This window comes from Arachis hypogaea, chromosome 1 (assembly GCF_003086295.3).
Source record: "Arachis hypogaea cultivar Tifrunner chromosome 1, arahy.Tifrunner.gnm2.J5K5, whole genome shotgun sequence".
Taxonomy (NCBI): domain Eukaryota; kingdom Viridiplantae; phylum Streptophyta; class Magnoliopsida; order Fabales; family Fabaceae; genus Arachis; species Arachis hypogaea.
The window spans coordinates 2,335,524-2,450,905 of record NC_092036.1 but is presented as its reverse complement, the minus strand read 5'-3'; the positions used below and the strand labels follow the sequence as shown (position 1 = coordinate 2,450,905).

The 115,382-nt window shown below is 34.0% G+C and overlaps 8 protein-coding genes and 1 long non-coding RNA gene across 17 annotated transcripts; 4 read left to right on the top strand and 5 right to left on the bottom strand.

Annotated features, from left to right (window-relative positions):
- The first annotated feature begins 13,855 nt into the window (after nucleotides 1-13,855).
- LOC112790130 (uncharacterized) lies at nucleotides 13,856-21,097 on the top strand. The gene is made up of 9 exons (XM_025832380.2): nucleotides 13,856-14,226; nucleotides 16,567-16,638; nucleotides 17,316-17,405; nucleotides 18,232-18,274; nucleotides 19,114-19,220; nucleotides 19,587-19,682; nucleotides 20,046-20,236; nucleotides 20,359-20,428; nucleotides 20,630-21,097. Exons 1-9 carry the CDS (start codon nucleotides 14,029-14,031, stop codon nucleotides 20,738-20,740), a joined length of 978 nt encoding a protein of 325 aa, XP_025688165.1. The 5' UTR covers nucleotides 13,856-14,028; the 3' UTR covers nucleotides 20,741-21,097.
- Nucleotides 21,098-31,091: 9,994 nt separating this feature from the next.
- Nucleotides 31,092-55,303, top strand: LOC112790120 (nuclear pore complex protein NUP107). 2 transcript variants are annotated; one of them, XM_072235251.1, is made up of 25 exons: nucleotides 31,207-31,469; nucleotides 31,883-32,241; nucleotides 32,427-32,781; nucleotides 33,124-33,193; nucleotides 36,317-36,432; nucleotides 36,977-37,008; nucleotides 37,112-37,237; nucleotides 38,289-38,447; nucleotides 43,863-43,955; nucleotides 44,043-44,210; nucleotides 44,944-45,039; nucleotides 45,509-45,744; nucleotides 45,832-45,889; nucleotides 46,247-46,335; nucleotides 47,529-47,660; nucleotides 47,859-47,981; nucleotides 48,507-48,605; nucleotides 48,730-48,918; nucleotides 49,267-49,441; nucleotides 49,573-49,729; nucleotides 49,882-50,081; nucleotides 52,797-52,938; nucleotides 53,936-54,096; nucleotides 54,311-54,427; nucleotides 55,050-55,303. In XM_072235251.1, exons 4-25 carry the CDS (start codon nucleotides 33,129-33,131, stop codon nucleotides 55,107-55,109), a joined length of 2,793 nt encoding a protein of 930 aa, XP_072091352.1. In that variant the 5' UTR covers nucleotides 31,207-31,469; nucleotides 31,883-32,241; nucleotides 32,427-32,781; nucleotides 33,124-33,128; the 3' UTR covers nucleotides 55,110-55,303. The 2 variants fall into 2 exon arrangements, with proteins under 2 accessions (XP_025688147.1, XP_072091352.1); XM_025832362.3 differs by lacking the exon at nucleotides 32,427-32,781 and having other exon boundaries at nucleotides 31,092-31,469.
- A 3,616-nt stretch (nucleotides 55,304-58,919) lies between these two features.
- LOC112790113 (pentatricopeptide repeat-containing protein At2g27800, mitochondrial) lies at nucleotides 58,920-64,212 on the bottom strand. Of its 6 annotated transcripts, XM_025832349.3 has the most exons (4): nucleotides 63,826-64,194; nucleotides 62,352-62,628; nucleotides 61,463-61,642; nucleotides 58,920-60,917 (listed from the first exon to the last, which is right to left on the bottom strand). In XM_025832349.3, exon 4 carries the CDS (start codon nucleotides 60,664-60,666, stop codon nucleotides 59,338-59,340), a length of 1,329 nt encoding a protein of 442 aa, XP_025688134.1. In that variant the 5' UTR covers nucleotides 60,667-60,917; nucleotides 61,463-61,642; nucleotides 62,352-62,628; nucleotides 63,826-64,194; the 3' UTR covers nucleotides 58,920-59,337. The 6 variants fall into 6 exon arrangements, with proteins under 6 accessions (XP_025688134.1, XP_072091578.1, XP_029151064.1 ...); XM_072235477.1 differs by having other exon boundaries at nucleotides 61,463-62,628; nucleotides 63,826-64,212; XM_029295231.2 differs by lacking the exon at nucleotides 61,463-61,642.
- An 11,146-nt stretch (nucleotides 64,213-75,358) lies between these two features.
- Nucleotides 75,359-76,049, bottom strand: LOC112761988 (uncharacterized). The gene has a single exon (XM_025810813.2). The coding sequence runs from the start codon at nucleotides 75,996-75,998 to the stop codon at nucleotides 75,486-75,488; it is 513 nt and encodes a 170-aa protein (XP_025666598.1). The 5' UTR covers nucleotides 75,999-76,049; the 3' UTR covers nucleotides 75,359-75,485.
- Nucleotides 76,050-79,500: 3,451 nt separating this feature from the next.
- Nucleotides 79,501-85,100, bottom strand: LOC112790106 (protein CHAPERONE-LIKE PROTEIN OF POR1, chloroplastic). Of its 2 annotated transcripts, none has more exons than XM_025832342.2 (6): nucleotides 84,925-85,098; nucleotides 82,963-83,129; nucleotides 82,668-82,771; nucleotides 81,604-82,057; nucleotides 81,059-81,211; nucleotides 79,501-79,751 (listed from the first exon to the last, which is right to left on the bottom strand). In XM_025832342.2, exons 2-6 carry the CDS (start codon nucleotides 83,106-83,108, stop codon nucleotides 79,715-79,717), a joined length of 894 nt encoding a protein of 297 aa, XP_025688127.2. In that variant the 5' UTR covers nucleotides 83,109-83,129; nucleotides 84,925-85,098; the 3' UTR covers nucleotides 79,501-79,714. The 2 variants fall into 2 exon arrangements, with proteins under 2 accessions (XP_025688127.2, XP_072091318.1); XM_072235217.1 differs by lacking the exon at nucleotides 79,501-79,751 and adding an exon at nucleotides 80,536-80,837 and having other exon boundaries at nucleotides 84,925-85,100.
- A 4,529-nt stretch (nucleotides 85,101-89,629) lies between these two features.
- Nucleotides 89,630-91,048, bottom strand: LOC140184409 (uncharacterized). Its single transcript, XR_011881011.1, has 2 exons — nucleotides 90,662-91,048; nucleotides 89,630-90,228 (listed from the first exon to the last, which is right to left on the bottom strand). It is a non-coding gene; the product is annotated as an uncharacterized lncRNA (long non-coding RNA).
- A 932-nt stretch (nucleotides 91,049-91,980) lies between these two features.
- LOC112790099 (GDP-L-galactose phosphorylase 1) lies at nucleotides 91,981-95,193 on the top strand. The gene is made up of 7 exons (XM_025832332.3): nucleotides 91,981-92,986; nucleotides 93,172-93,284; nucleotides 93,407-93,466; nucleotides 93,574-93,816; nucleotides 93,910-94,095; nucleotides 94,228-94,476; nucleotides 94,582-95,193. The coding sequence occupies exons 1-7, from the start codon at nucleotides 92,866-92,868 to the stop codon at nucleotides 94,900-94,902; spliced, it is 1,293 nt and encodes a 430-aa protein (XP_025688117.1). The 5' UTR covers nucleotides 91,981-92,865; the 3' UTR covers nucleotides 94,903-95,193.
- Nucleotides 95,194-104,921: 9,728 nt separating this feature from the next.
- Nucleotides 104,922-108,626, top strand: LOC112710960 (pentatricopeptide repeat-containing protein At5g15280, mitochondrial-like). Its single transcript, XM_025763467.1, has one exon. The coding sequence runs from the start codon at nucleotides 104,922-104,924 to the stop codon at nucleotides 108,624-108,626; it is 3,705 nt and encodes a 1,234-aa protein (XP_025619252.1).
- An 844-nt stretch (nucleotides 108,627-109,470) lies between these two features.
- LOC112751820 (dihydrolipoyllysine-residue succinyltransferase component of 2-oxoglutarate dehydrogenase complex 2, mitochondrial-like) lies at nucleotides 109,471-113,819 on the bottom strand. Of its 2 annotated transcripts, none has more exons than XM_025803430.3 (6): nucleotides 113,629-113,819; nucleotides 112,785-112,879; nucleotides 111,807-111,897; nucleotides 111,504-111,614; nucleotides 110,565-110,759; nucleotides 109,471-109,848 (listed from the first exon to the last, which is right to left on the bottom strand). In XM_025803430.3, the coding sequence occupies exons 2-6, from the start codon at nucleotides 112,871-112,873 to the stop codon at nucleotides 109,657-109,659; spliced, it is 678 nt and encodes a 225-aa protein (XP_025659215.3). In that variant the 5' UTR covers nucleotides 112,874-112,879; nucleotides 113,629-113,819; the 3' UTR covers nucleotides 109,471-109,656. The 2 variants fall into 2 exon arrangements, with proteins under 2 accessions (XP_025659215.3, XP_072091574.1); XM_072235473.1 differs by having other exon boundaries at nucleotides 112,785-112,903; nucleotides 113,629-113,818.
- Nucleotides 113,820-115,382: the final 1,563 nt, after the last annotated feature.

Here is a 115,382-nt window from a genome sequence, read left to right as displayed (position 1 = left end):
TTATTAGCAACAATTAGATAGGTAAGAAATATTTGTATCATAATGGTACATCTTAGAAAGGAGTAATTTGATTTGGTACCTCCATATTAGGAAACTTATTAAATTCGCTCCGGATTTTTTTTCATATATTTTCTTTTCTTAAGATTTTCAGTTATTTCTTATTTTAGTCATATAATACACTCTGATTTTTACATTCTATGTCCACGTAATATTGAATTCTTCGATATTAATATGTCTTATTGATTTACTGTAGATAATAATATTTTATATTTCTTTATCATGATTTCAATACAAAGGACACATTTTGAACTCAATCAATGTCTTCATGTTCAGAATTAGTTGGTAATTAGTTATGCAGTGTTATTATTTTTGTCCTTTTTCATTTGTTTAATCTATTTTTTTTCAAAATGATCATAAAAAGGCTCCCTCCTTTTTTTTAGTGGTTTTCAATTATGGATACTGTCTATCATTAACCAATATGTTTTCATATCTATTTTCATATTCATTTTATACTTAACATGTTAGTATTTTTTTATGTTCTATTATATAATAATTACCCATGGTAATGGATGACTATCATGTTAAAGCAAAATTGGCAAGAACAAGAATGATTAATCTTATATTTATGTTCTTTGAAATTTCATTATGGCAATATAATTCTAGTTTAGTATTTTCTCATTATATTATGCAGTCAATTTGCTACAACACAAGAGGAATGAATCAAATATATATCCCTAGTTTACAACTTTACATCCACTTCAAAGTTAGCATAGATCCAACAATACTAACTCATTGTCAATTGGGTCTCATTCTCATCCATTAAAGAAGATTTCATCAAGTAGTTTGCAAAATTATTCTAATTTATATCACTCTATATCAGCCAATATTACATTACTCATAAACAATAACATTTTTCCCCGATCATCTTAACTTATTATTTAATTGTTACACATGATTATATTTTAAGTGCTTACTATTGCATCATATATACTACACTTTTATGTATTTTTCATGCAGTGCACAATGATCAACTCTGTGGTTTAAGCTATTTTGATAAGCTTCAACTAAAAAGTATTACCGATGGAGAGTAGAGTACATTCTCTTATCTTCTAAAGGGAAAGATAGTGATTAACAAGGACAATTTCCAACCTGAATCAACTTTCAAAAATCATAATTCGTCACCAACCAATGAATTAACATTAACTAATTACAAATCACAACAGAATGTTACAAGGACTCCACTTGCAAATGTATCTAATTAGTGAATGTTGATTAATCTTTTACAAATATGTATAAACATATATAACCTTATTGTACATAATTTTACTTTTATTTAATCTATTATTGACTACTGAACCCTTGTAATAGTTTTAGGTAACACACCCAATCTATCAGATAGATCAGCAATATTTCATCCAATTCAACAGAGTAATTCCTCACAAACTTTAATTAATAAGTCATACAACACCAGGAGATCAAGTATTTGTTCCAATGTTATTACTTCTAATATAATCACTACTGATGAAGACCCTACCAAACGTGCTTCTCATTGTAGGAGGAGGTTGATAATTATTTTTTAGTTCTCAAAATTTTATTAATATTGACCTATAATTTAGATAATAGTCATATTCATGATATAAACAACCTAATTACTAAATACTGTTACATACAGGAACAATACTAAAAATCACAAGTCATTAGTTCAACAAACAGATCAAACAATTTTAGCTATGACTAGGAGTAGTTTCTCACTATTAATAATTTAGTAACAACTAACGGTGATAATTCAAGTCAATATGACTATGGCAACCAATCAGGGGATGAGAATATATTGTATGAGTTCGAAGGTAAATTCCATTTTATATTTTATTTTAAAAATACTACAACTTGGGTAGTTCAATATTAATTTTCTAACTTTTTTTAGTAACTAAATGTTGATGCTTTTGATTACATTAATATTGAGATGGATTTCACGCCAGATATTTTTGTAGAATATGATGGTAAATTTTATACATTTATCAGTTTGTGATTACAATTCTTTGTTGCCATTAAAGTAATCACCCTTTATTCATAGACAATCCTTATTGATTAATTTCAGATGATGACATTATCTTTGATGATCAATACCAACAGGCTTATCTTTAGAAAGGTATTTCTATTTACTATATGTATTTTTGTTGTTTGTTCATTATAAAATTTTTAATTCATAACATTATTTGTTGGTGTGTTATTTTGTTTATAGACATATTGGATTTAGGTAGTCCATCATTTTCCTATATATATTGTGGTGCTCTAATGTGGGATCATGAAAGAATTTCTAAATCTAACAATAAGTTCAACTGCCTTTGCTCAATTCTCCACCCCAAACACTGAATAATTTGCATTCTAGCTAGGGATGGCAAAGGACCAAAACTCGTGAAAGTCGGCTCGCGTAACTCACCATAAAATGCGGGTTGGGCTAGAAATTTGAGATCGTTATAATAAAAGTCTGCCTAATTCGCACCGCCTAATCCACGGGTTTTGGTGGGTTTCGATGGGACGGGGTGGGCTTGCCCAGCGGACATTTGACTTTAAGACGATAATTGAATTTAGAACGTTATTTTTGAGCTTGTATTTGGAATGTTTGTTCGTTTTACTTTAAGCTATAATTTGGATTATGTTTGATTGATTAGAGACTTTGACAATGTTTAATTATATATTTTGGACAATTTTTGTTTTGCTTTGGACAATGTTGGTTTCATTATTTTGTTTTAAAAAACTTGGTTGATGATTATGTTAATTAAGTATTTTGAATTATAAAGACTTTAATATTTATGAATTTAAAAATTATACTTTTTATGTCTTTAGAAGTTATAAGTTTATTAAAATATTTGTTAAATTATATATTTTTTAATATTTAATAGTTTGATAATTTTTTCAAAAAAAAAATAGAATTGATGGGTTTAGCCCGCAAATCCACCATTAGGCGGGACAAGGTAGAAATTTAGGACCCCTCAATAGGCGAGACGGGTGGACTAGCCTGCCAAAGGGTGGGCTTTTGGTGGGGCGGGGCGGACATGCTCGCTTGCCACCCCCTAATTCCAGCAATGACAAAAGAGGAAAGTACTTTCAAAAATACATAAGAATTTTTAATGCAATGTTTTCTTTCACATCTTTAGCTGGTAAGATTATTCATCAGATCAACAACAGCACTGCTCCACCAGCACTTATATTAAGTAGCTAGAATTATCACTCTTGGTAGTTTAATTATATATATATATAGACAATGAGGTGTGTAACAGGAAATAGGATTCGTGTTGTCAGGTAATTTTTTTTTATTATGGTAGATCAAATACTATTTTATTAATACTTTAAATATGAATTGGTTGTTTCATCATCTTTTATATGATGAACTAGCTATTAACATATTTTTCTTAGATCTATACAATCAATATCCGATATAGAAGTTGAAATTGTAAACATATTAAAAGAGATGTTAGATAACAACAAGTCAACAATCACTTGGTCAAGTCATTCCGCTTTGCAAGGGGATAGATTCATGGTGTTTAATTCAATTGATATTACTCTAAGATTGATTAGGCACAAAGATAGAGATGATAAGAGATATAACTTACCAACAATATCAAAAGTTGCTTTTAGTTGTTGGCGATGTAGATGAGTCTATGCTAGAGACAGATATAATAATTGAGACAAAATCAAACCATTTGAAAAGGATAGATGTCACACATCTTTTATACCTTCCTTTGCAATATCCATTAATTTTCTATTAATTTTCAAAGATACATAATATTCGTATTGAATTTAAAAATAAAAATGAAAAACATCTTCCAAAACACCATTTGTCAATCTTATCGTCACCCATTGTGAAACCCATTGTCTTCTGTTATAGTAATGTATTCTTTTACATCTCCCTCACCATTCATGAACATCTCCAATCACGGTAGTGCATTAATAGTAGCATTCACTGTCCTTGCATAATATCCTCTTAGATGAACAACCATTCAAACACATAATCCCATTTATCTCTAGTAATGATCTTGATTTTGATACTTTCTTATTTATGGTTCTATTTTTTTAAATTTTCATTCCCAAAGTACACCAATTATGGATATTATTGTTGCTTTATTTGTTTTAAACATTATATAATTGGCATATATGTAAAGGAAGTCATGGATTGTACTGTGTTTTATTATTTTGATTGTAAAGTTGTTATAATACCCTTATTAATCATTTAATTAATATTGTTTAAGAAATTAAACATTTAACTTCTTTTCTTTAATTATTTCATTATTATGCATTTAGATGTTATATATATATAGTTGTTGTTGTTAATATTTTGGAAACCACTTTTGATATGATTTTTGAATTTACATATCTAAAATTCGTGATACCTTATTTAGAATAATTCCAAAAAAATATACGTTTCGACGATACAATTTTACACTTTATATTCAGTTACACTAACAATGATGGATCGTCGGCCTATTCTTGCTAGGAGATTGCTAACAGGTATGTAGCCACTATTATTGTCTAGTATTAACAATTCAGTTCATATTCAAAAACTTTTATTTAACCAACTGTAAATTCCAAATTAGGGTGCTACTATTTGTAGGCATTTTGTTTCCACCATACACATGTGGCCAACAGATGAGAATAGGATATTCTCTTTTTCGCTGTACAGTGGATAAGTTCTGGTTCATACATGATTTTTCTTACATATATTTTAAGTACAATTTTGCATTGCATATTTGTTAAATTATGGTTTTGTTTTTTCTTATAGGGTGAATGACCTTTTTCTCATGGTTTCCTCGATAAATACAATCACATGTTTAATATTGTGGTTTACTTTATAGACATAGTCGACAACTATTTAGTTATAAGTATTAATGGAAGGTCTAGAGATAAGTGTTTCCCAAAAGAATCCTTTGATAAGATTAGGAAATTTTAACTATTATGCAGGGGTATTAAAATTGAGATTAAGTAGGTTTGTTCTAGCTTATTCTTTATCAAATTAAAGAATATGATCAAATCTGACCTAGAGCTTGCAACCTAATGTCTACATAAAAGATGTGTTAGACAATAGGTGTACTTATGAAATAGAAACAAGATTTAATCTCCGTTATGACCTCAAGCATAACCAACAACATAGCATTGTTTTATCTAATTCAAACGACGATGACAGCCATGAAAAAAAGCATATGAGTTATTTAACTGAATCAAGTGATGACAACAAAACTTTTCATGCTACAAAATACACACAATGGTAGGCAACTAACATATTAGTTTTTGTTCACCACAAAATCATTCAACATGTTTAGATTCATATTTATCATTAAATGTACCAACTAAATGTGTTTTTATTATCTACATTTTTTAGGGACAGCGTACATGATGAGGATAATATTACTATAAGAAGCAGTCATTTAAGCTCTATTAGATTGGTGATTATAATAACATTTTTTATCGATTATGTTCTCGGATTAGTTTTTATATTTATAGTTATATGCAAATAATTCTAACTATAAAATTTAATTTGATTATGTAGTACATTCCAACTGCTTTTTCCAAGAGCTAAAACCATTTGGTGTTGGTATTATGTGGACTATAATTGGTCCTGAATCTTCAACCAATAATAGATTCTACTTTAAGTTTTTTAATAATTCTAGTAGGAAAATAGAATTCAAGTTTGGTTTTGGATGGAGGCCTTTTGTTACTACTTTCAACTTGTGACATGGAGATGTGTGTACATTCAAGGTTATATCAACATATCTATTTGAGATAAAGGTTGATATAACAATGGATGGTGGGGTAGAGTTGTTTTTTATGATACCATTCTTATACTGTTGAGTTGTAATGGTTGTTTTAAAAGTTATTATATTTATGACATATTCATCTTTATAATGTTAAGGTCTAAGACCTTTTATTTATTATAATTTTATTTAAAGTTCTATTACAAGTTTAGTGGTTTTTTACATTATTGTGTTTGCGTCCTACAAATTGATATAATATTTAATATGACGCAAAATTATTCCTATGTTACCATTGTTTCAAATAGGATTAATATATATAAGTTCATTACAAAATTTATCATCAACAATGCACAACATATAGTATAGCAACTAATAACAAAATTGATAACTAACATTCACTCCACTATACTTCATTCTTCTGAATACCAGTATAAGTATAATGTGTTCAGTTTGGTATAGTTAATTATTAAGATATATGTAAATTATAATACAGGAAAAACGTTGGGCATCGTCAAATTTATCGTCGGAAAAATGAATAAAATCCGATGGTACAATGTTTACCATCGAATTTTGTGTCGGAATTTATCCGATGGAATAAACTTCGCCAGTAACAAATTACTGTCGAATTTATGCGTTCGACGGTAATTTGCGTCGGATTTAGTGGCGGAATATGGATAGCAAGAAAACGAAATCTGTTGTAACTTAACTTCGAAAAATTTTTTACGGTAACATTGACGCCAAAGCATACGGCTTCACGCCACTTTACCGGCGAATTGATCCGATGGTAAAAGTCGATGAAAATATTTTTTCTTAGGATTTTTGGAAATTAGCTGGGCTGATCGACGGTAGATTTTTTTTATATTTTTTTCGTCCATCTATAATGTACCCTGATCAAAATGCTTCCAAGCTTTTCCGTGTGATGGATGCGTCATGATTCCATTATCTCTCTTGTTATTATGCCAGGTCACGTGAGGGGCTGAACTTATCGATGCATACAATCATTTCAGCCTAGGGATTAAGAGCAAGTAGTGCATCCCTTTCATTAGAACTCTCTTTAACCACCATTTACCAATCTGTTTTCTCTCGACTTGAAACCTCTATGATCCACAAAATCTACATTCAGTTAGGTCTGCATCACTCTTGTAATATAGCATACAACCATTCAAACAAAAATCAATTTTTACCAAATTTAGACCCAATTTCGAAACTAACTTATTTGCTTCGCAGTGGCTCCGGGGGATGCCAGTGGTCCCGACAGGTACCAGTTCGTTGCAAAGGGTGACCCACTTATCAAAAGACTCTTGGGTATGGTTTGACTCTGACTTAATACTTATCATTCTAACACATGCAGACAACTTCGAATGAACGCACCCCTCGAACAAAGGTTTCGCGACAAATTCTAACAGATGATAAAATCTCTTTGCCTCCGGGTTAGGCTCTTGTTCAGCCTCTTCCAACTCTATAACACCTATTACATCAAACACCATGCATTTCGTTGTATCTCTATTGGTTACCTTCCCAATTCATTTCTTCCATGTTCAGTTCTCTCACCATCCGAACCCTTGTTGATCGACCATCAGACCTATTCAAATTCAAGGCAAACTGGTTAGTTCCCTGCTCGCCCACTTCTCCATATTTTGTTCACATCCAATACTCATCCTTGAAACCATTATGGTAGAGGTGAAACGTTATATCTGAAGGTCCTAACGACTTAGTCAGCCAACATTTATGACACGGACGTGTAGATACCCTTTAGACCTAAACGTTTCCATGCTGAAGATATGCGCAACAAACGCGTCAACCCCCCTCAAAGAATTCAGGTTTTAAAGCCACATCCTCCGTTATCCCCATCATACATCCATAGACGATGACTTGGAATCATATTGCAATACACATCCTAGAATTCAACCAACAAACTTATTAAAATTTTAAAAAATTTGGCAGAGTATACCCTATAATTAGAATCTCCCGCCAAATAAAATTATTATTTTTTGACAAAACAAACATGTTTTAAACAATTTAAATAATAATTCGGCAGAATTTATCCTTAATTCAGAGACATCCATCAAATAAATATAACAGTTTTCATAGAGAAAACATTTGCAGGCATAAATTATAAAATACATGCATTCAATAAAATATCAAATCCTAACCGTTTTAGTGCGCAACCCCTTATAACTCCACAATTTTTTAGCAAACAAAGGTTTTGAGAAAGCGCCACTACACGACCTTCTCCCACTTCCGTCCTAAAACTCTATCCTAGGAAAAGTAAGTCCAACATACAATTTAAACAATTCATTATATTCAGAGATAGAAAACTAACACGGTTGTGACAGAGGTGGCAGTGACGGCGAAGTGAATAGCAACCACGGCAAATGATGCGGTGGGGACAACAACAATAGCAGAATCGACGACGATGTGCAGCGACGGCGACGACGAATGCTCCATGCGGTGGCAAGGCGACGTGCTCCAGACAGTCGCGATAGTGACAGCTTTGATGGCGAGGGAGAGAGAAGACGAGAAGAGAGACACAGTGTTCACAAAAGTAAGGTAGAAGGGTTTCGCTTTTGAATTTTACCGTCGGATTTACCAGCGGATTACTCCACCGATAAATTACCAAAATGACGCGTTTCACTAAACTGTGATACCGGCAGAATATACCGACAGAAAATTCGATGGTAAAATTTGCACAGGTGAGTTTTGTTTTGTCGCCAATAAATACCGTCGACTTTAGCAACAGAAAAGCTGTTCCGACAATAATCTTTTCTGGCGACGAATTTCTCCTCTTTTTCGTTGGAACATCCAACGCTAAATCTGCCAGTACAGGTCGATGCTAAATCTGATAGTACTTAACGCTTTTCTTGTAGTATTAATTCAGTATTTTAAATAATAATGATTACAGCATAATACACTCAAACTATTTATGGTAAAAGTATAAGTTCTCTTACAATTTATTATTTATAGATTTTCATCCTTTTCTTTTGTTAAATGTGAAATATTTTTATTCTCTGTGTATTTGACGTATATACCATTGTTATATATTCCACCAAATCTTGCCCAATTAATGTTTATAAAAAATAAATTAGATGTTCATTTTTTTTTTTACAAAATTAAATGTTTATTTTGATTGTTAATATACATATCTATCAACAAGGCCCAACCCATATTTGCCTTCTTTTATAGTTGTCCTCGCAATGTAAAACTATGTTACCTTCTTCATTTTTTAAATAACTTGAACAACCGCATTATGTTTTCTTCCACACAGTCATAGATTTTCTAACTTAAACAATGCAGGTAAGCTCTACTTGCTCAAACTTTTAATCTTTAATTTTCCTCATCTTTGAATCTTTCATAAATTTTATATAAACCATATTCCTATTTCGGTTTATTTATGTCCTCCATTTGCATCTAGGGTTTCCCCCTGTAATTAGTCAAATCTGTTTTCTATATATCAATATTCATAGTAGTGCATGATTGTATCTGTATTAATTGATTTTTCACCTAATTATACAAACTTTTGTTGCCTTATTTCATATATCCTTGCCCATTATCCTGAATACTGAATTTGAAAGAATTCAGTATGTTTTTAGTATTGTGTCCTTCGTTATTACCTCAAATTTATTTCTTTTTGGTTTAGTAATGGCAAATCGTTCACTTCATGGTTGAATAAAGTGTTGTTTGGTGGTTGTTATATATTTCTTTTTACGAACCCATATCATAATACGTATTCATACACCATAATTGTCATTTTTTAATTTTACCATGAATCCTCATGTGGCTAAATGTTTGAATTTCCAATTTATTTTATGATGTCTTTAATTCCAATTATTCACTAATTATGAAATCCAAATTAAATCTCAGTACTCTATTTTGCACATGGTTTTGACTATGGATGCTTATCTAGGAGTAAAGAATAAATGGAGGTAAATTTGTTTTTCCTCATTCACGTTTACAACATTCTAATAATATACAAATTTGTTTTTACAATAATCTATTTAGTAAATACCGAAAATATCCATCATTTGATTTTATGTAGGTTGATTTTATAAATCAGTTTTTATTTTTAATGATGACTCCACAAAAATAATGAGTATATACCCATTTTGGTCCTCACAAAATTTCAGACTGGACATTTTAGTCCCCAACTAAAATTAATTACTCGATTGGTCATTAACAATTAACTTCGTCAGTCACTTAGGTCCTTTATTCCGTTAATTCTAACGGAGGACAAAATAGTCCCTGATAACTCTAATAGGGGAAAAAATGGTCCTTGATCTCCTCTGTTTGGGAACGACACTGTTCTCTCCTAATTTCTATCATATCTCGCATAACACTAACAGTCTAACACTGTAACTTTAAATTACACAATGCATACTCTATAAATTTAATGTTCACAAGAAAAAAATTCTCAACTCGTTGTCGTCGTTGCCATCTCCCTCCTCCTCTGCCCTAACATTTTCATGACCACATTGTCCACCACTCCGATCGCTTCTTTCAGTTTCTTCTCCGAACCAATGTTCAGTAATCGCTTTAGTTTCCATATGAACGGCAACGATGACATTACTCGTTGTAATAGCTTGGATGCGAGGTCGAAGCTGTCTACCAACTTGGACTCCGGGAAAGAAGGAATGAAGCACTCGGTGTCTATTTCAAATGAGAATTTGCATATGATATCGAAAGAGAATCTTCTCATGATGTCCTAATGTACAACAATCTATATTGCTTGCCAGAGAGTGGAGAAAGGCGTGCCCTTGGAGTATTTGTGGAACTTGGTCTTGAGGATGTCGTGGACGTTGTCGGGGTTGGAGGTGATGTTATCAAAGACATGGAAGTGGATACTTTTGGTAGGTGAAGTGTAGATAAGGTGGATGTACTAGTCACAAAGATTTAGGAAGTGTGTGGTCCATGACATGTTGAGGTAGGTGCGACACGTGTGACAATTACACCATGACTTAATCTTGGAGCTAAAGAGGATGAAGAAAAAGATGGAAAAGAAGACTGTGAAGGTGAAGAAGGAGGGTATGAATGTTAGGGTTATGCAAGATATGATAAAAATTGGGGAAGAACAGTGTCGTTTTCGAATAAGGGGTCAGGAATCATTTTGTCCCTTGTTAGAGTTGTCAAGGATCATTTTGTCTCATGTTAGAGTTTTCAGGGGCCATTTTGTCTTCTGTTAAAGTTGACGGAGCTAAGGACCTAAGTGACGGACGAAATTAATTGTTAGGGACCAATCGAGTAATTAATTTTAGTTGGGGGCTAAAATGTCTGATTTGAAATTCTTTAAAGACCAAAATAGGTATATACTCAAAAAATATTCATGACAGCACTACAATTGAGAAGGATTTAAAAATGGATTGCAAAGATTGTAATTTACAACATAATCAACTGGATGTTATTGAAATCATCGACCTTAGTAATAAACCATATGGAGAAATACCCGCTCATGGTGGAGATCCAAGCGATGGTGGAGACCACTATGAGGATGATGGACCTAACATGTACAATTTTTATGTCATATTATAATCGCCTTTTGTTAACAATTTTTTGTTTAGTCTATCTTTTCGTATCAATTATAATTTTATTAATATTATTTTTTTTGTAAACAGGCCTATGTTTTATGATCCACACACTAAGATAATCTCCGTGCATGATGTGAGATCATCTAGACTTATATATTATAAGTATTAGTTACTTATATTGTTTATTCATTATTTTTTTTAAATTTTGAACGTTGTAAAATAATGCATTATGCTTAACTAATGTGTGCAATTAATATTTTCTTTGTTTTTAGTATATCCCCCATTCTTTTGCATTGCAGTTGCTTCCTTTTGGCCATAACATTATTTAGACCATTGTTGGTCCTAAGAATCCAAGTGGGAGTGTTTTTCACTTTCATGTTCTTTATAGTCGTCGGAGATTAAAGAAGTGCAAATTTCTGCAAGAATTACAAGTTAAAGGTTGGTAATGTTTGCATATTTCGAGCATGAGATATCAGTTAAGATTGAGAGAATTTAATTTTTTAGTTAAGTATTTCGATTTGAAATATATCTATGGTTATATAATATGGCACCAACAGACGTCTTAAAATTAGTATGGAATATTTGATGAGTTAATATTCAATTTGGTTTCTGAACTTGCATTTAAATCTTATTTTAGTCCTTGAAGTTTTAATTGCTTCTATTTATTCCAAACTTTGCAAACATGACTCACATTAGTCCTTGTAACAATTTTCGACACACAAATGTTAATAGAACGCTGACATAGACAACTAGATACCCATTGAAATTTGTAAAACGATGTCGTTTTGGTTTTGGCGTTCAAATAGCCTAAAAACGATGCAAATCACTTGTTTTGAGAGAAAAAGTTTGAATAAATACCATTTACAATGTTGTTTTTAGGCTATTTAAGTGCAAAAACAAAAATAATGTCGTTTCACAGAGTCTAACTTGGTATCTGGCTGTTTACGTCAGTGTTCTGTTGACGTCTATGCGTCGGAAGTTATCTTAGGGACTAACATGAGTTATATTCGCAAAGTTTAGAAATTAAATAGAGACAATTAAAACTTTAGAGACTAAATTGAGATTCACGTACAAGTTTAGAGACTAAATTTAAGAATTATCATATTTGATAGATCACATCACTATTTTATTAATATCACTTTATTATATTTTATTAATGATATTTTCATAGAAGTATTTGTCATTGGTCATTTTTGTTGTCATCATCCTGTGTATGTGAATTTAGTTATAGATTTTGTGTGCACATAATGTATTTGACAGGGTAATGTTAGTTTTAATTCCCGTGCTTAGCACGGATTCATACAATAACTATTTTAGTAAATCGCATATATGTTCTCAATATCTAAAAAAGTGAGCTTAGATTAAATGATTATATACATATTTCTGAATCATAATTCATAGTGGTTGACTTGTGAAAAAAATGTCTAGGAAAGTTGATAGTCTTACCACGCCTATTCTGCATGAGATTAAGCAGTTTATTTATGGTATGAGATATCAGATATCCTAGTTCGACTGAGTTGGAGCCACAATGGGAGTGGTGGCTTGTAGCAACAAAAAAGTATAGTGCAAGGCAGAGTTATAGATGGTTATTAGAGAAAACATTAAATTGGAATGCCAATAGTAACTGGAATTGGTTATGGAATACAAACATTCCGAAAAAGTTCAAATTTACTATGTGGCTTGGCTTACATGATGCTCTACCAATTGAGACCTTTCGATTCAATCGACATTTAGCTTCTTCAGATATGTGTAAGAGACGTAACAAGGCACAGGAGACTATGGAGCATTGCCTTAGAGACTATGAACGATCAAAGGTAATTTGGCATATGTTGGATCCTAGTATGCTGGACTCGACGGCTGGTATTGCACTTGAAGAGTGGTTTCGAAAGGCCTTGGCTAACAATGAGGCGTCTTTTGGTGCAGGACTTTGGTGGGTATGAAGACATAGGTGCAGTGACATATTCAATACTAACAACTTTTGGACAGACTGTAGGTTGTTGCCTTGGCCAGAATTACCGCCAAGGACTAACAGGTTTACAGGAATCGAAACAATGCATTTAGATAAATTGTCTATGTTGGGAACCACCGGTAGACAACAGTTTTAAAATTAATTGTGATGCAAGCTTGTATCTGAATTCAAATTTAGCGGAATTTGGGTGTATTATTAGAGATTTTAAGGGAGATTGGATATCGAGTTGTTCTGGAAGCATTCCCCTAGTCTATCATCAAATGTGAATTATTTGCTGCTTGGAGGGAGCTAGTTTTAGCTTGGGATTACGATTTGAGGGATATTATATGTGAAACGGATTGCTTTGACATTCTGCCCATCATGCATGAACTTACAAGTAGGTATTCATCTGAAGTAATAGATTTGGTTCACAAGATTCAAGAGTTTTTATTTCGTCCTTGACTTGTTCACGCTGAGTGGGTGTCTCGAGAAGCAAATAGAGTTACGGATTAGATGGCTAAATATGGTGCCAATAGTAACTCTAATCATGTTATTTGATCTGAACCTTGTGTTGATCTCCAATAAATCATCCGTTCGGATATAAGATAGTATTTGCTTTGTTTTTTCCATGACACAAAAAAAAATGATTATATAAAAGAAAAAAAAACTTAGCTATAGAGTTGGTGGATTTCCAGCGTGGGTACGTGTCTATATAAAACGAGCAAAAGACACAGAGAAAGAAAAAAACTGGAACAGAACAGATAGAAAGGAAAACCGAAACCCGAAGCATTAGCTCAGAGTAGACGTTGAAATGACAAATTTGCCCCCGTCATTATCAATGAACGCAGCCTTTGGCGGCAGCGGTGCTGCTCCTCCGCCTTCTCCCGGTGGCTCCTCCCAGAGCTCCCCCGGAGGCAACAAGGATCGCAAGATGGCCTCCGCCGAGCAGCTCGTCCTCGAGCTCAGCAACCCCGACCTCCGTGAAAACGCTCTACTCGAACTCTCCAAGGTTCCCCTACTCAACCACTTTCTCTCTCTTTTCCTCCTCAATTTCCCGTGAATTTGTCTCATTTCTGCTCTCAATTCTAGTGATAGAGTGTCCATGTAATTGAAGTGAAAATTTTCTCGATGAATGTGTGTTAATTTCAGTTCTTGTTATGATTAGGTTTTGTGTGTGTTTTAAACGGTAGAGGAGTCAAGGAGTAGAAATGTAGAATAGACTAGATCATGCCACTCTTGAGTTTGGATCCTCAAAAATGGAGGCTTCGGCAGACACTTTATCTTGCCATAGCAATACCACTACTTTCTTCAAGATAACATCAAACCATGGTTTACTTAGCCATCTCCCAAATGTATTTGGTTTTCTTCCCATGTTAATTGTGGAGGCTTGAGATACAATGTAGATAGCTGTTATACACTTAGATGCATTTGGTTTCTGAATACATGACAAAGACAAGACATTGAGAACAAAATACAAAGATATAGATACAAAAATGAATGTTTTTATATTTTGTTTGGTAATAAATTAGAACAAATTATCAAAGTCCAATTTATTCTTATTCAAAAAATTTGAGAAGAAAAATATAATAATACAAAATGTAATTATGAAAAATTAATAAGAATAATAAAAAAAATAAAAAATATTAGTGTTTTTGTGTCCTTTCTGTGAGGATAGACACAAAATACACTAATTCAATATCTTTGACACAATGTCTCTATCCATGTATCATCTGCCAAACATGATTTTATATGTGTGTCTCATGCCGGTAAAGAAATGCAGTCTTATATGGCTTTGTTTAGCGTTTGTTGAGGCTCTGTTTCCCTTTCTGCTTTCAGCATTATTTATTTATTTGGATTGAGATTTATTTGTGTTATTAGTACTCAAGTACTGTCATTTGTTTGTTTTTTTTTTTTGGTCGAAATTTGTTTGTATTGGTGCACATTGATGTTCTTGGATTTGTTCCGCAAACAAAAAGAATTTTCTGTCATAGTACCGAATACAATCCTTCCTATGTCTTTCTCTCCAGTCCTTGAGCTTGAGATTACAATATGTTATAACCAAAATTCATAAAGAGGCTAATGGAAGAGAACTGTAGGAAATGGCCACTGTTGTGGAATTCAGGGTGTTTTACTGCTACTTTAGTTGTTCTGGTCGAACTTTTAACCCATTGGAATTAGGTACGATATTCGGGGTTGAACTGGCTGAGTCTTTGGGCTTCTAATTCTTCTCACGCTTTCTTTATAGAGGTGGCTGCTGGTTAAAGGGTTGAGTAGGGTGTTTCCTGCTCCTCTCCTCAAGATTGCTGCTGATGCTAACTGACAGGTATTAGATGGAGTAAGCGCCGCAACAAAAACAAAATGAGAGAAAAGAATGCGAATTAGGTTAAGACGTTAAGTTGACATGCGAAACATAGTTGCTGTCTCATATATAGAACAGAGCGAAAAATTCAGTAAAGTGTGAATAACCAATGCACTGTTAATATGCTTTTATTAATATATTTCATTACAAGAGAACAAGTTTGCTTAACTAAACTTTGTTGGTCACCTACACATACAATTTAAATGTTATGCATGTACTAAACATTTTAATTGTTCGAATCCCAAAACTTTAAATCTCTTCTTTCGATGATTTGAAGACTTGAAAAAAAGTGACAGAAATAATAGGATGAATCACTTTTGTTCTGTCTGTATGGCTTGATATCAGAAGAAGTATTATGGTTTCGTGGATGAGGGATGCTAGTTCTGGAAGTTAGAAGAAGCTCAACAACCCTCAACTTAATTTGCAGTTACATTCAGATTTTTAAATGAAAATTTCAAGTTGAGAATTTTTATCCTAGCTTACCTTGCATAATGCGGATGCTGGACTGGGTCCATATATTGGCTAATGGACTTATCTAGGCTTTAGTATTTTACTCCATGAGGTTATTGGACCCAAAAAACACAATAGACCATAATTTGAAGCTTATTATTATTTTGGCGAGTTTGCAGTATTTTTTAGATAAAGGGCTAGGTATATAAACATAGTACTCACATACACACACGCAAACACCAACACCAAAGTTAATTTATAAATCATAATAACTTAACTAGTGAACCATAACATACCTTCAAGCCTACCCTTAACAAGTTCTATTTTTCATATCTAACATCCTCTGTTCCCATTCGAAGTTCCAAAACTGCTAGCATTTCCATAATGCTGAATTCAAGTTATCCATGATGGAAACTGATTGCATATTATGTGATTACTGCTTTTGTTTGACTAGGTTTGTTTTCCATGTTCATTATTTGCTATTGCTTCTCCTATCATACAAGTCTCTGATCACGTTTTTTGCCCCCCTAATATTTTTAGAAGAGAGAATTATTTCAAGATCTTGCTCCATTATTATGGAATTCATTTGGTACTATTGCTGCACTTTTGCAGGTATGCTTCAATAATTCTTGCAAATGTTTACTTCCTTTGTACTACATGCATTTCAAAATAAATGTCACTTAGTTACGTATCTGGACACATTTTGTGAAGATACATTGACAGTTAAATGTACCCAATTACTCAAAGGCACATTTATTTCACATGGAGGAGTTATATTTATGAGCTCATAAGTTTCTTTATTGTCCAAATACTTTTATTATCCTTCACTCCATTTGGTTTGCTACTATTTCACATCTTTTAACAAGGCGATCCTTAATATTTCTTGAACCTACTCTTTCCATTTGAAATTTTGAATATTTGTCGAAATTGAGGGAGTATGATGGTGACTTCGAAGCAAATGATGGTCAGATAATTTAGTGTTTTTTTAAATGGAGTATGATGGTGACTTAGAAGCAAATGATGGTCAGATAATTTAGTGTTTTTTCAATTTTATTATTTCCTTTTGACATTTAATTTATATTGCTATATTCTCATCTTTGTACATTTCACTATTAGTGTATCCTCATTAATTTAATTTAATTTTTTTATTTTGGTATTTTTTTATATATATCAAACAAACAAACCTGTATCATATACACCTTTCTTGCGTTGGAATTTTTGTTTTCTTTCCAGTAGCAGGGTCAATATTAATTGTTGCTAACTTATATTTTATATTTTATTTCTTTCAGGAAATAGTTTCAATATACCCTGTTCTTTCTCCACCAAATCTTACTCCAGCACAATCTAATCGTGTGTGCAATGCACTTGCTCTTCTTCAGGTCAGATTAGCTTATCCTATCAAGTTTTACATCTTGGGTTCTGAGTTTCATACTTTCACCATAACGTTCATTTCATCTATCAAGGAACAACTTCATTATGTGATTGTATCATTAACTATGCAATTTTGACTTTACATTGTTTTTTAATACATAATGAAAGGGGTTGAACTACACAGACTACCTTGAGATTCAGTTATAAGACACTTGGTACCTTAGTATTATATAAAATTTGACCATGACCTCCACTATAAACATCACTCCTAAGAGGGATGAATAGTGTTTCCCTGACAAATCAAAGGAAGGTCAGCGTAATTCACTCCGATGAAAATGTTAAGAGGGGTGTATAGGATTAACACACACACACACAGAAATTTTTATGGTTTGGACTTCAGGTATGGGAACTTGGATATCAATATTTTGGATTTCAGGTTTAGGTCTACAATTTAGGGGTTTGGGGATTGGTGTTTACGGATTTGATGTTGGAGGTTTGGATTTTGGGGATCTGGCTTTTGGATTTCAATGTTTTTGAGAGTCTGGTTTGTGGGTTTATGCTGATTTGTTAACTAATGTCAATGTGGTAAAAAGATAGGAATAACTCGTGAGCAACTGAGCAAGGAAGGATAATTTCCATGTCCTTGTTTTTCATGTTCTGATCTCCGTGTAGGCTGTACTGGTGAGCACATATTTGCTTTCGAAAAATAGGACAGAGTAAGAAACAAATGAGCCATAGACTAACATGAAATTTTCTCTTTCTTATTTATTTATTTATTTGTTTTTCATTTTGAATACAAAAATAAGTTTTAGGTTTCTCATGTTTTTCATGCAGTGCGTAGCCTCACACCCTGATACAAGGATGTTGTTCCTCAATGGTAATCTCACTTTATCATTCATTTGAAGGACATTGAAACCTTCTTGTACTTATCATCTTTGTTCTCGGACTAATTTCTTTGTTATATTTATTTTATATGTTCTGGTAGTGATAGAAATAGCATGATTTTAAATAAGCATTTTCTATTTGCTGGAATGCTCTCAAGGATGCTATAAGCTTCTTAGATTTGGTTAATGCATGGTAATGTGAAGTAAAATGAGTGATGTGAAATCTTTAGGATCACCATGAGCATGATATAGACACAACACAAGCCAAGCCAAGCTGATGGGGATAAACATCAGCATTGTAGGTGTATAGCCTTCATGTTGGTCTGTCTTTATGATAACTATATTTTTAAACAGGTCCAATATTCTATCTTTCGCATACTTAAATGTCTCTGTCTGAATTTTTTAATATATATATAATGAAGATGATGTTTGATGGTTGACATGCTGTTCTAGAGGATAGTTTATGGGCCATGAATTATATTTTTCCTCCCCGTTTTTTGTTCAATTTTATGTTAGTATAAATGAGGGATGTATGATGATTTAATAAAAAGTCTTCTCTCCAACATTTGTTTCTATGGAAGAAATTAATCTTGTCAACAAATTTTAAATGCAACTGTCACAACCTTGTCTCAGTCTGCGTCAAAACAGAGTTTCTTTCTTGCACAATTTGGAAATAAGTGCTTGCTTGGTTTGCATTTTCATTTTCTGTTTTCTGTTTCTGTTTTCAAATGAAAATGTAAACCAAATAGGCCCATAGTTTTTGTTAATCCCTATTATATAAAGTTTGATATTGTAGTTCCAAATTTGTGGAGCATAACTTTCTCTTCTACAGCTCATATACCTCTATATCTGTATCCCTTCCTTAATACAACAAGCAAATCAAGACCATTTGAGTACTTGAGACTCACCAGTCTTGGCGTCATTGGTGCTTTGGTGAAGGTACTTGTCTATTGCTGATTCTGTGATATTAAATGCAGAAAATACATTTTATATTAGTAGCATTCTTGCTGGAAAAAAGTAATTGGTATACCGTCATGATAAAATGAAAAAAAAAAAAAAAGCTCTAAGAATCCTCCGTTGTCACAAGAAGGTCCTTAAACACAAAAGCTGTGTAATTGAGCAGGGACTTCTGGATCTAACTTGCCTGGAGCATCTAATTACTCTTGTCAAGGATCAAATTGAAATTCCCATCTATTATGCTATTATTGATAATTATTTTCTTTTACCTTGGTGTATTGATATATCATCTATATCTTTGTTTTTTGATATCTAGTAATTGTCCCCCGACTGAATTTTTTTCACCAGGTTGATGATACGGAAGTCATAAGTTTCCTTCTTTCAACTGAGATAATTCCATTGTGCCTGCGCACCATGGAAATGGGCAGTGAACTATCAAAAACAGTTAAGTTATTGGCTTTCACTAATGGATATATCATAAATGTAATTTAGTCACTCATGCCTACATAACTTGGTCAACATGATGACGTAAGAAATTGAAAGTACGAGGACCCCAACTTAAGAGATATTGATTCTAAAATCTTAAATGTTCGTTTAGTTTTTTTTTTTTCTGCCTTTGAGAAGTTAATCTTGGTTTAAACTTTTAAATATTCATGTTTGAAATTTTCTTGGCATGTTTAGTTATTCATTGTGTGCATGGGATCTGTGCTGTGTGCTTGTCATTGCTATGATCTTGTTATGTACTAATATTATGTTTGACACATGTAAATCTAGTATGGCAATCTAATGTAAGCTTTGCGGTGACAGGTTGCAACTTTCATTGTTCAGAAAATCCTATTGGACGACGTGGGCTTGGATTATATTTGCACTACAGCAGAGCGTTTTTTTGCAGTAGGTCGAGTTTTGGGAAACATGGTGGCAGCTCTTGCTGAGCAGCCCTCATCTCGTTTGTTGAAGCATATCATCCGATGCTATCTTCGCCTATCAGATAATCCAAGGTTGGTTGTAGCTTGTAATTGCAATTCCGTGCTTTTGACCTCAACCATTCCCAGCCTTTTGCCAATTTCAATTTGCTCTTTCTTATTTTTGACTGATCAAAAACTCTTGTTTGTCTAAACAGGGCTTGTGATGCATTAAGAAGTTGTCTTCCAGACATGTTAAGAGATGCTACTTTCAGCAACTGCCTTCGTGTAAGTAATCATTTAAGTTACAAAATGACATTGGCTAGATGCCCAGATTAAAGAAATTACTGGCCGGAGAGAGAGATCATTTCACCCTTTTCAATATCTTTCAATTTCAAAGCTAGACTTCTCATTGACGTTGATAGATTTAGACAGATAGTCTTACTTTTAGTTTGCTTATATTATGTGTGGTGTGGGTTATGTGCTCAGGAGGACCTTACAACCAGGAGGTGGCTGCAACAATTGCTTCAGAATGTTGGTGTGAGTCGGGTGCCCACTCTGCAAGCCGGAGGCGGCTTCGACCATATGATGGTGACATGAGTCTGTTGAATCTTACTTTGTGCATGAGCTCATTGTCATTTCTAATTATCCGATCACATTTTCTCTCGTAATTGTAATTATCAAGTTTACTGAAAAATTGTTTTAAGATGTCTTGTAATTTATATAGTATGTAACTTAATAGGTGGTTCTTTATAACAAATGTTCATCCAAGGTTTAGGTGGCTTAAGTTCTAGTTCCTTTAGATTTAGTTATATGTTATGGAAAATGAAACATCAAGAAATGTGATGGGAATGGTATGACCTGCTAAATCTCCATAACATTATTTGGAATTACAGTCAAATTAGCAAGATATTTTTGGTTTTATCTTCTAGGAAGTGGATATTGCCAATTTGATAATATCATTCTTTTGTTGTTTCTACTCTTAATGAAAAGTTTTTATTATTACCATATGTTCGGTTGCTCATAAGGATGAAGGTTGGCTAGGTGTTGGGTCGAGAGCAACTAGAGAGAAGAAGGTATTTGGACCTGATCGTGAGCTTTGCAACAAGGAGCACCGCCACGAGCGTAGGTGGGTCGGCGAGTGGGGCCACCTGCAAAGACATTCCGATGCCAAAGTAAGTGTCCGTACGATGAGGCGGCTAATTAGGGTAAAAGATGACGTACTTTGGGATGTACTGGGGTTTCGCGATTGACGTGTTCAACGTGGCAAGCCGCGAGAATCGCGATTGACGTGTTTGTCTTACTCGGTTCTTCTCACATGACAGTCTCCCGCTGTTTGTGACCCTGCCTGTGGGACACATCTTGAGTGTGCGTGGGTTGCCTTCAACTGTTGTTTGGGGCGTCATTTCAGTTTCCGTGTCTGGGGCATTAAACGCCTTTTATGACTTATTTGAAAGCAGAGGAAAAAATCCATTTTGCCCTTGTTTTTTTGTGCTCTCCTTTCGATGGTTACCATTCCAACATTCATATCTTTCTCATATCTCTCTCACTTTTCATTCTCCTTTTTCATTTTCTCCTATAACTGCTACTTTTCAAGCATCACTTCACCTTCTGCTTGTGTGTTTCATTGTATCTGTCCCCACTCCATCAGTGATATTTGTGCTTATTTTGTTCATTTTAATGCTTCTTTTGTTGCTATTTGTTGCGTTTGGTTACTACTTGCTTGAATTGAACTTGCCATTATTAGCTAGCTCTTAAGGGGTACCATAGGTGTTTTCTTCCTGGATTTAGGCCTGAAATTGTGTGGAATAGCATAGGATAGTGATATAGTAAAACGTAGTTCAGTTTTGACTTTTTTCGAGTTTCTGACTTCTCGTTTTGACTTAAGTGGTGTCCCACTGTAGGTATGGCGCAAAACCCTATAAACCATTACGCTTGGGTTACTTCCGACGTGATGCGCACATCCTTCATGATAACATAAGAAGATCTACAAGAATTTCGAAATTCGGGGGCATTGTGCGGGGGTGGTTCAGAGGAGGCGAACTACGATGTATTCATTCTGGGAGTTCGGGAGCGCATCTGCCAATTAAATTTATCGTTTTAAGTGTATAAGCCCATGTTCCTCGTGTCTGTTGGCTTGTCGAAGTTCTTCGGTAGTCGGACCTTGAGGATGGATGGGTGGAAATGAGTGGTCCCCGTTATAGTAAGATCTCGCCGTTTCTCCCCTTGATCTTTCCTTTGCTCCCTACTAGCTTCCGACCTGCCGTGGGTGTAGGTGAGGGAGTGAGTGTAAGTTTGGTCATGCCCGTCGTCTTTCTTAGTGCTTTCTTGACGATCTTCCGATCTTCTTGATGGAGATCGGGTTCGTGAAAGGCTTGGACAAGAGTCTTGGCTATGCTCGGGATGGAAACGGTCCCTTGCTGCCAGCTCCCTTTCCAAGTTTTGCACTCTGTGTCTGAGTTCTTACATGATTTGAGAGTTGTTGCCGCCGTTACTACCAAACGGGCGCTTTTCCGGAGATCGGGTGTGGGAGTCACCTTAGTGAGATGGGGACCTTCGACGCTCCTGGGAGGTTTCCGGGCTCACTCTACTCCTTAGGCAGTCCCCTGGATGCCTGGTAGCTCCGCTCTCCTCTCGTACTTCCTCCGTACGAGGGATTAGCCCCATGCCAGGTCCCCACAGATGGCACCAATATTCGGTTGCTCATTAGGATGAAGGTCGGCTGGGTATTAGGTCGAGAGCAACTAGAGAGAGGAAGGTATCTGGACCTGATCGTGAGCTTTGCAACGAAGACTGCCGCCACGAGCGTCGGTGGGTCGGCGGGTTGGACCTCCTGCGAAGACACTCTGATGCCAAAGTAAGTGTCCGTACGATGAGGCGGCTAATTAAGGTAAAAGATGACGTACCTTGGGGAGGGGTAAGTCCCCCCATTTATACCTTGTACCCAGGTAGGCCCTCTGACTTGGGCCCGTCCACCTAAAAGCTTCTGCTAGCTATCCAAGTCTTTCACAAGGGGTAGAGTGACACGTAGGTCACTTTTGCGCATACGGGTCGAGGACCTGTCGGGTCGATAGCCTGTAAAGTGGACCTCCGGCCCATATTTAGTTGGCCAGAACAGTGCAGAACTATTTAGTTTTTTCTAAATATTTTTGCAGTAATGGTCCCAAGCCTGGTATGTTTCGTTCACCTGTGAGGTCACGACCTGGGAGTCATTGTTGACTTCAAGTTTTGTTACTTCGACCTCTTTGGCTAAGATTAAGCCACCTACACAGTTTCGTACTCTGCTTGGTTGTTTGAAACCGAGAATTCAAACTTGATAGGTTACTCTTAAGTTATTCCTTCTGAGTGTTCTAAAATTATCTCGACCCCTCCGAACGCTTGGTTGGAAGCTCCGTCAATATGGGGTTTCCACCGTGTGTTCGAGCCCTCGGGAACATCTCCAGTCACTTCAACCAAGAAATCAACCATCGCTTGTGCTTCAATTGCGTGCCGGGATTCATACTGGATGTCATACTAAGATAGTTCTATTGCCCAAGTCATCATTCCCCCTGCCAAGTCAGGTTTCTATAAAATTTTTCAAATCACCTAGTCGGTTCTCAGTGTGATTGAGTGTCCTTGAAAGTATTGCCTTAACCTCCGAGAGGAGAATAACAAGGCGTAGACTAATTTCTCTAGCCTAGTGTATCTCAGCTCCACTCTTTGGAGCATCTTACTTATGAAGTACACAGGCTGTTGCAGCTTGTCCTTTTCTCGAACCAGGGTGGCCGCCATAGCTTCTTCTGTGACCGCTATGTACAGGTACAAAATCTCCACTTCTTTTGGTTTACCGAGAATTAGAGGTTCCAACAAGATCCTCTTGAAATGATTGAAAGCTTCTTTGCATGTTGAGGTCCATTCGAAAGTCGTTCCCTTCTTCATTAGGTTGAAGAAGGGTAGCGCTTTTGCTGCCGATGCACCGAGAAAATGTGACAAGGCCGTTAGTCTCCCTGCTAGCCTTTGCACATCCTTCATACGACTAGGACTTGTCATGCAGAGAACGGCTTCGCACTTGTTCGAATTGGTCTCTACTCCTTTTTCTGTGATCATGAATCCAAGAAATTTTCCCGCCTCTATGGCAAACGCGAACTTTAGGGGGTTCAACCTCATTGTGCTTTCAAATTGTGTCGAAGATGATGCTCAGGTTGGATACTAAGCTATTCGGTTCGGCCGTCTTTACCGGTATGTCGTCCACGTAAACCTCTACTGACTTACCGATATGGTAATTGAAGACTTTGTTCATTAATCTTTGGTACGTCGTCCCCACGTTCTTCCGCCCAAATGGCATGACCTTATAACAGTAGGTCCCTGCTGGTGTTGTAAACGCCGTTTTATCTTTGTCAGGGTGATGGATTGGGAAAAGGGAATGGGTCCTTGGGACATGCCTGGTTGAGATTTGAGTAATCGACACATATCTTCCATTTTTCATTCGTCTTTTTCACAAGCACCATATTTAAGAGCCATGTGGAATAGTCAAGTTCCCTGATGAAGCCGTCTTCCAACAAGCTAGTGTGTGTTTGGATTACAGTTTGCGTTTGTACAAAATTGATTTTGACGAAAAGTAAGTTTGTGTTAACATGATTTATGTTTGATAATTTTTAAATCAAAATGAATTATAGTAAAATAAATGTTGTTTGGATTATACGACTCAAAATTACTTTCAGATGAAAAATTATTAAAAGAGACATCAATTTAAATATTTTTTTATATACATGCAAAATCAGAACACTAGCAAAAATAATATAAAAAATATTTATCATATAAATAAAATAAATACAATAAAAATTAAAAATATGAAAGAGTACTATAAATTTTATAATGTCAAATAAAAAGAAAATATTCTATAATTTTCTAGTTCTGTCAGTACTCTTTAATTTAGTATTATTTTGAATTATAAATTTTCATTATTTATGACTCTATTGTTACTTATAATTAGTTTTTTTTATCTATTTGATCTTTTTTTATAGGATCATAATTTATATTATACAAAATTTTGATAATAAACGTGCTATATAATAATTACAATTACAAATTTTACAAAGTCAGAATAAAAATTAAAAAATTAATACAAAACAAAAAAAAGTACATCAAAGAATACAAAAAAATCATACAGATAAGAAATAATAAAAATTTCATAAAACCAACAACATATATCATATGAACAAAAAAAATACAATAAAAGGTAAACAAAATTCATATAAATAAAATCAAATAAAAAATTTTATACATAACATAAATATAATGTAGTAAAGGATAGAAAAAAAGATTCATATAAACAAAAAATAATAAAAATATCATAAAATTAATAAAATATTTGAAAAATCATATCACTAGAAAAAATAAAAAATAGTCAATAACATTTGTTATAAGAATAAAAGAATACAATAAAATAAATAAAAAATAATATGAACAAAGCCAAATAAAAATAAAAAAAGAATTTATAAAAAATATACATATAAAGAATAGTATAGTAAATGATAAAAAAACTCATAAAAACATAATATGAGAAATTAGAACACTACATAAATAATATAAAGATGTTTATCATATAAATAAAAAAATACAATAAAAAACATAAAAATTAAAATATGAAAGAGAGTCCTAAAAATAATAAAAAATTAAAATATTTACTTTGTTAGTGATTGAAACAAATCTGAACAATTTTAATGAAAAAATTTGAACAAAGAACTATGAAGAACTAGGAAGAATTACAAAAAATTACTGTAAAAGTAATAGTTATTGGTATCTTTTTTATAGAAGAAAATGAAGGTTAGAGTTGGTAAAAAAGAAATAAATTTCTTACCTAATTTTCCAACGGACGTGAATGCAAAAACTACAAATTTTAGCTTCACTTGAACGTGCGTTCAGAGGTAAAATCATTTCTGCGTTCAAAGGGATAAAAGTTGCCAAATGTAAAACCCGGTTAATTAACGGCTAATTAACCCATAAATGAGAATTTATTCTGGAAAGCCTAAAATGTGATTTTTATGGCTAAATGTGATAGAGGAGATTGAGACGAGAATTTTGGTACCAATTTCATAGAATTCGGACCAAGATTGGACCGAACGGGCCAAACCGGGCTAATTGGACCCAAAGTGGGCCCTTGGCCCAACATAACTTAACCAAAACCCTAGTTTTCAGCACTCTCTCCTCATTTGTTACACACACAAGCTGAAATTAGAGAGAAAGGGAGGAAGAACACTCTCTCAAGTTCTCTCCCTTGGTTGATCTTCAAACCACCATAACTTTTGATCTAGAGCTCCGATTGTTGCTCGATTTGCGGCCACGCGTTTACCGCGGAGAGCTCTACAAAACCTATACAATCAATCTTGAGGTAAGCCACGTGTTGCTGTTCGAAATTTCAGCCCTTATTTTCGATTTTCATGGGTGAAATGTTGAGATTTTGGGTTCTTTGATGTTATAGGACCCAACTCTCTTGAAGGAGAAGGTTAATCTTGTCTCCTTGGACCTTGGGTGTGGTAAGATTCTCAACCCTAGTGTATTTTGTTGTTTTATGATGTTTGGGTTTTGAGATGTTGTGTATGGGTATGATGATTGTGGCTTAGGTTGTGTATATGTGAATATTGGAGCTTGATTGGTGATTTTGAAAAGTTTGGAAAGGGTTTGGTGGTGAAAAATCTGTTCTTGGAGGTGTTGAGGCCTTGAGAGCTTGTAGATAAGTGATTTGGAAGTGCTCCGGTGGAGCTTGGGAAAATCGGCTAAGGTATGGTTTCAGTTTCCCGTATCTAATATGTAATGTGGTAGGAAATACTTAGGCTAGAGGCCCTAAGATAGACTTTGAATGGTTGATGTTGTTGAATGATTGAGATATATGATGTGGTCATATATGTGATAATGATTATTGATGCCTTGGTGGTATGATGTATGAGAAATATGCATGTTGTGATATATGCTTGATGATTGGTTATGGTTGAATTGTGGGTTGAACCATGTTGATGGTGAGTATGATGTTGATTGTGTACAATAATGATTTATTGGAATTGGTGTTGTTGAGAATTGGCATGAGAGATAGTATATGATATGTCAATATGTTTGAGTTTGAGCCACTTGGGTGAAGTGGGTTAAAATGATGAGATAGTGATTTTGTAAATTGTGGTAGTGTGTCAATGTGTGAGTTGAGGAGGCTTGATGTGGAATTTGATATATTTAGATTGATTTCAAAGAAAAGGGATGAAATGACATGTTTTGATTGATTTTGAAAAGAGTTGGAAATGGTTTGTTTTAAAAAATGGCACTTTGTGGTTTTTATGAAAAATATGGTTTTTGGGCATACTTTGGTGGGACATAACTTGGACTACGGATCTCTGTTTTGTGCCAAATCTATTTAGAAATGAAATTGGATCCGGGGTGTCCATGCCGTTCGAAGAACGGGTGAAAAACGATTTAAAATGAGAAAGTTATGTCCGTTGGAAGATTGGAGTTTAAATTGGTGAATTCTGCAGCTTTTAACTTAGAAAATTTTTAGCAGAATGACCCCTTGCGCGTGGGCGCACTTGGCGCGTGGGCGCCGTTCTTCCCGAAAATGCCATCCACGCGTGAGCGTGATGTGCGCGGGCGCGCCGATGGTGCTGCACCCAATGCCCAGCCATTTTCCAGAGAGTTATGCCAGAAATGTGCTAGTGTTGTGCCTGGGGCACGAGAACACCCACGCGTACGCGTGGTTGACGCTTACGCGTCGATTGGCAAATTTTTAATCCACGCGTTAGCGTGCATGACGCTTGCGCGTCGATGAAGTTTTTGAGGTCATCCACGCGTGCGCGTGGAGTGCGCGTACGCGTGGACCTGTTTTCATCCCAAAGTTGATTTTTGAGTTTTAAAAGCCAAATTTCATACTTCTAAGCCTCCGATCTCACCACTCATATCTTAAATCAATATGACATGCCTAGCTATTAAAAAGGGGCTAGGGAATGAGGTAACTTGCGAGTGAAGCAAGGGAAAAATGAATGATCATTGAGGATCAAGCATGATTATGTGAGATGCGGAGGATGGTGGTGGAAGTGCTGGTTATGCCATTGGCCGAAGGGCCGTAATTGTTTATATATTGGCTGGTTCTGGATTGAACCGTGAGCCAGAATAGCTGTGTATGCTATGAATATTGGCTGGTTATGGATTTAACCGTGAGCCGGAATGGCTGATATGGATGTTGATCCATGGATGAGAATTCATGCATGTTTATGCTGAATTATTGATAATTGTGATTTGCACTTCCACTATCGGAGATACGAGTTTCCCTGGGTAGTAGCAGTGGCTAGCCACCACGTGCTCCAGGTTGAGACTTGATACTCTTTTGACCCTATGTCATAAGTGTGGCCGGGCACTGTGAAAGACCCGGATGAGCTCGCCCCCGTAAATATTCACCAGTGAAGGTGATGGATATAGATCATGATTATGATCAAGTTTATGACGAGTATAACTCGAGTTGGGGATGCGTGACAGAGGGACAGTCCAAGGGTTAGCTACCAGGACTTGTCGGGTTGGCTCTATAACCGACAGATGATATCATCAGCCACTAGGGACAGGCATTCATCATATGCATACTATATGAATTGTTTGAGATTGCCTATTTGACTGCATATTACTTGCTAATTGTCTAAATGCCTTACTTGTTCCTAATTGTATATTTCTTGCTTGATATAACTGTGTTTGCTATATTATACTCCTGCTGGTGGTTGGGAGGTCTGAAGGAATTGGAAAGGGAAGTATTAGTTAGACTGAAGTATCTTTAGTCAGATGCCCTTTATGGTTTAGTTTGTTTATAAGCTTCGATATTATTTGGAGGAAGTTCTAGGATTGCCTTCGGCTTTCCTCCATTATTATGTATTATATATGTGGAAGCTGTTACCATGCTGGGGACCTCTGGTTCTCACCCATGCGGATTTTGTGGTTTTCAGATGCAGGACGTGAGGTTTCCCGCTGGGGCATACTGGAGACTTCTAGATTTGCGAAGATCCTTTGTTCTCGGGGCTATGTTTTGGTTTATATGTTTTGCTTAGATACTTTTATCTCCATTAAATAATACAAACTGTGATGACTCCTCTTATGGGAGATTTTGGAGAATAGGTTTTATGTATTTGTGTCCCTTTGGGTTTCCTTTGGGGTTTTCCTTATTTTTATCATATGTATATATTGCTATGCTCGGACCGGTTATCTTCGCAGCCGGATCTTGAGTCTTGATATTCCTGTTTTTGACACTCCTTTGTATATATATAATCTCGCGTTGGTTATCCTTGTTCGTTACGTTATCGATCGGAGTGTTGCGCTTTAAGGTTGCGGTTTTTGTTTACCCCTTTTTCTACAAAGGCTCCTAGTTATAATCAATCATTCATACTACTATACGTACTAAATTTTTATTTTAGAGGTCGTAATACCTTGCCATCTCTGAATTATGACTTAAGCATAAGACTCTGTATGGTAGGGTGTTACACCAAACATAAAAAGAAAACTTTCAAGAAACTCAAATGCGCTTCTTCCTTCCCCAACGCGTTTGCCAAACACAACCCTAACCATCTGCCAGGCTACCTCGTTAGCTCTTTCCCATGATATTTTCCTCCTTCGCTGTGTGGCCGGTTGGGCTTCTGGCTTCATGGCCAAGCGGTGCGACATGAAGTCAAGGTCTATTCCCGGCATGTCGGCGGGAGTTCAGGCGAAAAGGTCTTTATTTGCCCTAATGGCTTCCATAAGATGTTTCTTCAATTTATGGGGGAGGCTTCGATTTATGAATGTAAACTTATCCTCCGTATCCCCTACCTGAAATTTCTCCAGATCTCCTTGTGGTTCAGGTCTCAGTTTCTCGTCAATCTTGGTATCTAGGTCTGCCAAGAACACCACAAATGCCTCCTTTGATTTCTTTCTAAGTGCTAGGCTAGCGTTGTCCCAAGCAACTGCTGTTTCCAAGTCTCCCCGGATCAACCCCACAGATCCATCATCCGCCACGAATTTCATTGTGAGGAGCTTCGTGCAAATGATGGTCGACAACTCGTTGATGGTCCTTCTTCCAAGAATGATGTTATCGGCCATAGAATCCCTTAGGGCCACAAACTCAGCCATTATCTACTTCTGGCTCGCCCCGAAACCTATGCAGATTGGGAGGGTGACAGAACCGTCAGATTTGATGTAGTTGTCTCCCAATGCTACGACCCCATGACAGTGATCTTTGAGGTCGTTCTCCTTAAGTCCCAGGGCGCCAAACACGTTTCAAAACATGATGTTTGAATCAACCCCTGTGTCCACCAAGATTTATTTGAATAAATCCGTCTCAATTCTCGTTGTGATTATCATTGGCAGGTCCTCGAGAAGGTCGTGGCATCAGCGATCCCCAGGGCCAAATGATATCTCGGAAAGTTCTCCAGAATGGACTTTGAAATTTCCCGACGACATGGCCAACATCCTAACGTCTTTCTTTGCCGCTAATGTATGTACAAGATAAGATTTAAACATCGATAATATTAGTTGGTTGATGATAAAATATATTAGACTTGGTTTGATAAAATTTTTACTTTTCAAAAATAACTTATAAAAATTAGTATTCAAAAAATAGCTTTTTAATAGTTATAACACTTATATTTAGTAAATTAAATTAAAAATGACTTTCAATAAATACAAATAATAATAATTATATTTAGTAAAATAATTTTTAAAATTAAAAAATATTATACTAAACATAAATACAAAAGTAAATTTAAAAGTTATTTAATATATAAAATTATATTAAATTTTTTTAATTTTAATAAATACAAATCATCTTAAAAAAGTTAATCATTTAATGTGCTTATAATAACGTGAGTTAATCATTTACTCTAGCCTCTGCCCTCTAGGAGCAGTTCTAAGTCTTCTTTAACAATTTTGGACCATAGTACCAAAAGTTAAAAAGAAAAATCTTACAGGCCCTGATTCCAGAAAAGCCCAAAAGAAAAGGGTTGGAACAGGGTTAGCCCCAGTCAGCCCTAACACCCCACAAACAAAAAAAAAAACAAACCCTAAAACCCTGTCACTCCCTCTGAATCATCCGCGGCTGCCTTCCGGCCTCCAGCCTCGAGCCGTCGCGCCATCCGCCGCTGCTCCACCGCTCTCGCTCCTCGTGTGCTCCACTACTGGCGCATCACGCGTCCTCTTCCTCCTTCACTTCGCGTCTTCTCTGCCATCCTTCGCATCCTCGCTGTTATTGATCGCAGTAATCTACAGTGTCAACCACTATGGATGACGGAATGGACACCTCTCCCAGCATCTTCGATCCTCAGAACCTCTCCACTAGACAGAAGTTTCGCAGATACGGGTATTTGAATCTTCCTCTCTCCATTGTTCCATATTCAAAGCTGCATATCAACCATTGCCTTTTTCATTTCTTTTTTTAAGTTGGGAGTTCCCTTCCTGTTGTGAGTCACTAGGTATTAGGGCACAACACACAATTATTTTTTTGATTGCTTGACATCTTAACCTATGAAGCTGCGAAATTCACCTACATTCCCTTAATTGAGTGTGTTGTTAATGATTGTGGGTTGGTGCATTGGATGGTATATGGAAGATAGTATTGAAAGGTTTGAGTTCCTTGGGAGTGTGAGAACTTGGTGGTCTTCTTTATAATCTTAGCTCTGTATTCTTTTTAAAACTGCAAATCATTTAATTGCTAGGGTTTTGTTAGTGTTTCTCAGACTTCTGTGTTGACTTTCAAGAATGGAATTGATGCAGGAAGAGGCACTCAACTTCTGGTGCTTCAATCCATCAAGATAACTCAGCTTCCAAGTTGAGTGAAACTGGGCTTTTATATGATGGCCAAAGTATCCACAGCCCTACTAATGCTGCACTTCTTCTTGAAAACATTAAACAAGAGGTTGAGGGTCTTGATGCTGAATACTATGAAGAAAAGATACAACCTTCCTCTAAAAGGATGCTGTCTTCTGATATTCAAGGAATCCCTGTTGTTGATGCTGGTTTTGACTCTATACGCCACTCATTAAAAGCTTGTAAACAGGATGGTGACTCATTGGGAGATGGTGCAGAAACGATTTTTACTTTATTTGGATCTCTGCTTGACTGTGCTATGCAAGGTGCTGCAAGTACATTTATTTATATACAGTACTAGTGAACTTCATTTCATTCATCTGCCTTTTTCTTTTCTTTTCTTTTTTATTTTTTTTTTCTGTTAATTCAGGATACACATGATCTCTTTGAACTTGATGTTTCATTTGATACCAGCAAGTATATATTTTTCTTGTTTGTTTTAAATTTCTAGAAGCATAATGGTTCATGCTAAGACCTTCTTCAAGCTTGTGAGGAGAACAGGGAAAAAAAAGAGGGGGGGGGGATGAATGAGAATTAGGAACATACCATGGAATGCAAGTTGGCAATAGACAATTGTATTCATATATACACCTCAAGAGAGGGGGCATGCCCTTAGTGTTTTACCTGAATCAGCTACTTCTCAAGGATCCACCAATCCTATCGCTCCTGCGTTGCAGTCGGAACCATTCCTTCAACTCTGTGCTGAAGAGTAGGTACGAGAATGGTAATAGCTTCCATGAGCGCAGGAGCATGCAACCCTATGTGATCCTGACAACCATGCTTTCTATCTTTGGCCTTAGGAAAGGGTTAGTTGTTATTTGCCTTCTTTTAGGAGTTTAGCTTGCAATTTTATTGTGAAATTTCCAATAAGCTCTTACAAAGGGAAGGGAGGGATTTATTGTATTGATGTACCCTTTTTGTTGCTTTTGTGCACTCCATCTTTCCCCGAAAAGGACATGGTGTCATTTGTATCATTTGATCTCTTGTAGTTACATAACATTTCTTCATATTTTTTGGGCATTTAGTTGGACTTTCCCATGTTGAGATTACGACTTTGTGCTCCTTTGAGCATGTGCCTTTTCTGTCACAAATTGTAGGGGCATGAGAAATGAATCATGTAATTTTGATTTGGTTGAACTCATTTACAGGATTGATGCCTGTTTCTGATCTGATACTACGTTTTGAGAATGCATGTCGAGATGTTTCAGAATCTATCAGGTATATTTACTACTGTAATCAGCATAAATATCATTCTACTTGAAAGTCTTGCACTGTAAGCATTCACACACATAGACTCAATATTATGCTGGAATTATTAAATTACATTTTGTCTATAGGAAGTTGGAAAACTGTAATGCTTCCTTCCTTTCTTTTTATCTTACAATATTGATTATCTTGTTGCACGCCATTCATATGTTTTCTTTTGGTCTCTCAACAATCTTACTATAGGTTCAAACTCTTGAAGTTGTTGTTGGACCAATTGGATTAGGTTTCCTTCTTACATGTTACGTGAAAACTGGTCTGTTTGCTTCTTCTTGAGTTTATTCCACTGGTATAGGAGAGAGGCTAGCTATACATGAAAAATTGGTTGGATCTAACAATACTTGAAGTGGCAATTCCTGTGTGGTAATTTTCCTCTTGAAATTGATTATAGCTTAACAATGACTAAGTTTCATTAAAGGTGAAATCCGTGGAAACAAAATATGATTGACTAGATGGGTTACAGTGTTTTTACCCTTTCTTTTTTTGAGTATGCCTAGGAAAAGACATCTGACTGAAAGCTTTAGATCTAGTTATTTACAATGCTGATGAGTCACATTGGCAAAGATCACAGAGCCAAAGACACAATGAAGGTAGCAAAAGGTCACTAGGCTCCCAGATTGAGAGGTTTGGGTTAATTTGAGAAAAAAAGATGGAAAATACGAAGAGCTGAATATTATTCGTTGTTGTAAAAAATAGTTGTAGTATATAGGCATTTTGGCAATTAATTTCCATAATTTGTAATTATTGTGTAATGACTATGATTTCTTGTATAAATTAGGAAACAAATATTGGTTACGTATATCTAGAAAATTGACATATTTAATAACTGTCTAGTATACTAAATGTATGATATAATATACAACCTCTCTCAACAGAAACCATGCTTTTTTTAAAATTAATTGCAAAAGAGTTTCCACTCTTCTAATAAAAGCTCATACAGTATTACAGTGGACCAAAACAAAAAGTACATAGGGCTATCTTCTAGTATTTTTGATTTTTTCTTGTTTAGAAACCTTGTTTTAATTTGTAGCATCTTGCTAAGTTTTGTAAGATCATATTTAAAATTCATTTGTTGATGCTGTCCTGATCAAGACATATGGTGAGTGTACTTTTATTACAAAACTACTTTTCATATCAGAGTAGTTTGCAAAGGTACACAGTCCACCAGAAATCCACATCCTATTTATAGTTATCACCAATTATCTTCGTCTTAGTGCACCTTTGTAGCATCTATCACTTATTTCAATACCCGAAAGAGTTGAAGAGGCACTTGATCATCTAGGATGGTGTCAAGCCATGATTGATAAAATGCAAGCTTTAGAGCATCATGGTACTTGGGAGCTGGTCTCTCTTCCTCCAGTCAAAACCACAGTTGGATGTATTTGAGTATACACAATCAAAGTCAGTCCAAATGGACAAATTCCTTGTCTTAAAGCAAGGTTTATTGTAAAAGGATACTTTCAAATTTATGGCCTTGACTATGGAGATACCTTTTCTCCCGTAGCCAAAATCACTTCAGTTCATCTTTTCTTAGCTATGGCTGCTATCTGTCATTGGTTGCTACATCAATTGGATATCAAGAGTGCCTTCCTTCATGGTGATCTAGGGGAAGAGGTTTACATGGAGCAACCGCCTGGCTTTGTTTCTCAAGGGGTGTTTGGATTAGTTTGCAAGTTGCAATGTTCAATCTATGGGCTGAAACAATCCCCCAAATCATGGTTTTTGAAATTCAGCATTTTTTGAGCTTTCGGATGAAACAAAGCGAGGCAGATCATTCGGTTTTATACTGTCATAATTCACAAGGGAAAAGTGTTTACTTGATAATGTACGTGGATGATATTGTTATCACAGGTGATGATCATGAAAGGATTAATCAGTTGAAAATTGAACCAAAGGTTTGGGCAAGCTAAAATGCTTTCTTGGAATTGAAGTTACCCAATCTAGCATTGGTGTTGTTATCTCTTAAAAGAAGTATGCTCTAGATATACTCAAGGAAACTTAAGATGATGAATTGTAGACCAACTGGCAGTCTAATGGATCCAAATCTTAAGTTACTACCTAATTAGTGGGAGCCAATATTAGTATCCTGAAAGGAATAAATATTAATTCGAAAACTTCTATATCTCACTATTACTGGAGCAGACATTTGTTTTGCATTAGCTGTAGTAAGTTAATTTCTGCAATCTCCTTGCTTAGATCATTGGAATGCAGTAATGCAAATATTGAGATATATTAAAAGATTGCTTGTACAAGGTATATTTTATGAAGAAAAAGGGAATTCTCACATTATTGGTTTCGGTGATGCAAATTGTGCAGGCTGTGCCGTTGATAGACAATCTACTATAGGTTATTGCTTGTTTCTTGGAGGAAATCTTGTCTCTTGGAAAAGTAAAAAACAAAATGTTGTAGCACACCCTAATGCTGAAGCAGAATACTGTGCTTTGGCCACAGTTAGTTGTGAACTCATTTGGATCAAAGAGCTTCTTTGAGAGTTAAGATTTGGTGACTTCAAAGAAATGAAATTATTTTGTGATAATCAAGCAGTCTTTCATATAGCTTCTAATCCACTATTTCATGAAAGAACAAAACAACGAAGTTGACTGTCATTTTGTTCGAGAAAAAGTTCTCTCAAAGGAAGTAATCACTAAACAAGCTTCGGTGAACATCTAGAAGATATTTTCAGTCACTCGGTGTACGTCGGATTCAGTATCTGTGTAGCAAGCTTGGAACATTTAACTTATATGCTCCAGCTTGAGGGAGGATGTTGGAAAGAAACATTTGACTATGTAGAAACTAGTCAGGCCTAGGAATTAGTTGTATAGAAACTAAGCACTCCGAGAAAATTATCACACTCATTCGTTGTAATTGCTGACTCTATATATATATATATATATATATATATATATATATATATATATATATATATATATATATATATATATATATATATATATATAAAAGAACAAGCGTTTTTCTCATATATATTTTCTCAGCCTTTTCAACGACATATAATAAATATTGTGAGTGTACCTGTATTATGAAATTACTTTTCATACTATAATTGATGTTGTTTTATAGGTATGGTTTGAATGTTAAGCATCGAGTTGTTGAGGACAAATTGATGAGGCAGAAGGCTCAGCTCTTGCTTGATGAGGCTGCAACGTGGTCTTTGCTGTGGTTTGTTTATGGAAAAGGAAATATATCTCAAACCTTTGATATTCTATTTTAATAGTTTAATGATGACCTTCTGAGTGGGTTTGATTTTGTGTAATTCTTAAGGTTTCAGGTGCCTTTCAAATCTATTTTTAAAAATATCAAATTATTTCTCTTTGCATTGATGCACTCAACATTGCTATTGGTTGGACTTTTCATTCATTAAATCACCTTTATAATTTGATCTTTTAAGGATGGGAAGGTAATTGATTTGATATTAATCTTCATCTCATACTTCAGAAAACTTCCAATTGGATGTTGAGAAAATTATTTACTGGTAACTGATTTCCCACATAGATGAATTTCCAGTTCGCTAGGACATTTTCCCCAACATATTCTACTAAGTACTAAGTCCCTGTAAGTATCCATCCTTAATCATTATAGGAGAGATACACAAAAGAGTGGCTCTGTAGCTTAAGTTCATCCTTCCAAATTCTGTTCTCCTTTCTTGCATTTCTTTTTGGATGCTATGCATGTTCATGTTTTATTTGTAGCTTTATCCTCTGACAGTTCTTTCTTTTGCAGTGACTGAAGAACTATCTAAAGAGCAAATACCGGTATGTTGTGTGTGTGTCGGCGGTGTTATTTTACATGGTTAGATAATCAATCACTCATCTGAGTCCTCTGAATAAATGATTGAGATCTATTGACTCATCACAGGTGTCAGGAACCTCCCATGCTGTGGCTTGTGAGTTTGTTTCAGAAGACCATACTGCTCAATTATGCCTTCGGATAGTCCAGTGGTTGGAGGGCTTAGCTTCAAAAGCTCTTGACTTGGAAGAAAAGGTAATTCATTTCTACATTTGCTGTGTGGAAAGTTGATTCTATTCACAAATAATGTGTTAGAACTTAGAAGTAATAACTGGTATCAGTGAGATAGAGCAACGTGCTTAGGAAACCTATAATTCTGGGAGAATGTTCTACACTTAGCTTCCTCACTAGCTTACTCTATTAACCACTAATTCACTGTACAACCAAATCTATAAAATATATCTCAATACGTTATCTTCCCTAGAATAGTGTCAGAAACTATTGAAATGCAAAATGAAAATCAAGAATGAAACCTGGAACATATTTGGTTTTATGTTTTTCTTTTCCCCCCTCATTTTCATTTTTTAAAACTTCTGTTTTTCCGTTTTTTATGAAGGAAACAGTGAAAACTGGAAATGTAAACATAAAACTGATATTTATTCTCACTTTTTTTGTTCACAAAATTATGAAAACAGAAAACATTGAAAATGAAATAGGAAATGAAATTAGAAACCAAACAGCATAGGTACCAGTCCCTTCGCATAATTGAAATTTTACTACTTTGAAGGCAAAGAAAAACCCATGAAGATGCAAGTACTCCAGCCTAGTGAAGTGCACTGAAGGATAATATGCAGCGCCCATACTTTTCATCAAAACTTTACTTTCTTTTTGGTCTATTGTTTAATTGTTTAAATTGGAGATTTTAGAATCTATGGTATTTTATTTTGAGGTGACTTGTATTAAGTACATGATTTAAAGTCATCATCATCATAATTTATTTAGGGTTTATAAGAACACAGTAAACCATAATTTATTTCTTTATTTTGTCTCTTATTACATATAAGCACACCATAAAGTATCCATAATAATTGCACCTGATGCACCATCTTATGAAGTTACTTGTTTGAAATAATTTTAGGTGCATTGAGTACAAGTTGCAAATAAGCTTTGGTTTATTCAAAATAATGGTGCATATTTTTCATTATTGCAATCCGTCCCAAATTGATAAACTTTTATATTTCATATTGCCTCACCTTATGTGTTAGTATTCTTGTTTGGTTACATATGATGTTGCATTATTTTGTAGGTGCGTGGATCTCATGTTGGTAGTTATCTTCCTAGTTCTGGTGTTTGGCATCATACTCAACGTTACTTAAGGAAAGAGAAAGCTGATATGAACATTGTTCATCACTTGGATTTTGATGCTCCGACTCGTGAAAATGCAAACTTATTGCCTGATGACATGGTATTTTACACATGATTGCTTTGCCGTTTCATACTTCAGTCACTTGGTTCCCACGTTGATCTATATCATACATGGATATACCATATACCAATTTATTTTCCTTTCTTCTTTACTTACCTTCAATAGATTTAAAAACCATAATTAATACTTCATATTGGAACTTGCATATAGTATCATGAAGTTAGCCATTTAGTTGTTATTGCAGAAGATTTTGGACTGATAGATCATGCAATAATTCTCTCCCTGATGCATGGTATCTGTTTAAAAAGTATTGGAAAACAAGATAAGGAAAGTGCATAGAGAGATTTAGAGAATCGAAGAAGATAGATGTATTATGATATGGTTAAAGACACTACTCATAGGACTAGGAGACCTTGCAGGAGAAAAATATATGTGTTGGAACCTCTAGAGCATCTTTTTTTGGCTTTGGCCAAGTCTACCAGTAGCTGGCCACCACAATCTCTCAAAAGAAGAACAGAAAATGCCAAGGTCATAAAAACCGGACCGGTCATCAAACCGCTTTAGTTACTGGTTTACTGGTTCATTGGTCCAACTGGTTCAACCATAAAAACTGTTTTATAATAAAATAACAGACAAAATATAAATAAATATCCTAAAACATAAGTATAGTCTAATATAAATCTTAAAATGTCTTCCAAATTTAAGGCAGTATATCAAATGTTATCAACTAAAATCTTATGATCTTATCAAAATACAATCTTAAAAGTTAAATGACAAAAGAAAATATCCAAATATAAAATGACATCTATGTTCAAGCTTGTGGAGGACCAGAATCAACATAGTAGTACCATTGGGATAGTCTTCTTTTTTTATTCTTATGTACCTCCAACTATTTCCTACAAAATGAAAATTGAGCACAAAACACGGCCTTAAAAGTTAAAACAAAAACAACAACCTTAGAAATCAATAAGAATATTAAGCACCAACTTATGGCAAAATGTACTATCAAAGATACATGTATTCATGTTTTGGCGTGTTTGTTGCCACTTTATTTGGCTAATCAAGTTCAGTTTTAAAGTATGAAATCCCAAAGATTCTAGAAGGTGATTTCTTAACCAATAAATCAAATTGCATAGTGTCAAACAGTTAAATTTTAAGTCAAAAAGTGAGGCTTGTTGATATTAAGCATAAGGTGAAATTAACAACTTTCAAACTTTGCACACAATTATTTTCAAGTTGACATAATAGTGATTAATCACATCATTTTAGTGTTTCCTTCTATTCAATGGTATTAACATAGACGGAAATGATAATTACCTGGTTTCTGGGAGCTAAAACAGTAAAACATAGTTACTAAAATGTCAGTAAGACGATGATTATGCGAGTTCATTTCAATACACAATTTGTTACATTTTGTGATTGAATTTCAAGTATTCCTTTAGGCAATGAGCACAAAATTTATCATCAAGAAACTTTTAACAAAATTTAACAACAGAAAAAAAAACAAGAACAAGCCAATAACAATTTATCAGTATCAGTTTATCATCAATCAGTAAGCCAGTAATAGAGTTAAGCAACCCGAAACGAGCAAGAACAAGCCAGTAAGAGAGTTAAAATTTATCATCAAGCAGAGCCAATCAACCAAGAAAAAGCACCAAGCACTGACTGAGCATCCGAGGCATTACCTTCGGCGAGGGCAGTGACCATAGATTTGAGGGAGAGCGACGGACGACAGGAAGCTGGCAATGAACACTGGTGAGATGGAGACGGACGATGGGGAGGTGGCGACGAATGCTGGGGAGGTGGCAACGAACACGACGGACAGACGATGTTGGAGCAAGACCTGGAGACGCTGGCATTGGGCGAATGGGAGGGTCGTCGAGCACGACGAACCAGGAGATTTGGCGAACGACCATGATGAACCAAGCGGCGATGGTGAGACCAACGGCGGCGCAATGGAGGCTAGGGTTTTCAAGGAAGAATGGGGAAGAGCTCTGCGTGAGTGAAAGCCTGAAAGGGGGAGAGACTGGTTTCTCAATTCAGGAACCCTTTCTCTTTTTTTTTAAACGGCATCGTTTAGAGTAAACTGGCCAGGTACCAGTTTGGTCTGATCGGCCGGTTCTCGGTCGGTTCAGTGGTTTACAAACGGTTTTATAATCACCTGTTTGGGACAGTAAACCGAACTGTGTTACTGTCCGGTTTGCGGTTGGACCAGTCCGACCGGCCAGTCCGGTCCGATTTTCAGAACCATGGAAAATGCTGATTGTTGAGGAAGTTTGTTGCATCGTAATTAGGAGTCATGATTTGCAACATGTTGTAGAGTAAGGAATTGAAGCTTGTTTTGTTGAGGAAATTTATTATGCACCTTTGGATTCATGGGATGTGCTACTTGTAACATCCCAAATTTCTGATGTATTGACTATTGAGGGGGCATTCAGAAAGTTGGGATCAGACTCGGAATAGGAGAGAATCTGGTCTCTTGAATGCCATTTTTTTTAATGCCCTCTCATTACTTCCCCACCGCTTTATGGTTCCCAACCGCCTCATAACAGAATGCTCATTTTTTTATTCCCTCACCAACTAAGCAAGTTAAATACAAAACCCACCACAGCCCATTGTTCCCTCAATAAAGAATGCTCACTTTATGTTCTGCATTAGGTAAAGTGGAGTCCAATTGAAACAATGGAATCAACGGAAGCCCTGATTTGTAAGAAATACTGAGGTTGACTGTGAACCTGTTGTAGTTTTGCTGAGTTCACTTTTCATGTGGTGTGGATGAGCTTTAGAGGGATAGTGCATGTAGATCTTCTCCCAAATCTGCCAAGCATAATCACAGCCTACAAGCCTGGGTAGATTAAATCATGGGTGCCATCAACCATGACAAAATTAGCTAATCTTGCTTTTCCCAAAGTTGATATTAATTCAAAACCAGATCTTTGTGTGCTGCTTATGGTGATTCATACTGAGGAAGAGCCTTTGTTATGCGGTCAGGATAATGTAATAGGTTGTGGCCTCTGATTGCTGCTAGTAGTTAATGGCATCGACAAATATAACTCTTCTCAAGTTTTCTTGAGAGTGTATGCACAAAGGATGCACACAGAGGAGTTAGTGGATCAAATGTGTTCAGTAACCACATCAAATGTATATTGGATCAGTAACCACTTCTGGCTTCTAGACTCTTCTAGATGCTTTCCTAACTCAATCTATTATACCCCTTGAAACTGGGCTCTCCACAATTCTGAAAATCTGTTATAAGTAATTTCTTCCTTAGACCTAGGAATTTTGATTTAGACACTTCCTTAGTCAACATATCAGCTGGCTGCTCATAAGAGGGAATATGGGCAATCAGTAGCTTCCCTTCCATGAATCCATATGCTTTGTCCTATTGTGCAAAACAGGGTTGTGAGCGAGCATAATAGCACTAAGATTGTCACAATATACAACTGGCCTTGAGGTCAGATCCACCATACTCCTATACTCGGCCTCAGTGCTAGATCTGGCAACTTTGGGCCGTTTCCTGGACCACCAAGACATGATGTTAGGGCCAAGATACGCATGGGCACCTGATGTTGGACCTCCTGTCATCCATATCAGCAGCCCAGCTAACATCACAATATCCTGTTAGGTTTGGATCTGTGCATCTGCGGCTGGCTTGAACTCAAGTCCAAGCTCCTGAGTTCCATCAAGATACCTAAGGATTCGTTTTACTGCCTTGCAATGAGTCTTTTGAGGGGAGGACATGGATTGACAAGCTTTGTTGATGCTAAATGAGATTTCAGGTCTTGTGACTGTAGCATACTGCAGGGCACCAACAACCGACCTATAGAGAGTAGGGTTATCAAACTTAGAACTGCCATTATGTGACAGCTTGAGACCAGAAACCATAGGAGTTGAAAGGGATCCGGCTTTATCCATTTTGCTCTTTTCAAGTACATCCCTGATGTACTTCTGTTGGGACAGAAAAAGAGAGCCATTTAAGCGTTTCTGTACTTCTATTCCCAAAAATTAGTGCAAGTCTCCCAAGTCTTTAAAAGCAAATCTGATGTTAAGGTTGGTGACAAGCTCTTGAATATAGGAAGAGGTGGAGCCTGTGATGATTATGTCATCAACATAGACTAGGATATAGCTAACCTGAGACTGATCAGACCTGATGAAGAGAGAGAGTTCACATTTGGCACTGTTGAACCCGAGACTCTTAAGTGTTATTACTTTATCTAATTTCCGTATTATGTATACATGTTATTACATATATGTATTTCCTAAAATAGATTAGGATAGCCTAGTAATCCCTAGAAATTAGCCTAGAGAGAAATAACCGAAGGATCCCTTGAAATTACTACATTTCAGCCAATGATCTTTGTAATATCTATATGTTGAATACATAGACCAGCAAAAGGTAAGACAGTTTTTGCCCACTGGAAATCAAGTTTTGTTAAGTGTGGTTTTCAGCGTCTCAAACCAAGCCCCCGGAGCCTGTTTTAGTTCGTATAGCGACTTGTATAGGTTGCATACCAGCCCAGAATTATCCGTGAACCCTTCCGGTTGCTTCAGTGTACACCTCTTCACTAAGCACACCATCTAGGAACACGTTCACATCCAATTGGTTTAGAACCCAGCCATTAGTGAGGGCTAGGGTCAATACTACCTGAATAGTAGCTGGCTTCACCATTGGTGAAAATGTCTCATAATAATCAAAATAAACCTTCTGAAGGAAACCCTTTGCGACAAGCCGTGCCTTGAATTTATTAACACTGCCATCTGGGTTCCATTTCACCCAGAATACCCACTTACAGCCAATGGCAGTTCAGTTTAGGGGAAGAAGAACCAATGACCAGGTGGATTTGCAAGAAAGGACCGGAAATTCTGTTGTCAGTGGATGTGTTGATGGTGATTGGGAGAGGTGATCCCATTATGGTGCACTACTTGTTACACTTCTTCACATAGAAATTTTATGATTTTTTAGGACAAATTTTTGCTCATATCAGTTGCCGCTGACAGTAGGAAGACCTTACTCTTGTGGATTATTTGTTATGATTTGAGTTAATGCATTTCTATTTACTCGTCTATTTTCTTTCTAGTAAAAGCCTTTTCAAAGTTTTTTGTTATGGGCTTGTTTGTGTTAACTTTTTGTTGCAAAACAAATGTGCTTTTTCAATTAAATGATATCTATAAAAATATTGAGATAAGGTATTTTTTTTTGGAAAGGTCAAACTCCATAAAGTGATAAAACAACTATTTTGGTGCTCTTTGAAGCTGCAAAAATAGCTAATGGAAAAGGCTTTATGAATAGTTATAGTAACCACTTTTTTAAGCTGAAATGAATGCACTCCGTATTGCACTCAATTTTTTTTATGTTTTCTTCATAGCTGTTGACATTGAATTTAAAAGGCGGAGATTGAGTGAACACACCCATTTTTACTTTGGTATCAGTGATGGTTTACATTTTCGGTACAGAAACAAGATGAATCTCTTTTAGAAGATGTTTGGACTCTTTTAAGGGCTGGAAGACTAGAAGAGGCATCTGGACTTTGTCATTCTGCTGGACAGGTGAAGATCTCAATGGAAAAGTGAAAATGATAAGTTTATGCTGAGAAGTCTATGCTTTCTGCTATTTACATTTTTGGCTTTTTGCAGCCATGGAGAGCTGCCTCTCTCTGTCCATTTGGAGGTTTGAACCTGTTTCCTTCAGTTGAAGCTCTGGTGAAGAATGGTAAAAGTAGAACATTGCAGGCTGTTGAATTTGAAAGTGGCATTGGTCATCAGTGGCATCTCTGGAAATGGGCTTCATATTGTGCATCAGAGGTAATGTTGTTTGTAAATGAATACTAATTGAAGACTTAATGTTGTTTTATTGACTTCTGTGCTGTTTACTTGTTCTTTTCTCAGTTATGTCTAAAAGGTTTTATAAATAAAATGAATGTACTGCTCCACACGTTTTATCTTTTCCATATGGTATTATTTTCTATAATATGGTTTTATCTTCCTCTCTGCCGTGTTCTTTCCATCTACATAGAACTGTCATTATTTCCTTTAGTTATTTCCATATAATTCTCTCTCTCTCTCTCTCTCTCTCTGTTCAGTTCTCATACCATCTTGCTTATTAAACTCTTAAATCCTTTATTCTCAACATCCTTGTATTGCAATTTCCCTCGTCTTTTAACCAGTTTGTCATCTTACCATCAAATTTAAATATTTAATTTAATAAAAGGATAAATAGTTTTATATTTTTGTTCAATAGCATATCATGTTGATTCATTTATATCGACTTCATGAACCTTCTGTTAAAATAGAGTAAGCTAGATCAATACTAGTATAGCCTATAGAGGATGGTAGTTCTGCCCTGTAGGATTGCATAGGCTACAAGCTAAACACTCCTGTATAATGCACTGATTCAGTGCTAATCAATTATAATCTCAAAAACAGTGATAGTACATCCTCTCTCTCTCGAATTCTCTCTTCTCTAGACTCTTAACAGTTTGTAATTAAAATATAAAACTTGTTAAATGTAACTTTTTATTTGCAATTTATTCTGCAGAAAATATCAGAGCTTGGTGGGAAATTTGAAGCTGCTGTATATGCAGTCCAATGTAGCAACTTAAAACGGATGCTTCCATTGTGTACAGATTGGGAGGTAGAATCTTGTCTGCTAGATTCTGATTCGTAATTACATGCACGTAGAATAGTAAACTAATTTTTATCCCAAAAAATAAGTAGCAAAATTAATAACTCATATGGGTATTCTAGGGGGCCAGCTATTTTTTTGTCAACACTTGGCCAACACTGTATTTTTATATGATTGCACCCATATTTTGTCAAGCTTTTGCACATATTTGAGTGATACACACATGAACTAGTATATTTTGCATGCATGCAAACCACAAAGAAAAAGTCTAGGTGATGAATATTTTTTAGCTAATATGTAGTCTACTTTTCTTCTGGGTCATCTTGTTCTCATATTTTTTAAGCAGACTTGTGAGTGTTGGCTATATGCTGGCCGAAAAATCATTGACCACCTAGCAAGGCTCTAAATCTTCTCCTCAATCATGCTGTTAATGTTGGAAGCTTATGCTGATTAATTGCATAACTTGAAACATTTGCAGTCAGCATGCTGGGCATTGGCGAAGTCTTGGCTTGATGTGCAGGTAGACTTGGAAATCACACGTTCGCTGCCTGGTGGAATTGATCAACTTAGATCTTTTGGTGATGTAATTAATGGAAGCCCAGGACACGCTGATGGCTCCTTGGATCCCACAGATGGGCCCGAAAATTGGCCTATTCAAGTCTTGAATCAGCAACCACGACAACTTTCATCTCTTCTTCAGAAGCTACATTCAGGGTAACTGTACAATTATTGTTACAAATGTGCTTTTTATGATGGTTTATTGTTATCATTTGTAATCCTTTTCTCCTAATGTCATTTTAGTGAAATGATGCATGAGGCTGTAACTCAACAATGCAAGGAGCAACAGCGACAAATTCAGGTATGCTTAAAAGCTTGTTTTTATTTCATATGCGAATTTCTGTCATTGTTTATTCTAGGTGTTCAATATTTTCACGTTTTAGAGCATTTCTACATATATTTTTAATAACAAAAGAAAAAAAATAAGGGAATGAAACAGAACAATAGAAGTTGTAAATCTTTTCTTGGTTTAAAATGGAGCCTATTGCTCAAAGGATGCAGTCTTTAGCTTTCTTTCTTCTCGGTCTCTTCATTTTCCCCCTTCAACTTAATGGTGCAATTGCAATTACTTAAGGCATCGAGAGAATAAAATTTTACCTTGTGTTATATCTTCCCCTTTTATTTTCCTGATTTCTTAAGCTATTCGTTGCCTTTTCAGATGACTTTAATGCAAGGTGATATACCACGTGTACTGGACCTTATATGGTCATGGATAGCACCATCAGAAAATGATCAGAATATATTTAGGTGAGTAATGTTATCTTTTCTTTTCCATGTTAACACACTTGCTGAAAAGTTGTTATGCCTAGATTTTCAGTTATTCCAGCAACTTGCTAGATTAGATGTTGCACTACTATTACCTTTCGAATCTCATTTGCTCACTACAGTGAAATTCGCCAATTCTTTATATGTACCAAGGTTCTAAAAACTGGGCTGGTCATTGAACCGGCAAAGCCAAAGGTTTAAAGGCTCAACCAAGATTAAGCGGGTTTGAGTCAGATATAAAAATATATATTTTTATATATTATATACATTTAAAAAAAATTCAAAAAATTAAATTTTTAGTTCATTTTCCAATAAAATTTGGACCAGTTCAATGTATTTTTTACCGGTTTTACCATATCTTTGACTGGTTTTTTGCAACTAGTATTTTGGTCTAAATTGTACTGGTTAGGTGACCGGTTCCTGGTTAACCTGATTGAACTGGCCTGTTCACTACGGTTTTCAGAACCATGATATTTACAGAAATATTGTGAACTTCAGCTATATTTTTTCTTAATAGTATTTTTTTGTCTATTATTCCTTGTCTATATCTTTTCAATTATTGCTGTTGATATGGGACAAAGACACCAAAGAAGGTATTACATAAAAAGTGAGCATCAGAGCAATGCAGAGACATATGTGATACTGATTACTGAGTTTGAATTTTCCCCCACGATTAACATACACAAATAAGTTAACATGTTTCAAGCTTGATGCATGTGATTTATTTCAAGATTAAGGTAAGATGTGTGAATTATAATTGCTAATTTGGATATTTAGGATGTGAAATCATATACTTAGGGGAAGGGAATGTTAAGGATATGTGACATGTAAATCATATGGAAAGACAATCGAGGCATATTAAAGATATGCTTTAATGAGAAACCTCAGTAATCAGAGCATTGTCATTCCTGAGAATATCTGAGGTTGAAATTGAGTAAGGGGTTACCAGAGAAGTATAAGCTTATCTGAATCAAATGTGTGTTCTCTTACTAAACTCTATCTGGGGAGATCAAATTTTCATTGTTAAATAGAGAAAGTTTAGCTTTGTTGAAGGGAACATCTTCTCGTTTAAGGGAGGTAGTCCTTATAATGAATTTGCCATTTTAGTAGGACGACTTTCTAATTGCTAATTGGTGGGAATCAGTTGACCAAATTTCTGTGTTATGTCCTGTCAGGCCTCATGGAGATTCTCAGATGATACGATTTGGTGCACATCTAGTCCTCGTGCTGAGATATTTACTTGCTGAGGAAATGAAAGATACCTTTAGAGACAAGATTCTTAGCGTTGGTGATAACATTTTGCACATGTATGTATTCTGTGACTTCTTTTTCCAAATAAAATCAAAGATGAGCACACTGTTTCGAACATTGGCAAAGGTTTCCTTCATATTTGATGACTTTGTGGTCTTTATCAACATGGTTTCAAGTATATTATGGGAGCTGGATACTTTTATAAGTTAAATGTAAATTTGTTATAATATGCATTTATATTGGTATAATATTAGGTATGCACTGTTTCTCTTTTCAAAGGAGCACGAGGAGCTGGTTGGCATATATGCTTCTCAGCTTGCATGTCACCGTTGTATTGACCTCTTTGTGCACATGATGGAACTCAGGCTAGACAGCAGGTATCCTTGCTTTTGTCTTTTATGCGTATCTATAATGTTATTGATGACATTGTCATACCTTTGTATGTTGTTTGCTTGATTGAAGTTTTTGTCAGGTGAACTATGATCATGTCTTGCATAGTAGAACTGTGTCCGGTTAGAGGACCATTGTCAACATGCCAATCGAACATGAAAATTGAGAGCTGTCAAACATGGACTAAATGCTTTACCGTATCATTTTATCTGGAATTTATATGTATATATGGGGGGTGTGTGGATCTATATATATTCTTTGCATTTCTAGATAAAGAATTCATTAAGATGGAATAACCACAAGATAAAAATGGTATCACGGCAATCTAGTTCCTTTGTATAATGGTTAAATGAAATATTTAATAATACCACGAGTTGAAACTAACAGCTAAGAAAGCAAGACTGTTCTATAAAAGTGCCAAGGGAAAAAAGCAACTAGTGAGTAATTATAATCTGGAATCACACTACTAAATATCTATATGTAACATTTATTTTGTTTTTTTCATTCAATAGTGTACACGTCAAATACAAGATCTTCCTTTCTGCCATTGAGTATTTACCATTTTCCTCCGAGGATGATTCGACGGGCAATTTTGAAGATATCATAGAGAGGTATGTAGGTATTTCCTTTAGAGTATGCTTGTTTTTGGAGGGTCATTTAGATGTGTCTTGAAAAATGTTCTGTACATATGAGTGTATGACGCTCCTCTATCTCAAAGTAAACATTTTGGAACAGAATTTTATTGAGATCTCGGGAGATCAAGGCTGGTGAATATGCTGACCTGTCAGATGTTGCAGAGCAGCACAGACTGCAAAGTCTTCAGAAAGCCAAAGCCATTCAATGGCTTTGCTTTACACCACCATCAACAATTCCTAATTTCCAAGATGTTAGTAAAAGATTACTTATCCGAGCATTAACACACAGGTAAAGGATGCCTCATTATATTCCAGTTGTGTTGGGGTTTCTGATGAACTCTACTTGTGAAAGTGCAACAATATCGAAACTTTGAAATAAAATTTGAGATTATACCTTTTACTTATCTAAATAATGTTTGACATTTGTTGTTAATCTTGACTGTTTATTCTCATTTTTCTGTGCACATTATTTATTATGAATTTCCTACTTTAGATAAGAACCCGATTTTTCTGGTTCTTTTGTTGATTCTTGGTTGCTGGAGCTTGATGCACACCCGCCTCTTAGTTACTGCAGTTTCTTGTCTCCTACTTAGCATAATACCTTTTATCAAAAAATTAACCTGTTTTCCCCATGTAGCAACATACTGTTCAGGGAGTTTGCTCTAATTTCGATGTGGAGAGTACCAGCAATGCCTATAGGTGCGCACACAGCACTTGGTTTTCTCGCTGAGCCCTTGAAACAGCTCTCCGAAACTCCGGAGACGTCGGAAGATGATATTGTTTTTGAGCATCTGAGGGAGTTCCAAGACTGGGTATGCTAGGTTATGCTTGCCAGATATAAGATATTTCCTCGTTCTTATCATTTCTACCTTAACAATTACGTTTGTGTTTGTGTGATATTTATTTAACACTTAACATTTATATTTTATTTGCATTTCTCTAGCGTGAATATTATTCCTGTGATGCAACCTACCGCAATTGGCTCAAACTTGAACTAGAGAATGCAGAAGTTCCTGCCTCTGACCTGTCGTTAGAGGAAAAGAAGAGGGCCATTTCAACAGCAGAGGAAATGCTGACAGCATCTCTTTCACTACTAGAAAGTGAGTTTAGTTGAAAATCTTACACAGTATTTAGAAATGAATCGGAAGTTCGGAACATGTGAGCAACTATTATGTTTTTTTTAAAAAAAAAAGAAATTGATGCATTAGTATTTGGGCTCTAGTCATAGTTGTGACCCTTGTTCTTTATGTAGGAGAAGAAACCCCTTGGCTTGCTTCTATTAATGATGTCTATGAATCGACTGAACCTGTTTACCTTGAACTTCATGCCACTTCAATGCTATGCTTGCCATCTGGAGATTGTTTGTGTCCAGATGCTACTGTGTGCACTACCCTGATGAGTGCCCTTTACTCATCAGCTGGTCATGAGGTTATCTTAAGCCGACAACTAATGGTATGTTCAACTATTGAATGGTTAAGCCCTGCATACTGCCCTGTATTTTAGAATTTGTATGTTAAACTTTAGTATGGTTAAGCCCTCTGTTAGAAACAAATATAAGTATCACTTTACATGTCAATCAAATATCATAATATCAGGTAATATATCTTAGAATTAATCATTAGGGTTTAGGGTTTAGGGTAATATATCTTATTATTACTGTTTCCTTATTTGACTAGGATTGGGGTTTTCCTAATATTATAAATACAAACAACCTCAATTCCTTATAACCACTAGGTGCAGTCTGCTCTATGGAAATGATATTGTTGCATCATGCCATAAGTCATGTTTGCAGTAAGCTATATGTCTCTGGTTTGTCTCCCTTATTGGTCTGTCAGAGATGATTTTAACCTCTGTAAGATCTCCGGAGAAGTTAGTTGGTGGGAGAATTACTTCTATCCTTTGTATTCACTACAAAAATCATGACCCACATGTCTGTTTAAGTCTCTTCCAAAGAAAATCGTGTCTCCCAACTATTCATCTTGGATTAAATCTTCTAGATCTAATAGTTTGAAAGAAGAGAAGAGAAGACAATCTGATCTCATTAGAGTAATGAATCAGTACTTATATACCCAAGCGAGGAGTGTGTTTAGCACACTAGTTGAAGGGGATAGAAGGGTCTTTACATACTTTAGTTACGGGTGATTAGAGACTTAGAAGCTGAATCTGATCCCATTAGAGTATTGAATCAGTACTTATATACACAAGTGAGGAGAGTTCAGCACACTAGTTGTAGGGGATAGAAGGGTCTTTACATACTTAAGTTAGTTACAGGCTATTAGAGACTTAGAAGCTTTGACACTATGCCATGAAATCATCTATTGCAAAAGCTTAAGTTGCTAAGTAGAGGCATTTGAATGGGCATATAGCTAACAAGGCATTAACCACATAAAAGGCCCCCGGCTAAACTACTAGTGTAGTGTAATGATCTGATCACTCACTTTTAACCCTTACCACTTCATTCTTCACTACTAATCAACGATAATGCATACTCCATTTCTATTCTTCACTTTTCCTGGATACCAAGTTTACATCCTAAGTTGTCTAACCCCTTTGCCGTCAACCCCCCTAGCCTTAGTGCAATTCCATGTTTGATATATGTCTAATCTCAACATAGGCAGTGTTCCCTAATATTATAAATATAAATTAGAAGTGTCTTGTCTATTGTCTCATGCAATTACAATATAATCATATCAATAGTACTTTATATTAAACATATAGCCATCCTCTTCTCACTTTCTCCTTACCAATCTAGAAAAGCTAATTCTCAATGTCATTTCAATGTGGAACCATCCTCCTTAACTTCTGCAGAGTTTCTATTTTCTAAACGTTTTTTCAGAACTCAACCTCAGATCTTCAAAATCCGTGTTTTCACCATCATTGTTTTCCAGAAATCACTGTTCACTTCCTGTGTTTTCTCCACCGGCCTTTCGAGCATTCTGTCTGGTCAACTGCTGTGTGCAACTTTGGCCGTCTCAAACCTTTGCCTTTTCTGCTGCTTGTCCATTCTGGCAATGTTTCAGTCTTTCACGGCCTTCTGTGGTTGCTGCTTTCCACTGTTGGCTGCTGTCGAACTCATTCGTTCTGATCTCCAACCCAACCATCTGATTCCTTCTCCAGTGTGGCCTATCCCTGCTAGCAAGAACTTGTCCAGCAATTTCACAAGCTATTGTTGCAATGTTGGTCTTTGTTGACAAGCTACTACAAAGAATAAGAATCACAAACATGTCAATATTGGTTGTCAGTTTCACATTGCCCAGTTGATTCTTTGTTGCAATGTGATGTATAAACCACTATCTGGAGTATATTGCTCAGCACAACTAATGCTACTTTATTGATATATTTTTCTGAGAAATAAGGCTTATGAGGTAGAAACTAAACTAGTCACCGATAGAATCAATGAAGTATACACCTTTAATGAATTCTTTGAAGCCTTGGAGGTCTTTCCCTCTCAAAACATGTTGGGAGATGGAAAGTTGTGTTTCACTAATCTTTGGTGTTTTTTTCCCATCGTGTAATGGTTTCCCCGTCTTATTGATATTGGTTTTTTTATTTAAAACAAAGAAATTTAGCCTTTACAATTTACTGCACAAAGAGTTATCTTTCTAACTCTTCCGCGTTACTAGATATCCTATCAGTGACATGAAATAGATCGATGTAGACTTGTTTGTAATATACCTTGGATTGTAGTCGCTTGTGTTCAGAGGAACATAATATAGGGTGATGTAGGCTTGCGACATGTTAGTAATAGACCTTGGTTAGCATAAGGGTGAAACAAGGAAAATATATTAAAAAGAATATTTAGAAGCCTTGAACATAAGTTAATTCAAGAATATTACAGGGTTCAAAATATAACTTCTAAAGTGTGTTCTATCCAACCTAATAAACCATAGAGGGGGCATAAACCTCTTGTTGCTACAAACTTTCATAAGTTAGCTCTGTTGTTTTCATGGTTTTCTTTTGTTTGTTTTTATCCCTTCGCATAACTTTCTACATCTTTGAGTGAACTCTTTTGTGGTTTGAAATATTTGGAAAGGGAAAATTGTGGAAGATGGGCATCTTTCCTGCAAATCAGGAAGATGAATGTTTTGTTACTTTGTAAGGAGACTGCTTTTCCAAGCTTAATGTCATTGTTACCTTCTGCATCATGTAGAATCTAATCTTGTGCAGGTGAATGTCTCCATATCTTCAAGGGACAAGTATTGCATTGATGTTGTTCTCCGTTGCTTAGCAATAGCTGGTGATGGACTTGGACCACACAATCTCAATGATGGTGGTATTCTTGGAACAATTATGGCTGCAGGTTTTAAAGGTAAGCAACATTAATGTATATGTAGCCGTAGATCAGAATGGGTTGCACATCAATATAGTAAAACAAGCTTGAAATTTATTTTGCAATGATGTGCTTCCTTGGGTCTTCTCTTTTCTTGGTTCAAAATTAATAAGAGGCTAAAATTGGGCGACCTGTGTCTATTTGATGATATTGTTGCTGTGTAACTCATTTTCATAACTGATTTCTTGGGGAGGTTTCTACTGATGTGGGTTCAACATTTGGTGAATAGCCACTATTTGATATACAGAACAACAGAGTCTTTCAGACTGTGTTTGATGTGTGAGAAAGAGAGGTGAGTTGCTTGTTCTTGGGAATTCTAGACTCAGGAAAGGTAGATTATTGGAAATAAAAAGTCTTCCATTGGCATCTAGACACATGAATCCTGTGTGTTTCAGATGAGGGAAAAATAAATTTATTTTTGTGGTATGGAGTGGTGAATGCGGATCGGATCGGATCCAATATCCATGTTTTTTAAGCTCGGATCCGATCCGATCCGCACATTTGCAGATCGGCTCGGATATATCCGCAAAACATACAAATATTTTAAAAAGCTTATTTTTATTAAATAATAAAATTTCTTTTTTCACTCTTTTAAACATTTTTACTCCTAAAATATTATTAAACATACTTTCCTTAAATAATAAAAATAAAATATAACAGTTTTTGGGAAGAGTTGGTCCTTAAGGTATTAAAAGCCTCTTGACTGAGTGATTATGGACTTGACAGTTATTACTTCAATTCTTCATTTACTAATTGATATTGGGTCTAGTCTTGACAAAAATTTGGAATAAATTGGTCATTGGAAGAATTTTCATGTAGGTAGTTTTGTGAATTGAAATCAAATGGTGTAGGGTGACCATTATATTTGCTTTCTTCTATGGTACAGCTTGTATGATTTTGAGCTGGAATTACTGTTAAAGAGTCCTTAATGAAACTCAATGAAAGATCCAGTAATTAAATTTATTTCATATTGCAGGTGAGCTTCCTCGGTTCCAATCTGGGGTGACATTGGAAATATCCAGATTGGATGCTTGGTACTCCAATAAAGATGGAACCATAGAATACCCAGCAACCTACATTGTGAAAGGACTTTGCCGTAGATGCTGTCTCCCTGAAATCATTCTCCGTTGTATGCAAGTAAGTTAATGAATGGTATTGATCGACATTTAAATTTTTTGTTATCCTCAAAATCTACGTAAAAGTTGATAAAATGAGTCAAGAACGTCACAAATAATTACTCATTTACCATTGAGTAACCACTTGGACATCATTTCTCAGTTGATTTGTTTGCCCCCTTGTAGTTTTGGAGTGTACATATATTTATTCTTTACAAATTTATTGTCATATATAGGTTTCTGTCTCTCTCATGGGATCAGGAGTCATGCCTGATTGCCACGATCGATTGATTGAAATGGTTGGCAGCCCCGAAACTAAGTTTCTTCACTTATTTAGTCAACAACAATTACAGGCAAGTTGATAATTTCTTCATCTTAAAGAATTACTGGAGGCTCTATGTTTAAAATGTTCACCCTGTGTAGTCTGTTTTATGCCTTTCTTGAGGCATTATCTCTCGGTTACATTATTTTCGTTGGCATAAAAAATAAACAAACAGATTGGAAGATGGTTGTATTACCTTTTTTTTAAGCATTGGCTCCTTTATTGTATTATTCTTTAGATTCGCAAAGATGCTGAGCTTTGTGCATGATAAAAATATTGGTTTGGGAGAAGGGGGTGTAGAAGGCATTTGGATTGACTTCTGAAAAAAAAATAGAATTTATTTAACCTTTTTTAGTACAGATTTTCTTTTAAGAATCTTGATGTTTTTATAGATAATTTAAGAAGTATTTTTAATTATCAAAATTCTCTCCTGTTTTTGGTTTTCTTAGAACCTTAGTATGATAGTATTATTGGCTTTAAAAAATTTATAAAAGATAAATATTTTTTAATCATATTTTTTATTTTATAAAAGCCAGTCCAAACATGCTCTTGGCGCCCGATAAAACAAAATAATTGTGCTGACAATGGAATTTGTTGAATTTTTATTTTATCAATCTGGAGACAGATTTGACGTTTGACTCTTTCTCATTCAGGAGTTTCTATTGTTCGAGAGGGAGTACTCAATCTGCAGAATGGAGCTTACTGAGGTATAATTTGTTGCTCCACCAGCTGACGAGTTCAGAGAGTGAATTAACTTTGAAAGGCTTATATATTTTGTTGTAGTGCAGTTAAGGTACCTTGTGTTTATTGTTCGAAGAATGTCTTGGAGATTTTCTCTTTCATTTTGTTAAAAAGAATTCACTTGCTGTATATATATCTCATCTAAATATTCAACTCACATTTTCCATTTACTCTCCTCAAAGGTGGTATTCTTAGAACATGTGTGATTGCTACTCTCAGCATATACACCTTGAAATGTATTTTAGTTCAATGTTGGTTTAAACTGGGAGTAAACTATCATTTTGGCCTTCAAACAATTTTAGTTCTGACAAAATAGTTCTAAATGAAAGAAAGTCTCTTATGGCCATCAAAATATTCTTAATGCTAGGCAAAATAGTTCAATGTGTATATTTGTGACTTGGATTACCCATTTTTGTTATACGCATGCTATTAAGGTGAATGGATATTTAGTTATGTACATATTTTGTTATTTATTTGAGTGTATGTGTTTTGAATACCGATAATTTTGCCCATAATAATTCCATAGGTGATATTCCAAAATGGCTCAGTTATACTAAATGACTGGTAATGTATAGTTGTGGTTCCGATATCTCTCTTTTGTCTCGTATTTCCTATTAAAAAAAATTGTTCGCTTCCTTTCTTAATCTTTTTTGTGGATTTTAATTTAATTGTCTTTGCGGGAGAGACAGATATTTGAAAGTATTTATCAATATTATCTTTAAAAAATTAGAAAAAAAAATAAAAATAACATAACATAACAATCATAAAATAAATTAATCCAACACAATTTCGTATAATCCAACACAATTTAATTAATACATTAAGAATTCATTACATATTTGTTATAAAAAATATTTCCAAACATTCAACTTTTTTGTTGTCGATCATCAATTCATTATCATAGCTCGAACTTACAAAATCTAATGCACATTATTCTCATTTTGTCATGGGTATTTATGGCCTCAGATTTGATTTCTTTGATGGGCCAAAAATGATCATACATTCAAATTTGTAGAGAAATCATTGAACCAGTATTGACCTTGATTTATAAGAGTAAAACCCCAACTGAGCCCCTAACTATTTTGTTAATTCTCATTTCCTTTCATTGATTAGAAAATCACACCGCAGTTTCTAACGATTAATTCTGTCAAACATTTTACTTCTTCTATTCATGTCTCTATATGGATTTTGCCTACATATCACGTTAGTTGATGACGTGTCAAGAAATCATTTCAAAGGATAACGTGTCAAGAAATCATTTCAAAGGATAAAATGCTTCCTGCATATTAGCAATATATTGCAGTAAAATAGGACAATTAAATCCTCGAAAATTTTTTAAGAAATACTTAAATCCCTAACTAATTTAAACATAAGACACATAAATTTATGATGAACCATAAAATAAGACAAGTATCCCTAAATTTCAAGTCATTGTACATGTTATTGCACTAAATATTGGCATTGGTTGGTAGTAGTCTTAGTTCCTTTCTTCTTTTTCTTCTTATGTTGCAAAGATTGTTTGATGACGTGTGCAAGAAAGGGTTGGTTTCGAATAGTAATACTTTTATCACTTTCATTGATGGACAAGCAAATATGAAAAATTGATTTGGTTTGGAAGAATTTTCAGGTAATGATCAATCAAGGTATTAGGCCGGAGTTGATCATGTATAATGCACTTATCAATGGCCTTTGCAAGATGTGTGATTTAAAGGAAGTTAGAAAATTTGTGAATGAGATGAGTGACACAACACTAATAGGTAGATATTGCAAAGATGGGGACTGAAACTTGTATTAGAGATCAAGAAGAATATGATTGAAAGAGATTGAACTTGATGAGATAGCTTTTATTGAGCTCATACTACGACTTTGCAGAAACAAAAAAAAAAGAAGAAGAAGAAGAAGGACGAACAAGGAACTGAGGCTGCCACCAACCAAAGTTAGCAATCAGTGCAGCAAATACAATGGTTTGTTAAAATTTAGAGATACTTCATAGTTTTATTATAGATTTATGTGTCTATGTTTAAATTAGTTATGAATTTAAGTGTCTCTTAAAATTTTTTAGGAGTTTAATTGTCCTATTTTACTGTAGTATATTACTAACACGACAAGAGGTGTTTTGTCTCTTGGAATAGTTCCTTCGGACGTCATTAACTACTGTGATACATAGACAAAATCCATTAGTTTTGGATGGAGACATTAACAAAAGGAGTAGAATGTCAACAAAATTAATCATTAAGGACCACAATATTATTTTTCAATTGATAAAAACATTGTTATTTTGGATAATTATTAAAGGTCGAGGTAGAATTTTACTCTTAATTATATGGGATCGTGTACCTTTTTGTAATATATCGAGATCAGGTCAGCTATGTGAAGGGAATATTGCAGTGGCTTTTGTATTTGCAAATAAATGTGTGTACTTTTCTTATAGAATTACTTAATAATAGAATTACTTTTTTTTTGGTTGACTTAATAATAGAATTACTTAATTTGATTTTTAGATGTGTATTTAAATTGAAATGTGTTAATAATTAAAAATTTTAAAACTGAAATGGAGATTTTAAAATTGAAATTTTAAATTTTATTTTTATTTAGTTTATTTTTTAAATGTATATTTAATTTTAAAAAGACATTAAATTTATTTAAATATGTTTCAATTTTTTAAATTAATATAATAAAAAACTAAATAAAAAATACTTTTAAAAGATACCTAGATAAATTGTAATTCATCATGCGGTTGTTTATTGTTTACTATATTTTCATGTGATTTAATTAATTTTTAATTACTTTATTATTCCTTATCGTTTCACCAAATTTTTAATTAAATCCCTATACTTTTTTTCTTTTCAATTGAATTTCTATACTACTTTTAACTTTGTAATTATATTCTTTTTATGTCAAAAATAATAAAATTAACGAAATATTTTTTCTAAAAAACATGTGATCAAAGATCTAATTAGATTTTTTATTATAATACTAAATACCTTTAATTTGCTAGAGAACTATTTAATTAACTCTTAATTCACTTATTATACTAGAAATCACCTAATTACAAAATAAACACAGTGTAAAAACCTAATATATATATATATATATATATATATATATATATATATATATATATATATATATATATATATATATATATATATATATATATATATATATATATATATATATATATATATATAATAAAACTATAAAAACCAACCGAGTTCAATTAACCTTCTAAACACACTTTAATTCTACTAACAAACTCAGACAATCATAAGTTACTAACCTACCACAATCAGATGAAGTAAAATATTATCATCAATACAATCCATCTCAACAAAATCAGCCATTTTAGCAATAACTAACTTAGCCAAATCCCATGGCTTAATAATCTCCATCAAGTTTTTTATCTCAATTTTTCTCTCAATATTATATCCTGTGTATTTTTTGTCATCCTATTTAAGATTTTTCATTAGAGACTAAACAAAATACAATAAATAAGATTCGTTAGAGGCACTGAAATCTAAATATAAGAATAAGACTTCGGATAAATTCATTATTGATCCAAACTAAACTCGATTGTTTTGTTTATAAAAATGTTCAATAAATACCAAAATCAATCCCTCTATCATTGGCCATGTGTATTTATGCTGATTCATACATTTTCCAACAAATAACTAACTACCGGATTAATCAAACGTTTCACAAGAATAATAAAATTCTTTTACAGCATCAGAATCGAATATCTTACACTAACACCAAATATCTAGTCCTATACAGTGGCTGAATTTTTATATCCATGTAGTGTGGTTAATAATTTATTTGCATAATTCTACATAGGTTTGATTGTTTTTTGGGGTTCCAAGACTTAGATACATAAAACTATAAACAAACTTTGAGGCGTTCACCTGCTACACATACAAGAGAATATGAAACCTGGGACATCTCATGTGACATTACAAATACATACAACTAATGGTTGACAGGATATGTCAACAATTAGGACAATTCTACAGTGAAGAGTGTTTTTCAACGAAGAAGGAAGATTGTTCTTTTTACAATATAGGGAAATACTAAAAAATAAAAACATGTGCAATGCATATTCTAAAAAATATAGTTACAATCTTCATTCTTCAACCAACTTCACTCTTCACCAGAGAAATTCCCAAACAATTAAATGATAAAAGAATCTATGATTGTTGTACCTCAATCAATTCTGTTGACAGAATTCCCATAGTCATCTTCAAGCACATAAAGAAGCTTCCTGTAAGCATGCCCATCAAGAAGGTCCTTATCCTGAAACTTGCGCAATAAGCTCATTGCCTCCTGAACACTTCCTCGTCTGCAAATCTCATCGAGCACGGTCCTAAAAGTAATAAAATCCGCAGACCTCTGTTTTTCAGTCATCTCCCATAGATAACTTACTGCCTCCTCAATTTCTCCACCAAGCGCCAAAGCATTGACAAGTGAATTGTAAGATTTGCTACTTGGGATGAAACCCTTGATCTTCATCTCATGACATAATTCTTCTGCGTTTTTCGTCCGGCCTTGAGCACACAACCCATGAATCAAGTAATCATAGGTAAAGGAGTTTGGCTGGCAATTGTAAACCACACCCATCTGATGGAATATCCTCAACGCATCGTTAACATGGAGAGAAAGGACATAACCTTTTAGCATAGCATTTAACGAAAATATGTCAGGCTCTACACCGTCATTCACCATTTGCTTGAACAAACTTCTAATCGTCTCCATATACACATAATTTATATAGGTGTTGCTACCCCTACCTAAAAGTGCAGCAAATAGAATATTATAAGTCCTAATTGAAGGCCTACAATTTGAATTCCTACTCTTCTTCATTTGCTTAAATATATTCACAGCTCTACTCAGCTTCCTGGCCTCAGTGAAATAATATATAATGGTGTTGTACAGTGCCTCAGAACCGATCAAAGGAACCGCAAGCAGTTGGTTCACAATGTCATCCATTTCTTGATACATCTTTGCAGCCCCAAGCTTCTTTATGGTGACATGAAAAGTGGAAACATCATGCCGGAACCTTGGCTGCTGAGATGCCCAATGAAACAGCTCTAAACAAACCAAAGGGTCACTTTGAAGAGTCACCACATTGCACAGTTCTTGAGGGGTGAACCTTGGTGGAATTTGGGACAGTGCCAAGTGAAATTTTGTTTGATCTAAAGTAGGCTTTAGGGATTTCAACAACCTCTTGCGAACCCTTTTTCTATAAGACCTTGAGGGAGCCTTGGTTGAATAGCAATGATAATTGACGCAAATAGGTGCAAATATTATAGGAAATTTATTGTGGCCAGCAGTGATTTGAAACAAAAGGGGTTCAAATTTCTGAATATCATGAGAAAGACACAACTTTTGTGGTCTCTGATAGATGAGGCCCTTGAACATGAGCTCAGGGAACTTCTGAAGAAATGAGCTTGGGAAAGAGAATAAATTTTGGATCGAGTTATTCCTACTGAAGTAGTTATGATATCTCGAGCAATTTCCACCAAAAGATTGCATTTTTACTGTGCTTGGTGAATAACTAAGTGGGAGGCTAAATAATACTTAACAGACAGCCCGGGTATGTGTTGAAGCATCTATTTCTTGCTCCCGTTTTCAAGTTTCTGCATTCAGAATATAATAATACTAATTCGTCTTTATTCTAATGCACAAGCTCTCTCCATTGAATACGTTAATGGCCTCAATATTAATTCGCCACCTACTTCTCCGCACAGTAGCAATCGACAAGGGAAGCTTCAGCATCACTGTTTCTACAATGATTTCCCACTAACACTTAGATGTATGCCATTTGTTCAGTTCAAGCATATATATATAATCATGGAATATCAATTAGACCACTATGACTAGACCAGCTCCACATTTGATTCATTGAATATATCCCAACCGTCACAATTAACAACATTATACATAAATTGGCTGAGACCTGGATTAACCATCCCCACAACAAAAAGATTTCACTTTATACAACTTCTAAGGTTTAGAACTTAGTCCACATGAAAATGTGTGCAATCAAATTAAGTTCCACAAATCCAAAACCAAATCAAGAATGAAAAGTAACCATAGTGTAAAAAGCACCTTCTAGAACCAACGAAACAAAAACATTAATTTTTTTTTCTTTTAAATTCTGTTCTTGAACAGAAATTGTAATAACTAGCAAGACGTCAAGCTTTGCTAGGAAAGAACATAACCAACCACCCATAAACTATAAGCAAAAGGATGTAATATATTCTTGCACAAGGAAAAGAAAGGGTAGGTAACTAAATAAATAAAATAACTAGAGAGAGAGAGAGAATACCAATTAAGTACGAGAATGATTGAGGTTTGTTGAGTAGGAGAATAATTGAATCAGATAGGATGAAGTGAAGATCCAATAATTAAACTGAACGATTAATCAATGAATCCCCATGACGATCATTCTAATGTCCCAACGAGAAGATGCAAAACCCCGCAAGAAGAAAACAGAGAGAAAGGAAACCTGGTTGGGAGATAACAAGTGTTGAAAGATATTGGGCAGAGATATAAAACAGCCTTGATCCTTACAGCCTATGAGTCTATATATAACCACATTTTACTACACTGGAAAAAATCTAAGGAATTAATAATCAGAAGTCTAAGTGCTTGAGGAATCTCACTATGAACAACATATTATCTGTTATCTCACTACTCTTGTCTTCAGGCATATGTTTCATGCTATCTTAGTGTTTTACCATTGTATTATTATTGCCAATCCCTTTAAGGTTAGACCTAACTAATGTATCAAGCTTTTCTTTCTGATAGTTTGTATAGGAAAATATGCCGCCATGTTCTGTGTACCTAGCCACACATCTCTGTAGCTCACAACCTTAGAAACTTGATCTGTATACTTAAGCTACTTCGTTACAAACTTCTGATAAGTACCAAGTACAATACTGAGTACAAGTCAGATTTTGAATAATGTTTACTGAGAAAATTGAGCTCTGAAGTCAGCTACTTCCAAACTGAAAATTAAGCATACTAAGGAGTTGACAAGAAACTTGCATTATCACAGTCTTCAATTAACCATAATTAACATACAGCATTATCAAATCATCAAATTCATAACAATCAAATAAGCAACGGACAAACAGATTCACTCGGCAAGGTTTTTTTTCTGGGGGGGTGGGAAAGCAAATTAAACTATCTATGAATACACAAGATGAATTTACCCAGGCTCACAAAGATCGGCGGAGAAGCTTCATAGACACGGTGACAGTGAGAATGCAAAGTCATCGAGGACATGAAAAGACGACGGTGAAGAAGACGCGAAGCGAGGATGGAAGAGAAGACGGGAGGTGAAGGAGGCAGTGGACGCGTGATGCGCCAGTAGCGGAGCACACGAGGAGCGAGGGTGGTGGTTCAGCGGCGGAGGGCGCGACGGCGGGAGGCTGGCGTCCGGAGGGCAAAGGAGGAGGATTCAGTGGGAGGGATAGGGTTTAGGGGTTCCTATTAAGAAAAGAATGAGCCGATAGGTTAAAAAAAAAAGAATTTTATAAAATTTTTCAAGGTTGCGAGAACCGGACCGGTCATTGAACCGGTCAAGTAACTGGTTCAATGGTTTGCAGCCAAAACAAAAGTGATATGTCTGTAAATTTGGATCCAACAACAAGAAGTAGCCAAAGTAAAGAAACATCCAAAATAATCAAAATGAAACTTTTCTGCAACAAGCATCATTAACCCTTAAAATAAAAATGACAAATTTCTCATTCTAACACAAGCATAGTAAGCTATGTTCTTTAACTGTGATTGCAATGCAACAACAAACCATTATGTCCCAATGTCATACACAACATTAAGGTAATACATTTAAAAAGAATAAATAAATAAACAAAAGGAGTTCAGCTCAAAACATGAGTAAGCCCTTCAAATAATCAAAAGTTTATTTGGTCCTTCGATTATGCATTTGACATCAAATTGATCATCAATTTATATATATTACTAAAATGGTCAAATTAGTCCCAAAGATATATGAGACATCTAATTGTCTCTTCACTATCAATCTGTTACATTTCTCCATAAAATTAGACCTCAAAAACATAAAATTGGTCCTTGATGAACAAAAAATTGATTATTAAAGGACCATTTTGATGCTGTTGACACAAATGAGCATCAATGTGCGTACCTGAACTTTTCTAGGCCTACATGAAATATAAGAATTTAAAATAACAGAATAAAAAGCAGCAGAAGCAAAACTTTGAACAGAAACTGAATTTTAATTCAATTCTCTAGCAATAACTTGATACATCATATGCATTGTTGGCTCTGTATAAGAAAAGAAAGATCTGAGAAAATATTTGCCTAATTATATCAATTCATACAGCATTTAAAATCCAGAATTATATTCAGCAAAAGTCAATGTAGCATTCAAAATCCAGAGTCCCAAAATTGTATCAATTCTATATAGCATTCAAAATCCAGAATCCAAAATTGAACTTATATCAAATTTATATTAAGCAAATTCAGAATAACAGAATGTTCAAGTCATATAATTAACAAAAAAAAAAACTGAAAAGCAGAAGAACTCTGCATCAAGCCATCAATTCATATAATTAACAAGACAATTGAACTAACAATCTTCCAACAGACAATTCATATAGTTAATTAACAAAATAAAAAAATTAATTCAAAAACCCAAGAACTCACCGTGGCAGAGAGCAAGAAGGCCTGAGTTCCAGAACGACGACGCCGACGACCAGGGCGACCAGACGACACCGACGACCAGGGCGACCAGACGACACCGACGCCAGAAGCTCCAGAGTTCAGACGACTAGATGACGACGCCGCTGACAGCAGCTTCGATCCGCGACCGGGAGTTCCTTCTGCCCGTTGGAGTTGCTTCTGCCGGCGTCGATTGTGGAGCTTGTTGCCGGGTTAGGGTTCGAAAATGGAAGAGGAAATTAGGGCAGCTATGGGTTTCGAAAATGGAAGAGGAAATGGATGGATTGGGTGGGTGGGTCACTAGTACAGTAAGTTTTTTTTTTTTTTTCCTCGGCGTCAAAACCACGCCGTTTCGATGGATAATGAAAAACCGTTGATTTAAAAAACTGGACTGGTTCATCTGGTTTGTCGGTTAACTGCCGCTTCAGTCGATTTTTTTATCAATTTTTTACAAGATGGTTCTAAAAGTCATTCGGACTGATCAGATGACTAATTTTTTATTAACCCGATCGAATCGGCCAATCCAATTCGGTTTTCAAAACTTTGAAATTTTTTACTCATTCAACTACTTCATATTTTAGGTAGAGAAAGGCTAAAAAATTATTAAAATTTATTATTTTTAGTCATTAATTAATTATTAATGTTTAAAAATATAAAATACAATATAATTTTTTTAAACAAATATTTTAAATATTTTATTTATTGATATAGGTAATTTGGATCAATAAATAAAATATTTAAAATGTTTATTTAAAAAATTTATAAAATATGTTATTAAATTATTAGACTAAAAAAATTAGTTTATAGGAATTAAGTTGATGATTAAGTTATAAGTAAAAATAATAAATTTTGATGGCATTTAAATATCAAGCCAACTTGAACCAACTTTTTAAATTTAAAAAAAATGTACGTCATTATGTCTTTTCTCCAAAAAAAAAAACATCTCAAAATCTAGGAAAGAAACTTCTAAAACCCCACATAAAAAACCATCCATATTTACTTAGAAAGAAGCATATGAAAAAAATAGTTAAAGAAAAACCATGAAAAGAAACATTCAAAACCATGTAAAAAAACATTTATTTACTCGGAAAAAACATTCAAAAAAATAGTTAAAGAAAAACATGAACGCATTGCAAAGAGGATGTTGCACCGGTCGACGCCATTGCATTCGCGAAGGAGAGGGTGATGAGGTGGTTCTGGTCGCAGCGAATCGCGAGAGGGAAGGTGCTGCGGCGGTCGGCACCGCTGCGAATCACGAGAGAGGGCACTGTGGCGAGAGACGACTCTGCAATGGTCCTGAGTGGACGAATCGCAAGGGGGGAGGGCGCTGCGATGATGGCCAGCACTGCGAAACGCGACGGAGGGCGCTGCAGTGGTCGGTGACGCTATGAATCGCGATGGAGGGTGCTGTGGTGGGAGAGAAAGACAACAGGGTAAACGGCGTGAGTAGGAATAGGAGAGAATAGAGGAGGTGTGCGGTTGTTTTTTTCAATTTTAAAGTTAAGTTTAGAAGTGGTTTTTGTGTTATTGGACCTTTATTATGATCCACATTGTAATTAGTTTTAGTTGGCTGCTATCCTAGTTGATTTCCTAAATTTTTTCTATAAGAATTTAATAGATATCCTTTTAGGACTTCTAATATAATATGAAAAAGATATTATCAAACAGAAGACGAGCAGATAAATGAAGTGACATCAATAGTAAAAATGGAACATTAAACTCTAAAATAAAGCTATCACCCCTTGTCCTAATTACAAACTTAGAGAAAGTATAAACTAAGTTAAAAAAGCAATGTAATTTTATCTTTAAATAAAATTAAAGCTAAAACGCCTAAACTAAGCAATCAAACAACTAATAGTTGTCAATCACAGTCAATCCCTGACAACGGCGCAAAAAACTTGGTGTGGAATTTATAATTCACAAATTAACCGGCAAGTGCATCGGGTCGTACCAAGTAATACCTCAGGTGAGTGAGGGTCGATCCTACGAGGATTGATGGATCAAGTAACAGTGGTCAAGTGATTCACTTAGTCAGACAAAAAGAAAATGGTATTTTAAGAGTTCAAACGCATTAATAGTAAATTCAGGAGATCAGAAAACAAGCAGTAAACGGATTGTGAAATATATGAGAAAACAGTTAAGCCTTCAGAGATATCTATCTTCCGGATTGACTTTTCTTACTAACTATTTTAATCATGCAAGATTCAATTCATGGCAAACTATAGGTGACTAAACCCTAATTCCTTAGACCTTTTTAGTCTCCTCTAACCTTCATCAACCGCCAATTCTTTGGTCACTTAATTCCAATTAGAGGGTGAAGTTCAATTCTAGTTTATATGCCACAGAAACCCTAATTACCCAAATATAAGAGGATTATATGTTACGTATCCCGTTAAGTCCAGATAATTAGAAATTTAGGAGAAATTGTTTTCAAGTTGTTGTTCAAGTAAAGAGCTTTTTCAAGTTATACAAGAACTCAATTAGAACAAGGGTCATACTTCCGTTCCACCCATATTCAAAAGATAAAGAACAAAAACAATTCTTGAAATAGAAACCAGTACATGAATTAAAATAGAAAAATAATAGTATCAATCCATACAATAGACAGAGCTCCTAACCTTAATAGTGGAGGCTTAGTTGCTTATGGTTCAGAGAGAAAACAAGGATTCTGAAAAATTGTAAAGTGCGGAATGAGGTCGAAGAGAAGAGAAGAGGCCGAAGGGCTGATTCTTTTCCCTTTTATATCTAATCCTAATTAATGTAAAATATATTTTCTAAAACTAAATAATATCTTTTCCTATTTGTAATTAAAGTAAAGTTTAATCAAAATAAAAACAAATCTTCAAATGCTCTTTGTCATGCGTAGGGACTATCGAACTTGGCATGCTTGGGCTGGCGCCTAACTTCACTAAATGTGAAGTTAGGCAAGGCTGAGGCAGCATGAATTGGTGCTGATGTGAGTGTTGTTGTGCCTAATTTGAGAAAGGATTGCGCCTAACTTGAAGGAATCAGAACCAATTTGCGTGTTGATGTTGTGTCTGGCGCCTAACTTGAGAAATCTCAAGTTAGGCGCCACCTTGGCAGACTCCTTGGACGCTCCTTGCTTTGTCAAGTTAGGCGCCATTTGTGCAGCCTTGGATTCATATATATAGTTGATCTTGGCCTCAAGTTAGGCGCCACCCTTGCTGAATTGGTGGAGAATAAGTATGGACTATTATATATCGTTGGAAAGCTCTAGAAGTTGCTTTCCAACGCCACTGAAAGCACGTCAATTGGACCTTTATAGCTCGAGTTATTCAGGTTAGAGTGTATAGAGGTCAGGGTTGACAGCATCATTTGCCTTCTACTCTTTTTCTACAGAAACTCCATCAAATCCATCCGAATGCTATATGAAATAAACAGAATTACACACGACTCAAAGTAGCATCCATAGTGGCTAAAAGATAATTAATTCTTTATTAAACTCAACAATTTGAGTATAAATTCACTAGGAAAAGATAGGAAAGATGCTCACGCATCACAACACCAAACTTGAATTGTTGCTTGTCCTCAAGCAACCAAAACTAATACAGGTTTAAGATGTGAATTTGAATGAGAAGTGAGAGTTCAATTAGGCTCATGTCTCTTCTTGAAGTGGGGTTTGCCTATTGTAACATTGAATAGTTTTGGCATCTCACTCTCTTTTGAATAAGAGGAATGTCACTATCATTCGGAATTGGAATTCAGATAATATTATGAATTTTCTAATCTTTATACTTCAGTTTAATCCTTGAACATAGCAAATATCCTTTAGTTCTTTTCTTTGGTGCTTTGCACCTTGAGTCTAGCCGTGACTTTAAATATTTTGTCTCAAGCTTTACTTAACACAAAAACACCACGAGCACTTAACTGGGGAACTCTCTTTAAGTTTTGATTTTTCTTTCAGTTACTCCCAGACAGTGGTGCTCAAAGCCTTTGGCATACTCTGTTAATTGCATTTGATCTCGACTCTTAGTGTTCTGTCTCAAGACTTACTTGACACATTCACACCACAAGCATATGACTAGAAAAACAACTCTTTGAGCTTTTAATCATACCTGTAGCAAATTATGCAGAACTGGGATAGTTGAAAATTTGATTGGGGCAGCCGGAGGTTCTGCGCATAGGCACCATGTCTGCGTACGCATGACTTGCAAAACCCCATTTACCCGAGTCAGCTAGGTTCTGCGCGTACACACGAGGCGTGTGTATGCACAACTACCCTGTTTTGTCTAAATTGTTGTTTTTGAACTACTTAACCTTCCAACCTGTTTATAACCCCATTTGAAGTTGAATAACTAATCATTAAGCATTAAATACATCGAGAAGGATTATAATGAATTGAGTTAAACTATTCCCGAATTTAACGCTTGGTTAACCGGATGAAATATTGCGGGGATGGTGGTTTTATCCTACTCGTGGTGAGGACGAAGGTTTCATCCCACTCACGTGTTAATGAAATTGACAAATTGATAAATTATTGTGGGTTAATAAATTCAAATTGATAAAATGGATAATGAATTTGGGGTTGAGGAGTTTAATCACTTATGAAATGACTAATGACTTTGATATTGATTAATTGTGGCCTAAATGGCTGGAGTGGCAAGGTCTGGGTATTATCCCGCTTATGTGATAACTAGATCATTGACTTGGCACCTTCATCGGGTAAGGACGGAGGTCTCATCCCCCTTGTTCCGTGGTTGCAGTGTGATGTAGGGACAATGATACATAATACCCACATTCTCTCGGATGAAAGGTGAGAGAGCACACTCCGTTGATGTGAGATGGCACTCTCCATTTGTTTGGCACGTTTATACCTCCAAGAGAAGATGAGACGGCACTCTCCATTGAGATAATGGTACCATGAATATTTTATTTCTCCTGGGGATGCACATCGAAAGACCGATTCGGGGTGTCAACCGGATTTGTGTCAGGTTTGGTAGTATAACCGACACGTGAGCTCATGGCCAGTAGGACAAGCATGCATCATCTGCATCTATGTGACATTGTTTGAGTGTGTACATTATATTTAGTTTGTCTACATGATTATCTCTGTTTAACTACTATTTGCCCTACTTACTGTAATTGGCTTTGTTTGTACTTAAATCTCTCTGCTTGTGCTTGTTACTACCACTAAACAAATTATTGAACACTGAATTACTAAATTTGAACTATTGTGATATTGAGAGAACTGATGACTTGTATTGAGAAAAGTTGAGAATTTGAGATCATTGTTATAGCTGAGAACTTAGTTTGTTAACCTTGTTTGAATTAGAAAGGACCTAGACTTGAACCTTGTATTGTTTGGAGTTTAAGATTGCCTAACAGGTTCATTTCCTTTTACATAATCTCTATTTGGAATTATTATCCTATTGGAAACCTTTGGGTTCTCACCCCATTGTGAAATTGTTTATTTTACAGATATAAGACGTGAAGTACCTCGCTAAGCGTGCAGGATCTCTTGTGGAAAATGAAGATTGTCGTTTGGGACTTTATTTTGTATCTTAGTATTTACTTCTCCACTTTTGTATATGTAACTGTATATCCTTCTTAGAGGTTAATTTATGGAGAAAGTTATTGTATTTTGTATACTTCTGGATTGTATTATACTTTCTAACTGACCTTTTCTTTGCAGATCAAAACTAGAACTTGCTATGTATCTCCTTTTGAATATATATATATATATATATATATATATATATATATATATATATATATATATATATATATATATATATATATATATCTAACTGACCTTTTCTTTGCAGATCAAAACTAGATATGTATCTCCTTTTGAATATATATATATATATATATATATATATATATATATATATATATATATATATATGTTCCTTTTGGTGTATACCTACGCTTGTTACCTTTAACGGTTCGAGTGTGATGAAATTATTGTTTTGTTATCCTTTTTTCACTGGCTCTTAGTATATTATTTTTTGAATATATATATATTTCTTTTTTAGGCATCGTAATGTCTCACCACCTCTAATTTACAACTATAACGTAAGATTTTGTGTAATAGGGTGTTACAAGAATCTCCTTGCACGCATGGCGATGAAGGATGCTCGGGATGCAAAATCCCTGCGACAAGAGCTTAGAGAGGAGCTGCAGAACATACAACGCATGCAGTAGCAGATGGATGACTATTACAAGCAAATGCATGTAGGGGCAGTGGTGCTGGAGGCAACACATCCTCATCTGCACTTACACTAGACGAAACACAAGCACCCATAGTAGCACCATAGCATCAAGATCAGGAGCAAGACCTTTAGGAGGAGGAGAAGGACGTCGATGATGGCTATGAGGACCCGTAGAGTCTAGTCTGTTTGATTAGTGTATAATTTTCTTTTGACGAGATTACTTTATTACACTGTAGTTTTTTTATTTTAATGGCGTATTTAGTTTTCATTAATTTTTATTTACTCAAACAGGTTATAAATATGATGATACCTATTAAATAAAATTATTTATTTTTTAATTCAAAAAAAATATTATCATTGAATTTTGCATTTGATAAATTTGTCGTTATTCGTTTTATTTTTTTAAGTTAAATTAAAAAATATCGTTGCAACGAAAAATTCTGACGGTAATTATGGTACAATACACAATTATTAGCGCCAACGTTACTATCGTATTTTTTTTACGGTAATGTCTCCCTTAAATTGGTCATTTCTCAATGTTTATCGTCAAATGTTTCCAACGATAATTAACATCGAAAAAACAAAATCCAACAGTAAAGCATTATCGACAACATTTATACCGTTAACTTATTTTTGCTGGTAATAATATTACTGTCGAATTTTTTGTCGATTCTGCTAATAATTCCAATAATTTTTTACATTTATTTTATAGGAATGTGATAGAAAAAAGACAAAGAGACACGCAAATTGGTGACGAAAAAAAGAGAAACGAAATTGATGACAGCAGCGTCACAGCGTTGAATAGAAAAGAGGTGAAGAGGGAGGCCAAGAGTGAGAGGCAGAGAATGTACCGTGTGTGAAAAAGTGTGTGAGAAAGATAAGAAAAGTAATTAAGTTGTAAAGATATTTTAAAAATTTTATAATTTAAGTTAAATTTTAATGAAATAAAATTTCAAATCATACCTATTTTAAAAATTAATTTTAGAAGAAGACAATGAAAATTGAATTGAATCCTATCTATCTCTTTTTTTCAAACACTAAAATTCAATTTAATTCTTATAAAATTAAGTTTCAAGAAGTTTTCAAACACCCTATCATTAATTAATATGAACTTTTTATCCATATATTAGCACTCTACGGGCTACGTATAATGAGATATTCATTTCTAACATTGCCAATAATTTTATTAGTATAATCATATTACATGTATACTAAAATTAACCACTAAAATCAATTACTAATATAAAATATATATTAAAAATAAATTAAATAACATATATTTATACATAATACACTAATTATAATAATAATATGTTGAAAGAAGGGTTCCTAAATGCATATAAATACAAGAAAAACATGTATACAAATTTCCAATAATATATTAGTCACACATTCAAATTAACTACTTCCAACATTTACTAAAATAATATAATTATCTTAAAGAAATAATTTGATTAGATGATTATCATATATAAAAAATATTTTACCGTATCTATAATTCAATATTTAACGAACTTATTAAATTATTTGCATTATCCTTGTATGATTTGCAAGTAGCAGTATTAAGGACAAGATCATATCGTCATATGTACAACAAGGATTGCGGCTGCCGGGAAAAAACACCCATGGTTTGTACAGAACATGTTATCCAAACTACGAAACATCGTGGGATTTTGTTCCCTTGGATTCTTATTAATGTTATTATACTTCAAGATATTTCAAATAAGGCCAAACGAAAAAATGTTATTGTTACGTGTGCCTCATCTGAAAGTTGGTGTAATATTCATATAGAATTATACATTAGGTAGCTGCATGATGTATCACATTTGGTAAATCAGAATTACTAGAACTGGACATGGATCGGATAATATTTGCATACTCGCAATAATTATTCGCATCCAATTCGAATTTTGTGGATATTATCCGATCTACAGAGCCATCGAATCTCCGATCCGCACTATGATCGGATCGGATTGCGGATTGGACAGTAATATTCGCGGATCTGATCCGCAAATTCGCATATCCGCATATTATATATAAATAGCATAGTTTAAGAAAGTAAACCCTAATGTGATATGAATTTTAGTGTGTTATTTTATGAATTTTATGATATTTTGTTTTTAATTTTTTATGTTGTAATTCAACTTAGAATAATTAAACTTAAATCTTGTGTTATTATTTTATTTTTGTTATTCAAGAGAACTATTATTGATAATATTTTATGAGTAAATAGGTTTAAACAGACAAAAAATGAATTTTTTGGATATTTTTTTGTAAAAATAGCCAAACAAAATCTTAAAATAGTTTTATTTTTTTTAATTATGCGGATATACCCGATATCCGATCCGATCCGATGAGTACAGTGCGGATCGGATAAAATTTTAGGCTATATTCGATCCAATCCGATCCGTGTGTAACCTTAAAAATTACAAAATTACTATGTGTAGACGAAAAAATAATCACCAAATTAAATGTCATATTTTTATATATAAATATATATTATTTAATTTTTTAATATATTTTTATTTTAATATATATTTTATATTGATAATTAATTTTCTATATATATATATATATATTAAAATTATACGTAATAATATAACTAATAGCTGAGCGCATTTATCTCAAAGTTGTTATGTGACGTAATAATTATGTTCAGTGTGCACATACGCTATTGATTTTTCTATATATCTTCCAAGATTGCATTGCCAGCTAGCTGTTAAGATGAGGATATAAAGCAGTATTTTGAAAATTGGAGAATAGTATCGATAAAAAAAGAAGTATGTAAAAAATAATTGATTGAATTATTTTTCGTGACTTAAAATATTTGTTTGAAAAGAAATAAAATTATCTTTTATAATAAAACAGCGAAAACTGTTGACATTATTGACAGGTTATTCAACTGTTATAAAGAATAGAGTGGTGATGATAATGTCGAAAATAACATAAGAATAGTAGTATGTTTCTTATTTTATACTTTGCATGCTTTATATTGGTGTGTTAAATTTTTTTATTATAAAAGAAAATCTTAGTTGTGGATCATTAATCATTTAACTATCTGTTGGCTGACTAAATATTTTTAAAGAGTAACAAATTGTGAGAAATAAAAAGTGCTTAAAGGTTTTCTTCAAAATCAATCTCCAATATATTGTAACAAACGAGGATTTAAAGATCACAGAATCGCAGCTCAAAATCTTAGAGACCAGATTTAAGTTAAATCCGTCGTCAGTTGTTAAGATTTGCAAAATTAATATATCTTTTCTTCATATGCAATTGGCTCCACCAACCACTAGCTGGCCCTTATTTTAAGCATGAAATTAAATATTACATTTTTGGAAAGATCTCATTTAATTAATTAATTTCATCACTCTTGTTGCCTGAAGATATCCTCAAGTTGGCTACATCGTCAAAGCTAAGCTTCTATGACCTAAGAAAAGCAAATTTAAAAAAAAAAAATCTTGAAAACCAACCATTTTTAATATTTTTTATTATTTATTTGACCAACACAAATATTAAATTATTTTTAGTAAAAAAATTTTACTAATTTATGCATATAAACTGAAAAATATGGATACAAAATATATTAATTCATCTATACAAATTTTAATAAATATAAGTACAAATTTTATATATATATATACTTTTTTTATGCAAAGTTTTTATAAATATAAATATAAATTATTACTAATTAAATACTGTCAAAAATTAATAATATTTACTAAATCATGTAGCATTATTAAAAAAAAATATCAAAGCAGATTCAAGTAGTACTAATAGAAAGAACTACAACTCCATTAAATATATATATTTTTTTTAAAGTAAAAAAAACTCAACACAACAAGGTGAAATAAAAGAAAAAAAACAAAAATTTATAATGCTAAAAATAACAATTTCTATCAATCTCCGGCATTGCCATCAACAACCACAGGATTCATCACCAATTCACTCATTGTAATTTATAAAGGATCTGTTAATAATGTCTACCACACTTGAATCTTGATTTTTGAAGATTTTATCATTTTTTTAGCCAAATTGTTCATATGACCGCAAAAAAACCAACCAACTATCGCTTCCATTCATCTTTCTTGCTGATATATCCGTCCAACTTTGATAGTGTTGCTTGAGCGTACCTGGAATAGTCCATATCTTTTCAAGAGCGAGCGAACAACCAAGTACACCACACCTGTCAAGTGAGTTCACAACCAATGAAGAAGTGAAAAGCAGTTTCAACATACTTATGACATAAAACACACATGTTATCATTCTGGCTAATAACACCTAATCTACACAGTCTTTCCCTTGTATTCAACATTTGGTGGGACGAATTCTCTCCAAATAGTACTAGTGAAGCTATAGCTTGTAACATCCGCCGGAAGTATCTCTGCCTACACTACCTGCACAAATAAATTAGTAGAATAAACACCTTTTTTTTAATCAAATTTTCAGACCACTCTGTCCTTTCTCTCAGTTGTCAGTCTGATTGTAGAACCGCATGAAGCTAGTTTACTAGTTCCAGCTCCCATTGAAATAACTTTCGTTGCCATTAAAAATTCCAAATCCACTATAACATATCTCAAAACCCATAATCTCCTATGACAGATCTTTAAAGATTTGAGACCGAAAAAAGTCTTGAAAAAATAACTTTTAGAGCACCACAAAGTAACCAACTATCCTCTCAGAAATGGATTATTTTACCATCTCCTAGTCAAATAATGTTTCTATCTCATTTTGTATATCATCATTAAGGGCATCTTTTTATAAAAAAATTATAAAAAGTAAATGTTAATTGAACAACTAACATGATTGAAATTAAAATGAATAAGAGGTTTGAATATTTTGTATATAAATGAAGATTAAGTAAAAAAAATCTAAATTTTTTATACTCTTAATTATTCACAAAAAAAAATTCTCTAGTAGATATGAGAACTTTAAAATGAACCTCTTTTGTGCTCCATTCCACTCTGTTATGTTGAGATTTTTCTTTTCAAGAAAAAAAAATTAAAAGGATCCTTCTTGTTGAGTGAGTTTTAGGATTTGAAAATTTTGATCTTGTAGATAAAGTTTTTTGAAAATTTACTCATTTCCATCGAATTCTCTCTCACAAGTCACAATTGATATTTGAATTTAAATGTTAAAATAGTAGTAATTCGAGAATAAAAAAGTAAATATTTAAATAAAAATATTGAAATTTAAGAAAGATTTTCTCTTTCTTTTTTATTTTTCATTTCTTGGCATTTTCTCTTCTCAGTTCTCTTTAAAATTTTTTACCGCTGACCAATGAGTTGCTGCATGCACAAAGTAGAATTCGAACTCCCGACACTTGCTTAAGCAGACGAGTAAGCTGACCACTCAACCAACCCAAGTTGATTTTAAAATCTCTACCATAACATATATACTACAAACCCCATAAAAGTAAAAAATAAAAAATAAACATAGAACTTGTAATTTAATGAAAGCAATAATGTAATCCTAATAGGCCTTGTGATGAATCCAAGACTCTTCTCTTTGCATCTTCAATTGCTTGTAGAAGTTCCCAATAAATGCTTCAGCTTTTGCAAACAGTTCTTGCCCATTATCAACTCCTCCAATCTCATCTTCGGCCTTCAAATCATCATCATCATAATCATATTCATAATCCTCATCTCCATCATCACCTCCAATGAAGAAAATGCTCGGCATTGAAGCGCAATTTCGCGCCTTTTCTTCCACTTTTGCGACGCAAACAAACTTCTCGAGCTTTTCAACGGTAATACTTTTGTTAATAAGAGGCTTTTGAGCTATAAAATTAACGTGTTTTTTTTCGTTTAACGGCCTCAAAATAATAGTAAGAAGGCCTGCTTCGGCACCAAGTGCTATGATGAGGAAATTGGATATGAAGTACATGTAGGTGGGTCTTAGAGAAGAAGGTAACAAGGGTGTGATTACAAGGAGAAGAAGAAGGATAAAGAGCACTATAACTTGAGAATTCTTAAACTTTGTCATAATAATGAATGTGGAAGAGAAAGAACAACTATGGAAGGAATAAGAGGATTTTGTGGTAGTTGAAAGTAGTAAGAATACGGGACATATATATATAGAGAGACACCAATAATCAATTTCTCAAAAATATTAAAATGAATAATTATACAAATCAATCACCAATGTTTTAATATTAGATATTTTAGATTTTTAAATTTTAAATTATACAAAATAATTTTTAATATTTATTTTTGTTACACAATACAATTTTTTTCAATTTTATGAATTTTTTTTATTTTTAGAAAATTATTTTGTACTTCACTCTTCGGATCAAATTAAAAAAAAAATTGTATTATCTAACTGAAATAAACGTTAGAGACTATTTTATGTATTATAAAATTTGAGTGACTAAAATATCCAATTTTAAAAATTTTAAAGACTTATTTAAATAATTACTCTATAAAAATTTAACAAAGTAGTCTCGAAAAAATATCCATCATATTACGTATGTATAAAAAAACTATCTACAAATCAGTCATTCGAATATAAAATAAATATTAAAAATTAATTAAACATTACATATATTTATATACACACATGTGTATATATTATGACTACTTTTTTGTATACACACAATATTTTTTAAAAAATATTATAGTCTTATTTGGTAATAATATTTTAGAACATCTCCAATGTTAATTTTAAGTTTAATTTTATTTTGAATCTCATAAAATGACATATCAGCATTTATAAAACTATATATCATAAAATAATAATTTAAAATTAAAATAAAATCTATTACTTTAATATTTAGTGTCAATACAATTAAAATTTTATATTATTTTAGTTATTCCATCAAGATAATTATAAAGATGGTAAAATTTTATTGGTTTTTTTTTTTATCAAGGAGGTGATGCTGATTTTAATTTATTTATCAATTTTAATACGAATTTTAATTTAAAATTAATTCACATTTTAAAAATATAAAAAATGATATTTCAAAAGCATTTCATTAGAATTGTTCTTAAAATCATATCAAATTAATTTTTAAAATATCATTTTCGCTAAAAATGATTACAAATTGTCTTTTGTTAATAAAAGAAACGGTTAAAAGGTTATTAATAAAAATAGATTTTTTTTATTAAATTCAAATTAATGGTTTATCCAAGGGGGAGAGAGAGACCATCGACATCAGTACGTAATGATAGATGCTTAGTATTCTATGATAAGTCAGCAAAAGTACTAATAAAATTGTGAGTGCTGAAAGTTCTAAGAAAATTCTCACACAGTAATATCATTTTCAAGATATAAAATTTTGGCAGGAATAAGGTGAATTAATTCACACTATTCTAACGGTTTTGTAAGGTAAGGTAGAGCATTGGTTACAATTGGGGATATTTAGGGTGCAATTTAAAAATTTGGTCTAAATTCAAATATTTTAGGGGTTAATTTAGTGTATTGGGTATAAATCTTAAAAATAGATTTGATTATTATTTTAAATTAGGTCTAGGTCAAGATAAATTCAGTTTTATTCGGTCTATATGTATTTTAAGAAAACTAAAAAAGTATATATATTTTAAATTAATTCCAGTATTATATTATATTAATTATAAATTTATTATTTTATTTTTAATCACACTAGTTGAATTAGAAAACAGATAAAAAAAAGTGTCAAATTAGAATTTGTAAACAAATTCAAATTTAAATATGGATATCAACTTTTCGGTAACAAATTTTTTCTTTATAAATAAGTTCATCATAAATAATTTTTTTTTATAAATTATTGTTAAAGTTTTAAAAGCCCAATTTTTACTCGAGTTAGACCTAATTTAATTATAGCCTTAAAATATTTATGTTTTATTGGATTTAGACCAGATTATAATCTAAAAAATAGACTCGATATATATTTAAGACTAAATGTAAATTAGAACAAAATCTATTTTACCGAATTCATATACACCCCTAATAGATAACATAAACTAGAAACACGTGTGTCATAGTCATAACTCAAGCTAATTCTCCAATTGTAATAAAAATAGTAGAGTTGTTGAACAACTCTTAAATTATAAAAACAAAACTATTTCCAACTTGATCAGCTTAACTGCCATAAGATCAGTGTTACTTTTATTTTTCTCTTTTGCGTACTTGATTAATTGGATTCAGATTTGAGTCCCTTTTGTGCACGACCACATCGAGAAATATTATTGTGTTTTATAAATTTTAGAAAATAATACAAATTAGTTTAAATTAATTTAAAATGATCTTATTTTATATTTATTAATTATTTTTAAAATAAATACATAATATTAGATATAATAAATATATAATTTTAAATTATTATTTCTTAACAATTAAGATTATGGAATATATTTTGAGGATTGGGATTTGGCTCTACGAATATGTAAAGCCTGATGAGTGATGACGTTATAGCCACTTTGGTATATGAGCTGATGCATCGACAAATAATAAATGTGAATGCAATTAATCATTTTTCCTAAATTAATACAAGAGGACCAACTTGGGGCTATTTTTTTTTTATATGAAAAAAATATTGGTATTCTTGTTGAAAATGATAGTATTTGGTATAATTACAAATGAGTAAATTTTTTAAGTGAGAAATCAATCCGTGAGGCGTGTTGAAACACATGAGAGCATGTTGAACACATGACAATATTCTGACCAACACGTAGGAAGTCTGTTGAATAATTTTCACAATACTGTAATACACTTCAAATGAATTTTCAACTAAAACACTATCTCTCGTTTCATATTAAAAATAATTTCTGCCAACCTGGCTCATAATTATAAAACTCGAAGATCAAACTAAATATATTTAAAACTCAGAACCAAATTAATTGTGCAGAGAACAAATTGAATCCTATCTCGAGCTTAAATGGTCCTAAGACCTTAAACATCCCCAGTAGTTGTGAAAGATATACCAATAGGCGGCAAATGATTATTCATATTTCATACAGCATATCTTCTATTAGCTCTTAGATATATACTATAAACCAATTAAAATAGAATATGTATTCTTTTATTTTGATCTAAACATTTTTTCCTTTTTTAAAGAAATCATTTAGAGAACACTATCTTCATTTTGGATACCATCAAAGTTATACGGAAAAAAAAAAAAACCAAAACCCTATTAATGTGAGTGTGGTCCCTTATGCACTCTTACATCTAGTGGGTGATGGTCAAGGAGTTGAATATAAATAGGAAATAAATTTTCTTAATTTTTTTAATTATTTGATAAAGTGTAATTTTCCATTTTACATTCTTTAAATGAAATTTAAAAAATATATAAAAAAATCACACTTTATCAAATAATAATTTTTTCTTAAAAAATCCACTCATGATATGAATGCCCTCCAAAACCATGTTACTTTCAATGCACAACATTTTCTATCATGATTTTCTTTAATATTTTTAATGTTAAATTTTTAAGGAAATATTTGTAAATATAGAATTTGTTTATTACGTGTTAGAATATGAAAATTTATAATTATTTAGAGCAATATAGAAATTATCTCCAACAGATTTATGATTATTTTATAGTCATGAAAATTTGTTTAGACATATGTTGGAATGTAGAGATTTATGATTATTTACATTGATATAGAGTGCCTTATAAATTATTATGATTATAACACACAACAAAACTCTTAGCATTATAGCAGAAGCAACATCTAAATAAACTGGATGTAGTCCGTCACTATGTATCTCTTGATGTCACAGCATCAATAGCATTTTAACAGCTTTTTGAAAATTGAAAACCTAAAAAAAAAATCACTCTTTTAGCTCATCGTATAAAATCAATTTCTAGAGTATATATACAAATCAATTTTATTGATTATTACACACCTAAGGTTGTCTAAATCATGTTTTAAAAGAAGCTTTAATTAAAACGGAATCTACATACCACCATTAAGAAGTGTCAATCAGACAACAGAATGCTATAACGTCACTTTTTTTCTCCCACAATATCTCCCAATCTGACTGTATCTCCCAATCCGTTAGATTAAGAACTAATCAATCACAGATTAGAATTTCATTTAAGGAGTTGCACTATCCAATGAGTTGCTATATACACATGGCTGGATTTCGAACCGCCAACACTTGCATAAGCAGACGAATGAACTAACTACTCGACCAACCTAAGTTGGTTTGCTATAAGGTCACATTAATAATTAATAATAAAGATCATATACCCAAAACTCTAACTACATAACCACTTGTCCAATTCCATCCATGACAAGCCATACCACAATAAAAAGCTAACTGACAGCAAAATGTCATCTATTCAACACAAATCCAGACAAAAAAAAAAAGCATGAAAATTCACAACTCAGCATATTCAATGCCACCTTGACAAATAGAAAGTTATAATGAATTTCACAAAATGTTTGGATGAAAATTCAATGAGATAGAAATAAAAAGCCAATAAACCCAAAATTATTTGGTTGTGGATAATCCCAAAAGTGGGGACAAAAAATAATTGTTTTTGTATTTTTGTCTCAACTATAATTAAAAAATAAAAAGAAAAAGAAAACTAATATAGTTCAGTGTAATTTGCTCTTGATATAACAATAATCATAGTTACAAGCATCATTCATGCCCATGTATTGTATAATAAATTAATAATACTAAACGACTTGAGATATATGACTATCTAAAGAAACTGAAAGAATGCTATGTTAGGGACTTGGGTACTATGAGATGCACAAAGTCCCACATCGAGTAGTATGGATGATGCACAAAGTCCCACATCGAGTAGTATGGATGCTTGATGTTGTATTTAAGGAGAGTGGTTCTTTCCTCTTAAACTTAACATGCTAGTTCCCATTTCCCATACCCCATATCCTGGAGATTAACATATTTGACTGGCTCAAGTCTCAACTCAAAATTACCATACCATACAAAAGAAGTAACAAAATCCTGAGGATGATAGTGATAAATTACACAGTAGAAAAGAAAGGCTCCCCGTAAAAATAAGATAAGCAGTATAACTTTTTGCAGATTTCCACTGAGAAAACTGTTCTAGTGCTCAAAAACTCAGTTCCATATGTAAATTAAGTAATTACCTAAGATAAGTAGATGACACCCATAATAAAACATACGATATCAAGGATGTCGTCACTTCAAATGCTCGTAGTCCCTTGATCAGAGGGATAGGAGGAATCACTGACACCATCAAGAAGGTCCCCAACAACCAGGAAGCAACAAATGCTCCAGCCCTACATGAAAAACAAGATTTAATTATAATGGATACCTTATAATAGTATCACATGTAGCAATGATATACATGGTGCATGCTTAGGGTAACGGTAACCATTTTGTTCATTAACTCTGATAGAAGCCATATCATATATATATATAGAACTCGTCTTAAACATTTCTAATCAAGTCACCATGATGTACAAATATTTTTCAACTAGAGTACTCTAGTTTGAAATTTTTGTATGCTATACAGGACCATGATAAAAAAAAAAATTGAATAAAACTATAAAAAACCCTAGCATAATTAATCCTAGAATGTACTAAATCATGGATCTAAAGGGAATGCAATGAAATCAAGTATATTCTAAATAGATTTTGAAGATTTAAACATATTATCATTTTTACATACCCATAAAGGAAGGCCCGGATCTTGCTCTTCAACCGATCATACACAAAATAAATTGTAGCCACCAGTGATATTGCAACCTGAAGTGTTGGCCCTTCCTCGGTTGGAAATAGAACAGTTAGAACTCCGAGAACCAAGAATGCCAACGATGTTTTGATAATGAACTTCTGGGATGGAGTTTGAAATCTGTTTCTTACAGCCTGAACATATTTGGATTGGTTCACCTCCCTCATTTTTTTCTTGATGTCAATTTTTGGGTTCCTCCTCTCATAGAACTTCTGCATGATTATCTTGTCATGCGCTGATTCAATGGCATCAATACTAGGTTTGTGCCCTGCATATTGTTGGATTAAAAAATTTCTTGCTGCTTGAATCTCGTCTTCTGAAGCTTCCTTGCTTATTCCAAGTCGTTTGTATGGATCCCTCACATTGATTCTTGGGAAAACAGCTGAATTTGCTGCAACATAATAAGGTTGAGGGCTAAACAATCATTTTATTAATTTCAAATGATTCAAAGTATTATGATTCATATGCATAAGATGGAAGATAAAGTTATTAGTTATCATATTGCACAGATTTACAGCAAAAAAGATGGAAGAAGAAGAAAAGAAGAGGGAGCAAAAAGAAGAGGGGACAGGAAAACAGTCATTTGAGGTAAACAAAGAAAAGACGTGAATTTAGAAACAATATTATACTTTATCTTAAGACCCCAAGCTTCTCAGACTCCCTAGCTTCCTAAGTATAATTCTTGTTTATGCAGGTTCAGCTTCTAAGACATGCTAAAGCTATGGGTGATGAGCTTAAACAATGACTGATAAAAAGGGTTGGCATCAACTTAACTAAATGACAAACAAAAACACTGAAGTATCCCGCCTTGTATACGTGAGAGAACAAACTTGTATGATATCATACAACCAATGTTGAAGTAAGCTTTATTTTCACTGAAACTGGTGCATTGGGAGAGAAAAAAAGGGTACCAACTAACTCACATCCGCAAATATTGTGCCTTACAGTGAAATTTGTTATATCACATCTAAAATTATAGAATTATCAAGAATCAAAGTTACCAGCAGATTCATTTGCCATATCACCATATGAAGCATCCATAGCACTTTTGACCAAGTGAACTCGTCGTTTATTGAGGTTTAGTCTAGAACACAACATATTGGATCTGTGAAGTGGCAAGTCGTTGAAGTTGTATATTAGTTACCATTTAACAAGGCACAACCCAGTCATCAAGGATCAGTACAGTTTGGTGTTAAAAATTGTATAAAAACTAATTATTACTTTTTACCACTGTTTTTATCCCAAACCAAACTAGCCCCAAGTGATAATAACAATAACAAACTATATGTCGAGTACCTTTCCTCTTGGAGAAACTCCTTTTCTTGTTTACGTTTCCCAGCCCCAGAAAAGGCAGCAATTCGGATACGCTGAGATCCCAAGTGACAAGTAGGTAGTTGGAGACAACATCCTGAAGAAGAACTACTTAATCCCAATAGTCTCATTGGTGCAAGAACTCCTTCGACCTAAATATCAGACCAGAAATTGATGTTTGAAGCAAAGAGAACAAAAAAGATACACCAGATACATAAGATAAACAGCATTTATAAAGCAATGGATGCAAGCATATCATTTGTGTGAACAGTGACTAAGATTGCCAAGCTCCAAATGTTACAGATTCATAACCATTTTCGTTCAACTTTCTTTTTGCTGTGGATGAGTATGCAACTAGTAAATTATTTTTCTCCCAAACTTCTCAGAAGTAAAAGCCATTTAACTCCTGCTTGAGCCAAACTGTTTACAACTTCTAACCACTTCATATAGTTGTTCAGAACAACAAACCCCTTCATTTATCAACTCGTTATTATTTGAATTGCTCATCGCCACCAGACGCATAAGATAACTATGGAACCACAAACAATTAACGTTATTATGGACGCCAATTAACTATAATTGAGAAGGCCAATTCCATTCTATATTGCCCCAATATCAAAACACAATCAAACTAATTGCACCTAAAGTATCTAACTCTGACAAGTAGAAACCATCAGAAGATGACTCATCTACTTACTATCCTAAAAAGTATCCCTTTTCCCGGAAAAATTTATTGAAATTGATTAATTTTCCCTCCAATCTTTCAGTCTTAAAGTGATTTGATCAATGCCAACTTTTTTATTTCTTTTTCCTTTACTTGAATACCACAATATATATAATATATAATATGTCATAATAAAAAAATAATAATAAATGCATTCCTGGCTATATATGAGGCAAGGAAACTATCATTGACAATGGTCTTTTCATCACTCCTAAATAAATTATTTTACAAGGCATATCTTGTATCAACTTGCCCCTACACCTTGAAAAATTATAATTTTGTATTTCTTGGATAAAGTAAAAATCATAGCGGAGAGAGCCAGTGTAGTTGTAGTAGCACTAATATCTGAAACACATATGTAACTTCCAGAGAGAAAGAATATCAAGTAGCGGAGTTCAGAAGAAATTTCTATACTCTTGCTTTTATCAAATAGAAGGCACTTCATAGGTTTTTTCAATATCATTTTTTATATACATGCATCTTTATCATATTTTTCTCCATAATGATCATCATATATACTCTCATGTAACAAAAATCCAAAATAAATAAATAAATAAAGAGTTTAATTTTGATACATTGACACTATAAAACGTTTCAGAGTTATCCAATCACAACCATTCTTTTGGATGACCATTCACGAGTCAATATAAAAGGTAGTTACTTTTACTGATATGGTGTTACATAATTAGATGCATATATAAAACTGTTTTTTATCTACGGTACACCAAAATTAAATTCTTAAATAATGCCCCAACACAAACTAAAACATGAGATTAAAATTGAGCTAACTAAATATTTGGCATTAGATAAGCGGAGTATGTTGTCAACACTGCAAAATCAGTATATCAACTCATCACATGGCAATTTTTCTTTTTATCTCTGCAAATACATACCATAAAATAATAATGTACATAGAATTAGAACAATATATATGTATTGAATTTCTCTAATTCCATTTGACTCATGGCAATTGGGAAAGCCAACCATTTTGAATATAACCATTGCCAATTCAATTTGAGAAACATGGAGCGAGTAAAGAGATGCACACAATTACATAACAGATAAGATACACAAGCTTTTCATGACAGTAAAAATCATTATAATAGAAGTAAAATTGAAACTTCAGCACAAAAATTTCACAATATGGGAATTAACAAACAACACTGAAAAAAGGAACAAAATCCCCATAGCATAAAAATAGGTTAGAAGAAAAAAAACCTAACCCGAGGATAGCAGAGAAGCAGTGGTCAACAGGGGGTTACAAAGGCGGAACGGAGACGACAGTTGAAGGGAGGCGACGGCGGAACAAGCGACGGCGGAAGAGGGATTGGGCGGAGGGGTTTTAAGTGGAGACACTTGGGTCTGGTTTTGGCAGTAAATTATCGTTTAGGCCACCAAATAGCTGCAATACAGGTTAGGCTTGTAAGCAGCCAAGCAGGTATGGGCCAAGCCCATTTCGCAAGGGATTGGGCCAACTTTTAGACCATACATTTTTTTTTGTTCACAGTATTCCCTACTCCGACTGACTAATTCATATGTATTTAAGATTTTACCTGACCAAAAAAATATGTATTTAGGATTTTAGAAAATTAATTATTTTTTATTTATAATTTAATAAAAAGTCTTGTACATACAGCAACTCATTAGTCAGCAGCAAATCTTTAAATGAAGCTCAATACTGTAATAGATTAATCCTTGATCTATTAGGTTGGAGGATACTATAAAAAATCAAAATAAAAAAAAAGCTATTAAAATTTTAAAAAAAATAAATTATTATTTACTAACCTTTTTTTCAAAATTTTCTAATTATTTTTCCATTCACTAGAAAAAAGATTGCCAGAAGAATTTACTTAATGTAAAATTATAAAATTTGGAAGATTTAAATAATTATTCTTCTTTTTTTTACGTAGATTTAAAAGAAATGTTGAAATTTGATTTTAAAATATTTTTTAGTGTGTCTCTTTATATTTGGTATATTTTGTCAAATTAATATTATATTTAGAGGATTAAAATATTATTTCTTTTTTTTAGAATAATTTATTCAAAAATTATATCTTTTGGAGTCAAAATAGTACTTTACTCTTTAGATTGATAAATGTTTTATTTTACAAAGTATTTATTGAAGTTCCTTTTTTTGTTCGTGAAATTTGAGTTAAGGCTTATTTTTAAAAAGTTTGAGAAAACAATCTTGTAACATTGTTTTATAGTAGGATTCTCAACTATTGTTGAAGACTAAATGGAGGCAAGTCTCCGTAGAACATTATATATTATAGTGCATTATCTTCTGTTCCTTGTCACTTTTATACTCTTTCGTTTGTTTTGAAACCTCAACGATATCTTGTTTAAAAAAAAATAAAAAACTTAAGCTTTCTAAAATTTAAACTAATATTTTCTGTTACTCATAAGTTCAGAAGATTAATAAGTCTTGTTAGGATCTTTTATGATTAATAAATTTTGGTAAGATTTTTTGTTAATAAATCTTTTAATAATAATAAGAGTAATATTAAAATTTATTTTAAACATTAAAAATAAAATTGAATCAAATTAACTATTATAGATTTTTTTTAAAATTTTTCAAAAATGTTAAAAAAATAGACTTAGTTTAACTTTTTAAAACTTATTTGTCACTTGTTTAAAATATAGATAAAAAGGTAAAAAAGGGAAAAAAATGTGAGCTTTAACGAAACAAATCACTATATTTTTCTCTAAATAATTAGAGGGAAAAAAATTAATGACCAAATAAGTATCATTACTAATTTGATTTTCACTTATAATAATAAAGAATTAAATTGTTATCAATTATGGTAACATTTTTTAAATTTAATTTTTACTTTATTCATGTCTAAACAAAAAGATCAAATGTTACAATTGATTGATCATATTTATTTCCATTTATTCCTTAGCCCAAAATAAGATTATATTTATTTTTATTTATTTCTTAGCCCAAAATAAAATCAGGCTCAAAAAGAATAAAAGTCCACCTTATAAAGGTGGTTTCTATTACTCCTACCTGACCTCATAGAAGTTAGGCGTAATGAAGACACTTCAGCCCTACTTATTTAAATAAATAATTGATTCTTAAGATATCTCCTAATAATCTAGAAGGGAGATCTCAACAACTTCTCTAACAAAAGGAAACGGTTATCCACCATCAAAGGTGGTTATCGATCCTACTATAAATACACTAAGACCCTCACGTATATTTAGAACCCAATTAACTAAAAACCTACTTAAACCCTTGCTAATTTAAATATCGGAATTCCTTGTAGGTACCACCCCCACCTTCTCACGAGGAACTCGGACGGCGGCACCTCGACACTAGCAGAAGTCAGACGCTACCCCATAAGAAACATGGGCCTCACGTTCAGGCCCAAAAACAACCCTGTTTCAGATAACCCTCGAAACATTAGCGCGTTGCCGGGGACCTCGAAGTCTACGCCTCACATGGCAGATGAACAATTTGAAGACGGGCATACTGCATCTGAGTCCGAGCCGGAACTTAATCACGACAACCGAGCACTCGTACTACCTCGACCATAGGAAAGAACAAGTACCTCCGCGTGGTACATCGAAAAACCTGCCAGCACAGCAGATCCATTCAGAAATCCATCCCCCCGAGAATGAGGAGCCTCTTCATCCTACAGTGATTCAGAGGCTCGTACATGGACACCGCGGTCGATTAGAACAACTCGAACAGGAGATTGAGTGACAGTAGGAATCGGAAAGATACTTGCGAAAAGAAATACAAAGACGAAAAGAGCTGGAGAAAAAGTTTTCGAAATTAGAAACCGACCTTCGAAGTCGGAGAAATCGAGCGGATCAGGATGAAAGTCATCTTGGAGGGGAGGACCCATTTATTGAAGAAATCATGTGAGCTAGGGTTTCTAAGAATTTTAAAAGTCTCGACATGGATCTCTATGACGGTACGACCGATTCAAGACATCACCTTAACAATTTCAAAAGTCGGATGTACCTAGCTGATGCGTCCGATGTAACTCGTTGCAAAAGTCTTTCGGACAACATCAGACCAAAGCAGCGATGAAGTGGTTTAATAATTTACCGCATAGGTCGATGACTTGCTTTGATAACTTGGCAAATAAGTTTTTTCACCCAATTTCAATTCAAAAGAATAAAGTCAAACACGCTCCAACTCTCTTAGGGGTGAAACAAGAAGTTAGTGAAACACTCCAAGTGACACCTAATTTTCTTGTATGAAGTATAAGAGCAGGCAGAGAAGTATATCATTATGGAGGAGAACTCTTGACTTAGCGATCTCGTCCCAAAGCCAAACCTTCCCTACCAAGCTCGAGATAAAGAGAATGAGACAAAAAAAGAGGAGTACAACTCGGAGAAGTCTTGAAGATACCACAACTACACGTCACTCCGAGTTTTTCTTGCTGATATTTAGAGGGAGATCTGTCTCACTAAAAAACTTCCACCCCTTACCCCATTAAACACAAAAAGATCATAACTCAAACAGAATACTGCGAGTATCATAAGCTATATGGGCATTCTACTAATGACTGTTATGATCTGAAAAATGTCATAGAAAAACTGTCTAGAGAAGGTCGGCTAAAAAGATACCTCGTCGAGAGATCGGACGACCAAGGAAAAAGGAAAAGAGGTGATGAACCTGAAGGACGGCGAGATCGACCCCCCCCCCCAAAACTCCTGATAGGCACATACATATGATAAATTGAGGAATTGCAGGAGGAGGAGTTACTAAATCCTCACGTAAAAGTCATCTTAAAGAGGTATATCAAGTTGGAAAAGACAGCGGAGCACCCGATCTGCCAACAATTTCATTCACCAAAGAGAACGCACAAGGGGTGACATCTGATCACGATGACCTTGTGGTATATGTGTAAAATAATTACACTGATATGATGTCAGAGGTAAATTGCAAACTTTATTTGGACTTTGGATTTTTTTTAATTGCAACCTGCAAAATGCAAGTTACGTTTTATGTATGGGATTAATTTTTTAAATTTTTTCAGATGAACAAAACGCAAGTTGCGTTTTGAATTTTAAAGTTATTTTTTATTTAGAAGTTGCAAAATGCAGCTTGCGTTTTGTATGGAAAAGATATTTAAATCGCGAGTCTTGCTTATAAATACCATTGGTAATACATTCGTGTTTCGTATCTCACCTTTATTCCCCTTTCTTTCATAGTGAATTTTTTTTACCATTTATAGTGTCAAAAAAGTTGGGTTAGATAAAGTTGAGGTTACGAAAGATATTGCAAATTTGTGAGTGTATTATAACGGTGAGATTATACTAAACACACACGAAGGAGTGATTTTTGTTTGTGAATGCCCGTTTTTCTTTGTTATTCCATGCACCATAGATTTTGTAGAATCGCAAAATGGTCTTTCTGAGAACATACAAAGTCACATTTTAAAGAGGGTAAGCAACATTTTATACAAGAATCGTGTACAAGTATTTGGTGGGCTGATTCAGTTTCAACTAATGTCCATCACTGACCACGCATGTATATATTTATCAACAAGTCCAATTTTACGTGCCAATGATAGAACTATATGTTGAGTTTGAAAGCATACGAAATTAGACACGATTGATGAAGAGGTGAATGTTGATAAATTTATGGATATAAGGAGCTCTTCAAGCACACGTATCCAACATACAACAAAACTTTTTTTTGGTGCTGTGAGCTTGCGTTTGCCGCTGACCACTTGCAAAATGCAAATTACGTTTGACGAGTTCCAACCAAGGTTCTAAAAACCGAACCGGTCATCGAACCGCTCTAAGTACTGGTTCATTGGTTCATAGGTTCAACCGGTTTGACCGTGGTTGAACCGTAAAAACCGTTTTATAATAAAATAATAAATAAAATATAAATAAGCACATGAAAATATAATTATAGTCTAATCGAAACTTTAAAATATCATTCAAATTAAAAGTACTATATAAACCAAATGTTATAATCTCATTCAAATACAAATTCAAAGTTCAAAAGTCAACAAACAAACAACCAATCAAAAAACGTTTAGCTCAGTATGCGATTTAGAATGAGTGCAAAAAACGTTTATCTAGCTCTGCTAGCTTGATCCTCTTCTGAACTAACCTTTTGAAAAATGATGGTTTTTTTCCGTTGTGATATCTTGCAGGTTTCAATTCTTCGGAGTACAAAACAAAAGGGGAAGACTTCGGTTGATCAGTTTGGAGCACGAATAGATCTTTAGATGGATGATTATTGAGATCGCCAATTAAATTTGGTCAAAGATGAAGAATTGAAATTCATATGGCACTTACATTAAAAACTCTTACAAAGATTTTCCCTTAAAATTTTGTCACTGCTATTTATTGTACCATGTATTGGTTGGGGACTGAAACTATGTTACAATGCTGCACATGAACAGATCTTTAAGATTAGTTGAACGTCTTAGTTTTAACGGATGAAATATCCACTTTGGCACTTCTTAAATGATGCTGCCATTGGTTCTGAAATATCAATGTTTTAGAATCTTAATTCGTTTGCCATGTTTGGTTGATACTTTCTTCCATACCTAAATATTACCAGCATCCAACCCAATAATCTCAATTCTCAAATTCACAACAAATGAACAAACAACATCCAAATTCCAAAATTAAAGTATACAAACAACATCTCAGGTTCAAAAAATTCTTTGTTCACAAAATCATCTCTCAAAATCAGAGTATACAAAACCAGAGTTCACAATAACAAAATCATGTCACAAAATCAGAGTTCACACAATCAGATTTCACAAAATCAGAATTCACACAATCATGTCACAAAATCAGTTCATATTTCATCACAAAATCAGTTTATATTTCATCACAGTTTCATCAGAGTTCACAGAGTTCACATATCACTATATCAGTTCATAACAGTTTCAGAGACTCAGAGTTCTATTCATCAGAGTTCAGTTCATCAGAATTTCATCACAAAATCATGTTCATATCTAAATTAAAAATTACCTGGAAATGAGGAAATCTATTGCTTTCTCTCAGAGCTCGAAGGACTTCAGGCTTTAATTTCTTCAACGCTTCAACGCTTCTCTATTGCTTTCTCTCAGAGGCAGAGCTCGACGGAGGTGACATGCGAAGTGGCTGAGGGCGCGACGGAGCTGAGCTCGACTGCGAGACGGTGCGACGGACCCAACGGCGCCACGAAGCTGACAGCGCGACGCTGCTGACGGCGTGACGGTGCTGAAGGCGCGACGGAGGTGAGTGCGTTGAGGGCTTCAGGTGTGGTGGGTCGTGGCCTTGTGGGTGTTACTCTGTCTTCTGTGGGACGCTGGAGTGGAGTGATGAGTAGCTGGACGAAGTGCGAACTGCGAAGGGGAAAAGGGAATTAGGGTTCCCAAAACGCAAAACGGCGCCGTTTTGCTACAAGGTTAAAAAACCGATTGGGTCCTGATTCGGTTCGACCGACCGGTAACCGACCGATTCGCCGGTTCAACGCCAATTTTCAAATTCTGCAGTTTTCCTTGTTATCCGAACTATTTCGGTGTCCGGTTCACGGTTCAACTGGTTCGAATCGGTTTTCAGAACATTGGTTCCAACACAGTTAATATCTACTCCGATTTGCATACAGGGGACCAAAAAAAATACATTTCACCCTCAGATTATCTTTCCTGCAAAATACAATTTACGTTGGGCAGCCACCATACAACTTTTCTTTTCGTTTTTCATAAAATACAGGTTATGTTTGACACAGATGTACAGTTGCAGATTCACATCTATAAATTACACTCCATGCACCAATATCTTTACATTACCCGATTTTTTTTTTCTATTACTAAATTAATTTCTGCTATAACTATCTATCAATATTAATGCGTGTAATTTTATATTCAAACTTCATTGTTGCAAATTTAAAATATTAAAATCCAATATAAAAATTGATATTTTAAGTTAATAATAGTATTCTTAGAACGAATAATTAAAAAAGTACTCAAAAAGTTATAAAAATAATCACAAAATAGTTATTATAATTTTCATACAAATAGAATAAGAGACTTTTTGTTACAAAATTGTCATAAATCAATTGTCATTTTTTTATATAAATCATTGCACGATGTATAATATGTGAAAATATTAAAACCATGCTTCTATTTTTTTTTATCAAAAATAAAGAGATTTGAATTTGTGACCTTTTAAGTGAGTATGAAAAGATTATGTCATTTGAGTTATACTCATTGATAACTATGATTCCATTTATTAAAAAAAAATTTATAATAAAAATTAATTTGATACAGTCTAATAATATAGAGCTTTATTTTATTGCTTAATTCGTTGCATTGAGTTTTTTTTTTTTTTTTGGATCAAGTGGATTGGACAATTTTTAATCCTAGGCATTAATTCCATATTTTACACACCTACACAACATACTTACACACATTATATAGATATTATGGATTCTTGGAACATCCAACCTCAGCTGGAATTTGAACCCGGGTGCAGCTTGATGGGAGGCGTAAAAATCCAGCCTCATCTTTTTAATCATTAAAAAAGTTTATTCAAAAAACGAGTGACCAAAAGTATTCCTAAAAACAAAATAAAATCATAAAATATGATGGTAGATCACAACCACATCTCACAGTCCACAGCCCACACAGCCCACATCTAAAAATAAAAAAATAAATTAACAAACCAACCCAAAAAAACGAAAACAAAACCCCCTCTCCGTAGCCTCCACACTTGTCTCCGTCTCTCAAGATCTCCCAAATCCCCAACCTCTGGGTTCAAACGGAATCCCCATCCAAGAAGATTGTTCTCCATCTTGTTCTTTGTTCTAGTGAGGAAGAAGGATTGGAGGGTTGAAACCCAGGGTTTGAGGCGTTGCAGGCATCACGGCTGTTCAAAGAGTATATCGCCCCTTAACTCATGTCCGCTCTCTACGACGCAAGGGTTGCCTAACTGCCTCCAACCCTTCGCCGCACGGCGGACGTGGCGCTTTGCCTTCTGAAGGCGGCAGCCCCTCTGACCTCCTCTTCCTCGCCGGCGGTGGCCACAACATCCTCTCTTCCCTCTTCGTTTAGTGTCGTAGTAGCTCTCCAATTAGTAATCTCTTCTTCCTTTCCGCAAAGCAAGAAAAAATAATAAAGATCTCCTATTTTCGATCGGTAATTGGGATTAGGGTTGTGATTTGGGGGTTTAGGGTAAGAGAAAGGGTAAAGATGTTGAGCATTAAGAGAGTTGCTACCCTGGTTTCGAATTTTCAGAAAGAGGAGGTTGGGGTGGCTGCTCCACCTTCTGAAGGATGTGGCCGGAATTGCCTCAAGAGCTGTTGCATTCAAGGTATCTTCTTTTTTTTTTAAAGGAAAAAGATTTAATTTTTACTTGCATGCATGATATTGTAGATGTATTTTAAGGCTTATTTGTGTGTCTTTTATTTTTATGTTTAAATTCTGCTGTCTTTTTACTGGTTTACTTATTTGCATGATGTGTTGGATGGTGTATTTTGTGCGATATTTTTTTGACAGCGGCGAAGCTCCCTTTGTATGCTTTTAAAGAGGTTGAGAAGGTTGGTGGAAAGGACTTGCCACTATGCAAAGATCAATCTGTGGCTTTTTTGGACTCGCTCATTCTTGGGGAGGTAACTATGAAGTTTTGATGGTGGCGGATTTGATCAACAAGTTTAACATTTTCATCAGTTTTGTTGTTGTATGAATTGTTTTTCATGTTATGTGCTTAAGTTTTTATGCTTTGGTGTTGTAGTGGGAAGATCGGATGCAGAGAGGGCTTTTTCGCTATGATGTTACTGCCTGCGAAACTAAGGTCTGATTTCTCTGCCCTCTTTATTTGATGTTCTCTAGTTATCTTGATAAACTACTAGCTCCGCACTAGGCTTCATGTGTGGTTTTTTGGGGGTAATTCTGGTGCAGGTGATTCCGGGTGAGTATGGTTTTATTGCCCAGCTGAATGAAGGCCGCCACCTCAAGAAGCGACCTACTGAGTTCCAAGTTGATAAGGTCCTCCAACCTTTTGATGAGAGCAAATTCAACTTCACCAAAATTGGGCAGGAAGAGGTCCTGTTTCAATTCGAAGCAAGCAGTGATGCCGAAGTCCAATTCTTTCCCAATGCGCCAATTGATGTTGAGAACTCTCCTAGTGTTGTTGCCATCAATGTGAGTTTCTTAAATTTTGTGTTGAAATTTTTTACCTCAAGGGTTCATAGAATAAGTGGCTTATATGGGATAAAGCTTGATGTGTCTTAACAGGTCAGTCCTATAGAATACGGGCATGTTCTGCTAATTCCTCGCATTTTTGAGTGTTTTCCCCAAAGGATTGATCATGCCAGCTTTCTGCTTGCACTCCACATGGCAGTAGAAGCAGGAAATCCATACTTTCGATTAGGTTACAACAGCCTAGGTGCATTTGCGACTATTAACCATCTTCATTTCCAGGTACTGGTTTCCGAATCTGAATTGCTTCCGATCATATCCTTATTGGCCATGTTGATTATTAGCTTATTGCTCTGTTGTACAATGCTACCTCAGTAATAAAACTTATTTCAATTTTGTGATTGGCATGTTCAGGCTTATTATCTGGCTGTGCCTTTCCCCATTGAGAAGGCCCCTACTAAGAAAATTGCCAAACTAAATCGGGGTGTGAAGATTTCAAAATTGTTGAACTACCCCATCCGAGGCCTTGTGTTTGAGGGTGGTCATTTGCTCAAAGATTTAGCAAACACTGTGTCAGATGCATGCATCTGTCTTCAACACAATAACATACCTTACAATATTCTTATTTCTGATTGTGGTAGACAAGTCTTCCTCTTACCACAGGTAAATTGGCTTTGGAATTTATCTTAAGTTGTTTGAAAATTTAAATTGCACTCGTCAGTTCCATGAACAATATTTGTGACAACTTATTCAAAATGGATGAAACAGTGTTATGCTGAGAAACAAGCTCTTGGAGAAGCGAGTGCCGAGCTTCTCGACACTCAAGTCAACCCTGCTGTGTGGGAAATCAGTGGGCACATGGTGTTGAAGAGGAGGAAGGACTATGAAGAGGCATCTGAAGCCAATGCTTGGCGGCTTCTTGCTGAAGTCTCGCTCTCTGAAGAGAGGTTTCAAGAAGTCAGTTGTCTCATTTTTCAAGCCATGACATCCAGCGAGCTCGAGGTCAAATGCCAATGTGTAGAGGAAGCTGGCTCCAGTCCTTCCCCTGCAATGGTGGCTGGTTCACAAGAGTGTCTTGTTCTCCAGTAACAATGCTCTTGATGAACAAATCTAATATTGATTCTCCAGTATAATACTCCATAGTATGATGTATCAGTTCAAACCAGTACCATCTATGGTGGTGGTTAATAAAGGTTGGAAATATGTCCTGTGCTTTTAAAGGACCTGAAAAATAATGTGGCTTGTATTGGTTTGATGCTGTGTTTCCTTGCTTGGTTATATACTTGTTCTATGTAATGATGTGATGCAACTATGCAATAAGTGGTTGACCTGCCACTTCCTTTCTGTTATGTGAACTTATGTGCAAAATTACGGTTGGTATCTCTATTGTTTTTGGCTGAAACTGATTGCTTTAGGTGATTAGGAAGGTGGAAAACGTGGATATAGTGTGTAAAAACTAAAAAGGTGTTTCCCATTATAATAAAGGTGATTTCATGGATGAACCCCTCCCTCTCTCCCGGGTCTCTCTTTCCTTTTTAATTGTTATTTTTTATTTGGTTTAATTGTTTTGTTGGTATTTACAATTTTACCAAATTTATAATTAGGTTTTTATATTTTATTTTTTTATTGGGTTTTTATATTATTTTTAATTTTGTAATTAAGTTTTTTTAGGTTAAAAAATGTTAGAGTTAATTAAATATTTTTTTTTTTTGCAAATTGAAGGTATTCATAATTAAGAATTTAATTAGATTTTTGATCATATGTATTTTTAGAAAAATATTTTGTTAATTTTAACGTTTTTGACATGAAAAGGATTAAATTACATATTTAAAAAACAGTATTGGGATCTAATTAAAAAATATATATATAGCGATTTAATTGTAAATTTGATAAAATTATGAGGATTAATCAAATAATTATTATTTTTTTTTTTATTTTGATGTAGCATGGTCTATCCGTTTTAGTTAGGAATTGTACGATCTTTTGTTAAAGTGACAAGGGCTGGATTGGTTAATATATCAAACTTGCATATTCAGCTCAAATTTTTACCCCAACAAAATGAGTTTCTATTCACTTAATCACTTCTTCTGGAACATTTATACTTGCCAAGCCCGTGATATTACAAGCTTTTATATGAAGCCATTCATGGCGTCAGTGCCATTGTATGCACTACATCCATCTCCATTTCAGCAACCAAGTTTCCGACAACTGCTTGGATTTCATAAACCACCACCTAAACATGGGTGACATTTAAGGGTTTATTTGTCCTAACACGCATATTTAAAATTTGATTGCAAGCAACGGGGGACCAATTGGAGAATAATTTTAGAAGATTTTTAGAGAATAAAATTTTGTTGGGGATGAAGTGTTTGATCTTAATACCTTGGAACCAATTTGGATATTTACTCTTGGTATTTATATGAAAATGGATTTATCTTTGATTATTTTTATATTTTGTTGAATTATAATTAGGACAATTATATTTGAAACTTATCTTTGATTATTTTTATATTTTGCTAAATTATAATTATATTTAAAATTTAAGTTTTTATAGTGGTATATGTGACATTTAGTTAAAATTTATAATTAGGAAAACAGTAATAACAACCGATTTTGACATTTTTCGGTTAACGATCAATTTAACAACTGAAAAATTTAGCGATCAAGTTAGTTGCTACTGGAGATCAAATTATAGGTAATGTATTAGCGATCGATTGTGCAATTGAAACATTCATCATAATTTATCGATTAATTTAGCAACGGATATCCATTTTGCAATCGATTTATTAAAGACCGATTTAGCGACAAATCTAGTTTGCCATTAGTTTGGTAGCTCTTACTTAAAAATTGGTCTCTAAAATCATTGGTTGATTATATCTTAGCGGTCAAGGTTTTAACAACTAATTAAATCAATCACTTTTCCGATAGTAGGTGTTTATTTGAAAATTAGGTATCTCAATGTTTTCAAACAATTTTTTTGAAAAAAAAAAAAGCTTGGTAAACAAACACATTAACACATTCTGCTACATACAAATCCAAATACTTAAATTCTTGTTTCATATTTTAAAAAGAATTAAATCATGAATCAACTGTCTTTGTTCGTGCGTTTCAACCGATTTCAAAACTAACCCACACATCAAAATCACACAGTTTTTAGCAAAATAAAGAAAAAAAAGTATGACCTGGTTTTGTTTAACATGATTTAAAAAAATAATGATTAAAAGTTTTAAAATTTCATCATATGAAATTCGCATATAGCTATTTTAAAAAAAAAATGGTATTCTTCTTTGCGAAAATATTGACATATATAACGCTTCTTCAATTGAAAAATTATATATTTCATAAGGTGTATATTATTTTAATTTTGTAGGAGAGAATAATATACATTTTATAAATAAAAGCGATGAGAGCGTCATTAAACATTTTATAAAAAAAGAAGTGTCATTTACTCAAAAAAATATTTGTCATCTAATATTTGTGAAAATTTTTAAAAAGAGAAAAGTTAGTTTTGGACATGAAAAAGAAAAAAAAAACTTTATGCTATTTCTAGGAGGAAAAGGTATATTTCTTGTAACAAAAGGATATGGTCGGTTGTACTAGTAATGTATAACTCTTTCTTTTTCTTCGTTTAAAGTATTTTGGTTTTTTAGAGACTTAAACCCTTTTCATGTGAATTACTATCCACTCCTCGTGAAAGAAGTGAATAAAGATGATAAGCATCACGCAAAAAGGCCATAAAATAAAAAGATTAATAAGCTATAAATTTGAAAAAGAACGCTACTGCATCTTTGAAGACTAATCAGCATTTACCCGCTTAATTAATCATAATGCCTTCATTAAAATGCCAAGCAGCATTTTCCAACCACAAGGGTTATATTGATGTAAATCAAGTTGAGATCTTCTATATTTCTTCTGATAATGTTAGGGAGACAAAAAAAAAAAAAACAGATAGAATTTACTTTATTTAATATTCATTAATTATCGCAACCATTAGATTATTGAAGCATAAGTTTCTAATTTCTTTCCGCGTGAGAATATCTGCCTCTTAACGGACATATTATGTGGCGAGGCTTTGTACCGATGGCCTATTTGTTAACCTCATATAGCCACATCTCCAGGTTCGATTCCCAGCTGTAGCTAGGTGTGATAGAACCTGAATTGTGTGAGTGAGTGTGGTGCGCGTGAATGGGTAATGCCTAGGATTGAGGACTGTTCAATCTATCGACAAAAAAAATGAACATATTATATTCCTTTTCATCTATATATATACCTTTCATAATTAAGCCATTTTGCAACTTAAATGTTCATGATGGACAAACACAATTTAGCAACATTAGTGACATTAATTTTGGGGCTAGCTTTGATCCAAATAGAAGGAAGTTCAATGGCAAACACATTGAACCAAAATGACATCACGAGTGTCTCATCATCACCATGGCTAAAGAAAGTTGTGAAAAGAAGGCATAGTTATTATGGTGGGTGTCGCATGAGACCATGGATATGCAACAACAATGGAGAGTTTCCACCAAGAAGCAGGTGCTGTGGAAACCGTTGTGTGAATGTGGTTTCTGACAGGAACAATTGTGGGGCGTGTGGGATTAGGTGTGCCTTCAATCGGCAATGTTGTTTCGGTTTGTGTAGAGACATCAATTGGAGCATCCTTAATTGTGGCAAATGTGGACATAGATGTCCATATGGAGTGTTATGTGTATTTGGGATGTGTGGCTATGGGGATGCACCAAAACAAAAACCGCTACATCAACCACCTCTTTCGGTTAAACCGGTCCAACCGGCCAGTTCGGTCTAATTTTCAGAATATTGCTTACTACTGAAAAGGAGAAAATTTAAGTGCTTTTAATTTGCGTCTTTATTTTTTATTTTTATTTTTATTATTTATTATTTTTAAAATTTTGTAAAAAAAATAAAAACAATAAAATTTTATTTTTTTTATCTTTTTTTTTTCTCATAAAATTTTAAAAATACAAACATTGAAAACAACACAAGCTAAACGCACTATTAGTTCTTTTCATAACCAAACGGAATTTAGGAGAAAATTTTAGCTGATTATGAAAAAAAAAATTGTAGATGGGAGTCAAATACATGAATAAACTATGGACTCAATTAGTGAATTATTTTCGTGTACTTAAAAAATGTATGATATGATTATAAAAGAGAAGATATACGATCTATATATGCTATTTAGAAAGCGTGCATACATGTTTAGAAAAGGGGCATAATTCTTTGTCTTAATACTTAATAGTGTGTTTGGAAAGTATAAATGAAATGAATTGAGTTGAACTGAATTCTAGGCACAATTCTCATCTTTAGAAATGAATAGATGAATCACCACATGGTCAACAAACAGAGGAATTAACAAAAATTAGGCATTATTATGCTTGAAGGAGATTCCAATAACAATGATCATGATGAGTGGAATCAAGAATAATTTGATAGTCATGCGAAAGAACAAGAAAGAGTAGGAAGTTCGGGTTGGGGCTGATAGTTGCCTTGTATTGTTATGAGCTCAAATTATGTTTTTTTTTTTTTGGCAATTCATAATGTATCTAAGGACAGCCAGATGAATATTAGTAAGAAGGAAGGTCTCGCATGAATGGTTTTCAATCTCATGGTGGTGTCGAGATTCTTGGCTGATGAGACGGTGGTGAGGGGCATTGAGAGGTGGTGGCTTTCATTTGTAACGAGGAAGGTTGTATAATAACTTTTTGGAAATAGATTTTTTTTTTAATTTTTTCTCTCTTTTGTTAAGTGAGATCATGAGAAAAATATGAGAGAAGATATTAAATAGTATTCTGAACTTGACCTAAAAACTAAAAATTCTTAATCCACAATGACCAGAGCATTTTTGTGATTCTTACGGTCCAACCTAGACTCACTCAGTGCGTACACTCTTTTTTTACCACAACAATCTTTCAAATTCAAAAGATCCTAACTACCTTATAACAAATCCTAAACTAAGAAATCTGTATCAATCCGAATTCTTCCTACATAAAAAGGAGTTTCAAGTTCTCCCAAACACACCCTAGTTCTCATTTTACCTTGTTGAACTCCTACTAACTTGAGCGTCAGAGTATCATAGCAAATATCACCTTTTCTATTGGGGCTTGTCTTCAACCATCCTTGTCACTTGGTCGTCGGTCTCTATCAACTCTATCAATAAAATACATACAAACATTAGTGCTGTTTGTGGGAACTGTGGCCTTTGATGAGCGATGGATTCAGATCTCAAACATTCTCAAAATCAGTCCAAAGATAACGAGGAACACATCTCCAACAAAACTATAGAGACCTTAATGGTGGGTGTATATCGAGCATAGTGCACACTAAGGTAACCCCATGCTAGCAAGAAAACTAAAGTAGGAATATGCTCCAGTCTTCCAATCATAGGCCTTTCGGAGGAACTGAAAAAAATAGTGCTTGTATCATCCAGGAGCTTAGGCATCAAGTACAAAATTTAGAAAGGGGGTTGCGGTACTAGATTGCTACCAACCAGAACCAATTCACAAGGCTCACACAAGACTGGACCTCAAAGGAGTTTACATTCTCAATCTCCAACACAACATATATATAGGCCGATGTATAAGGTGTAACGATGCTAATCATCGCCAAAATCGCTAACACAATGAGAATGGTAGGTCGCCAAGTTAAGTCCCTGAGCTTGGAATCATGAAGCAAGAGAGCGATTACTAGTAGAGAAAAGTAGACAGCCTAACCAGCCAGTTATCACGGGAGCTACTCCCATTGATGCTAGAATCCTAAAGGTCTATTTGTCAAAGAATTTTGACAAGCCCATGGACATACGATACAATGGCATAAAGGATCCTCAAGAGAATATTAGGAGATTTGAAGCTAGAATAAATTTTGAAGGGGCTGTCGATACAGTTCGATGTTGCACATCCTCAGCCGCTCTAGTGATAAAAGGGTTCACCTTCTTTACCCAAGGATCAATTTCAACATTCACGGATATCTCGTGGAAGTGTTTAGTGCAGTTCATGACCCAAATTTTCAAAGCTAAACACCCAATCAACTTCTTAGGGGTCACGCACCGAAGTAGTGATTTCACCAGAAAGTACCTAAATAGATTCAAAGACGAAGTCATCGAGATTGACGATCTCATAGATTCGGTAGCCAGTTTGTGTTTGACAAACGGGCAAACCAATAAAGACTCTGAAAACACTTGACCACCAATCCCATCTAAGAATATCTCTAGCGGATACATTAATGACGAAAAAGTTAATCTGGTAATAGCTACCGATAAATAGCATGCCGCTAACCAATCGCCTTGCAAACACAACAACTTTTCATCTCATAAGGAAAGCCAAAAAGAGCAAGCACCCAAATCTCCTGGACCACCCCAAATAGGCAAGTTCACGAACCACACACCATTAACGACCTTAATCACAGTAGTATATCAACGAATCGCCGATAGAGTCGTCCTTCCGAAACCTAGGCAACACAAGGTTAGTACGAAGGTAAACAAAAGCTTGTACTATGACTAACATAAGATTGCTTTGATCTTAAAGATGCTCTAGAACAGGCCAAAAGAGAAGAAAAACTCATTCGTAAAATTCATACATGAGCCTAAGAGAATTGAGCGAGACAAATTGCCTGACAATAATGAAGGGCATAATCCTAGAGGTGTAAAGCCATATACACAAGACGAACCCGACTTGGATCCCACCATCGTAGTAAATATGGTGATTGGAAGGACTTATTGAAAAAGGACTTAAAGGTCCTTTTAGTGAAAACTTAAGAAGCTCAAATACCCCTAAAGTCACCTTTAGTCCTCAAGATTGCATACACGGCAACCCGGATGAAGATCTCTCGATGGTCATAACATCTAGAGTAGGAATTGGGCTCGTCAAACGCATCTTGTTAGACACAAGAATTGATTCAAATATCCTCTTTCGAGATGCTTTTGACACTTTGGGGGTTAAAAGATGCAACTCTCGTGAGTTACCAACCTGGAATCGTTGACTTAGGCGACCTTTTCATCAAGCCTGATGATGCCATCAGGCTACCAATCTCCATTGGAGCCGATAGTAAAAAGAAAGTAGTTATGTCCGAATTCGTGGCTATAACATCATCCTAACATCATCCTAGGAAGAAAGACCATTAATGATTTTTATGCAGTGGTCTTCGCGAGATACCTAACTATAAAGTATTAGACTGACGATAAGATTATTGGAATGGTACATGAAAACTTTGAGGCTACCTTGGCTTACAATGACACAAGCCCATCTTTGAGGGAGTCATGGAGCACTAATTTAAGAAAGATTGTACAATTGTAGAAAAAAAGGGAATCCAATCCCCAGTACCATGAATATGGACTTATAGACTCACATCGAGTTGAGAACCCGTAGGGCCTTTAAATTAATGTAGCACACTCACTCCTGAGCCCCTGGGAGGAAAATCTCATATTGCTCCTCCATCGTACCATGCCACAGATAGCTCTATCATCACGGAGTCTTTGAAGGTCATCATTGCTTAAAGGTAAAGGTGTCCTCGTCGCATCGGGCGTGCACCAATGATATCGATCTGGGACGCCCAAGTCGGGGAACACAGGTTCTCAGGAGACAATAGGTTTCAGCCTTCTTCTTGCTATACCTATAATAGGGGCACCGCCACTACCATCAGCTTAAACATCTATGCCAACAAAACTCTATTCTACACTAAGGACACAATGAAATAATTTTTTTACCTAATCTATCAACTAAGTTCACCAACTAAAAAGAGAAAAGACTAAACAAACCCATAGCTATAGCTCCAGGAGTAGAAACTAGGATAAGTGAAGTATCTTCGAAAGCCAAAAAGCAACCGCAATATGAGTAGAATGATAAAGGAAAAAGAAGGAAGCATACAAGGAAACAATGATGGGCGAGGAAGGAGAATGACAACACAAAAGTGACACCAGCAAGTTACAGCAGGAACCCATCACAAGATATAAAAGGAAGAAGAAATATGCAATAAAAAAGAAAGATTTTTGAAGTTTATATACTTTCCCCCCAAAAGTGCGAGAAAGGATGAATTGACTAGGGAAAAAATGGTCATTTCCCATTATTTGGGAATTAAAACCTCATTAAAGTCAATTGATATCTCATCTCGAGAAGTGTGAGTAGCAGGCATCAGAAGGTCTAGAAGCATTCAACCAATCAAACGATCTTAAGGTATCAAGCTAAGTGAAGCTCTACTATCTACATGATGAGTTTTCAAAACGTAACGTCTCTTAACAGCACAACTCACTGGGTTTGGGGACATTGTTCTGGACCTAGGTGAAAGGCCCAAAATTCTTAATCCACATCAATCAAAGCATTCTCGTAATTTTTATGGACTATCCCGGACTCACTCTGCGCATGCTCTGCTTTTTCACTACAGCGATCTTTCAAATTCAAATTTAAAAGATCATAATTACCTTATAACAAACTCCAAATCAAAGAATTTAGGAAAAATATAGGTACCAACCTATTATCTGTCAACTTATTGTTAATAATAATTAATTATTATATTTTAAACATATATATAAAGACACACATCCAAAAAATATATCTATAAAGACACTTTTGTTAAATAAAGTCATAAAAAAATATTTTTATTAGACACATCCACAAAAACACTTCTATTAAACACAGTTATAAATAAGAGTTGACAGAAGTTGGCAGAAATACTATTGATAATATAGCGGGATTGATGATAAAAATATGAAAAAATTCATTCCCATTTTTCCTTTTTCAATTTTTGAGATTATAAATATGAGAATATAATTAGAATTGATCCAATTTTCTTTGAGAATCTTGGAAGGAATTGAATCTTTTGTGAACTGAATTTCAAATAATATTTTTATACTAAAGCACCGAAAAGAATTTTGATTCTTAAAAAGAATCCCAAGGTTTCCCAACCCGTTGTAACCTGTAACAGGGTTGATGAAAGCATAGACATTGTGTGAGAAAGTGATGGAAACAATGGATGGTGGATCTTAGTTTTTTTTGGTGTCTCACAATGGATCTTAGTTATATTTACGTTAAATGGACCGTAAATATTATTGTGATGTTTTTGGACTGGAAATATTATTGTGATTTATTATTTCATAAATGATTGTACACAAATAATGGTTGTACGCAATTTTTTGGTAATATACGCAATTTTGTTTTTGTTCAGAGGTTGTACACATATGGTAGAAGAAGTAATGATGGAATGGTGGACGAATCCAGACTCTTTATTATGAACAAAAACACACATGAACAAAATAGAAGAAGAGTTCCTTACCAAAAACAAAAAAACAGAAGAAGAGTTAACCCAAATTTAGTTTAAATTAACAAAAAGAACCTTAGATTAATATAAACTACAGTAATTAACTTATTATTCCATTTAAATAAATTTTGAAATTCGAATATTATTTTATATATTTAATAATTTATTGGTCAAGTACAAATTTTTAATAGAGCTTCGATCCACAATAATTTAATTATTGATTTGTCGAGCTAAAAATAAAAGAATTTTATATTAATATAATAGTTAGTTTATTAATCTATTTATATAAATGGTAAGAATTTAAATATTATTTTGTATATATAATATGTAACTATTTTTTGTTTAACTGTAAATCTTTAAATAGAATTTTAATTTGTAATGAATTAAGGTGAAAATTAAGGTGCGAAAAGTTAATAATTAAGACCCGTTAGATGATTTAACTAATTTGACTAAATTTTTATTTAACGACTATTGACTATTAATTTCACATAAAGTCAACTGTACTTGAATTTTCACCATAAATTAATTATTGATTTGTGAAGTCCATAAAGAAAAAAAAAACTATTTTCAAAAAAATGACAAATGGAGCTCTGGAGTGGGGGAGTAAATCTTTTTCAGTAAAAAAAGATCGGATGATGTCAATTGTAATTTTTTATTCTTCATTATTTTCTTTTTCATATTTAATTTTGATTCTATTTATAAAATTAATAGTAAAAAATCATACTTTATTCTTTTAAGTGTTAAAAAAACTGGTGAGATCTAATTTCGAACTTTGGTGCTCCAAGAGTAATAGGGAGCACCAAATCGGTCGCCCTCTGACGGCGCTACCATTACCACTGTCAATGCCATCAAATTTGAATGCTCCTCTCTCTCTCTCCACTCTCCGACACCGCCGCCACCCACACTTGAACCGCTTCTTTTCTTACTTCTTTTCTTCATCACCACCACCTTCACGCTCCTCCGTCACCTCAACAACCCAAAACACCCAACTACACGTATCAACGGTTGATTTTCACGGCCTCGCTGGTTCCATTTTGTCCAAGTGTTCCCTTTCAAATAATCATACCAAACCTTCCCTGAAGGACCTTCTTTTGGATGTGTCCACTGTCATCCCTGAAATTACCAGGAAGTTCTGGAAGCTTCCTCAGTTGGATCCTCAAAATGTGCTTCAATTATTGGTTGGTTATCAATCTGAGTGTGCCAGAGTTGGGGTTCATGTCGAAAAGGTTAGGTCTTTGTGGCAGATTTTCAAATTGTGTGGTGAGAGAAACATGGGTTTCAAGAATCTCTTGTGCTCTTATGAGGTCATGGCATCATTGCTTGTGCAGGTTGGGATGCTTAGAGAAGCTGATGGCTTGTTATTTGAATTGGAGGGTGAAGGAATTTCATTGGATAATCATGAGATTTTCAGTTATCTGATTGAAGGTTATGTTGACATGAAAGAATTAGAAAGGTCTGTTTTTGTGTATGATTTTATGAGGGGTCGCGGTATGATTCCTTTAAGGTTGTGTTACCATGTTCTTGTTGATCTTTTGGTGAGAATGAAGAGAACAGAGCTTGCATTCAGGGTTTCAGTTGATATGCTGGATTTCTGTGGCAAATTGAATTGTGCTGAGGTGAAAACGTTGGGGAATTTGGTGATACTACTTTGTGGCAATGGAAAGATTCTGGAAGCAAGGAACATTGTCAAGAAGGTGTTGCCTTTCAATCCTGAGGTTAGTCGCTTCGTTTTCGATGAGATTGCTTTTGCATACTGTGAGAAGAAGGACTTCAATGATTTGCTTAGTTTCTTTGTCGAAGTAAAGCGTGTCCCGAGTGTAGTGGCTGCCAATAGAGTTATAAATTCTTTGTGCAGCAGCTATAATGTAAAAATGGCAGGATTTTTCATGCAAGAACTTGAAAACATAGGCTTTAAACTTGATGAAGTAACATATGGGATATTAATTGGTTGGAGTTGTCGCGAAGGGAACATGAAAAACTCTATGAATTATTTGTCTCTTATGCTATCAGAAGGCTTGGTGCCGCGCATATATACTTATAACGCTCTTATAAGTGGGTTGTTTCAAGTAGGCCTGTTAGAGCATGCTCGTCACATTCTTGATGAGATGATGGATAGGGGGACGCCGCCTGATATTTCCACCTTCAGAGTACTTATAGCGGGGTATTGTAGGTCTAGACGGTTTGATCTAGTGAAAAGTTTGATTCATGAGATGGATAGTGGTGGTTTTATTGAACTTTCGTCAATGGAGAATCCACTTTCCAGGGCATTTACCGTTTTGGGATTTAACCCTTTGAACGTGAGGTTGAAACGAGACAATGACAGGAAACTTTCAAATACAGAGTTCTATGATGATATTGGAAATGGACTTTACTTGGATACAGATGTTGATGAGTATGAGAACCACATTGCTCACATTCTTGAAGAATCCATGGTACCGAAATTTAGTTCATCTGTCAGGAAGGAGTGTAGCAATAATAACTTGAAAAGGGCATTTGTTTTGGTTGAAGAAATGCTTCGTTGGGGGCAAGAGCTGTTGCTGCCAGACTTTTCAATGTTAGTGAAACAACTTTGTTCATCTCGGTCACAAATCAAATCAGTGGTCAATATTCTGGGCAGCATTCCACGGTCTGCAAATAAACTTGACTCGGAAACTCTTAATTTGGTTGTACAGGCATACATCAAGAAGGGCTTGCTATGCAAAGCAAAAGCTTTGTTGGATGAAATGTTTGAAAACAAAATTCACATCAAGAATGAGATATATACTGCCATATTATTAACTTTATGGAAGAAAGGAAATATGAAGGAGCTTAATTATTACTGGAACAATGCTTGTAGAAATCAATGGTCGCCAGGATTGGCAGAATTCAAACAACTTCTTGTCTCTATTTGCCATCGGAAAATGCTTGGGAAAGCATTACAACTTCTTGAGGTCATGCTGCTATCATACCCTTCACTAAGGTTAGATATATGTCATGTATTTTTAGAAGTGCTTTCTACCACAGGTCTTTCAAATGTTGCACTTCTAGTGTTAGAAGAGCTACCACATTGTTTCATGTTGGATCGTGCTAGATACAATAAACTTATCAGAGGCCTTTGCAATGAGGGGAAATTTTCTCTAGCCTTTATGCTGTTGGACGATATGCTAGATAGAAATTTGCATCCCTGTTTGGATGTTTCAGTCTTGTTAATCCCTCAATTGTGTAAAGCTGATAGACATGAAAAAGCTATTGCATTAAAAGATATCATTGTAAAAGAGCAGCCATCCTTTTCTCATGATGTTCATTGTGCATTGATACACGGATTTTGTAAGATGGGAAACATTAGGAAAGCTGACACCTTGTTCCGGGATATGTTGTGCAACGGTCTAATTCCGGATGGTAAACTTTGTAACATCCTTATTCAGGGTCACTGCCAAGGTAAGGATTTGAGGAAAGTGGATGAGCTTCTTGGTGCTGCAATAAGAAAGAATTTGGAGCTGTCGCACTCAAGTTACAAACACTTGGTCCAATTGATGTGCATGAAGGGTAGAGTACAATTTGCTCTGAGCTTAAAGAACCTCGTTCTTGCTCAATGTCCACTTGATGACCTTATCATATATAACATTCTTGTTTTCCATCTTCTGTCTGCCGGAAACAGTTTCATTGTTGAGAAAATTCTAACCGAAATGGAAGAGAAGAAGATTATACTCGATGAAGTCAGTTATGATTTTCTTGTGTATGGTTTCTGGCACTGTAAAGATGTGTCTAGTGCTCTGCATTATCTTACTACCATGATTTCGAAGGGACTTAAACCAAGCAAGCGCAGCTTGAGAAAGGTAATAAGCAGCTTGTGTGACGCCGGGGAACTGCAGAAGGCCTTAGAATTGAGTCAAGACATGAGAGTAAGAGGCTGGACACATGATTCTGTCGTTCAAACAACTATTACAGAGAGCTTTCTTTCTTGTGGGAAGATACAAGAAGCCGAAACGTTTTTGGACAGGATGGAAGCGGAATCTCTGACTCCCGATAATATCAATTATGATTACCTTATCAAGTGTTTTTGCCAAAATGGAAGATTGAACAAGGCAGTTCATCTTTTGAACATAATGGTGAAGAAAAGTAACATTCCATCTTCCCTCAGTTATGATTCTATAATTCGTGCATTTTGTGCACGAAATGAACTGAATGATGCTTTGGATTTTTACTCTGAGATGTTGAATCGAAGTCTTGCACCAAGAATCGACACAATGGAGATGCTTGTTGACAGCTTCTGTCAAGATGGGAGGACAGAACAGGCAGAACAGTTACTATCAGCCATGATTCGAAGAGGCGAAACTCCGACCAGAGAAATGTATGGTGCTGTAATTAAGAGTTATCGCAACGAAAAGAATCTTGGGAAGGCATCATATCTCATGCAAGCTATGCAGGACAGTGGTTATGAGCCTGACTTTGAGACACATTGGTCTCTCATAAGCAACCTCAGCAATGTCAAAGCAAAGGACTCGGATAACAGTAGGGGATTTTTATCAAGGCTTCTTTCTAAGAGTGGTTTTCTTAAAAAGAAATGATTCTGAAGCTAGGCATGAATGCACATCTATTTTCGCGAAATTCTTGAAGGAGAGCTACAGATAACAATATGACAAGTGGTTAGTCAGCCTCTTTCCATTTTTGAATTGTACATCATATATGTAATTCTTTCTAAAATGTAAAATGATTTGTGTATTCACAAATCATGTAAATGCTTGCAAAAACTAAAGTATTTGCTATAAAAAATAATTATACTGATGCAAAATGTATATTTATACAATGCCACAATTAAAGAAAAATTCACCAATACTGTATAATTTTCTCTCTGTTGGCAACTATTTTTCTTATTGGTTTCTTGTTATTTTAGCTGTTCTCTTCAATTATTGTCTAGTTTCTAGTGCTCATAGCTTCTGGTTGGGGTTTTTCATTTTATGAAGTTTGTAGTGTTGATCAACATGGAAGACTAGATTTTTGAAGTTAGCTTAAATAAAGGGTTCAAGGACTTGTCTTGAGACTCAAGTTTTTCAGGTTTATACATATGGTTGTTTTTGTTCATGATTATGATTTATGAAGGACTATATGATTATAGGATTTGTTGATTGATGAATGGTAATTGATTGCTAAGTGTGTTAATTGAACCTTGATTAATCTTTTGTTTAATAACCACTAAGATAAAGAGTAGGATTGAACTCAGGGATTGAAATTTGACTTACTATATATTTAATAATATGTGTCTATGATATGAAGAACTTGAAAGGAGAAACTCTTGAACTGGTTACTCTCTTGAAATTTAAACATTTTTAATTGCTTGTACCTAACCAAAACCTTCCCTATGATGATTTCATTTAACATCAAATGGACACTTAAAATAAATTGTTCATCTAATTATAAATCATGGGCAGGCGCAATTTATTACAAAAATCACAAGACCCTAAATTCTATCTGACAAATGAATTCTAAATGTTTCTATTTACTCCAATGAAAATGATGTGCACTTAAACTTGTTATGCACTATCTCAGCTTAGGTATCAATCATTTTATATACCTAGAAAAGAGTTCATTATTAACAATTCACAAGTCAAGTAGCAATCTACGAGGATCCTCCACAATATCCTTGATGTGACGTAGAAAATAAACTGCTTCTCTTCCATCAATGATTCTATGATCATATGTTAGAGCAATGTACATCATTGGCCTTGGGACGATATTACCCCCAACCATCATTGGACGACTCATGATGGAATGCATACCCAAGATTGCTGACTGAAAAAAAAATCATGAAAATTTTAGAGAGAGAGAGAGATGGTAAAGTAACAAAATCAATCATGAAAATTTGAGAGTAAAATGAAATATAAACCCTGAAAATTTATATTTCGGATAAATTAGTCTCTAAAAAAAGTGAAAACTTAGGTGCAGTCGACTTTACGTGAAGTTGATAGTTGAGAGCCGTTAGATGAAAATATTAACAAAGTTTTTAAATAATCTAACGGCTCTCAATTATCAACTTCATGTAAAGTCGACTGTACCTGAGTTTCCACCTAAAAAAAATATTAATAAAGTTTTTAAAAATAGCTTATGTAGACACATTATCTTCAAATTAGTTCTTTTGATTAGAGTAAAAAATTTTAATTTAAACTAATTTATTTGCGTTTATTATTATGAAAGATTTCATTGATATTTTTTTCTTTAAAAATTAATCTATCCAAAATTTAAATCATTAGAGATTTATTTATCATTTTACTCGAAATTTTATATTAGCAAAGTAACAAAATCACTTGCTCTTCAAGTGTATGCACAGATGTAACACATAATCATTAGTTTTAAAACTTCTTTTAGTTGTAATTTTAAGTTGATTGTAATGATAGACTCAACCTATTAAATTAAAGTCATTCTATACGTGATTATAGAAGATGTCTTTAATTTAATAATTAATTTATTCTAATAAAAATGGTTATTATTATTATTATTGAAATTGAAACCTGAGGAGGGTTAATAATAGGGGTACTCAAGAGGCTCCCATAAACACCACCATTGGATATTGTAAGTGTGCCTCCAACCATCTCATCAATTGATAAAGTTCCATTGTTTGCCTTCTTTCCAAAACAGCTAATTTGATTTTCTATCTCTGCTAACTCCATTTTCTCAGCATTGCGGATAACTGGCACAACAAGTCCCTGGGAAGGAAAATTGCTAGTAATGCATAATTAACTTTATACAATGTATGAACGTTTTTTTTCCCTTAAATAAATTACTATTTTTATCCATAAATATTTAAAGCGCCGACAAATCTACTTACAAAAATTCGAAAATGACTTTATATTTATGAAAGATAGATTTCCGTTGACAAAAATTCCCAAATTCTAAAAAAATTATTCAAAATTTTTAAACTATTTTTTTTAATCTAATTTACCTCATCCCAAATTTTTTACCATTCACCATCACCGTCTCAATCCTCAGTAGTGGTGGTGGTGGTAATTTGAGATGAGAGTTGGATGAAAAAAAAAATTGATGTTAAAAATTGAGATGATAGTAGCAAATAGTTGGGGATTTAGGAGTGGAATAATTTAGATTAAAAAAGTAATTTTAAAATTTTAGATAATTTTTTAAGTTTCAAATAATTTTATCAATACTTTAAGGTGAAAATTTAGGTGCAGTCGACTTCACGTGAAGTTGATAACTAAGAGCCGTTAGATGATTTGACTGATTTGACTAAATTTTCATCTAACGGCTCTCAACTATCAACTTCACGTAAAGTTGACTGCATCTGAGTTTTCACCATATTTTAAATATTTATGTATAGAAATAATAATTTTTTTTATCAGTTATCAGTACCAGTATTTTTATCCTTCTACAAATTATAGAACCATTAAAGTTTCTCTACTTAATAAAAGTAACAGAAAAGGTTAATTAATACAAACCTTTGCAGTAGCAACAGCTACACTGATATCTATATAATCTCTGTATACAATATCATCACCATCAATGACTGCATTTACAATTGGCTGATGTTGGAGTGCACTAATAGCAGCCTGTAATAGATATAAAAGTTCTTGCATGGTCATGCATATTTAATCTGTGTTTTAAATTAATTTAAATAACTCATTTTAATTTTTTTGAATCTAATTTCTAATTTAAAATAAAATGAGTGGTGGTGGTTGATCTTAAAATACACAAGAATTTTCAAAAGCAAATAGTCACTCTGAGTAATTTGATAAACATACTTTGATAAAACAAGACATAAGTCCCAATTTGACTCCATGCTTTTCAACAAATACTTCCTTGTAATCAGAACGAAGCTTCATCAGATTAGTCCTAACATCAAGAGGAAAAAAAAAAAAACAACAGTGAGGGTAGCGTAGGTATAATGTTATTCTTAACAAATAATGGAACAGAAGAGTTTGGTCCAAGTATTTTCCTTTGAGTTTTAGTAAAATTTTATGGTTAATTAACAAAACTAACACCTAATTGATTATTAGATTGAGGGCAAAACGAGACAAGATAAAGCAAAGAGATAATATTCAATTTGGTCATTGAATTTGTATAGGAGCTTTAATTTAGTCTCTAAAGTTTCAATTGCCTTTATTTAGTCCCCAAATTTTGCGAATATGACTCATGTTAGTCCTTGAAACAATTTTTAATATATACGCGTTAATAGAATGCTGTCATGGACAGACGGATGTCATACTAGACTTTGTAAAATGATGTCGTTTTAGTTTTGACATTCAAATAACCAAAAAACAACCTAATAAGTGGTGTTTATTGAAACTTTACCTAACAAAACAAGTAATGTGACATTATTTTTGAGCTATTTGAATGCCAAAACAAAAACTACATTATTTTACATATTTTAGAATGCATTTGATTTTCCATTTCAATGCTCCATTAATATTTTTTAACTAAAAATCGTCTCAGAAACTAATGTAAGGCACGTTTATAAAATTTAGGAATTAAATAGAAATAATTAAAACTTTAAGGACTAAATTGAGACTCGCGTGCAAATTCAGGAACTAAATTAAATATTAACTCTAAAGGAAATTAGAATTACAATATAACAATTTATATTTCTTTTTTTATTTACAAAAGACTTTTACATAAAAAAATATCAAAAATATAATTATTTCTGTTCTTTCTTATCTCTGAAACACTAACAAAATACAACCTTGGAGTTTAAAGTTGCATAAAAAATAAATAAAACTCACATGTCAAGTTCATTGAAAGTTGTTAGCATTGCATATGTGTTTTGTGAATCCTTCAACCGTGTCATAACTCGCTTTCGAAGTCTTGTCATGGGAACCTTTAACCACGAAGGAGGACATCACTACAAATATCATGAAATATATAGATACTGAAACTTGAATCACATAAATTAATTTATTTGTTTGACTAAGAAGAATGTGCTTTTTATTTTTTTTAATATTCTTTTAAAACAAACAATTTTCATTCTTTATCCAACTTCACTCTTATCATAATATTATCCTTGTGAAATGCTCTTGTATATATCTATCAATTCTTCCATGAGACACTTACTAAAGAAGACTTTAATAATAGAGTAAAACTCCTTTTTGTTTTCTATTTTTTTTTTAATTTAGACAACCCATGTCTTAACTATGTATTCTTTTTCTTTATTAGACGCATGAGTTTTTTTTTATGAGAATTTCCAACAAAAAATATAAAAAATATTTATGTGTGACATAACTTGTATAATGTACGTAGTTTTTATTAATTATACATGAATAATAACTATTTAATTTGGACTGTTTAACTCTCACGTAATAACCAAAACGATATCCCAATTAAATGGTTATCCTCCATGTATGTTAGATAAAGGCCAAATCATAAAACTAACTTCACACATACACATTTTCTATCACTTTTTATTAGAAATTCTTGTAGAAAGACTCATACTCTAATAAAAGAGAAAGAATAAAGAGCAAATTATCATTTTTTAATCGTTAAGATACAAGTTGTTTAAATTACAAAAAAAAAAAAAAATAGGAACTAAAAAGGATTTTACTCTTAATAATAAGAATAATGATCACTTACTCGTCTTTCTCCTTTTTTGGGTGGAAGTTGTGGAGCAGTGGTAATTGAAGTCTCAATTCTTTTAGGTGTGGCCTCAATATTAGGTGCTTTCTTCTTCTCAATGATCTTTTGGCTTGGTTGAGGAGAATCTTCCTCAAATTCACTCTCAGATGAAGATGAAGAAGAAGACGACGAAGACGACGATAACAACGAATCTTGCTCTATCACTTTAGCAGAAGTTGAAATAATAGCTACCTTATGACCTGGTTTAACGGTATCACCTTCGTTGACTACAAGCTATAATTAATATTTAATAAATCTTTATTAGGAAAATCACTCGAGTCCATTGTAAATCAATGAGAATACTTGTTCAGCAATAAAACTTGATGCCTTGTTACATATGAAATATTACGATTTTAATAAAAATAAATGGTGATTGCTCTCATATCCCAATATTTGTGCTAAAACTCATACTCTATATATGTGGACCAATATAATATAGACATGTGGCATTATTAATCCTAGTCAATTAATAATTAAATAATTTTAAAATCTTAAAATTTAATGTATTTTAAAAGTATATTAAATATTATTTGTATACAAATACGAATACGTATATACTTTAATCATATATGATTAATTATGGTTAAACATTTTTGTTTATTAAAATTAAAATAAAATTAAAATAAATAATCCTCATCACGCTATCTGCGACTACTTGTAGTTGTGATCAACACTCAACGAGGTTATTTTATCTCTTCTTCTCCTTCTCCTAATTTCTATCGTCTCCACCGTCCCTGCAAATTTCTGCCAGTTTCTGTTTCCATTCGTTCTAAATTTCACTTAATTTGAAAATTTTATCCAAAATCAAGGCTGAACAAAACACCTCTTCCCTTTCCCATCAGTCTTCTCTTCCTACCAAAACATCTACTGGCTGAACACCCAACCCTTCATATCTGAACCTCTCCACCATTGCCGTTCACCGTCGCCGTTCACCGCAATCTAGTGCAATCATAAAATATAGTGCCTAAAGAGGAAGTATAGCTAGGGAGCTAATAGAGTATTTATACAATGTGTACAATAGGAGTATATGGATGTTCGATTCAGTAGGATATCAGATGTTTATTATCCATGATACCTGGATGGTTATTCTGGATAGTATGGATGTATTGTGTTTGAGAAATTAATAGTATTTTATCTTAGATGTTCATTTTTTAACTCATATTGGATCAAGTAAATAGCTCATTGTACACATGGTAGCGGATTTCTTTTTTAAAGTGTCATTTTATCATTTGCATATTTAAAATTTATTTTATTAAAATCATAAATTTTTGCGATACCAAATGATTATTTACTCTTAAAACTTCAAATTAATTAGTACCTTTAGAATTATGCCTGTTGTTGGACTAGGAACATCAATTGTGACCTGACACAAAAGTTAAAAATAAATTTAAATTACTACCATATCTATTAAGGAAGGAAAAGTATTAATCAACTTGTTAAAAAATAATAATTTTGAATCATACCTTATCTGTTTCTATTTGAGCTATTGGTTCATCAACACTAACACTATCACCTGGATCTGCTCTTGTGACACAAAACAAAACATTTGTTAATGGCTAATAATGTTTACTAAAACGACAACAATATAATTCAAATTAAATTTCAAACAAATGAGTACTAATATATAGAATTTGTTAATTAGTTACTTAACATACTCTTTAAGAACTTGGCTAAAGTTCCATCAGAAATAGATTCTGCCAATGGAGGGACCA

Coding starts and splice junctions, on each gene's coding strand:
- LOC112790099 (XM_025832332.3), top strand. CDS start 92,866: ATGTTGAGCATTAAGAGAGTTGCTACCCTGGTTTCGAATTTTCAGAAA. Junction 93,467..93,573: donor TTACTGCCTGCGAAACTAAG/GTCTGATTTCTC, acceptor ATTCTGGTGCAG/GTGATTCCGGGTGAGTATGG. Junction 93,817..93,909: donor CTAGTGTTGTTGCCATCAAT/GTGAGTTTCTTA, acceptor GTGTCTTAACAG/GTCAGTCCTATAGAATACGG.
- LOC112751820 (XM_025803430.3), bottom strand. CDS start 112,873: ATGACAAGACTTCGAAAGCGAGTTATGACACGGTTGAAGGATTCACAA. Junction 111,898..112,784: donor ACTTTCAATGAACTTGACAT/GTGAGTTTTATT, acceptor TCTTGATGTTAG/GACTAATCTGATGAAGCTTC. Junction 111,615..111,806: donor TTATGTCTTGTTTTATCAAA/GTATGTTTATCA, acceptor TATCTATTACAG/GCTGCTATTAGTGCACTCCA.
- LOC112710960 (XM_025763467.1), top strand. CDS start 104,922: ATGCCATCAAATTTGAATGCTCCTCTCTCTCTCTCCACTCTCCGACAC.
- LOC112790113 (XM_072235477.1), bottom strand. CDS start 60,666: ATGCAATCTTTTGGTGGAAATTGCTCGAGATATCATAACTACTTCAGT.
- LOC112761988 (XM_025810813.2), bottom strand. CDS start 75,998: ATGACAAAGTTTAAGAATTCTCAAGTTATAGTGCTCTTTATCCTTCTT.
- LOC112790120 (XM_025832362.3), top strand. CDS start 31,390: ATGGATGACGGAATGGACACCTCTCCCAGCATCTTCGATCCTCAGAAC. Junction 37,238..38,288: donor CTCTTGACTTGGAAGAAAAG/GTAATTCATTTC, acceptor ATTATTTTGTAG/GTGCGTGGATCTCATGTTGG. Junction 47,982..48,506: donor GAACTCAGGCTAGACAGCAG/GTATCCTTGCTT, acceptor TTCATTCAATAG/TGTACACGTCAAATACAAGA.
- LOC112790106 (XM_025832342.2), bottom strand. CDS start 83,108: ATGAGACTATTGGGATTAAGTAGTTCTTCTTCAGGATGTTGTCTCCAA. Junction 81,212..81,603: donor ATCCGGGCCTTCCTTTATGG/GTATGTAAAAAT, acceptor TTTTTCATGTAG/GGCTGGAGCATTTGTTGCTT. Junction 79,752..81,058: donor GTGTCATCTACTTATCTTAG/GTAATTACTTAA, acceptor TTTTTTTTTTAG/GTTTTCAATTTTCAAAAAGC.
- LOC112790130 (XM_025832380.2), top strand. CDS start 14,029: ATGACAAATTTGCCCCCGTCATTATCAATGAACGCAGCCTTTGGCGGC. Junction 17,406..18,231: donor ATGCACTTGCTCTTCTTCAG/GTCAGATTAGCT, acceptor TTTTTCATGCAG/TGCGTAGCCTCACACCCTGA. Junction 19,683..20,045: donor GCAGTGAACTATCAAAAACA/GTTAAGTTATTG, acceptor TTGCGGTGACAG/GTTGCAACTTTCATTGTTCA.